This window comes from Oryza brachyantha, chromosome 4, assembly GCF_000231095.2.
Source record: "Oryza brachyantha chromosome 4, ObraRS2, whole genome shotgun sequence".
Taxonomy (NCBI): domain Eukaryota; kingdom Viridiplantae; phylum Streptophyta; class Magnoliopsida; order Poales; family Poaceae; genus Oryza; species Oryza brachyantha.
Genome location: NC_023166.2, coordinates 276,326 through 398,299, shown reverse-complemented (window position 1 = coordinate 398,299; position 121,974 = coordinate 276,326). Strand labels below are relative to the sequence as shown.

The 121,974-nt window shown below is 40.6% G+C and overlaps 12 protein-coding genes across 19 annotated transcripts; 1 reads left to right on the top strand and 11 right to left on the bottom strand.

Moving 5' to 3' along the window:
• Positions 1-2,397: 2,397 nt before the first annotated feature.
• LOC102700398 (glyoxylate/hydroxypyruvate reductase HPR3-like) lies at positions 2,398-5,727 on the bottom strand. Its single transcript, XM_006664863.3, has 2 exons — positions 5,203-5,727; positions 2,398-2,931 (listed from the first exon to the last, which is right to left on the bottom strand). Exons 1-2 carry the CDS (start codon positions 5,704-5,706, stop codon positions 2,407-2,409), a joined length of 1,029 nt encoding a protein of 342 aa, XP_006664926.2. The 5' UTR covers positions 5,707-5,727; the 3' UTR covers positions 2,398-2,406.
• Positions 5,728-5,908: 181 nt separating this feature from the next.
• LOC102714638 (arginase 1, mitochondrial) lies at positions 5,909-10,371 on the bottom strand. The gene is made up of 6 exons (XM_006652022.3): positions 10,042-10,371; positions 8,433-8,592; positions 8,211-8,344; positions 7,781-7,990; positions 7,388-7,498; positions 5,909-6,474 (listed from the first exon to the last, which is right to left on the bottom strand). The coding sequence occupies exons 1-6, from the start codon at positions 10,186-10,188 to the stop codon at positions 6,214-6,216; spliced, it is 1,023 nt and encodes a 340-aa protein (XP_006652085.1). The 5' UTR covers positions 10,189-10,371; the 3' UTR covers positions 5,909-6,213.
• Positions 10,372-14,694: 4,323 nt separating this feature from the next.
• Positions 14,695-15,551, top strand: LOC107303978 (21 kDa protein). Its single transcript, XM_040523536.1, has one exon. It carries the CDS (start codon positions 14,726-14,728, stop codon positions 15,359-15,361), a length of 636 nt encoding a protein of 211 aa, XP_040379470.1. The 5' UTR covers positions 14,695-14,725; the 3' UTR covers positions 15,362-15,551.
• An 8,232-nt stretch (positions 15,552-23,783) lies between these two features.
• Positions 23,784-29,424, bottom strand: LOC102717336. Of its 6 annotated transcripts, none has more exons than XR_005811587.1 (4): positions 26,869-29,424; positions 24,942-26,756; positions 24,615-24,791; positions 23,784-24,119 (listed from the first exon to the last, which is right to left on the bottom strand). XR_005811587.1 is itself a non-coding variant. In XM_006653036.3 (2 exons), exon 2 carries the CDS (start codon positions 26,719-26,721, stop codon positions 25,195-25,197), a length of 1,527 nt encoding a protein of 508 aa, XP_006653099.1. In that variant the 5' UTR covers positions 26,722-26,756; positions 26,869-29,424; the 3' UTR covers positions 24,810-25,194. The 6 variants fall into 6 exon arrangements, 4 of the variants coding, with proteins under 4 accessions (XP_006653099.1, XP_015692271.1, XP_015692272.1 ...); XR_005811586.1 differs by having other exon boundaries at positions 24,708-24,791; XM_006653036.3 differs by lacking the exons at positions 23,784-24,119; positions 24,615-24,791 and having other exon boundaries at positions 24,810-26,756.
• Positions 29,425-31,945: 2,521 nt separating this feature from the next.
• On the bottom strand, positions 31,946-34,827 carry LOC102717059 (UNC93-like protein 1). Its single transcript, XM_040523663.1, has 2 exons — positions 33,596-34,827; positions 31,946-32,578 (listed from the first exon to the last, which is right to left on the bottom strand). Exons 1-2 carry the CDS (start codon positions 34,753-34,755, stop codon positions 32,338-32,340), a joined length of 1,401 nt encoding a protein of 466 aa, XP_040379597.1. The 5' UTR covers positions 34,756-34,827; the 3' UTR covers positions 31,946-32,337.
• Positions 34,828-38,979: 4,152 nt separating this feature from the next.
• Positions 38,980-43,509, bottom strand: LOC102716775 (UMP-CMP kinase 2-like). The gene is made up of 9 exons (XM_015835861.2): positions 43,218-43,509; positions 43,063-43,125; positions 42,876-42,930; positions 42,438-42,555; positions 42,057-42,213; positions 41,501-41,581; positions 41,105-41,212; positions 40,520-40,584; positions 38,980-39,673 (listed from the first exon to the last, which is right to left on the bottom strand). Exons 1-9 carry the CDS (start codon positions 43,305-43,307, stop codon positions 39,667-39,669), a joined length of 744 nt encoding a protein of 247 aa, XP_015691347.2. The 5' UTR covers positions 43,308-43,509; the 3' UTR covers positions 38,980-39,666.
• Positions 43,510-48,553: 5,044 nt separating this feature from the next.
• Positions 48,554-50,207, bottom strand: LOC102714910. The gene is made up of 7 exons (XM_040522911.1): positions 50,020-50,207; positions 49,803-49,949; positions 49,559-49,729; positions 49,390-49,450; positions 49,180-49,265; positions 48,989-49,078; positions 48,554-48,884 (listed from the first exon to the last, which is right to left on the bottom strand). The coding sequence occupies exons 1-7, from the start codon at positions 50,122-50,124 to the stop codon at positions 48,822-48,824; spliced, it is 723 nt and encodes a 240-aa protein (XP_040378845.1). The 5' UTR covers positions 50,125-50,207; the 3' UTR covers positions 48,554-48,821.
• Positions 50,208-59,254: 9,047 nt separating this feature from the next.
• Positions 59,255-60,713, bottom strand: LOC102710865 (uncharacterized protein C594.04c). The gene is made up of 2 exons (XM_015836389.2): positions 60,375-60,713; positions 59,255-60,251 (listed from the first exon to the last, which is right to left on the bottom strand). The coding sequence occupies exons 1-2, from the start codon at positions 60,588-60,590 to the stop codon at positions 59,502-59,504; spliced, it is 966 nt and encodes a 321-aa protein (XP_015691875.1). The 5' UTR covers positions 60,591-60,713; the 3' UTR covers positions 59,255-59,501.
• An 8,384-nt stretch (positions 60,714-69,097) lies between these two features.
• On the bottom strand, positions 69,098-69,854 carry LOC102710580. Its single transcript, XM_006652009.2, has one exon. It carries the CDS (start codon positions 69,785-69,787, stop codon positions 69,428-69,430), a length of 360 nt encoding a protein of 119 aa, XP_006652072.1. The 5' UTR covers positions 69,788-69,854; the 3' UTR covers positions 69,098-69,427.
• Positions 69,855-72,523: 2,669 nt separating this feature from the next.
• Positions 72,524-76,036, bottom strand: LOC102716494. Of its 3 annotated transcripts, none has more exons than XM_040523432.1 (8): positions 75,721-76,036; positions 74,570-75,247; positions 74,294-74,468; positions 73,924-74,221; positions 73,578-73,650; positions 73,412-73,502; positions 73,242-73,321; positions 72,524-73,148 (listed from the first exon to the last, which is right to left on the bottom strand). In XM_040523432.1, the coding sequence occupies exons 2-8, from the start codon at positions 75,122-75,124 to the stop codon at positions 72,873-72,875; spliced, it is 1,548 nt and encodes a 515-aa protein (XP_040379366.1). In that variant the 5' UTR covers positions 75,125-75,247; positions 75,721-76,036; the 3' UTR covers positions 72,524-72,872. The 3 variants fall into 3 exon arrangements, with proteins under 3 accessions (XP_040379366.1, XP_006653096.1, XP_015692364.2); XM_006653033.3 differs by having other exon boundaries at positions 74,570-74,977; positions 75,721-76,035; XM_015836878.2 differs by lacking the exon at positions 75,721-76,036 and having other exon boundaries at positions 74,570-75,711.
• Positions 76,037-96,918: 20,882 nt separating this feature from the next.
• On the bottom strand, positions 96,919-105,181 carry LOC102710293 (zinc finger CCCH domain-containing protein 24). Its single transcript, XM_006652008.3, has 14 exons — positions 104,774-105,181; positions 102,882-102,974; positions 102,519-102,800; positions 102,363-102,435; positions 101,798-101,930; positions 101,574-101,727; positions 101,371-101,442; positions 100,908-101,030; positions 100,190-100,348; positions 99,981-100,115; positions 99,721-99,816; positions 99,078-99,566; positions 97,991-98,034; positions 96,919-97,698 (listed from the first exon to the last, which is right to left on the bottom strand). The coding sequence occupies exons 1-14, from the start codon at positions 105,179-105,181 to the stop codon at positions 97,455-97,457; spliced, it is 2,505 nt and encodes an 834-aa protein (XP_006652071.2). The 3' UTR covers positions 96,919-97,454.
• A 440-nt stretch (positions 105,182-105,621) lies between these two features.
• LOC102710012 (ABC transporter G family member 34-like) lies at positions 105,622-113,812 on the bottom strand. Its single transcript, XM_006652007.3, has 19 exons — positions 113,052-113,812; positions 111,865-112,024; positions 111,664-111,740; positions 111,495-111,548; positions 111,316-111,406; positions 110,923-111,224; positions 110,550-110,831; positions 110,135-110,451; positions 109,865-110,025; positions 109,513-109,779; positions 109,073-109,320; positions 108,647-108,979; positions 108,253-108,543; positions 107,807-107,890; positions 107,488-107,621; positions 106,732-106,959; positions 106,475-106,646; positions 106,134-106,388; positions 105,622-106,036 (listed from the first exon to the last, which is right to left on the bottom strand). Exons 1-19 carry the CDS (start codon positions 113,700-113,702, stop codon positions 105,779-105,781), a joined length of 4,365 nt encoding a protein of 1,454 aa, XP_006652070.1. The 5' UTR covers positions 113,703-113,812; the 3' UTR covers positions 105,622-105,778.
• Positions 113,813-121,974: the final 8,162 nt, after the last annotated feature.

The following is a 121,974-nucleotide window of genomic DNA, read 5'->3' as shown; positions in this document are numbered from 1 at the left end:
TATTAGATGATAAAACATGAATAGTACTTCATGTATGACTGATTTTTTTTAATTTTTTTCAAATAAGACGGATGGTCAAACGCTCAATACAAAACTGAAAAGTTGGTTCTTTCCGGAACGGAGGGAGTACTCGCCTTGTTGTTTTTCAATTCAAAACCTTCTTCTCCCTTTGATCTGTTTCAGGATCAAGAGTACAATTTCAAACAGAGGCCGAGAGTAGTATGATAACTAGCAGTATTGTTGTTTTTCTTTATGAAAAGAAATTAAAGGGTGAAGAGATAAAGAGGGAATCTGATCTGTTGTGTTTGTTCGCTAATCGACATTGGCATCGGTTTCATCAAGGGAATGTGATCTGTCTGAAACCACCAAGCTAGCAACACAGTTTTTCAGAGAGAGAGAGAGAGAGAGAGATTGTGCGTGGCGTGGTTTGCACGTACTCTTTGGTTGAGGGAGGGAATATATGTCATGGCATCCTCTTGAATTTAGGGACTTGTCACTTTCGTTGTTTTGGGATGTTTAGGGAGTACTTGCAGCAGGCACGCAGCCATCTGATCATCATATAGTACTACCTTGCATGCATTAGATTGCAGGCTGCACATGCATATATATATATGCATGCAGTTCGTACAAATTTGTTGCTTGCTGTAACATTGTTGATTTTTGCGTGTTTGTGAGTTGCAAGTGACGAGACGTACGCTCCGCCCCGCCCGTACGACCCTGCACAATTCCATCTGCCATTCATAGTATATGTTTAACAGCCAAGTGGTCACAAAATTAACACATACGCTCGGCTAACTTAATTATACCCTCTCTATCTTAAAAAATATAATCAATTTCAACACAAACATGTACTAGATTGAGGGTGTGTTCAATGAGAAAAAAAATAGATATTAATGGCATAATCTCTGTACCTATATATACCTACTCGTTTCAACCAATCATAATTATTTTTCATTTAAATTTTTCATTTGCATTCTCCTCTTAACCAATTAGAGCATTTCTTCAATCATTATTGGCGTGATTTTTGTACCTATATCTACTCGTTTCAACCAATCATACCCATTTTTCATTTAATTTTTTCACTTACATTCTCTTCTCTTCTGAAATAATCAAAATATTTCTCCAATCACTCTTGCATACTTTCTTAATACAAATATCCTACTTTACAAATGGCTATATTTTAGGGCTAGGGAGTATATAGGTACATAGACATACATACAGACACAACTAACCTGAGAGGGAAAATATATTTCACCCTATTAAACAAGGAGTAGTGTTAATTATCAGTATTGGAAGTGGATAAAGAAACATGGGCCAGCTGACATACTACTGTGTGTCTGCATGCGTGACGCTGTTACAAGTTTTTGTCAAGATTTAGGAAATGTTAGACAGGTTCACCCTTCTACGCTGTCACACCGCCTCGTGCTGGACCCATACAGCCCAATCTTTCTCACCGCTTATCCTCACGTATCAAAATTTAAATTTAAATTGAAGAGTAGATTTGAGGTTTTTATCATAGTTTATTTTTAATTTTAGCTTTTAGATCGCTAAAAACACGTATATAAAACTTTTATTTATAAATAATTTTTTATTTACAAATATGTCATTTGGTTTTTCCGACAAACAATTGCTCCTCAACTTCTTTATTTGCAAATAGTGGTAGACAAGAGCTGTGTTTTATTGGTTAGATTATTACTCAACTTTCGTGCAAATGATCTTTCAGTACATCTAATAAAAGAATGCAGTCAAATTGTAAAACTCCCTTTGGGAATGGGAAATATCTGGAGAAATTTCACGATAATTGACCAACGAAAAAATTCTACGAGCTCTTCTGGGCCAGTAATGGACTCTAGATGGGCTGCTAATTGGCGTTACAAGTTTATTACTTGTGCCACAAAGATGGAATGCAATGAAATAAAAAAATTGTGTTTTGTATGTACAAGTAAGGTCATTCTTTTCCTAGTTTGGATTTTTGTTGGTAGATTTTTAATCCTAAGCTTATAATGACTTGTTTCATAAAAATGTGTGCGAGTATATATATACTTATTTAACCCAAATCTGTAGTAGTTAAGTTAATAGCTTGTACTTAAATAGCAAACCCAAAATTAGAAAATACAAAAAATTCTAAAGTGGTTATTCTTTTGTTTTTATAGGAAAAAACTAAACGACACATTTGCAAACGAAAAATAATTTATGAATAAACTTTTATATACGTGTTTTTAATGAATTAAAATATTTACAAACAAAAATAATTTATGAATAAACTTTTATACGTGTGTTTAATGAACTAAAAGTAAAATAACTTATTTAATGTTAAAAATAGAAATTTTGGCTAATATACATGAGCAAATCGAAAAGATAAGGGCGTAACAATCTCATAACAAAAGAACATGACGCGGTGGCCGTTCAGGGAAGCATCACCGGAGCGAGCAGCGGCTTGCCGGAGAAGAAGGCCTCCAGGTTAGCCACCGTGTGCTCAAGCAGGTCACGCCTCGACTCCGCCGTCCACACCGCCACATGGGGCGTCACCACCACGTTGTCCATCGCCAGCAGCTCCGCCGGCACCTTGGGCTCGCCCTCGAACACGTCCAGCCCGGCGCCGGCGATCCTCCCCTCCCGCAGCGCCTTCACCAGCTCCGCCTCGTCGACGTTGGCGCCGCGGCCGATGTTTATCAGCACGCCGCCCCTGCCCAGCGCGTCCAGCACGTCGCCGTCGACGATGTGCCGCGTGTCCCTGCTCAGCGCGCACGCCACCACCAGCACGTCGGAGTCGGCGGCGAGAGCGGCGGCGTCGGCGAAGTAGCGGAAGGGGACAGAATTTTTTGGGCTTCTTGAGGTGTAGGAGATGACGCAGCCGAATGCTTCAAGCCTCTTGGCGATCAGTGATCCGATGTTTCCAAGGCCAATTATGCCGATACGCTTGCCACTTAGCTGAAATTAATTGATTAAGTATGATTAATTCCATAGTTTTGAGTTGAAGTTGAGCTCAGGAAGGACAAGAAACTGACAGTTAATCTCACTCATATATATTACAGAAACAGAGTTTTCACTAGTTAATCTCACTGAAGCCTCAAATGATGGAATGGAGCCTGACACCTCTCATGATCTGGCTCTCTTTATGTAATTCATTCATGCATTGTTGATGTAATATTAAAGGATAGAAGTAGCTTAAAGTTGTAAAAGAATATTTTTCAGGAAAAAAATGCAACATACAAAGCAAAAGCAGAGTACAGCTTAAAGTTGTAAAAGATATAGTTAGCTGTGCTTTTGACTTGGAGATATTCAACCTACACACCATTTCTTTGGACCCTGGACGAATTGATGGATCTACCAAAGACCTACAGAAATTGATTGCTATTACCGTGGCTGCTATCCTGTGGCTTTAAATTCTGGCAGCCGAGATGGCTGCTTATTTCAAAAACATTTTAATTAGAAAAAAATTCCAAGTGTAGATTGGGGAATCAAGCAGGAAGACTGCAATGAACTGGTACTAGGCCATTTTAATATCTGCATATTGTTGCTTTGCTGAAACTTTGTTGAGCCTCGTGTGCAAAGGTTGATGTAATGGGCTGTGATTCTTTCTTAGGTACTTTGCTGTTGCTTCTTTTCACTGTTCTGGGATGGCATCACAATGCAATGCTTTTTCACTGTTCTTGGATTGCATCACAATGCAACAATCATGAATTAAAAAATGTAACAACCATGAATTAAAAAGGTCTGGGAGGACAATTCATCAGAGGCAAACCTTTGGCTCCACAATTCCTTTTGCTATATATAATATAATATCCCCTTCACCAACAGTTTTTACAGTGGCCATAGTAAAAGCTGAGCTTTGGAATGCTTTATAGATTTAGAATAAATTTGATGGACAGATTGGTGTTATGGCAGCAAATACAATAGTAATGTCAGACTATTATTCTTACTGATCGTAAAGAGAGAGAGAGAGAGAGATACTAGCTATTTGGAATCTTAAAGAAAGTGGGCATTGTACTGTGAACTGCTTTTATAAAGCTTTCAAAGTACAGGGCTGCCTTTACTCATTCAAGAAAATGTGAAGTTTAAATTACCTTTGAGAATCACGGTCTTTGTAGGCTTGACACTTAGAACATTTTGGCAAGATAATGGCTATGGTCTTTTCGTGATGACCGATAAAAAATGAAATATTATCTGATTCTTTATAAATGATGAAATTAATTATTACGGAGTTGAAAATCTACTCTAAAAACCATTTATAGAAAAATCACTGTTTAGCAATTAAAAATGTGCTTGCAAAGGACGAGTAATAATCTACGTACCGAATGCAGCTAATTTGACTCAAAAAGTGGAGATAAAATGCCAATTTTGTAGTGCTATTGATACAACTGTGACATTTTCTTTTCGGACAGCCAGCCAAATTTGTATGGAATATAGTTAGCTGTGCTTTTGACTTGATATTCAACATGAGCATTTTTTCTATTTTTGAGAAGGTATCTCGTACTATTTTTTATATAAAGTTTGGTACCTATTGTTACCAAGAATGGTAAAATTACTCATTTAACGTACTCACCATTTCTTTGGACCCTGGACGAATTGATAGATATACCAAAGATATAGAAATTGATTGCTACCACGGTGGCTGCTATCCTGTGGCTTTAAATTCTGGCAGCCAGGATTGCTGCTTATTTCAAAAGCATTTTAATTAGAAAACAATTCCAAGTGTAGATTGGGGAATCAAGCGGGAAGACTGCAATGATATGGTACTAGGCCATTTTAATAGCTGCATATTGTTGCTTTGCTGAAACTTTGTTGAGCCTTGTGTGCAAAGGTTGCTGTAAATCTGTAATGGACTGTGATTCTTTCTTAGGTACTTTGCTGTTGCTTCTTTTCACTGTTCTGGGATGGCACCACAATAAGGAAAAAATATTCTAAACCCTCAAAGAGATGTCCACTCGTCTAATTCATGCTATATAAATAGTCATTAAAAAATTTCAAAAAATTTATAAAGATAGATTAATATAATATATATCACTACACCAACATGTAAATTCAAATATGACTTCTACGATTTATAACAAAAATAACAAATTAAACTCTGAATAGTATATATACTCATAGTCATATTTGTTATTTATAATAAAAATAACAAATTAAACTGTGCAACTTGAATAAAAATAAACATGGCTTTATAAAATCAAAAGAAAATAAGGGAGCAGATGAGCTGACCTTGGAGCCGAGAGGATAGTCCCCCTGCAGGGGCCAGAGCCCTCGCCGGACGTACCTCTCCGCCGCCGACACGCGCCTCATCACGTCGATCAGCATGCCCACGGCGTGGTCGGCGACGTCGCTGGAGTACACCTTCCCGGAGTTCGCGACGACCACGCCGCGGCGCGCGCACTCGGCGAGGTCGATGTGGTCGAGGCCGGCGGCCGTGCTGACGACGCAGCGCACGGAGGGCACGGCGTCCAAGAACGCGGCGTCGGCGCGGACGAGGCCGCCCCCCATGACGACGGCGGCGCGAGGCGGGTCAGGCACCGCGGCGGCGGCGGTGAGGAAGGCCGGGAGAGGCTGGCCGGAGGAGAGGAAGTCGATGACGCGGAAGCGCTCGCGCAGCGCGACGGCGAAGGGCGGGTCCACCGGCCGGACGAGGAGGACGGCCGGTGGGTTGCCGGAGGATGCCATGGTGGACAGAGACATGGCAGCAGCTCCACCACACCACTGGAACCTCATAACTCACTCAATTTGGCAATATATACGTATACATCATTACTCATTTCTCTTCTCTTCTAACTTTATAATAACTACTGACCAACCATTTTCATTTTTGAGGGCATTTAACTTTTTACCAATCTTACCAATGTTCATAATAGATATACATGTCATAGACTCATGAGAATCCACGTATCATAAAGCGAGTGACAAATTTTGAACGTCAGTGCGTTGCCAAAAGTATGACAAGAACGGATCATCTGCATTCCATCAAGATTCCCATCACATGATGTGATGATCAGGGAGGGGGCAACCATTAACAGCAAGTGCAAAATTGATTCAAGTTTTGCAACATTATTGCTACCTAATGAGTCGATGACTGTCATTTGCAAAATCTGGCACAACTGATGTGTGCATACATAGGAAGCTAGACTAATAATAGCCAAACGAGCCTGGGAATCAATCATCCTCTTGCTGCTTCAGACTGAAGGTGTTGGTGATATGCCCTGAATCTGAACGAACGCTTGCTCACTTGGAGATCTTGGCAGTGAGCTCCCGGACCAGCTTGGCGGCAACCATAGCCGTCATCCCGTCCACCGTGTCGCGCTGCGGGTTGAACTCCACCACATCTGCGGCGACGACATCGCCTTGCAGATTATGGAGGATGTTGAGCACGTCGCGGAAGGAGAGGCCTCCTGGCTCAATGTGAGAGACACCAGGTGCAAATGCGGGATCGAGGCAGTCTACATCAACTGAGATGTAAACTCCCTTCACACCTTCCCCAAGTTTCTGCCAAAAAAAAAAGGAAAGAATTTGACATAAGAACATTTGGACAAAATGATATTCATAGCATGGAGCTCAAGGGGAAAAATACATATATGTACATCTAGATCTAACTTTGATTGGATGGTATCAAAACTTTACATTGGAAACTAAACAACGCATTGGCTTAATTCTGAGTTTCCATTTGTTAACCTGTCCTTTTCAGCTGGTTAAATACAACAATGATGGAGAATAGGGTGACCTTTAATCCAACTGATCTTGATGATTTTGACAAGGCAACTGTCACTTCATTTTTTAATCTATATGATGAATATGCTTGTCAGAACCTATATCAAACTATTTTCACAAGGCACACTACAAAGCCCATCGATTGATAGGTTTGGTTATAAAAAACAGACCAGAGAGCCAATGTGAATGGCCCCTTATGGCCTTACCAAATTTTGGTGACAAACCAAGTTAAAGCCAGATACTGACCAAAGCTACCAAATTTCCCTAAGTTAACATAGCAAAGCATTGAAAGTTCAAACCAGATACCCATGGCGTTGGTTTCCAAGCTATTGTAGATAAGGCTAGTCACAATAGAGCATCAACTAATAGATTGCAGTATTAAACTTAATCCCATCAAAGTTGATATAACAAATATAGCAGATATCATAGTTGCAACTTCAATAGAGACAGAAAGCTGTCGAGGAAGTAATAGGGCACAAAAGGGCCCGCCTTTGGGATAAAAACATACAGTAGTATGTCTATATGAATGGCCAATCTGCAATTATCAACTGAAGTTGGCAAAAAACAAACTGAGAAATTCATTTGACAGGACACTAGGCAGAATCATAACACATCAATACCATATATGTCCCAATCATCATGTTAAAATTAGATGCGAAAACATTGACATGGTTATGTTCAAAACAGTTACCAGGCTTTCAAGCTTTTCCCTATCTTTTGAAAAAGTACGCATCTCATACTGCTCCACACCAAATCTCTTCCCCTGCTCACGCCCTTCTTTGGTAATTGATCTAATTCCGACCTGAAAACCATCAGGATTAAAGGTGAAACCACATTGTTAGAACAATGATGGTTCCGCTAGTTACAGCGCAGACTATAACCCAATACTTCAATATTATATTTGCATTTTCCTTGTTAAATTTTGGGTTAAAATGAAAAAGAAACTTCATATAGTAGACCCTTTGTGTAGAAGAACATCCATCCAATAGAAATATGACAGATCTGGAGTGCAGAACTCAAAGATGAATACAGGTAAGGTGCCAACCCCAAGTGACTCCCTAAAAAAGCAGATGTATACAAGTACCTGTAGAAGCCTCCTAGCATAACCTCCTTCCATTATTCTTGCAAATGACGAAGCATGTGAATAGATGTTTCCTTCAAAAGCATCATATATATCTGGATGTGCGTCAAGGTGAAGAATGTCAACAGGTCCACCCAGCTTTTCAGACACAGCCCTAACAACTGGATAAGATATTGAGTGGTCGCCTCCCAAGACCAATGGCCGAAGAGGATCCTGAATAAAAGTATGCCATAGGTTAACAAATTACTCTGCTTCAGTGGCTTTCAGTTTCATTCAAGCAAAATCTTTGGCCTAAAATTAATTAAGATGTATGTCAAACTTTACCAGATCCTTAAATAAACTTCAAAAAATTGTGTTTACTACAGTCAAGGGAATAACTGAGATGATCAACAAATAAGTTTTTGAAACAAGCATGGTGGGATAATTTGCTCACTTCCTCCATCACTGTTTTGACAGACTCGCTTACAACATTCATCAATCTGTCATCTTCAACACCACAGTCACGAATCTCTTGTATGGGGACATCACCAACATCTGTTAGAACTCGAGGATCATTCAGTTCTTTTCCTGAAAAACAAAAAAGCAAGGCATATTTCCATAAATGCTTCTTACATACAAGATGTGCTGCTAAATAGTTTGAACACATTAACTGTACCTTCTTCTGTGCTAGAGTTGGTACTTCCACACCAAATGGCTTCCCTTATCCGGGGAGGAGCAAATGCAGGTCCCTGTAAGAACGATGAGTTGTGACCAAGAGGAACTCCTAAGAGGCATGCTGAAGCTTTCACACCACCAAGAGCGCGAAGCAACTCTGCCTGCAAAGTGCATACAAGAGAAAGTTCAAGACAAGGTTCACAGAATTGTCAGAAATGTTACAAGATTCATTAAATGATTTAATCCGAGTATTCAGTAATCCTGTAGAAACTGAAACTAAAAGAAAAACACCCTTACTGGTTGGCAGCGAACGTACGATCAGTGTGTCACTCTGTAAGCTATAGGTTTATCTTCAAAATCAAACAAAATATAGCTCCAAATATTCCACTCTTCCATATCTAATTTGACAGGTATTCAGCTACAGCATGATTTATGCTTCAGAGAAAGAACATAAATCTATAGTTTAAGGTAATAGAACGTTGGATTCCAGCTGAAGCAAAGGCTTGAGCAAGGCTGTTTGCAAGTGACCATCTTTTACCATATCTTAGTCCTTCGCCACTAAATAATTTGTGAATGAGCGCATAAGACTCAATTTTTACATAACTTGCAAACAAAAAATAGCACTAGCAGATGTAAAATGGAGGTGTATAAGTCCAACCCATGGATCCTGACATATTCATGATTGATTTTAAAACGTGGTGGATGGACAATTCATTACTGATTATTTTTTTCTAGGGAAAAAATTCATTCCTGATTCAATTTTGACGGGAAAGAGAAAAAGGTCATGCAATCCATGGCAAAGTTAAGGGCCTAATGAATGATAGTATTCTGCCTTGTACTACAATTTGAGGGAAGAGATGATACTAAAGGTGACCCACTTTATTTGTTCTCTGGATCACTTGTGTTGTTGAAACTCTGAACCTAAAGCATTGGATGTGTGGTGAATCGACTCAAAAGCAACACAAGTAAAAGAAAAAAAAATTGAGTGGTAAAGATGGAAGTAACCAGAAAGGCTGATTCTAAGCAGGTGCAATTTGCCAAAGGCCTGGGCACACCGTAGTTTCAGAATCACATGTGACAGTATCATCTTAAGGATGCCCCATTTGAACGCTAGCGGTATAGCGTCGTGGCTATTCTTGTTGTTAAGAGATTATTACAAGTAGCAAGACAATAAAGTTTATTGTGCACAGGTGCAGACAGAGAAAGGAAGCAAAGTTGTAGGACTGAGAGGGGAAGACATAACTGGTCAAGTGGAGCAGAATTAACTGGTCGATTAGTACTAGTATTTAACAAAGGGGTCAGCGCCAGTGCACATGCTGCTGAAAAGAAAAAAAAAGGATAAAAAAGAAAAAGAAAAGACCGACTGATACTGACACTAGAACATACAGTACTAATAATAATCCCCCATCCATCACAATGGTTCAGTGGAGAGAACTACTGAGGGGAAGAGGAAAAAAAAAGGAGCGGTCGGAATCGAATCGAGAGGAATATGCAGTAGCATCAACCTACCTAGGATCAGTGGGGGGATAAAAAGATGCGATTTTTAGGGCACGGGAGTAGCGGGCGAGGCAAGATGAGCGGAAATGGAGGAGGAGGAAGAAAGGGCAGACCTTGAGCTTGGCGCGCTCGCGGATGAGGGTGAGGGAGGCGTCGATGACACGGCTCTGGCCGCGCTCCAAGGCGTCCGCGGAGACCTTGGCGGCGCTGAGCCGGCGGACGTGGTGGATCCACCTGGTGCCCGCCGCCACGCCGCCCATCCCGGCGATCGATCTCCGGCGGCCTCGTGGGCGTGGAGAACTGGGGATTCGATTTGGAGGTGGAGGGGATCCCCGATCCCTTCACGAGCAGAGCAATGGCAATGGCACCACAACGCAAACTACGCTACGCAAAGGTAACAACAACAGTTAGGAAGGAAGGAAAGGAAGAAATGGTTAAAATCCAGGACAGGACACGAGAAGGCGTATCCTATCATCCCACGGCCACGCTATAAAAGAGTAATACTAATAAAGATAAAAAAAATCAAAACTACATTTATTTTTAATTATAATTTCTTTTTATATAATATTAGTATACCAGCAACAAAGAAAATTGAAATTTTGAGTTTTTCGAATTATACCGCCTACCAATAAGAGAAGAGAATGATGGCAGAATTTGATAACCATTACTTCAAAATATTATATAATCTTCTCAAGAAAATCTCGGTAAAAAATATCACTTATAAGAAAAAGTTGTTGATTCGTTCATTGAGAAAGTTTGGCGCAAGTGAACTCTGACAGCAGGGTAAGTATAAAATCAACTTATCACACCTCGTAAAAAATAAGAGAACAACTATCTAAGCAACCACATGATGACGCAAGTGATCTTTATGTCATATTGATAGGCACGTGACCTAATGCAGGCTTTCATCGCCACCCCCACGGGTTAGGTCATCTCCTTTACCTCAAGCTTCCTCATGCCATCACTGACCTTCGCTCTGTGTAGCCCCCTATGGTTAGGGCACGATGACAATCCTCCACACGGCTCCACCTTTATCATTTGTTGTGTGTGTTCATTCAAATGCCTTGATGTAGCCCTAGAGGAGTGAGCAAGGAAATAAGGAGAGAAGGGAAGAGGAAGCCATACTACCATAGGGACTAAAACAAGAAAGTTTAACTGGGAGCGACTTTTTTTTTTTGCAAAGTACGCGGTGGAGGAGAAGTAACCCAATCTAGCATGTACATATTAGATCCAATGGTCCAAAATGAGTGTTGTATTATTCCACTAAATTGAGCTATTGCCCCTAATACTTTTTTGGGGATAGATTGGATTGGAGGCCTTGTGCTAGCTAGCAAGAGCAGCCAAGCCCACATAATGTGATTAACCAGATGCCCATAGACCAAACTCTCATTGCCATTGTTTTGAAAAAAAAGTATATACCTCTTCGCTCCATTAACTATTGCCCGAGTTTGATTTTGCTCCTTTAACCATAAACTATGTATACACTCTCTCAACTATCAAAATCAGCTTATTTTGTCACCTTGAATGGTTTTAAAACTGTTTCAGAAAAGAATAAGGTCAGCAGAAATGCTAACTTTTTACCATCGAAAAGATGGGGTCATTTTTCGTCTCAACAAAGAAAGAATCATCTTGAAAACGCTCCTAACCCCTTCTACATGTCTCTTGTGTGGCATTATAATCATGGTTTTGTTTGATGCGACATTATGATCATCAACAACTACTTATCTTCCACTTGCAGGCCCACACTTCTTACCATGAAAAGGCTAGTCGATCGCTCCATTGCCTGTTGGCAACAAGCTACTGAACGTGACTTGATATGTGCTAGTTCCTAGCGACTGTTGTATCTCCTTGGCCCCCAGTGCTTGCCTCAAGGACCCGTGCAAGAACATCATTAATGGTGCTTATCCCCTTTGCCTGAAATACCTCTAGATCCGAAAGAAACCAAGAGGATGTGGTGGTGGCCTTCTTCATTATCCTCGACGACAATCATCCGTCAAGCAACTAAGCTACGATCACCAAACCGATGAAGCTAAAACATCCACCTCTTGGAGGCCCCAGACATGGTTGAAGGCTTGAAGCTCCAACCATGGCCCAGTTCTTGAGACAATTCAGATATGCCTATTGATGTTTAGTTGTTTGTGTTTTCTATAATATCGTTGGGATGATTGATATTGTTACCGGTCAAGCTATCCTCCACCGGAACAAGTGCCTTTAAAGTCGAGTCCCAAGCTTCCGTCTTTGCCGCAGCAACAGTTCAATAAGAATATGACCCCATTGCTTTTTAAGTTTCTCTTTAGGTCCTTTTCTGCAAAATATTATGATTTTAGTATATCTCCTTTTCTAGAGTGACTTTAATGTAAAACTGGGTGCAACCCAACAAAACTGTGTGATTACAAAGGTTGTATTCATAAAACTAGATTTTTCTTTAAATAAAAATACATGAGTAGTTCAAGAGTCATAACAATAGCTATTGCAAAATTGTGCGACTATCTATAGGAGCATAAATGTGAAAATAGAGATGATGATGGGAAAGGAGGAGGGCCTAACGTGCTTGCTGCATTGGCGGTGCTTGCTGCATTGGTGGATCTAGAGGGTGGTCCCGGAACCACCCAAAAGATCCAGTTTAAGCCTATATATACGTAGAGAAGAAAAAATGTCTCATGCGTGAAGAGAAAAAAATGATATATATATATGTATGCAAGATATAATCTTGATCAATTTATAATTTTATTATATATTACATGTAACATTTATGATATTTAAATAGTTATATAAGTTGGACCACCTGTACTGAACATCCTAGATATGTCAATGGCTTGCTAGATTGTCCAATAGCGGTGCACTCTTGCCTAAGATGTACCATATCGGTTTCTAAAATATATAATTTTAGCCTCGAAAGTTATCAAAAATAATATACTCCATCCATCCAATTTTGATCAGCGTATTTAGGATGAGCACCAAGACCAAGGAGAGCCAAAACCCTCTCTTAATCCCTTCCTAATACATTAATTGCCATGTAAAATGCATCATACTAGTAGATGAGATTTGTCATGCGATGTCGTTTTGACACCATTCCCATGCATGCTGCCAGCTATCCAATTAATTTAATTTTACATGTGTACGAAGCAACGCGAGCATTCACGCCGAGGAAATAGTGAGCCCCCCGGCCCCGCTAATGTGTCGGTTAATTTTGGATTTACTTGGTTTGCTTATATGTCAATCAAATCTGGATGGAGGGAGTAATTCCTCTTGTTGTCTGTACAAAAAAAAAACCAAAATAGTCTTTTAACATTTTGTTTAGTTTATCTTTAACTAGCTAAGACTATACACTTAACAAACGACGGAGCGATATTGTAATTAGGTCACGATTGACCATGGACATATCAAACAATTTTGAATGTCTCAACATGCTTAAACAAGTTGCACGATCTAAGTGGCATGATGCCATGAATTCACAGGCATATCTATAAATATTTTAGTTTTCGGTGAGTACGACACAATCTTTCGATACTTGTCACATAGTCTCTTATGTGGTATTATAATCATGGTTTTGTTTGATGCGACATTATGATCATCAACGACTACTTATCTTCCACTTGCAGGCCCACTTCTTACCATCAAAAGGCTAGTCGATCGCTCCATTGCCTATTGCTTCTTTTCGCCACACGCCGCGGGGATAGAACCTAGGGCCTGTTTAGGGAGATTTAGATTCTGAGAAGCAGCTGCTTGGTAGCCACCTTTTAAGAATATGTAAAAGCTTCTAAACCCAGCTTCTCTAGCTTCTTATTTCTTAGTTCATTTTCTGAAAAGTTATGTACCGTTTAGGGCAGCTTCTGACAGAAGCAGTTTTTAAGAAAAACTGTAGCGAACAGAAGCTCCTAAACAGGTCTGACAGTACAACTGTAGAAGAGATTGAGGAGACGAAGAAGCGGTGCGGAGGTCATTGGCATCACCTGGTATAAGACAGGACGGCATGCATATAAATCGTGTGTTGGTAATTCCCCACTACCGCCCTTTGCCCGCTTGCCTAACAACACATAAACATCAATTCCCAGTGTTGACCTCTTTGACAGCCACCCTCTTGTGTTCCCATTGACTATATATTCACAACGCAGGGGGCTGACATGTCATGCCTTCTATTTCTCTCATGATATAATAGTAGCTAGCTAGAGATATAATATATCACACGTTTTTTTTAATGGAGTTATATTTAATACTAGCAAAATACTCAATGAAAATATATTATAAAATGTTATAGGTTTTTTATTAACTATACTGATATCACTTGTTTAAACCAAAATGGACTATTCTATATAATATCAAAAAATATCATAGACTAATTTACAAAATACTGGGGCGACAGATTCACTTTCACTACCACTAGAAACATTTAAAATGGTATAAATTATTAAAAGATCATACGAGCCCAACACTTAATGGCATATGGATTATTAATTACCATAATATATATGAATATTCTAATTGTCTTTTAACTGTGGTTGACTAGCTCTATAACTCCTTAAATTTTAAAGCATGATAATTTTTTTTTTGTTTTCAGATATTTTTAAACATAGTATAAACATATGCTATCTTGTTTTAACTAATTAAAAATATCTTTTCAACCAGACTTAATTTTGATATTTTTAATAACATGTTATAACACATGCATATTTAGCTAGTCTAAATAGAAATGTTATGTGATAATCATTCCAGAGTCAATAATAAAAAGAGGCATCGCATATGCTACAAGCTTTCATTTCCTCAAACCAAACAAGCAAGAAATCAGCAGAGAATACGATGGCCATCACGACAAGCCGCCACCCTCTTCTCCTCGTCCTCGTCTTCCTCGCCGCCGCCACGCTCGCAAGCAGCTCGTCGAAGCCGCAGCCCAGGTCCAGGCCGGCGGTCAGCCCGGCCGCCGCGGCGGACTTCGTGCGGCGGTCCTGCCGCGCCACGCGGTACCCGCAGGTGTGCGAGCGGAGCCTCATGCCGCAGGCCCCCGCCGTGGGGCGCAGCCCGCGGCTCCTGGCGCAGGCCGCGCTCGCCGTCGGCGCCGACCGCGCCCGCTCCTGCTCGGGCTACCTCGGAGGCTCAGGCTCCAGCTCCAAGTCCAAGCGCTCCGGCGGCGCCCTGGGCGACTGCGCCGACACGCTGCGCGACGCGGAGGAGCGGCTGCGGCAGTCGGCGGCGGAGATGGGCCGGATGGGGCGGGCGGGGAGCCCCCGGTACGCGTGGCGGCTGAGCAACGTGCAGACCTGGGCCAGCGCGGCGCTCACCGACGCATCCACCTGCCTCGACTCCCTCGCCACCTACACCGCCCCCGGCGCCGGCGCCGACGTCGACGCGCTCAGGAAGCGGGTGGTGGCCACGTCGCAGGCCACCAGCAACGCCCTCGCCCTCGTCAACCAGCTCGACCCCCATCACCACCAGTAAAGTAATCTTTACTACTGTTTCTGTACTAATCTAACTCTCAAATTGGCAGCACCAATCACCTCTGTAATCACTTCACTTCATTTCACCTCATCTGTAATGATCTCTCCATCGCCTTTTGTCTCTCTTCGCACATCACCATGAATCATGGATGCTTAACTAGTGAGTACTACTAAAGTATTTTGCTTGCTTCTTCCCAATTTCTCTATTCACGCTCTGCTGCTTGTTTTCTTACAGTACATGTGTACCTGTATCTTGTTAATTGCTTATTTCCCCTCTGAAAGTTGCTAGCTTTAGGCTCTTCCTTGAAAGAAAGCTTGTAGCTTTAAGCTGGTTGGGATCTCTTAATTGCAAGGAACCGGAGCATATGTATCGTGCAAAACATACAGAAAGTAATCCGTCCTAAGATTCTTAGGATTAAGGAGGAAACATAACATTTGTCAAGTGTTTGGTTCGGAGTACATGGTGGTGCTCTTTCAATTTCTCATGAGATTGTTAAGATTTTCTAGAGTATCTGTTTTTTGATAGTTATTTGAGGATATAAACGATTGAAACTAACAACTAAGAAGTTGCAAAAGTGCTTAGGAAAGATCAAATGAAGAACTTATATATGAATTTTTTTAGCACCATTTAAAAGTTTGCAAAGAGCAGGACCATATGATGGATAGATGACATTTTGAACAAGAGTGTAGTAAGCATAAGCAACAACCTGCTTGCACCACTGCATAGGAGTGTTTGCATTTGGAGCTAACTAGTAGGTACTAACTCATCACTCACTCTTCGCTGGCTTCTCTTAATTATTGTTCTGTTACTTTGATTAGCTTCATCTTCCCTCTCTTCATCTTCTTCATCGTTGGTGTCATCTTGTTTGGTGCCTGATCGAGTCTCGTCGTAAGCTGCCACTGCTGGGGTCAAGAATGATGTACACACCATGTACATATCTCTATGCTCCATTCATCTGCAAACAAATAGTATATTTACTCTAGTTGTTAATTGGCTTACCCCATCTTAGTATGGTGTCGGTGAGCCTGATGGGGATCATTAGTTTTCAGTGCTAAATCATCTGCAGCCTGCAGGACCAGGAGGAGCCAATGCAACCAGCTACATCATTAGTTTAGTGTCCTGGAAAAAACAAATAGCTTTAACTAATTTGTCCCTGATAAAGCCGGTTCTATAATTTTGGGGGCTCTAAACGAATATGGTGTCATAGGCCCTAAAGATCAAATATTTTTTTACCTACTATATAACTATTTATCATATAAACTGACACAAATAAATGTCACTAGCTAACATGATGCACCATGTATTAACTCTTAAGAGTTAACTTGTAAGATAGTTTCTATTCTTGATTTCGATAAATAATGTTGATGCTAAATTGAAAATTAAAATAAAGAACATGAATGAAAAAATGAAACAAATCAGCAAAAAATAATTTATGACAAAAACCTTTTAATTTGTATTCTTAGAAGTTTAAAAAACAATGCTAAAAAAATAAACTGCAATAAGAACACTTTAAAATCAAATCAAATATTAAATTTCAAAATCATATTTTGGTCATAGCTAAGAAGAGAACAAGTTAATGAATAACCACTGAGCTTAACCAATAAATTATCATCATCTATGATTATTTAAGTTGATTAATTATCTCTTTTATAGAAGAGTAAAGTACATAACCGGTCCTCAAACTTGTGGCGTGGTACCGTTTAGGTCTATAAACTTAGAAAATACACGTTTATGTCCATGAATTCGGTTTAATGTCTAAAATTATAGACTTGGATGGTACATTAAAACGAGTTTATGGACCTGGATGGTACATTAAAAAAAAGTTTATAGATCTGGATAGTACATTAAAATAACTATATGAATCTAAAAGTGTATTTTCTAAGTACATGAACCTACGCGGTACATTAAAACAACTCTATTCTCAAGTTAGGCCCCCTCCTGGTTAGGGCCCTATGCGATCTCACCTCCCATCTAAACCCTCGGTCGGCCGGGCCAGCTCTAGCCTGAATTATTTGAATCTATCCTGTCCTTATGTTGTCGTCTACAATATCAGACACAATTTCTAATACACATGTACTAGCTCTAGTTTCTTTTTCTAAATAATGTTGATTAGTAAAAAAATAAACTAACCAGTGTCATTTAATTGAGAATGGAGTACTTGTTTTGTCATGACATTTCATATTCATATATCTAAAACTAACATTATAACTCTATGTACTACATAGAAGTGTTTTTTAAAGAAAAAATGTACAATATTACTTTCGAATTTTACATGTAGTATAGTTAGCAAGATTTGAATATACTGCAAATTGGAATCTATGTGAGAATGCGGAGAGTACAATGCATGCAGTGCATACTTTGGTGCATTGCCTAATTGCAGTTGTAGTGCTGGTGGGCCTTCATTCCTGTTTAATTTCATACTACCTACAGTACTGTACTACTAATACTAGTAGTGTTCAGTTTTCAAAGAAAAAAAAAAAGGACCAGTAGTGTTCACTTGATTGCAGCCGTATTTTACGCCTCAATCTCTCTGTTTTCTTTTCCATAAAGTACAGAACAAGGCATTAAATAAAAGTTAGTACATATTTGTATGCTGCATATATACTTTGTGGCGTTGTCGGTGCGTTTGCTCATGGCAGTAAACATATGTGCGACTAATTTTTGATCATCCATCAGTAGTCAGCAGCAAAGTTAAAAGAAATGAAAATAACACGTACTGAATGCTGTGCTAATAGAAAAGAAATACATTCATGTTGTGCTATAGCTGGTGGAGAGCTAGCTAGCTACTTTCTTGGCCGGCTTGATAATTCTTGCTCGATATTATGAGACTTTTCGTAGGTTAGCTTATATTCATTTACGTATCCATATATATATTTTGTATGTCTAGATTTATTAGCACATATAAATCTAGGCAAGATCAGAAAGTCTTATAATACAGAACAGAGATAATATAATTTTAGGCAAATGTCATAGACATCAAATTCATGTCTGATTATAATTTTTATTACAATAAACACAATAAATATTTATCTTTATTGTAGTACTTTTTAAGACTCATGTATATATATCGTCCTCATGTATTCAAACTAAATATTTTAGAAGTTATTGGCGGTTAAAGTTTTAAAGTTTGACTATATTTTTTATACAAAACGATAGAAGTCATGTAGCTCGAAGGATTACAACTTTGCTTTATTGCCTGTGGTTATCCTCTAATCTGTGCCCGACTCGCTTATTTTCATATAATAACTGCGTCCATGCGTGGCATCCATCACCCATGCTACTTTACCTAACAAAAGAAAGGGAACAATGTTACAATAACAATCAAATACTATACCAGTAACAGCACTACAGAGATACAGCATACCTGAATCTAAATCAAGCACTGAATTCGGAGAAAACAATGTATATAGCTTGTTCGGTGCATTCTGTACATGCATGGAATGTTTCAAATTGAGTTCTTGATTTTGGAGATAAAGGTAAATTAATTAAGGGCATACCAATCCTAATGCCATACCAAACTTGCGAATAAGATGAGATGCATTTCAGGTCGAGACTGTGCCAACTACCAGAGAAGGCTGAGATCTAAATTCAATTCAATTTATAGTCCAGGCCAGAGCAGAGCAGAGCAGCGTCACCGTCTGTTGCTTGTCTGTGTCCTTTGCCATGCAATGCAGATCGACATGGCTACATGCTGCTGCACATACAGTGTCATTATCACTCCACTGGACCAGCTGCATATATTATACATGGGATGGGAGGGCCCCCGATCGATCCAACAAGGCATGGGCGATGCCATCAATCGCCACCATTTTTATGCAAACAGGAAGTGAACTGACAGATGCATGGATGAATGAAACGAAACCTCATCAGAATTCAGATCATCAAAAACCATCTGAAAAAGGACCAGGCAGTCAGTCTCCTTACCTGACGATACAACATATATACTACTATCACGGGTGGAGTCAGGATCTTAGGGTACGAACAATGCTAGATCCTTCTTGGAGTGATCTCAGTCCATGTGATCAGCACAAAGACCGAGACCATACCCTCTGTCTCTCACAGTGCTATGTGGCTTCAAATGGTGGCTTCCAATTTTAAGTCAATCCATGTAATTTTTTATTTTAGTCCTTGTTATTTTTTTAATTCAAATTAAAACCTAGGATTTTACTCTAAACCCCTCTAAATCTAGAAACTACTACAAAATCCCGCCTCCCCCTTTCCCTCTCCTTTTCCACCGGACTCCTCTCCCCTTCCCACTCCGTCAACAACGGTGAAGGGTCCCCGCGTTCTCCCGACGACGATGTGCATGGATTGCAGTGTGGGTGGCTGGTAGAACTCCCGGCATCGGGGATCGAGGCAGCAAGGGCCGTCGGAGAAGATCTGGGCAGGTCAGTGGAGTTTCCAAGTGTTGGGTCTTGTAGGGCTTCCAGACAGTGCACGGCTAGGTGCCATCGGGGCTTCCTAATGACGTGCGGCTTTGGTCGGCGGAGCTTCTAGACGGTGTGCAGGGGTCAACAGAGCTTCTGCACATGACGGATGGTGCGGCGAGGGTTCTAGGTGCCCTGGTAAGTTCGTAGGGAAGATTTGCTTCTTGGGGGGCTATGGTAGACCTTTTTTGGCGGAGGATCATGCATCATTGCTCTTTTCAGTGTGTGGCATCGGTGGTTTGCAAAAGATACATAGAACTTGCAGAAGATACAAGTTTCTCTCCTTCACCTCTGCTCAAATCTGATGTGGATCTTTAAAACCACTCGTATGATGGAGCATTGTGCATGGCCTTAAGGCACCATTAAGGTACTATGGTCAGAGCTCATCTATTATAACATTGTTTTTAAAGGGTTGTAATTGTAAGAATTTTTTCGACTGTATGAAAGACGGGCATGCACAAACCACACACATATAAATACAACCAATAATACAAATAGAGATTAGCTGTAAATTCCCAACCTTATTAAAATCCTATTAAAAGCTGTGTACTTTTAGATCCAAAAGTATCATCTTTGGAACCCGAGGAACAACATGCGTTGTCGCCCGAAGTAACAGCCGATCTGGATGTACTATTGATAGGAAGGAGCCCTGCGGAAAGATTCCCAATGGTTTTCAACTACATCTACTTTATCGTCGCTCAATCCACGTGGGGCTTCACATGCCCCATTGAGAAGTCCATCTACATTCGGTGCCAGTGATCCGATTGCGGCCTGACAACTGGAATGGGACGTGTCAATTAACAACTCCCTTGGAAGACATGGTGGCCATTAAAGTGACATTTATTTGTCTTGGTTAACGACTCAGATTCTTTAGTTCTACGTGCACACGTTTCTTGAAGTACTGAATCATGTGTTTTTTGGCAAAAGTTCTGTAGCAATGTTGCTTTAAAAATCACATCAATCCATTTTTGAAGTTATTTGTAGCTAATAATTAATTAATGATATGCTAATGCACTGCTAGATTTTTGACATGGGTTAACGAACCTACCAAAGAACACACCCTAATTAGGCTTTTATTGCCTTTGCCTCCTAGGGCATTGTGGTATCACTTTAAAACTATAAAAAGAGGATCATGCCCGCAAGAGGAGAGATTGGCCCCTTGAAGCAGAGATCATACATCCCGTCCTTATAAACAGCCAAAGAAGCTACAAGCGTCTCCGTATGGCCTGAACATGTACAGTTCCTTTGCGTTGATCTTTGTTTGAGGCACCTAAGTTTTTTCATCGCACGCGAGACGACACTTTCTCTCAATTTCCCTGGGCCGAATACAAAGAGGATCCCCACAATCCCGCTGAAGGGATTCATCCTCAGACAATTATAACTAACATTACATGTTAAGTTTAAATCATTTTATTGTAAACTATAAACTCCATATCTACAAGAACTTGCGAGTTTGATTAATGTAAAATTTAGGCTAATAACGCCTCCTTTCGGCCGCAAAAGCAAGTTCTATCGGGATTGTTTACTAACTAAATATGCCTTGATTAGCAAAATTACTTATCTAATTGTACAGATGCACTACATAACTAAAATAGCTAACAACACCAGAACCAAAGTTGTAGAAAGATATGTTGATTACTCCCAATTAACATCGGTTGAATTGTATATAAGTTTTTAAAGGAACAAGCTGTAATGATTTAAGATTTTATTAGCCCATACCTGTTGTAGTTTAAATGGTCTGGGGTCAATAACCTTTGGTTGTTGGGGATCATTATCTACATAATGCCGAGGGACACACTGGTTCTGACAGCAAATGCGATGCAGCTATTCAATGAGACCAGGGATTAGATCAGGACGTGGCTGGAAGCTGGGTATTTCAAGCAACGAGAGGATTAACGTTTTTTGGGTTTTGTTTTTTGTTTTTTAGAATTTTTCCGGTCTCTGCTGGACTCAGCAATCTCTTTTGAGCTGTGTAAATTCCCTCTGTGTTAATGAAATTAGATGGCCATTCCTTCTCTGCACTAAAAGGAACATCCCCCATATGTATGTTGAAACTATAGTAGCTACCTTAATTATATGCCTGAAACAATGATTTCATGCTACAACTATATAGACTTCACTGAACTAATCGCCGCTCAGCAAGAATCATACGACATTAGCCCACAAGCTACACAATCTCTAAACACCAAGAAAGATTGAAGAAGAATACTCACAACACCATGGCCTAAATCACTCTATTTATTGGGTTATAACTTATAAGATGTACTTTCAGTGAAGGAACACACTGAAAAACTGCAACGTCTCAATATCTCCTCAGTGGAAGCCGGTTAATTGGCGCTATCTTTCTGAGTGTAGCAAATTAAAGCCACCGTTTTTTTCATAACAAGAAAGAATAACAGGCCGCAGTATATCAAAGTGAAACACCTGAACACTCAAATTTCACCGCAATCGTATAGTAGTTTTAGCTATCAGATTTTCTTTTTCTTGCAAGGAAAACAGCTTTCACTTTCTACATGCTACATAGGCTACAAACATAAGTATTCACACAAATATCAAATTAGGCCTAATAAAATACAAGTTGTTATGGAAAAAAATGTGATACATGGACTAGAATTTGGAACTGAAAAAAAAAAACAGATTTAGAACCATGTTGGTGACAAAGGAACAAGTGGTCTACCCAAAATGTTGAAATCAAAAATTGAATCAATGGGTAGTTGTAAAGCTCTTCCTCTTAACTAGAAGGATTCAAGGAGACAACATCAAAGTGGGAACTCAAGACTGAAGGAACAGTTCGGAAATTCACAAACACTGAAGGGGACTGAAGAGTACAATCCCTGATTGGAATTCCAATTTCCAAGACAGTTCTGCAGGAAGTGTTTTATTCCTGTCAAAGTGAAGTGCTGGGTGGGCTAGTATGGACCAAGAACAGAGAAGGTAATCAAAAGGAAAAGAAGTCAGATTTCTAGATGCTGCGTAGGCTACAACATATAGTTACATAAGTATTTAATACTGATACATAGGCAAAAACCGCCTTTTCCAAACTCCAATAAATTTCTATATCACAATGAATCCGATCAAAATGCTGGGACACCTGAATTTCACAAGAATGGCTTAGGAGAAGTAATCAGATATCTGTATGCTACATAGCCTACTAACATGAAGGCACACAAATAGTAAAAACCGCGTCGAGTGGAGAACTAAATAAATCAAAGTAATTTCAGTTTGGACGATTGAGCCATGCTCTGAACGAACCCTGTAACTCATCAGACGAACGCACGGCCAAGAGTTTAAGTAAATCTCTTGCTACCTGCTTCCACTGCCCATTCCTTCTTGCATCTGAATCCTGTTCCTCCTACCATGTTTTGATTTCCATGACATCCGTACGTGCTTGCCTCAGCATTTTGGTAAAGATAGTTGATCGCCTTGGGGATGAACATTTGTATAAGACCAACTACTTTTATTTGTATGCAGAGCACTTAACAGAAATTCAGTGGATCTCTTTCACTCAAAATTTGATGTATGGACATGGAAAAGGACCCTGGAAACTATTTGGGGCGTGGACTTGACTAAGTCGCATTTGAAGACTACTGATGAAGTCATTTGGAACTGGAAACTGAAACGTTGAAGCGGCCTACTGATAACCATGGTGATGGCAAAAGAACAAGTGGCCTAAGCTGCAGTCAAAATTTGGCATCAACAGGGAGTTGAAAGCTATTCCTTTTAATCGACAACACTTTGCCTCAAGACTGAAGCCACTGTATTGCATGGAACTGAAGAGTAAGGCTAACCGGCACGAAAAACGTAGTAATAGATTAATATGATATTTAAAGCAACTTTTCTATAGAAAATTTTTGCAAAAAATACATCATTTAGCGGTTTAGGAAGCGTCATACAGTAAACGAGCAAATCTAGATTAGATAGAAGGGAAAAAGAATGAGGCCTACATTCCCGGTTTGGAATTCTATATTTTTTTTAAAAAAAAACTAAACTGGCAGGAGAATTGGCAATTATATTTATGGTGCATCATATTAGCTAATGATGCTTATTAATGTTAGTTTAGAGGATAAATGGTTATATAGTATGTATTGCAAGAAAAATATTTGATCTAAAAGGGATATGGCACCGAGTTAGCCTAAGACCCTTGAAATTATAGAACCGGTCTTGTTCAAGGTTTTTACGCAGAGAAAAGTGGTGGCGGAGGGGGAAAAACATCATAACGACACCTCCAAGAAGAATAATGCGCCGTTGCTGTTAGTCAGATATGGAGTTGGCACCACTTCACCCTCGCCGCGCACCTCCGGCCTTCACTGTCGCATCTTCCCGAAAATATTCTACAACAAGAGAAAACCATTAGGGAAAATTTTACTATTTGCCATCTTCCCCAAAAACTTAGTTCTTCCAAATTTTCATTCCTATTTGCTGGAAAAGTATTCTAAACCCTATCCCCTTGTTTATTGCATGTTATCTAAATAGTCATCAAAAAATTTTAAAAAAATATGAAGGTAAATTAATATACTATATATCACAACACAAATATGCAAGTTCAAATATGACTTATATAATCCACAACAAAAATAATAAATTGAACTCTGAATAATACACGTATACTCACAGTCATATTTATTATGGATTATAGAAGTCATATTTGAACTTGCAGTGATATATCTTATATTAATCTATCTTCACAATTTTTTTCAAATATTTTGATGACTATTTAGATAGCATGCAATAAACGAGAGGATATCCTTTCGAGGGTTTAAAATCCACTCCCCTCTTTGCCTCATGGTCTCCACTCAAGCTCTCTCGTATGCCACTTTTCTATCTACCTGGTGTCTCTTTTGCACTTTTCCCTCTCCAATGTGTCAAATAATATTTTTTTTCTCTTCTCTCAATATCTCTTTCTTCTCTTCTTACCATACCTCGGAGCTCCACATTCTTTCACAACCGAATTTTCTTCTCTCAATATCGATCTTGCCCCACTCACGATGTTGCTTGGGAATAAACTGAAAAGGGATGAAAAGTGGCACACGTGAGATAATTGGTAGGGACCGGATGACAAATGGGAATGAAAAATATAAGTAATATTTGGAACTGCCTTTTGGAAAGATGGCAAACAGTAAATTTCCCCTACGCAGGTAAACCCTTCTGCTTACATGTTGCACGAGCATACAGTAGTTGATTTTTGGTTGAAGACTGAATCAACAAGAGCTAACATATGCTACTTTCAGAGGAAGGAACACACTGAAAAACTCCATATCACCTCAGTGGAAGCCGGCCAGTTGGTGCAGACAGTTTACTATCTGTAGCAAATATATGCATGCTACATTGGACACATACATATGTTATATGCAGTCACACAACAATAAATACAGATAGTGTGGTTGAGAAATAGTAAATCAAGTAAACTTAGTTTCGATGATTGAGCCATGCCATGAACCAACACTGCAAATCATCAGATGAACGCATGGCTAAGAGTTTGAGGTAATCTCTCAATGCCTCTTTCCACTGCCCGTTCTTTATCATCTGCGCCTCAATCTTGTTCCTCCTACCTTGCCGCCGCGTGGTTCGACGTGCTCCTGGCAGCATCGGCGCCATACTTGTCTTCACCACACCAAAGTGTGCACTGCCATGTTTGGATTTCCAGGACACCTGGTACGTGCTTGCCTCAGCATTTTGGTAAAGATAGTCGATCGCCTTGGGAAGCATCTCTTCCAGTCGGCGATGCTGAGTAACATCTACATCCATAGTCAGTTGATTGCCTCCATCAATCGTCTCTACAACATAGCTCTTGTTTGCATTAACAAGCTTGAGGTCTTCCACAGAGTCATGTGGCGTGAAGAGAATCCCAATCTTCAAGAGAGGGAAATTATCAAGTGAAGATGTATCATCTCTGGTGGTTGGAGATCCCTGCATGTTGTTATATTCCGATAGTGAGATGTGACATTGTAGAAACATGTCAGAGACTGGTTCTGGAAATATGCTTGACAAACTACTAATTCTTGTGCTGTTGCTGCTACAAGCAGGAATGTATCCTCTATAGCAACACAATGGATCTGGCCGGAACCGTTGAGTCAAAGTGCTGTGAACATTGTTCCAGTGTTCCAGGCTTTCACATTCATATTGCGACAACCATGAGAAATCTTGTGTAGGGAGCAGAGTGAGCTCCCTGATAACAACCTCAGCAGTGGACTTGAACTGAGGTGTGGCCAGTTGTAAACACTTGGCTGTAATCCCCATGATGTCTGTACTTTCTGAAAGACGCAGCATGATTCTTAGACGAAAACTGTTCTTGGGCACCTTGCAGTCTTCATAGATAAAGGACAGCATGGCCTCCAGTCCGCGCTCCTCAAAACTCATAGGACATATAGAGAAATAGTGGTATTGACTTCCATCATGCAATATTTGATACGTGAGCAATTTGCCTGCGAAAAGATGGGCAATAAGAGGGTCGAAGAACAGATATTGCCGTGGTCTTCCGCCTAGCTGCACAAACCTCAGAAACTCATCAGCACTATCCGCAATCCTCTCAAATCTTCGAACAACAGCACTGCTTGAGTAGTAATCATCATTATTGTGGCCAATGAATGAGAGGATGAATAATTTGGTTGCATGAGTAACACGTCTAGGAAATGAGGACTGCTCCACCTGGTCTTCGATTTCGTTGTCTTCTATAGCGCGTTGCTTGCATCTGTGCAACATATCATCACATTCTTGAGACGCACGCTTCAGCTTCTTTTGCCAACATAGCAATGGCATGTCGGTGATCTGCCACTTGTTGGAAGTCTCAATTGCAGCCTCTATCTTAATGTGTGCCATCTCCAGCCTCTCTATGTTGTCTCCTTCATCTGAGTTGTCCTCATGCTTGCTGATAATACCAGAAAAGATTCTGCTAACAGCCTCCCCAACAATGGCAGATCTGACAATCTCAGCCATCCTGAGCTAGCAAGCTGTAAAGTTGTGTCCTGATCCTTGGAGATAAAAAAAGGTAGCATTAGAATACTATTGCAGAGATATGAATAGATGGAAAAAATTTTAACATATGCTGTTATTGCAATAGCATAAATGTTCTCCCATTCCAACCTTGCCAAATGATCTAATATGGTATTCCAAGGGACAAGAAGAGAAGCTGTGAAGTGGATATGGATTTATCTGCATAGAAGCTGTACTAGGACATGTAGTATATGAGAGGAGTAGACATATATAGAGAGATATAAGCTTAAGGAGGAGAATGACCAACGAATTGGCAACTTCAAGTAATATGAGGTTGAGTCAAAATCAGACCTCATTAGTTGCATATAGGTGCAAAATAAGACCAAAGATTTCTATTACTCTGCTTCCTGTAAGAACAAATCATTTTAGAAATAGCTATTGTCAACGTATTACATAAGATAGCTACTAGTTATTTTCATTTGATGTAAGGAGCTGGAAAAATTTGCTACATGGACTTGACTAAGTCATACTTCAAGACTTTTGGTGTCATTTGGAACTGAATGATGAAATAACAATTGGTCTACTCTTCTTTTTTTTTTCTGGAACTGAATGTAATTAAGATGGAAGAAAAGGTTACAAGAAAAGTTTTACATCGATAGCCTGCTGTCGAGGAAGGATGTGCACCATAGCACACGCCCCGAACCATGTGCCAACCGTCCAAACACACACTACAGAGAGGAGAGCCAAGCACCGAACCAGCCATCGCTTTGCGAGACCGACCACCACTGAGCTAATGACACCACTACGACACGAAGACTCTAAAACGACGCCCTCATGAGGGTCGCGACGCTAAAAGGCGCCGTCGTCATCCATCCAAAGACTGGACTTTCACCCAGAGCTCCTTGCCGAGGGAGACGGGATACCTCAACAGTGCCCTCAGGAGGGTTACTACGCCCGAAGGCGAAGTCACTGTTAGCCCAAAGAAATGGGCTAAGCTTTCGCTCGAAACCCCCTATCACCGTGGTACGTCACCCAGTCTGAAACCACCATCTGAACATCGGCGGCACATGGCTTCCACCACACCCGACCGATGCCCCTCCATCGGTCGACTTCATCGAACCACCGTCCCTGAGAGCTGGCCCAGGACCCCTCCGTTCCACCACCCGCCAGCCTCCTCGCCAGATCTGGCCGAAGGAGAACCCGGGATTGGATGGCATTGCTTCAGCAGCCTGAGCTTCCCCCGCTGACAAGTTGCCGCCTCAATCCAGCCTAGAAACTCCCCGTAGAGAAGGGGAGGAGCTCCAGGAAGAGTGAGGGTGCTGACTGGCAACGAGGAAGATGACCCACTGCCGCCAACTCCCTTAGCACATCCATCTGGGTCTGCGCCTATGCCGAAAACGTTGCCGCTCTGCCTCCGGCGCCACCCACCGGCGCTCCCATTGCCCGGCTGCCACCATGGCTGGGACGCCGCCGCCACGCCGCCGCTCGCTGCCACCATGGCCGCACGCATCGCAGCCTAGCCACATCGCGTCACGCCGCCCAGCCGCATCGTGCCCACGCCGCCCAGCCGCCTCGCGCCGCCGCCGCGCCAGCTCTAGGCGGGGATGGCTGGATCCGGCCTTGGGGGTTGCAGATCCGCCGCCTCCCTAGCGCCTCCGCCCGCCGCTGCGCGCTGGTGAGGGCCGCCGAGTGCCGTCGCGGGCTGCCCCGCGCCTCCTCGCGCTGCTGCGCGCGCCGAGCTCCTCCTCGCGCCGCTTCCTGCCGCCGAGGGCCTCCTCGTGCCGCTGCTCACCGCAGAGCTCCTCCTCACCCTGCTGCCCCCGCCGAGGGCCTCCTCGCGTCGCTGCGCGCCACCGAGCGCCGCGGTGCGCCGCCGCGCGCCCCTCCGGCCCCGGTGAGAGCCCCGCCGCCGCCGTCATTGCGGCCAGCCGGCTTGCCGGTGGCCACTCAGGCAGCGGCGAGGCGGGAGGAGAGGGTGGAGAGGGGCGGCGGCGGGGTGGGGAGGTGGTCGCCCCTGCCGCCTAGGATTTGGACGGCGCTATAGTCAAATTGTAGTCTCTTTTAGCGAATCTCACCCAACTAGATTTTAATTGGTCTACTCTTCAACATTTGGAACTGAAGAATGAGACAACAATTGGTCTACGCACTCAAGATTTTCTTGCTAGTGATAGCCATTTTGTAATAGTTCTGTAATGCTTGCCTATCCTCTTAATAAAATCGGGCCGGTGTTCCGGATCCAAAAAAACAATTCTCCTATGTTGAAACAAAAAAATTGGAATCAAGGAAATTGAAAGTTCTTCCTATCAACTATAGGAGACAACATCAAAGCAGGATGTGAAAGACTATGGAACTGAAGAGTAAAGCCCCTGTTAGGAATTCCAATTTCCAAAACAGTTTTGCTGAAACTAATATGTGATTGTTTTATTGCCATCAAAGTGAATTGCTAGGCGGTCAATGGATCAAGAACAGAAAACGAAATCTTACCTAGGAGTAAATCCCTTCAGTTACCAGCTTAGCTACCAGTAAATTTTTGCAGGCATTGAAGTAAAAAAAAAAAGTACAAGTGAAAAAAAGTTAGCGCAGGATTTCAATAGCCTTAGGCGTGGGAGTCGCACGAGCCATCGATGGCGTAGCCGCTCCTTCGTCGTCGTCGTCGCCGTCGCCGTCGCCGCCGCCGCTGGAATGGGAATGGGAACGAGGGCTGGGACTGGGAGTTCCCACGCAGAATGGGCTACGGGCTTTCAAGCATAGAAGATGCAACGGCCCACTCCAGAATTGAATTAGATGGCCTTAATTAATCGTTTCCACCCAAATTTTGTTAACCCAGCTTAGCATTCGTTATGAATTCTGGTCGATTTCATTGGAGCATCACCAGGGCCCCTAAACAGAGTCTTTAAATAGTTTTTAGGTGTGAGGTCAAAAAACAAGCGCCCCATCTTTTGGTTCAAGCTTATAAGCTAAATTTCAAATTTTCATCAGTTAATTTTATGGTTTTTTCGCCGAAATTTATTTTCCACCATTGGCTTTTAAATCGCTAAGAATACATATACAAATTTTTTATTCACAAATTATTTTTATTGCAAATATATCGTTTGGTTTTTTATATGAAACACCTAAACAATCACCCTAAGGTCTAACAAAGACTCTACTATGGAATTTTTTGAATTTTTGATTTTATTTATTAAATAATTTACAAATTTAATTTTGTATTTCAAAAAAATCATAGATCTAACCTTCTGCCACCCTCTAGGAGGACGGAAAGGCTACGTGGCAAACGGTCGCCCGACCGCGAGAAACGGCCGCAAATGGTGCCCCGGGCGATTTTGCGTTCAGCCCCTTTGGCGGAAAGGGAAAAATGAAAAAATGCGCAGCCCAGCTAAGAGGTGAGGGAGGAGGGTGGCGATTTTGTAAAAACCCCCTTTTCGCCCTTACAGGGGACGGAAAGGGGCAAAACGTAAAATCGTCAGGGTTGCCGTTTGCGCCCGTTTCTCGCAACCCGTTGGTCGTTTGCCACGTAGGCTTTCCGTCCTCCTAGAGGGCGGTAGGAGGTTAGATCTGTGATTTTTCGAAATACAAAATTAAATTTATAAATTATTTAATAAATAAAAACAAAAATTCAAAAAATTCCTCTACTAAGGCTCCCAAAAATAAACAAAAATGCAAAAAAAAACATTATACGATTGGAATAGGATAGGCTGATACCTTACTATCAAACGTTATACACATGTCTACCAAACCACATACCTAAGTATCATACCGTTTTAGAATATACGGTTCCATAGTTTCTCTCAAATAAAAATGCCCCAAAATTTCACCTCGCAGCCTCCTATGCATGCTTGGGGTTCTAGATCACAACCCGTATCACCGGTTTTTATGCATGATTGGAGAAGTCCGCTGCCTTGTCTGCCACAATGTACTATTTTGCTTAATTTCTTCTGCAGTAAATAAGCATCTAGTTGAGAAAAAGGTTAAAATAGGGTCCACATTGAGTTTGAAAATTATGGTGTTTGAAATTGTAAATTTAAATATGGTTGAAATCTACGCATAAGAATATTTATGTTTGATTATTGTGGTGTTAAACCAGATATGAACATACAAAGTATATGTTCAAATAGAAAGGAAAAATAAATAGGTGCTATTGATGGATGGGGTTGGTTGATTTATCGGTTTAGCCGATATTTAGGAGAAGATATAACCACTGAATATCTATCCTAATTTAATACGTAAGTCTAATGGTTGCTTAACATGATCGGTGGAAAATGGGACAGAATTGGATAAGGAAAAGCCCCGAGGCCCACCAGTGCACTGTATAAGAAGAGGAACTCACAGAAACGCTCGTGTGGCTTTCACGTACTCTAAATTCATAGCTAACCTCTCCCGATCATAGAAAAACGAACGTACTGGAAGGGTTTCGTGAGGCGGTTTAGAACAAATTACCGGCGATCTGATCTCGCTGACAATCAAATGGCTTCATTTGCATGTCCATATTTAATTTCCACATTTGAAATTAACCGGTGATCATGTATAGATTAGGTTTAAATTCGTAATCTATTTTTATAGATGTATTCAATTATCCAACAGTTAGAGGTATTTTGTAGTCCGGAAAATACGGGTAGCCCCAATTTGACATTTATTGCTGAAGATGCTCTTATGGAATTGCTTGTATAGAAGCAATCTCTTTGCTAAATGCGACAGAATTCTTGCGCCATGCATAATCTTACTGAAGATATAAATTTATTTCAAACCGGGTTAAACCAGTGGTCCGATCGGTTGGACCGCGCAAATCGTGAACCTATTTGATGACCGGTTCGGTTTAATAACTATGATTAAAAATCGTATTAGCATACGGTTTTTATCTGAAGACTAAATCAACAAAAAATAAATCAACGTCCCTATGAGGGAAAAAAAAAACAAGAGTCCAGTTCATGAAAAACAGCAGCAAAAACAACCCGCGCAGATCCGCATGACACTACGAGTCACAACTGCAACTGCTTTCGGAATTCCGTTTAGCTATTATAACTGCTTATAAACCAAAGTTTAAATTTTATAACCTAATCTTAAAATTGATTTTGTGTTTTTTCTCATGATTTATTTTAAAACATTTGTTATTAAATCACTGTGGACACGTATATAAAAGTTTTGTCTATAAATTATTTTTCGCTTATCAATAAGTCGTTTTGTCTTTTTTTTCTTCCAAATGCGAAACGATAAAGCCGACATGAAGATATAAAAGAAGCACACTTCTCTGGACAAAGCAAACTGCAGGAAGCAGCAATATCTGCACTACAATGAAGAGCTAACTGAGCACCCTTGTATCTGTTGGGGAGCAATCTTGCAGATGACAGCCTGAAACCATAGCTATCTTCTGACATAGCAGTTGAAACAATGCTAGTACTATACTACAGCTGTATAGGCTTCACTGAACTAATCGTAGCTCAGCAAGAATTATACGACATGACCAATTAACACTATTAACCACATAAGCTACACATCTGTAGACACCAAGAAAGATTGCAGAAGAGAACTCACTCACTGTACCATGGCCTAAATCACTCTACTCATTTGATTTCTAAGATGTATTTGTATATGAAGGAACACGCTGAAAAACTCCGGATCTCCTCAGTGGAAGCTGGTTGGTGCAGACAGTTTGCTATCTTTCTCTTTTCCATCCTCAACAGAAGAAACCGAATTGTCGTCGTCCTTCACAGCTAAGAAAACCAAGAGCGCAAGCAATGGGTAGCTCACTGTAGTAAGCGCCCAATTCACAATCAGTTGAGGAATTAGTTTTGTCTTTTGTCTGTCAACTTGCCACGCAACAGCTGCTCCAGCACTCTGCACCCCCTTATAGAATCCAACATATCTGCACACAAAGTACACACTTAACTGAGACAAGTGTTTAAAAGTTAAAGGATGATCCTTCTACAATCATCAGTTGGATCTCTTTACTTGGCAGAACTTTGTAAACACACTGAGCAAAAATTCAGAGATTTACTTTTGAAAAGGAAGTCTTTGCAGAGTAATCTTGACAGAAAATTCAAAGGACACACTAATTGGATAAGAATCATTTTCAGTCATACTGTTTCAAACTTATTATTATTGCAAGTCTGTTGCTACCAGCTGTATAAAAAACTGTAGTGAGTGTTCTTAAACATACAGAGACTAGAATTCTGAGGGTAAATCTGCTGTAAAAATAAGTTATAGACAGCAAGACTGGAATGGCTAATTTCAGCAGGGAAAAGGAGTAAGATCAAAATGATGCTTTTTTTATGAAGCTTGCAGGTGCCAGGTTCCAAGATACAGGCATATAGGGGATAGATGCTTTTCCTTAACATGTCTCTTTTGTGCTGGTCAGTTGTCCAAAAATCCAAAATTCTGAAGCCTTCAATTACATGCCTTACATGAAAAGATCATACTTTTCAAATTGCATGATTGAAATGACACAGAAACAGCAATTAATTACCATATCCGCCTAGGGGCACTATCAAAAACAAAATCAACGAGGAGTCGGAAGAAGGGTTATACTAGAACACTAAAAATTGACTATTTTATTCATTATAAGACTAAAAACCATTCCTGGGTAGTCTGCAAGCATGAGAATACATGTTTTTTCTGTCAGAGACCCAGATTATTTTCCTATTTAACTTTGGCAGTCGTATGTTTTACAAAGAACCAGATTCCACTCTGCTATCCAATTCCAACCTGATTGTTGATTGACCATTGTAGATAACTAGAACTGTTCAACAAGATAAGATATATTCGTAGTGCTTGGTTTGGATACTTAGTCAGCAATAAAAAAGAATTCATTCATGACTGAAATTGGTGTAAGTTAGTAATATAATTTGGAGTAGGGAGGAATTAGGAGGAAGGAAGGAATGACCTGCTGAGGATCTGAGTGTCGTTGGCGAGTGCGCCGATGATCCAATAGATGAGGCTCTGGAACATGGCATCCAGCAATCCATAGCTGAAGTAGAGCAGGAATGGGCCCGCGTAGCGGCGGCCGTCCCTGAAATCGATGAGCTTGTCGTTCCAGTTGCCGTCGGTGTAGCGGAGCTGGTTGGCCAGGCCGCCTCCCCAGATGGCGGTGCCGAACACGGCGACGGCGGCGACCCCGAAGAGGCCCCTCTTCCTGCGGCTGGCGAAGCCGAAGTCGAGGAAGTAGCCGATGGCGGCGGAGCCCAGCATCTGGGCGCCCCAGTAGAAGACGTTGTTGAGCCCCTTGGTCCGGAGCGTGAAGAGGAGGCCATTGACGTTGTTGAACTGGTAGGTGTAGAAGAAGTTGCTCGCCCAGGCGGCCGGGAGGACGAGCAGCATCCTCCAGTTGGTGAACAGCTTCAGGATCTCCCACCCCTCGGTGGACACGGAGGAGTAGGTCACCCTCGTCGCCCTGGTGCCGTCGTCGCGGACGATCCTGGCCGGCGGCAGGAGGAGCAGGCTGAGCGCGGCGCCGAGGAGCATGAACGCCATGAAGGCGATGTAGGTGCCGTCGTTGACGCTGGCGGCGTCGGCGCCCCGGTGGTAGTTGAGGGAGAAGGGGAGGAGGCCTCCGAGGACGCCGCCGAGGTTGAAGAGGCACCAGAAGATGGAGATGTAGGTGCCGCGGCGGGACGGCGGCGGGTAGGACGTCATGATTGCGCCCTGGGCGGCCCAGAGGAGGCCGGCGCCGGCGCCGAGCAGCGCGCCGGCGGTGACCGGGAAGGCTGGGCGGGTGGGGTGGTGGTTGTAGTAGAGGAAGGAGGCGGCGTAGAGCGGGTAGGTGAGCGCGCCGGCGAGGAGGGTAATGCGCGGGCCGAGCAGGTTGTGGGCGCCGCCGCCGAGGACGCCGAAGACGGCGAAGCAGGCGTAGAGCGCGGTGTTGGCGTTGTCGGCGGTGGTGTGGTCGAGCTGTCCGCCGCCGCCGAGGCCGGACAGCGCGTTGAACATCCCCGGGCAGCAGAAGCACACCAGCCCGATCAGGCACACCTGCACCAGCGGCGAGTTGTATCGCCACCTCGCCGGCGCCGGCGCCGGCGGCGACTCTCCCTCCGCCGTGACGGCCATATGTATATATTAATCCTCTCCTCTTGATGGATGGATGGGCTTGGTTTGATTTCGATGATGAAATTGGAACCCATCCAATCCATGGTTGCTCTTTATATACTATGGATTCACCCATTGTTCAGATTCTCTCCATCCTTTTATTTTATTTTATTTTCTTTTCTTGGAACTACAAATTTTATTTTCATAAAACATTATCATAAAATTATCACTAAAATTTATAAAAATGCCAGTGTTATAAAATAAGAAAAATAATAAATAAATTTGTATATTTCATAATTTAAGATGTTTGAAAAGTTTAACCATTCGTCTTATTTAAAAATTTTGTACAAATATTAAAAATGACAAGTCGTGCTTATAAAATCTTAAGTAAGTCACAAACAAACAAAATAAATAATATTTTCATAAATTTTTTTAATAAGACAAATACTCAAACATTGTAACTAGAAAAGTCGAAACGGAGGGAGGGAGTATTTTTTAAAATAAAATTTTGAGATTAAGAGAGTGAGACTGTTTGTCTCGTGTTTACATACTCCTTGGCTGGATTGGATGATGGTGGACAGTACTATTATTATTATTGGGTTTTTGTCTTGAGGTGCTCGCTTTGGCCGTTTGTTTTGGGGAGACGCATGTGCATGTGACATTTGGAATCATTTCAGCCTTTCTTCTTCTCTAGTTTATATAGTATTTCGCATCAACTTGGATGAATATTATACTCATTTTAGTTTTGTTTTGGTTGCATACTAAACAAATATTTTATATGATAAGGAGAGACCATGGATACATTGGTACCTTGTCTTTTCGCTTTTATCTATAAGCTAAAATTTAAACTTTCAACTTTAGATTTAAAGTTAGTTTGGGGTTTTTCATCATAGTTTATTTTTTAGTTTTTTCTTTTAGACAAGTTTTATTTATAAATTATTTTTGGTTTATGTAATTTGGCTTTTTCGCTGAAAAGACGAAACAAGCACCAGTTTTCTTCTATGGTTTTTTATGTGATTTAATATGTGAAGAAACTTGACTAGCAAAAACAATGCTTTGTTGTTAAGACTATCAAACCATTGCAACAAAGAGTTCGGATTTCATAGAGTTCCGTTTTTACGGAAAAACAATCTAACAAACCACCAATTCGATGGTGTCATTCTTCCAAATGTTGGGATTACCTTGTCTCTCTCGAGTTGTCTTGAATCCTGCTATAAGGATCCTTATTGCTGCTGCCCCTTTGACTTTTCTCTGTTTGTTGGTGACTATTGTTCTAGGAGTAGTGCTATACGTACGTCATTCGTACGTACGATTAACACCGAAATCACGGCAATAGGGTATGCATGTAACGGCGTGGGCGACGGCAAAGCGCTGGCAACAGCAAAACGCGGGCAACGCTGGTTCAAATCGTATGAGAATCATACGTCTTCGTCGTACGCATAGCACTTCCGATTGTTTTAGTGAGTTCTTGACAAAGAATTGAAGGCTTCAAGTTATTTAGCATCGTGGTTACAAATGTTTTCTCGCATCTATTGCATTATTGTAAGATATAGAACCTTGATCGTCTTCTATTATTTAGTATAATCCTTTTTTTGTTTAATAAGAAAGATAATATGTGAATCCTACATGGAAGAAATTCGCAGGGATTTGCAAAACATGTCATCAGATACTCACTCACTCCATGTTATAAAATTTCTAGTATTATCTAGATTCATCCTTTGATATTGTGTAATGAAGTGAGTAACACCACAGCAAAAATATGGAAATTTTAGGATTTAAATAAGATAATCACGATGTCTTACCTCGTAATAATTGTCCTCCAAAATTCCTATAAAATGCCAATCCCATAAGAATTTCAATGAAGTTTGGGAGAGCCATTTCTCTATTCCAATTTCCAAAGGACCAGATATATAGGAAGTATTATCCAATCCTCCAAATTATCTCTACCTTTTCAATTTCATTTTTACTTTACATTGTTTCAAAAGAGCCCAAAGCCCTTATCCCTGGCAAGAAAGATTCACTCACCTACCTGTATCTTATCAATCATGGGGTCCGCCAGCAAGAGCGGCGATACTAACAATAGTCATGACAACAACAAAGGACTCAGATTCAGACACTTTGAGCCTACAATTTTGGATCTGTTCACCAATAAGCAACAATTAATTGCTTCCGTCGCTTGTTTCGATTTTGGAGAATAATAAAGATAAGAATACGTAGGCATCACAAAATTCATAACCAGATATCTTATAAGTACGTACGTGCGGTCATCTTTTGTTTTTTCATGAAAAAAAAAGACAAACGGCATATTTCTAAATGAAAAATACTTTACGAATAAAACTTTATATACGTGTTCATAGTGATCTGAAAGTCAAGACTGAAAAATAAGCTACGATAAAAAACCCTCAAAATTAATTTTAAATTTAAAGTCGAAAATTCAAATTCACGGGAGTAAAACCAAAAGATGAGGACATGAGGTTAGTCTGCACATCACAGCTAGCTAATTAAGTACGGTACGCTAGTAGTGTCAGCTAGCTGATTAAGATTAGTCCTGCATTCAGATGTACAAATTTCATGATGCTGGTTAAGTAATAATATACTACTAAATTAGCATTGACATTTCCGAGCCGTGCCGGCCCGCAGTAGATCAAGCAAAACGATGCATGCATATAATTAATATATACTACATGTGTGTATTGTTAATTCGAAGCTCGCCGTATGTATATTGCCTGCAAATTAAACATGTATTAGGTTCTATCATAGTAAAATAAAAATATTATGTAGTCTCTAAACCCGGAGATTAGATTGGCTGGTAGTATACATATTAATATAGTAGTGATCACGTACGTGATGGACCGATTGTTAACAACAATGGGATGCTATAAAGTACTAGAGTATAAAATTAACTAGTTCACATCCAGCTTAAATTTGTTTAAATGGGCATGCAAGTTGGTGGTAGACATCCATCAGATAAACTGGAAGCCTTCCAGTTAAGCCCCATTTTATTCCAGTAAATACAAGGTGTCCGCAGTTTAATTACAACAAAAAAAAAAGTCATGATATGCTATTGATTGTTTTAAACATTTGTTGTGACTTTTTCTAGTTTTCTAGGGTAGGGTAGCGCTATTCGATCGAGGAAAGCGGAGAATGGACCAACTGTACTTTTGAGGAGGACAAATTACCGATAATAGGCCAAATGGCAGTAACAAAAATAATTTATCGTTAAAACTTTTAGATATGTGTTTTTAGTGACAGAAAAGTTAATATTGAAAAAACAATCTATGATGAGGAATCTCAAAAATTATTTCTAAAAATTACGTCGTAGAGTTTAAATTTTGACAAAAAATAAATTGTTTTTGCAAACGATGAGGGCATAAGTAGTTAAGAAATGAACGAATAAACGGCCAAGGATCTTGTTGAGTCCAAAACTAGAAATGGCTAGTCATGTCAGCCGCGTTTTCCCTTATCTCACGGATTCTGAGTAAGAAGATTTTGTTGCCAAGGCAATCTCCAAACCTCTTGCGAGGGATAAGGGCTTTGGGCTCTTTTCGCTTCTAGGCCAAAATTTAAAATTTTAATTTTAATTTAAAGTTAATTTTAAGGTTTTTATCATAGTTTATATTTTAGTTTTTGCTTTTACATTGTTAAGACACATATATAAATTTTATTCATAAGTTATTTTTTGTTGCAAATATATTGTTTTGTTTTTCAGGCAAAAATGTAAAGGATGAGGGCATATGCCTCAATTGTATTATTTTGCTACAATCTGCACTTATGTCCTCCTATTGTTTAGTTTTGGCACCAGGGGACGTTTCATGTGATAAATTTGTCATACTTTATTATGTCATTAACATGTGAGTCTTATATATTGAAAATAAAATCTTGTCACAAGTGCGACACAAATTAAACACATACCTAACTCATCAAATTTTTTTAACTTATATTGTAGCAAGCTTAAACAAGTTATGATAGTCCACCAAACAACCCCTAACTCCAGAATCGCAACAAAAGCATGCATTGCCTCATTCTTCTACGAGAAGAAGAATAAAGCAGGCAGGTCAAGGTAACGCTCTGGCTTGAATGCTACAACTCAAACGGCATTCCAGAATTCCAACCCATCCACATCCATGTGGACTTGTAAACACTTGTTAGCGTGCAAGCGCCGGCCTGCTAGCGATTGATGGCATTTGGACACTGACCATCTTTTATTTTTCTTGAGACGGACAGATTAATCAACTAGATCAAACTTCTTTTATAAAAAAAAAAGTCGCCAAGATTACTAACTGACAAAGATATTGCCAGCCGGCTAGCTGGATATTATATAGGAGTATTACTGTAATAATAGACAGTTGAAGAAAGAAGATTACACTAAAAAAGCAATGATCCAGACGGCCAGGAAATTTTATTTTTCCTTCAAGACGTCTTCACCGGCAGGAAACTGCTTCTGATTTCTGAACGCCAGCACGCCTCCTTGCCTCTGGCGATTCTGAACTCTGAATTTCCATAACAATTGTTACCAGCCAGCAACCGAATAGCCAGAAACTATGGTCACAAATCACTGACAGTCTGAACAGCGAACATCACCATAGTGTGGTCACATGAAATACATTCGCCTACCATGTGACTCCCCCAGGTAGCAGAAAAATGTATGTAGAATTACTGACAGCAAAATGCCTTGCAGCACTGCGCAACAATAACATACTATTGTTCATGCTGCATACTATGGCATGACAATAAAAAAAAAGTAAGGCCAGCACCAGCCATTACCGGGCGTCCATTCATAATAGTATATACAGCAAGTACAATAAAGTCGTGAGGCTTCCAAAAGAACACGATAGAAATAGAGAGAACTTTTGGATGCTCTGCAAAGTGGGTCTTATTCCTACGATTGGTCCTTCCAGCTAAAGGCGCCTGCTTTTGTGGAAGACAAAAGTCTCAAAACCTGCAGTAAAGTGCAAAATTCTGTTGTTCATGGCTTTGCTTCAAAATATGATCAAGCTAATATTTACATCAAAATGGTTTTTTTCTGCTGAAACTTAGAAGGCTAGTAGGCTACATAGGGGATTTGTGCTACATATTTGCCAAATGATTGGAACTCATCTTTATATTATAACTATAGCAAATTGTCCTTGTATTTAAAGTTGCGGCCTGCAGGGTGCAAGTGTTACTGTTATCAATTAGATGAGTCAATGAATCAGCTTCAAGTAGAAGTTCAGTGAGTCAACAAAAACATAAAGTAGCACCTAGTCCTCATCTTATGCAGTTGCTGCCATCAGGACCAAAAGATTGAAGATATATGTGGATTTTTTTTCTTGTGTCTTTATTGAAAACAATTTACACAAAAGACACAGAACCACAGAAGTGAAGCTCTTTCTACCTACAAGCAACAAGTTGTATGGTCCATCCTCCACCCCATCGCCATAGCCATAATAGAAAGCTTTTAATATATGACAAAATGTTGCTTGAAAACAACTTGGTAGCACTTCTCAATTTATTGAATGTAGGGACACTGAAAACCAGGTGGAATATAGTAGTAGTTTGACCCATAGGATTAAAATATCATAAATACATGACAATTAGCAAGCATACAGAGTCAGTTTGGTACTACAGAATAACTAGCAAGCAATTGGATAATGCTAGATTGCAGTCCCTCAAGGAGGGGCATGCACAGTGCAAAATCAAATGCATACACTCAGAATCACCAAATATGTGGTGGCTTTTTATTGAAAAAAAATCAGAACAATCATCTGTTTCACAAAAATTTCACATGTCAAACTGAACGATTTACCTTAAGGAAGCAAACAGATTGCGGACTGCTCCAAAGATTTCCTCTTCAGTTCCGGTTGCATCTATCTGCATACAGTTGAAAAGTATTCTTAGATTAACTAAATGTCTTAACGATGGCATACAGAGAAAACAATTTGCAGAGAAAATCATCCTAATCTCATCATCTTTCACCCACACCCATCATCAGCTGGAATAAGCCACCTAAACAACTTTCCGTGATTTATCGATTTTGAAGAAAATAGCTAGAATAAGCCACGGCTCCAATCTACCAGGGTAAAATCACTCATCTATCATCAAATCAATCACTAATCTCACTATCTTTCACGCACACCATAGAAAATCAAAACCTACAACTATATCAATGCAAATACAAGGAAATTGCATCCTATCAGAACCTCCCAAGTTTGGTCAGATCGCATCATTTATAATGTGTTTATCATAAGCTTCTGAATGCGCTTCAAGAAAGATTCAGACAGGTGTATTTAAAACCCTACATTACAGAGCTTTCCAGGTCAAATTTTGTAACTAGGAGAAGAAGGTAGGGTACAATCTGGGAAACTACGTGCAAAACAAATAGACAGAATACCTTGTGAACCTTTCCCCTTGAAGAGTAGTAGTCTACAACAGGAATATTTAGATTGTCAAACACCTTTAGACGCTTCTTGATTGTCTCAATGTTATCATCCACTCGTCCCTAAAAAGCATATATGTGAAAAAAGACAAACAGAAGAAAAACACTTATTTGTGACAAGGAAATCAGCAATATCATGCAACACCCTAAAAAGAATATACTACGTCCGTCCAAAATAAGTGAACTCTTATACTTTAAATTAGAGGGAATATATGTTACAAGTAAGAAAATCAATTCCAGCAAAAGAAAGAAGGAAAAAGGGAGCATGCCATTGAGAGTACATTTTTGTTAAATAGAGTTATATCTAGTGCAGTTTAGTTCATAGCTACAATACAAAGTAAAGGGGATAACCTGGTTACGGCCTAGTAAACGTTTCACCATCTCATCCTCAGGGCAGTCAAAGAAAATCACAAGGTCTGGTTCTGTTCCAGTCTGAAATTTTGAGAAAAGTAATTCATCAACGTATCAAGAACAGGCATAATGCAAACATCATTTATGACTAGCATTCTAGCAATCCAATAAATGGCTGAACAATGATTTAACACATCTGAAGTTCTGAACTAATGTGCTTGCTAGGTCTTCTTAGGTTGTTATTCAATGCAACCACATCACAAATATTGATATCATTATTAGATGATGCAATGAGATCCTGCACCATAAATGGCACTCGTGTTGACTGGCCATTATTCCACTGAACCTATATAACAACATCATTCTCAGGCATCACATACTTATTCCTTCACTTGCCTATGAAAAGAAACAGACATGCATATGGATCCTCCTCAAGGTTGGAGAAAAGGACTGTTCATGGGTGTTCTTTTGGATCAAACTCCCTTTAAAGCTTGAACAATTCAATTAATTGGAAATCCGATATTAGCAAAAAATACAATAGTGAAACAGAACTTACTATTCTTTCAAAGGCGATCCTGTTTTCCTCGCACCTTGGGAAGCCATCAATAAGAACCCTTTTAGCATCGGTTGTTTCCATTGCTTTTCTAATAAGTTCAACAGTAATCTCTGATGGAACAATCCTCCCTTCTTTTATTATATCTAGGATCATCTGCCTGAAATGCAACATGGTCATTAAAAATTGATGCACTAGTATATCTCTATATAGTGCATAATGAGTAAAATGATAGCATGAAAGAAAGAGGAGTAAATTTCACAAAACTATTTCAAGATATAAGTATCATTAGTTTTCTGATAGTTTGATCAAACTATCTGTAGTTTAGTGAAATTTACTCAACAAAGAATTACTACTCCAGATGGGAAAGCATTGCGTTAATACCCTTTATCACTGCCAGATGAAATTTCATGGCGAAGAAGGTCGCCAGCACTCAAATGAGCAAACCCAAAATCTGAAGCGATCCGAGCACATTGCGTGCCTTTCCCACTCCCGGGACCCCCTACACGTAGTATTTTGATGTGAGGACGGTAAATTAGCAATATTTCTGACAGCATCAAACACCACATACATAGGCCGGCTGACTAAAACTGAAGGTAAGGATTATGAATCTGTTAAAATAAGAAAGAAAGAATGTGGTTGGGTTGCATTGACCATCATCACATTGTCATGTGAGATGCACGTTAGGGCAAAAGTTAATAAAAAATTACTCTATTAGGATATAATTTTATGAAACAAAATCGACATGATTGGAAAGTACTCATCGAACCCTTACATTAACAAAAACAAAATACACCCTGTATTGTGAAATGGAGGGAGTACCTAAGACGAAAGCAATGAAGGGCCTGCAAGAATTAGCACCACCATCTCCTCCTCCCTGGAGGAACAATACAAATTGCGGGTGTTATTGGCATATGCAAACAGACGGATTTATGCGGGAAAATAAAAACAAGGGGTAAGGGATGTAAACGCAGATGGATGGATGGATGGATGGGCAGGAGTGACTGACAGCATGAGAGGTGAAGAGGCGGAGGAGAGCATTCGGTGAGGCGGCGAGGAGAAGCCCCTTCTCCTGTGCACAGGAACAAGAATGAATCCCATGGGATTGGATTGGATTGGATTGGATTGGATTGGAGGGAATGCCCGAGAGGGGAGGATACCTACCTGGTGGTGGTGGTGGGTGGAGGAGGGCGTGGGGATGGAGGAAGAAGATCGGGGGCGGAGGAGAAGGGCGCCCACTCGCCGCCGCCACATCGCCGGCGATCTCTGCTGCTCCTTTCTCTCCTCTCCTCTCTCCACTGCTGCGATTTATGCTGCCTCGCATTTATTAAATTATTTATTTACTCTTCTCTTCTCTTCTACTACGATTTATGCCTCGGATTTGTTGTTTATTTATTTACTCACCGAGAACACTTATTTATTATTTTAGGCAGTTTGGTGAATTTTCCGGCAGAAACGTACGAAGGTTTTGTCACACCCGCCATGCTTTGGAGCATCTTCCGTTCCAACTTTCCAAACATGCCCAACATTAGTTACTGTTGAAGCAGAATGTTACATGTGCGTTTCTCAACAATTTCGTCCTTGCGATAACCTCCACCACCATAAACACATCATGTTTGGGCAGCTTATAAACAAACCAGCTAAAGAAAATACGGAAAAACTAGGTTTTAACTTTAGCTTCTATTACCTCCGTTCCAACGTATGATATTTGATTTTTTTTATTTTTTTAAGAATGTTTGACCGTTCATCTTATTTTAAATATTTTAAATATTAGTACAAGTATAAAAAGATAACAAGTTGTGCTTAAAGTTTTTTTATAATAAAGTAAGTCATGAGCAAAATAAATGATATTTTCATAATTTCTTGAATAAAATAAATGGTTAAATATTGTAAGTAAAAAAGTTAAACATAGACTCAACCCCGTAGATTCTCAAAATATGAATACTCCTATTATTGTTGAACAATCAATGCAGTGAATTTTAGTTCCGAGTAAAATTCACTGGCGTCTTGCAGACACGACTACTGGGAGTTCTTACAACCAAATAAGAGCGCAGGCAATGGGTAGCTCACGGTAGTAAGCGCCAAATTCACAATCAGTTTGGAAATTAGTTTTGTCTTGTGGTTATAAACTTCCCACGCAACAGCTGCTCCAGCACTTTGCACTCCCTTATAGAGTCCAACATATCTGCACACAGACAAAAAACACAAAAACAAAAGGGGCTAAAATGTCAGCCCTCAAGGAGGAGTACAAAATTAAATGGTTTCATCTCTAAAAATACATAGACTATCAAATCACCACGTGCAGACCCATTGTGTAAGCCCCCATCAGCTTTTTTCGCTGAGCATATAAACCCCCATCTTAACAGGTTTCTATTTTCAAAGTGATTACAAATGATAAATTGGAATTGGTCAGCCTTAAGTTTGGAGTTAGTTTTGGGTGTTTTTTAACCGAAGTTTATTTTCCCGCTTTATCTTTTAAGATGGTTATATATATATATATATATATATATATATTTTATTCATAAATTATCTTTTATTTTTAAATATACCTCGGTATTCAAGCGTACTAGCAAGGCAACAAATGGAAGGCATACTTTGTTGGAAAAACACCTGCAACAAGAACATGAAGCATGAATAATGAGTTCTAACACACTGGATGCAAAGAATACCCACATATAAAAACAACCAAGCAATCCCATCGCTTACAGAAAACACTCAACCCTTAGGGAGTAGCAACTGGCCAGTTAACAAGAGTGAGCACTGTAGTATCCTGTATCCAGAAGATCATCCTCCTGAGTACTTCCTCTGAGGCCCTGTTCAGTTGAAAAAAAAATTTTGAGAGAGAGGTCACATCAACGTATACGATCGTATATTTGAAGTGTTAAACGTAGTCTAATTATAAAATAAATTTTAGATTCTGCCTAAAAACTACAAGACGAATTTTTTGAGTCTAATTAATCCGTCATTAGCACATGTTGGTTACTGTAGCACTTATGGCTAATCATGTACTAATTAGGCTCAAAAGATTCATCTCATCATTCTCCCCATAACTGTGTAATTAGTTTTAATGTGTAACTAATTTTAATGTTCATGTATATTTAATGCTTTATTTAAGTGTCCAAAGATTCGATGTGATGTTTTTGAGAAAAGTTTTTAGGAACTAAACAAAGTCTGACCTTACGGACTTCTTTGGCCTTAGGGAACACTTTATTGAACATTTAGATCTCCGAGTCGCTTATATGTCTGTCTTCTGATGCTTTTATTCTATATGTTATTGTGGGGTCAGGTAGTTCTAAATAGAATGCAAATCACACAATTAGAGCAATTTTATCATCCTTAAGAAAGCATGGAGACAAATATATTTTCTAATATAAAATTTGTTAGTGCATCCCCAGCAGTACATTCATCTCACTCTCCATCCAAAAAAGAGGATGAAAGATAAAAACCAAGCTCCAGCAGAACATATATCTCACCCTTTATTTTTGGATGTCATCCATATTAGGAGAGAGAAACTCTATATTTAAATGTTCTCTCTTCATCATCCAAAGAGATATGGAGAATGTTATATATGAATGATCTACTGGAGTATAAAGAGATATGAATGATAAAACTGTTTTAGATAATCATCCAAATGAAGATATGGATGACTAAATTTAACGAGTTGCTAGGGATGTTGTTATCTCCGGTTACAAAGTAACTTAATGTACGAAAATTTTAGGTGTAAATTTTGGTACATAGAGGTACTTTTTAAAGGATGGTAAAATTATCACCACAATTAACATACAAATGTTAAATCTCACTGTTCTAGGTTCTGTGATGCCCTAACAGTTGTGTCCTACTAGAAAGGTTGCGCGGCAACGCGTGTAGCTAAAGTTTTTTTTGCAGTGACTAATTATAAATGCATAATTAACTATTATGTGGAATAATAAATAACATCAGATCTATGTTTTTATAATTTCAGTAGGGTGATAAAGTAATTGTAATGAGTGTGTATTTAGTGTTCATATTGATATATGTAGTTAAGTAATTTAATATTGAATTTTTACCAGTGCATGTTTTTACGTGGTTTGTTTATCTTAAAATTGTTTCAAAATGTATATATTTTAAAATTCAATAAAAATGTTTTCAATCTAGAGGCATTAACTGTAAAGTGAATAAGATATAAGCCAAAGGCCAAATGTCCTTTCAGCCCAATGGGTGGGACAGGACAGGGTAGTTTATTTACACCAAGCGGGGCATGGCGAGCGCTTTTAGATAGGTCATCATTAAATCACAGCCATCCGATCAAATCCGGTGAGCTCTAGATTTTCACCATGTGTCTATAGAATTTTTGCACAAATATTACGTACCGAGAGTTACTCTTTTATGCCTGCAGCAACGTGGGGGCATCACCTAGTTTATTTAGTTATTGGAACTATGAGCGTGTATTTAGTGCTCTTATCAATATATTTAATGTGATATTTTATATGTGACCTTTATAATAGTAAAGTTTTTTATTGTATTTATGTAAAAAATAAGAGTTTGAATTTTTCCCCATGCAAGGTAATTCACTTTAGAAAATATAATAAATACTACCTTTCTACGAACATAGAACTTTTGTACGATTTAAACTTTCTAGCACTATGGGTATTTTTGTGTTGATTCATATGATTTTTTATCAAAAAACCCTACTCTCTCCGTCCTGTGTCTCGTAGGCCACGTTCGACAGTTAGATAGTTAGCCAACACAGAAAAGGTAGTAATAAAGTAATACATGATTAACTAATCATTAGATATAAAAAATGAAAATGGATTAATATAATTTTTGAAAGTAACTTTTTCTATAAAAAATTTTCAGAAAAAATAAAACATTTATCAGTTTGGAAAACGTGCGAATGAAAAAAAAAGGTAATTTGGCTTAGAGCAAATTCAATAGTATAGCCAACTGCTAGCTTCCAATTCATATAATAGTTACCTACAAAACATCAATACATGGTCCAACATGTCATACACATATTTTGTCTTGAAGCCCGTGTGTAGCTGGCTATAAATTAGTAGCTCACATCTCTTCTCTCTCTACTCTTATCTCTTTAAAATATAGTTATAGCTGATTTACAGCCTGTTATTACTGTACCTGCTCTTATTTACCGGAGGAAACGAACGCGGCCTCAGTCTCACAGTTGCTGGTTCCTCTCTCTCTCTCACACACGGCTACAAGCAGGAAAAATATATCACAATGACAAATCTACAAGGCTTACGATCTATAGCAGCAGGCATCATCGCATCGAACAGAATAACTAATTCCACACTCATACAAATCACACACAGCAACAGTGAACCACAGACGCCTACAATAAGATCAGCCAAGCTCAATTGCGGCTTAATTAATTAACTGATCACAATGTGGAACCATCAGGCCATTTGTAATAGTAATACTCCTACTGTGTATATGCACATTTTATGTGGCCTCTGAATATTTGAGCAGAAGCAACAGGTAAAATTATCTAAGCAGTACACTACACTATAATCCGCCGTACCTTCTTTCATTTTTTTTCTTTTGAAAAAAGGAGAAAAAAAATAGGGAGAGGCCTTTGAAACAAGGAGGCATGAGACGCGCGACCAGGGAGCGGGCGGCAGAGGGGCGATGCGGCTGGGCGGCAGCTGCGGCTAGGCGGGTGGCGGCCGTGGCGTGGAGGGCGGCGAAGGCAACGGCGCGAAGACCCGGCAGCAGCGGCGCGGACGGGCGGCGGGTGGGAGGGGGCGACCAGGCGGCGGTGGCGCGGCGGCTGATGTCCTCGCGCCCCCTCTCCGGTGACCGTGCGTGCGTGCTTCCCCGGCGGTAGCGGCGGCATAGCGGAGAGGCGATGCGGCGGGGAGGGCGGCGGACGCAGCGGTGCGATGACCCGGCGGCAGCGGTGGCGCGGACGGGCGACACCGGGGCGACCCGGCGGCGGCCGACGTCCTCGCGCCCTCTCTCCGGCGATGGTGAGTGTGTGCTTCCTTTTCCCTCTCTCACCTCTGTGTAAACTGTTTGCTCGGGGACGGCGACAGCAGCTCGAATGGAAAGCTTTCTACTGGCAAGGCCACGTGGCCCAATCACAGTCCGAGAACCGGTCCAAGATTTAATATATAGAGATTTCAGAAGAAAAGACAACAATATATTTTCTCAATGATAGATATCATATTGATCTTTATGAATAAAGCAAAACGAACACATTCAGGAAATTAAATGGCTGTGCAAGGAGTAAAATTAGCCCGTCCTCTAGGAAATTGATTGACACTTCTGAAACACTAGTTCTAAATGGAATGCAAATTAAACAATATTATATGCTGATGTTGGTTGGCTCTTACAGTTCTCGCTTCTGGGATGCCATGACAGTTGAGCTCACACCTGTAGCATATATCACAGATTCACAGTTAAGCTGTGATGCCATCTTTTTCCACTAAAATATTCAATATATTTCCTCAGTGATAGAGATCATCCTGATCATGCATGGATGGAGAATGGACACATTCAGGGTGTTGAACAAGTAAAACTATTTCTCCAACCAGGAAATTTGGTACGTAGTTGTTCCGTATTTGTTGGCGGTACAGGTATATGATTATACAGTTACTCTTTACCATAAAGCTATTCACCCCTGACATGAGAATTATATATATAGAACACAAACCTAAATAGGAAAGAAACATAAGCAAACCCTCAAATCCGTGACATGTCCTTGCAAATTACAGGTTCATGACCTAATTGTGATAACCATGTGGCAAGGATAAGTCCACATGCCTACAAATTTCATACTGTGATATATTTCAGGATGGACGTGCGCACATTCTCCATGAAAGCCACAGCTTCTTCCTGCAATATTCATGAAATGTGAAATGGGGGAGAAACAAAAACACAAGACGAAAGATGTGAGGTGTATCTACTTTCGATACTCTTGATAGGGCCAAAGGGTTCACCTGATTGCTTGTCCTTGCACTTGCTATATTTTCATCAAGAAGTGTTAATATGGACATGTTGAGCTCATTCCGTTCAACCATTTCAAGAAGCTGGGTAACATGAATCCACAGTTACAAATTTACAAATTGCGTATGAAGAGCTGCATAACGAAAGAGAAAATTCGCACAGCTTAATTTTGTTTAGTTCTTACTGTCGATTTTTTATCGCTGGATTGCAGGATCTTTGTGAGGCGTTCTTTAGCGGTGACGAGGTCATTTTGCAGCTTGTCATAGGCCTCTGCATGAGAGAGAGAGGGGAGTTGGAGCAAAAGGTCATCGATCGAGTAGATTTAATATAACAAGATAAACTTTGAGTAATATTCCACTAAAGTAATTAGTTGGGCAGAAGATGAGTGACTGACCCACTCCCTCAAGCAGCACTTTTTGCATTGCTTCCAACTCGATCAATCTGTCCTCCATCTCCTGCAATTTACGAATGATGAGAAGCAAGAAAGCGAGCATGAGAAACTGGTTGAAGCAATGCAATGATCCAATGAATGATTATAGTATATGTATGTAAGAGGAGGTTACCGCGGTCCGGGTGATGGCAAACTTGATTTGGGCGAGCTCGCGTTGGATGTAGTCGAAGAAGGGCTGGTTGAGCCTGGGGCGGAGCCTGGCGATCTCGACCTCGATCTCGCGCGCCTCCGTGTCGAGGAAGAACTCGACGAGACCGGCGTCGGTGTCAGGGATGACGCGCGCCTGTGGTAAGTAGTGTGGTGTCAGGGAGGAGGAGGAAGAGGAGGTGTTGGATGGAATGGGTGGACGAGTATACCTCGCGTTCCTGGCGGCGGCGCTCCTGCTCCTCGCGGACCTGGCGCTGGAAGGCCTCGCGGGCGTCGGAGTCCCTGTCGAGGCGGCGGCGGAACTCGAGGCGGGCGATGTGGCCGCCCTGCGGCGGGCCGAGGACGCCCTCGGGGTCCTGCACATGCGCAGGCAGAGTGGGAGTGAAGTGAAAGTGAGGGAAGGCAAGGGAAGAGCGGAGGTGGTACCCATCCGATGCAGGAGATCTTGGCGAGGGCGCGGCGTCTGGTGGTGGCGCGGCGGGGGCGCGCGGCGGGGAGGAGGGAGATGGCGCCAAGCAGCGACGAAGCCATGGAGGCGTTATCCCTTCGCTACCGCTGCTGCTGCTCCCTCTGTTTTTTCTTTCTGTTTCCTTTGCTCCTGGGAGAGAGAGAGAGAGAGAGAGTAAACATTATTGTAGGCCCATGAAAGCCTTCTGGATCATATACTGTCTGTGGATTTTGCAGCTCCATTCATTCATCATGGGCTACTTCAATGCGTTCTTTTAGTTGATTTTTCTTAGCTTTTTTCCGGCACATTTTTAAACTTCTAAAAGGTGTGTTTTTTTTTTGCAAAAAATTTATATGGTAAAGTTAACTATATTATATTTCTAAACTAGTTTTTTTTAAAAAATTGTAATGGTTAATTTTATCGTTTATAGCATTAAATATATACCACAAAATAAGATAATATTTTATATTTTACCCTTCTCCCCTTTATTTCACTGTAGGATACACTGTGTCACTGTGTTAGGTCTCCTTTGTGTTTAGGATGTACAGACTTAGGCTTTATTATTGCTTTAGTCTTTTAGGCTTTTTTTTTTTGTTTATATGACCGGTGGTTTTTAAGTCACTTGTTATTCAATGCTAGGGTCCTACCTCTACTTTAAATAAGCCCAAAAGAAACTACGCTAACTTGTCAATTAGCTTAACGATGCAACATTGGCTTATGGCTTTTAAATAACTCAACCAAAGAGTTGTTTGTTTGTTCAGTCCTATGTTTTTGGCTTATAAGCCGGCCCATAACTCCAAACAAGGAGGTCTTCAGAGTATAGAGGATGCACATTTCATCCAGAGTAGTGTGTTGACTTAAAAATATTACCTTCACCCCTTAATTGTGATTTGAAAAGAAAAAAAAAGAGGGCCTTAGAGTGTAGTGGGTTATAACTAATCAGCGGGACTCTGACACAATGATGTTTCTTTTTCCCCACGAATATCAAGGGTACGCATCGTTTCCCCTATGAACATCAAAGGTATGCTTATATTATTCTATTGTCACTTCATGCAGCGAAATATGGAAAAGAAGAAGGCACACAGTCAATCCACGCTCACTGTCATTGGCATGTGCCACCGTGCACAAGCGCAAGAAAGACGACTCTCGGTATGGTGGCGGTGTGGTGGTTGGAAAGATGGTCGATGGTGAAGTGGTGGTGCTAGGGGTTCTAGCGATGGTACTGAAGATCTAGTGTAAAGTTATTCTAGTCTTCGATCTGTTTTTATTGATCCGGTCAGCCACGTCAGTCAAAATCATAAAAAAGTCAACTGCCACTCGAGTACTAACATTAGTGATGCGTGTAGACACCACCCACTTGCATGAAGCCAACTTCGCAATGACGCCTTTCTCATTAGTGATTTTGGTGGATTTTCCAAGTGAAAAACTTATTTAATTTAGATATCTAAAATATCAAATGTGAGATTAAAGATGTTGCAAACTTATTGATGGCTTCGTATTGGAGGTTCTCTAGGGTGTAGTGTCCTTATAACATTGTCTGCATCGGACTAGGTCCGATCTTCTGATTGAGCTTCGAAGGTAAAATTTAGGTGAACAACAATTTAATCCCTATCAGAATCCACATTAAAAACATTACACACTAAGGATGTGTTTGGTTGTAAGCTTAGGATGAGTTGGGTCAGAGCATCTTATTTTTGTAGCCTTTGGTTTATGTATTAGATGTGTAAGTTACAACGATGTTTGTTTGTGCTTAATACTGCATAACAATTTTGTATCTGCAAGATTGGTTTGGTTCAGTGGTAGTACTTCAGTTCTTGAAGTACAGTTTGGTTGTCTTCAGACTTTCAGAAAATCCATGAAGAACTGAACAAACTCAACTGAATTATAATTGCAGCTCGTAGGCCACTTAGGCCACTTTGAACAGTGTCAGAAAGACAAGAACTCAGCCCCCAAATTTTGCCCAAACCGTGGCAAAATTTTAAATTTCAGAACGTAATTCACATAATGAAATTAAAGGAAAGGATCAGTAGCTTTCTGCGAGATTAAATGTACTACTAACACGGAATTTTTTTATTTTCTAAACCTTTTAAAGAAATAATTTTATTACTAAACCTTCGGGAAAAATATTTCCACCACATAAACCTTTTGGCCACGCCATCCACATTGGCGCGGCCAAAAGGCTTGCCACGCCATGCCACACCGATTAGGCTGCGTGGCAGCGTTGTCTTGCCACGCCATTGTCACTGGCGTGACCAAAAGGTTCAGTTTTAAAAAAAATTTATCCGAAGGTTTAGTAATAAAATTCTTTAAAATGTTTATTTAATAAAAAAATTTCTACTAACACACGTAATTGATTTGTGCGCTCCAGATCTGGCCACCTAGGGCCTGCGAGACGCTACCCAGCGGCAGCGAAGACGGATCAGCTCTTGAGAGAAGAGAGGAGAGAAGAGAAGAGATGAGAGGGAGGAGATGGCGGCTGTGGAGGGAAGAGGAGAGGGGTTGGTTTTTATCTTTCTAGGATTAGGGTTACAATCAGAGCCATTGGATCGTTGATCAACGGTCAAAAATAGTTAGGCCATTTGGGCCGAAACATGCCTTGTTTTTTTCTAGGTATTTTTAAAGGTTTCTATTTTTATTCTATTACTGTGAAGTAACAACCAATAATAATTATCTTATATATACCAATATATTTTTCATATGTAATAGACTACGTATAAGTTGTCTCGTAGAAGTTTCAAGAATTTTCGAACTAATTTACTATTTTATATATTAAATGAATTTCTATATGCTTATCGAAATTAATTCAAAATTGAACTACATGTGCATCTAATAATGTCACGCCCAAAAATTACTCACACGAATTTCTGAACTTAATTGTGTATTAAAATCTCTGTCTAGGACCAGCTAGAGTACACAAATAGACAATGTTGATTACATAACCATCATTCTTAGAAACAATTGAAAATAACACTTATTCTAACGAAAATGCAGCGGAAAGAAAGGTAGACTAGCTCTAGCGGGTACGGCTCCAGTCCACAGGCAAAACTTCGATGGTAGACCAGCTTTCCTGAGAGTCTTCTCCATCAGACTCAACTTCTAGCTCTAGAGGGGGAAATAGGGCAAGACTGAGTACAAACCACCGTACTCAACAAGTAGCACGGAAAGGAGGGTAACAAATGATGCATGGGGATCATCAAGGGCAGGCTAGGGTTAGTTGCAATAAAGCAGTATTTAACTAAATAACAGAGATTAAAATTGAATAAAAGTAATTAAATTAAAGAATAAGTAAATAACAGACGTAAAATACCACAACATTGTCCAACGTTACACCACGTTGTGACAGGCCCAACCACTACTCAACGTTACACCACGTTGCAGTAGTCCCAAGTAAAAGCCAGTTTACCCAAGTCATTAAAGGTTCACTAATCACAGTGAAGCTGGGAGTCCGCCTGTAACTGTGGGTACGGCTATTCGAATAGATTATACTCTGATCAGAGGTGTACTACTATACCCACAGGACACGACTCCACTACACTTGAACGTGCGCCGACATACCACCATGGCATACCGGAAAGGAGACCGTGATAGGACCCGTCACATAACCCTCCCTATTTAATCGCACTGCACTTAAGGTTTCACCCCTTCCTTTACACCAAGTCGGGCAGTCCCCTCTTATGCCTTGGTAGATCCGGAAGCAGCAGAGGCTTTCGTTACACCACGATTACCCATCCATACTCTATCACGCCTACCCTTGTCTTGGTACGTGAAATAGTTCGAAGCCATGCTTCAAATCCCACCTTACCCATTCGGCATGTGGTTAGCACTTAACTACTTCCAGGGTTTCCCGTGAACCGGTCTTTAATTGCCATGGGTGCGACTCTCAAAACCATGTACCCACAGCCCACCATTAGAAATATTTTAGTTGCCATTAACCCGAACCGGGTAATGAATCATTATTACAGCTATTCAGAGCTAATCATGATTATTAAATGATCCCATGAGCTACTTGATCTAAGCACGGCTAAGTATTAACCTAGGCCTAACTCTAGTCCAATTACCCTAGGTTTAACATGAATAAAGTCGGATAAACAACGGCATAATAATAAGGATTACCCGAAAAAATAAATACAGTAATTACTTTAAATAAAACAATGCATATTTGAATAAATAAAGCAGGGAATTTGCAATAATAGGTTTAATATGATCAAAGATGAGTGCTACTTGCCTTGCTCTGGTCCTGGGGAACTTCGGCAACGATCTCGAAGTAAACCGGCTCTTCGGCGGGGTCCGAATCTAAGCGACAAACCACAAAAATAAATAAAACATGCACAAACTCTACTGAAACAGTAAAAGAAAGTATTTTTAATGGATTCTTGACAATTTTATGAATTTAATGAAATTTGAAGGGGCCTAAACTGAGACTAGATGAATTAGATATGAATTTTAGAAGTTTTCTGGGTTTTTAACTAAACAGAAAAGTCCTAAATCAATTATTGCGCAATTAAATGGGGCGCTGACGTCAGCGAGGAGAGAGGAGGCACTGACGGGTGGGGACCACCTGTCGGCGGGTGAGAGAGGGAAAGGGGGCTGACAGCTGGGCCCCACGGGAGGAGAGAGGGAGGAGGGCCGGTGGGCGACTGACAACCCGGGCCCGCGCGGCAGTGAGAGGGGGAGAGGGGAAAGGAGGAAGAGGGGTGGCTGTCGGGTGGGGCCCGTCAGTCAGAGAGAGAGCAGGGGAGTAGGGAGGGGATGCTCGGCCAACGGCGGTGACCGGCGGGCGGCGACAGCGGCGGCGCACGGCGGCGACCCACGGCGCAACGGCGACGGCGCGACGACGACCGACGACGGCGCACGGCCAGCGACGACGGGCGCGGCGCACCGCGGCAGCATGGTGAGCGACGACGCGTGACGGCGAGAGGCAGCGACGGGTGCTAGCGGCGGCGGCACGGCGACTGCGTGGCGGTGCGGATGGCGCCCGGCCGGCGCGGCGGCGGCGACCGGCATCGCACGCGCGCGGCGACGACGCACGGGCCGGCAACGGCGACTGAAGGGGAAGGATGAGGAGGGAGAGGGGAGTGGGGTCGCTCAGCAGCGAAGTGAGGACGACCTATGGGTCGGCGAGGAGGAGGGACGAGCGATGGCGAAAGGAGCGGAGGCGGCGACGACCCAAGGGTGGACGGCAGCGCACGGACGACGAAGTCGGACGCGACGGCGAAGAGGGCGAAGAAGCGGCGACGGTGCTCAGGTGTCCGCCGGCGGCGACCAAAGCCGGCGGAAGATCGGCGAGGTCGAGGTGGCGGTGGCGACGCGGATAAGCAGCGACGTCTGACGGCCGGCGGCGAGATCAGTCGACGACGGCGAGGAAGCGGCGGCGCACGGGTGAGGGCAAAGGGTGGCGGGGGCACGGCGCGGCGCGGCGCGGGATTTATAGGGGAGGTGGCGCGGTTAGGGCGGGACGGCCGTTGTGGAGGAGACCGAGTCGGCGACGGCCGGATTCGGCGGTGGCCGTTGCGGGGGCGGGCGGAGTCTGGCTCGGCGGCGAGGACTCGGGCGCGGCCGGTGCAGGAAGGCACAGCGGACTTCGGCACGCGTGGCGCCGGCGTGGGCTGGCGGGCGAGCTAGGCCGAGGCGGCTGTCAGCCCAGGTGGGGCACGCGCGCGTGGGAAGGAGGGGGAGGATGGGCCGAGCAACGGCTCGGGAGGCTGGGCCGAGGTGGCTTGGCTGGCCCGGGAGGAGGAGGGAAGGAAAAAGAAAAAGGAAAAGAAGAAGGAGGAAAATTGGACTTCGGCCTAATTTGAGGAGGAAGGGCAAAAGAAAGAAAAAGTAGGGGAAAAAGGAAAGCCCTACTTTTGCCAAGTTTTAAATTAATTTTGTTTGGCAAAATTTTATACCTCTTCAATTTAAGTTTAAATCTTGTTAATCGATTTGGAACCTCAATTTAATTAAATTAATTTCTTTAGAGGGATTTTTCCTGAGTTGATTAAGCCAATTATTATTCACGGATTTCCTTTACGAATTTAGGCTTGGGATAAACTCTGGGTGTGACAAATAAGATACCCAAAATTTCACCAAAATTATATATGGGCTCACATATTCAATTGTATCACGGTTGAAAGATGAAAAATGAAATTGTCTTGTAGGGATAATTTAAATTTCTATCTCTCAACTGGCACATAATAATTACAATAATATGTATATTTGGTCAGAAAATTCTAAAAATTGACATGACAACGTATTTTTGTCAATAATCTTGCCACAAAAATTTGACATGTTTTTAATAAAGTGAGACCATACATTGTTTATGAATTGGCCCATTTTCTTATAACTTAAGAGAAATGCATCCATTTGTGAACAATTTTTTGTTAAATTTTTGGTATATTATTAGATGCACATGTAGTTTAATTTTGAATTAATTTAGATAACCATGTGGAAATTCAATTAAAATATAGAAAATAGTAAACCGGCTCCAAAATTCTTGAAACTTTTACAGGACAACTTATATCTAGCTTATTACATATGAAAAATATATTGATGTACATAATATAATTATTTTTATGTATTACTTCACAATGGTGAAACAAAATAAAAAAGGAAACAAGCTATATAATAAAGATAGTGTGTTTAAACATGTATGCACCTCAAATTTGGACACAATCTTATGTTTAACTTGATGATAGAGAATATGAACTAAAATTAGCAATTATTATGCAACAACTTGTTTATGTGTGTTATCTATTAGGCGTAATAAAACAAACTGTATGATAAAGATCCAAGAAATAGCAATTAATATAAAATAATGCAATTAAATGAAAGATCATGACTTTAGAAAAATTTGAAAAAAGAACCATCAAATTTAGAGTAATTATGAGTGAGAAATACCAATTACAAATCTCAATCGACGTGGCAAATTAATAGTAATCCGCATCATCGGTGATGAATTTTATCATGTTTTTATGCCGTTGTTTTAACTTTCGTCATAGATGTTGGTACTAATCCACCGTCGCGTATGATCCATGACAAAACATAAAATTTTGTCATACATATTATTTATTTAATGATGAAAATATGAAACGTCATAGATGAATCATTTTCTACTAGTGCAACATAACTGTTCAGGTTGATTAATTTGCTCATAAATGATGCTTTGTCATTTGTGTGCCTCTAATTATGTGTGAAATAATATACACAATTTCATGTATTAGTTGTGGCTCTAATTATCGGTAAAATGTTCATTCCATCTATTAATTGTGACTTTATATTCTATTTATTTAATATAATACTTGTATTAATGTACATATTATTACTTTGAGTTAGTCAGATAATAATTAGTCAACTTTATTGTGTTATTTGGGAGGTGGAAGGTAACCTCACCAAGACATTTTGGGGAGGCTACCGCATCTAGCCATCCCAGCTTTATTACTCTATCGAAAAATATGATATGATCACTTAATTCCATCTCATCCCTCAACCCAAAAAAAAAACATGGCACAATCCTTCTCTCTGATCAAATAAAAAAAATAAGATCAACCCATCTGTAATTTAGAAATAAGTCTAACTTGTCGTACTTAATCCACAAACCAAACACATAGTAAAGATGTGAGCAAATAGTTCAACTCTCTACTAAAGTGGATTGGAAAGCTTGTATACAGGCAAGTGGCGAACTCAGAACAGAAATTATTGGAGGTCCAATACATACTAATTATCTAATTTTTATACTTATAGATTAATTAATATGATATAATTTAGTAAGAATCGGATAATTTACTCGGGGTCCGAGGACCTAGGAAGTTAAACGTAGGTTCACCGCTTGAGTCTACGACCCTTAAAAAATGACCTTTTCGAATTCAACCATATATGTATGATTTTCAATCGTAGAATAATCTCTCTTGAGTAACTTAACTGTTCACTCAACTGAATGAACAGTGTACATGATTACGATGAGTCGGATGTTTGCGGATGACCTCTCGCGTCTCGTCTCGCCCAATGGAAGGAGTACGCCAAACGTGTACATGATTCAACCACTCGCTCTCCTCACCTTTGCACCCTCCTGTTAATTAGTACTACTGCTCCTTGTCCTATAGAGCAAGTCAATAGTATAATCAACTGCTAACTTCAATTTATCTATAGTTAATTTTATAGCTAACTCATATAATATTTACCTATAAAACATTAATACATGGTCCCACATATCATACACACTGTGTTTTGGAGAATGTGTTGTAGCTGGCTACAATTAGTAGCTCACTTCTCTTCTCTATCACTTTTATCTCTTTAAAATATGTTTATAGTTGGCTTAGATCCGTATCTGCTCTTTAACACATTTTACTTATGCTACCTCTAGTTCATTTTTTCTCTTTTCTTATATGTGATCTGCATTTACTTGGTTACTTGACGATGCTTAGTATTGCTTGGCTGTTTCATTGTGATTTTTGTGTGAGCAATCTGCATTCTCTGCTCATCTATCATGTGATCAGTAGTACAAAGATTGAGATAGAGTGCCTTGTGGATTTCTAATTTTTTTTTTACATATTGAGAAGTTATGCCTATTTTTGTACTTGAGATGTGAATCCTTCACCTCCACGTTGCTGATCATTCAACATGGGCCACATGGCCATGGCCAAGTCATGCTGTTTGCATTTTCTATAATCAAATATGAAATGAAAATATTAAGATTGATTGATTGCCGATGACTTTTTCTTTATGCTTCAGAACTCTGTTTTGCATGAGCAAATAATGAAGGCCTTTTGCTAGGAGGTTGGAAAAGGATGAACAAGCGGATCGGTAGAGGCAATGGCTGCTGGCGGCATTCTTGCAGCACTCTAACAACTCTATGGAACAAGCTACAAGCAACGGGAAGGCTGACATAATATTAATATATGCAGCATCCTTACATAGTTCCATATCCAAATCAACGGTCGTATTATCTGTGTGGATCATCATGTTGCCAGATAACCAGCTGCTTGTTTATCAAAAGGAAAAGGAGCATTTTTTAGTGACTAATCTGATGCACACTAAATGAGTACATAGATATACGTCCTTGCATTCGCTATAAATCTGAAGAGCAATGTTCTCATCATTTGTGGCATCACCTTGAGACCAGATCAAGCTTGGATTTAGTATCCTAGCCTGACTGTCAATTGAAATTCTTTTATTTTTGCCATTTGATTGACAGATTGTCCTGCATCAAACATCCAGCTATCAGTGAATCCACTCTCTAGCAACACAGCCCTCCCTCATTATCATTTTAATTTTAGTGTTGACATTACACAGAAGAGATATTAATGTCGGGAACACCGTAAATTCACACCTTGACAGGTGACGATGATACAAGTTACAGATTATACAAATAGTTAATTACACGACAAGAGATGAAAAATCACAAAGAACACGACATACAGGAAGGAGCAACCAAACACAGATAATAATGAAGACTTGAAGAGAATGAGAAAGAGAGAGCAATTTAGTTGGTGGTGGTGGTGGGCTGAGCCTGAGGGAGTGGCTTCCTGAACCAGGGGATCCACACAGAGGTGGTCTTCTGGTAGAGCTTGTAGGCCTCTGCTCGGTGCTGCTGCTTCACCATGCGCCGCTCCACGAGCACGGTGACATAGCCCAGGCACATGCTGTTCACAAGAGGCCCGACCAGCATCCATGGCTGCCCCACGTTCCAGGCGAAGAGGTACAGTCCCCACCACCACAGCTGCTCCCCGAAGTAGTTGGGATGCCGCGAGTACCGCCACAGCCCCTCCTCCAGGGTCGCCACCGTCGGCTCACCCACCTTCTTCAGCTTCTCGTTGGTGGCCACGAACCTGTGCAGCTGGGTGTCGGCGAAGTGCGCGATGGCAATGCCGGCGACGCAGGCCACTGTGGCGAGGACGTCCCAGGCGCCCCATGGGTGGTCGCTGGAGTGGATGGCGTACATCGGGAGGCAGACGCCGATGAGGAACACCTGCTGCGAGAGGTAGACGGCGACCAGGGACATCCACCACCACGCGTCGCCGTACTGGCCCCGCATCTCGGCGAACCTCCAGTCCTCCCTCTTGCCCCACTGCCACCCTTCCCTCCTCAGGTAGTTGTGCGTGAGCCTGGCGCTCCACACCCAGGTGAGCGCCACCGCCACAGCCGACCTCGCCGCGTCCGCCACGGCGGCCGGGTGGGCCCTGTAGTAGTGCAGAAGCATCACCGGGATGACGGTCCAGTAAAGATCGATCAGCTGGCATTTCGTCAAGCACATTGCGGGCGGGCAGGCAGGCAGCGGAGCACACAGTCAAACACTAGAGCAGACAGAGAGAGGGGAATGGAGAAGCGAATGGAAGAAGAGGGAGGGAGGACTGACCCAGTGGTTGGAGAGGAGATTGCCGATGAGCCAGAAGAGGAGGTCGACGTTGAAGAGGAAGACGAGGTTGGCGACGAGGAGGGGGTGGGCGGCGCACCACGACGACACCGTGCTCCTGCTGTCCTGGTTGGAGGGGCGGACGAAGGTGAAGAAGAAGAGGAGGGAGGGGAGAGGGAGGAGGAAGGCGATGAGCATGTTCCTCACGCCGGCGGCCATGGCTGCTGCTGCTGCTGCTGGAGAAGAGACGTGGAGGGGACTGGCAACACACACGCCCTTTTTATAAACACTGCTTCATGTAGTATTTTTATTTTTTCTCCGTTTTTCATTTAATATAATTTATTTTTTCCTTGCAAAATTTATTTATAAAGTAAAGCTTTGTTACTGCCATTCCCGCTCTGAAGTTTATGTGTTCTAATATATATACACCTTTAAAAAGAGTGTTGGTGGTAGAAGATGAATCTAGCATTGCCTCTCTGTTTTTTTTTTTTAAAAAAAATGGTACCATGGGACCATAGCACCTACTGCTCCGTCCCAAAAAAAAGATATCTAGAATTTTTAGGTCGAGCGTTTGATCATCCGTCTTATTTGAAAAATTTATTAAAATATTGAAAAAAATTAGTCACATATAAAGTACTATTTATGTTTTATCATGTAGTAACAATAAAAATATTAATCATAAAAAATTTCAAATAAGATAAAGAGTCAAAAATTCTAAAAAACACAGAAATTCGTTTATTTTGGGACGGAGGTCGTATTTGTCAACGACCCATAAGACCATAATCTTAGCCTCATCTTCTCGCTTTTGATTATGCTAATAGGCTAAAAATTATTTTTTTAATTGTAAATTTAGAGTATATTTTGAAGTTTTTTTATCGTATTTTATTTTCTAGTCTTGTTTTATCTCGCTGAGAACATAGACACACACCTATCTATATATATATATATATTAAATTTTTATTCATAAATTATTTTTTATTTATAAATATGGACGTTTGACATTTCCAATCACCCCATGTACTTCTATGTCAAGAAAAAAAAGACGGTGGAACTAAAGGTCCCACATATCAATAATAATAAAAGAACTGGTTAATGTGGTTTTTTTCTTTTGCGATGATGTTTTCTAGTTAACAATCCTTTGCTCCTCTCTCATCCTGGTTAACAATTCTGGTGGTTTTTTAAGATAATGGATAATCTGGTTTTGACTTCAAAAGAAGCTACAGTGACTTATTACAGTCGGAGGTTCACATATTAGGGCAACACCAGATTGACCAAATCTCTGGACCATAGACTCTAAACATAAACAAGCTAGAGAATAACAAATCAAGAAGAAATCATGTTGCTAAATCTCTAGCCGAAATTCACAAAGATTTGCATGACGGTAGATTCAAGCTTCCGGCATGCATCGTAGATCAACTCCTTGGTATCGTCAAACTTTTGCGGTTGCGCCCAAAACCGGCACCAATATGTTGCCCTGAATAATACCTGCATATATGTTTTAGTTAAAGATTTATCAAAAACCATATCATTTCTACTCAACCAAAGAGCCCAACATAAAGCAGATGCCCCTACTCGAATTGTTTTTGCAATATTTGATTGAACTCCATTCAACCATCCTCCACCCATATGAGTAAAACTTGTTGGTATATTCAACCTAAAAGATACGTTAACGACTCTCCATAGGAATTTAGCAAAATGACAATCGAAAAAAGATGTTGTATAGTTTCTTCATTAGAAGAATAATAACACGTCTTATCACCTACCAATTCCGTCTTGCTAAATTATCCTTTGTTAAAACCACCCGTTATAAAGATACCACAAAAAGATCTTAATCTTTAGGGGCAACTTTAAATTCTAAATATGTTTATTTGTATCTCTAATACCATTATTAATAAGTGCTAAATACATAGAATGGACAGAAAATTGTCTATTTTGATGGAGACCCCATTTAAATATATCTTTTTGATCATTCAGACGAATATGTACAATTTTAGCAACTAAGTTATACCAACTGGCTAAATTATTGTCCGACTAAAGATCTTCTAAACGAAACATTTAACGGAACAAAACTCATAATTGCTACGGAAGCCCCTTTCCTGCGAACAATATTATATAAAGATGGATATTGATCTTTGAAAGGACGATTTTCAACCCATTTATCCTCCCAAAATCTTACTTGTGTCCCATCATTCACTTGGAAATTTCCAAAATTAAGAAATTTTTCTTTGACCTTCATGAGACTTGACCAAAAGTGAGAATCTCCAGGTTTTTTAGTAACTCATGTTATCGTTTGAATATTCTAATATTTCTTCCGAAGTAGTTTTTGCCAAACACCATCTTCATTAATTAATTTAAACAACCATTTACTTAACAAACATTGATTCTGTATTTCCAAATTCTGAATACCAAGCCCACCCTGGTCTTTTGGTTGGCATATAATATCCCATTGCGTCAATCTATACTTTTTTCTATGACTATCACCTTGCCAGAAAACCCTTGATCTATAAGTCGATTTTTTGAAGAATTCCTTTTGGAATTTCAAAAGTTTTTTTTTTATGTTCGAACTATTACTCACTAGCAATATACCTATGTTAACGCTATGGTCTAATTTACAATTTAATAATATAAATAATATATTATAGATTCATTTTAATGCAATCATATATAAACCAAACATTCGAATTTGTTTGTCTATCAAGCATTTGTTCATTTGATTATTTGAACTATTACTCACTAGCAATATACCTGTGTTAACGCTATGGTCTAATTTACAATTTAATAATATAAATAATATATTATAGATTTATTTTAATGCAATCATATATAAACAAAACATTCGAATTTGTTTATATATCAAGCATTTGTTCATTTGATTATTTAAACATGACAAAATAGCAGCAAACAGTCAGTTAACGATGACTATTATAACTTTGCATAATTAATTATAGATTGGACCATATTATAATAAATTAAGAGTTTTCAAGTTTGAATAGTAATTATAAAACATGTAATTACTAATTTCAGAATCACTACAATATCAACAAATTGCAAGGATAATTGATACACTAATTTCAGAAACACTACAATACAAAGTTCATATATTACAAAGATAATTTTAATTAAACAATTTATTCATATTATCTGATATTAACATAAAATTTGAATTCTATAAAACTAAATTTAATGTAAACTACTTCATATAAACATGAGTTGCATCACATAACTTTCGGTCTTCCTATAATAAATGAAAATTTGCTAACATTGTATATATCAAAAAGTATAAAACAACCGTGCAACTCTCGAGTTTAAATTTATTATGAGTTTAAAAATAATTTTTGTGTCTTTATATATTACATGAAAAGATATTTAATTAAATATTAAGTGATCATCTAATTTCTAGAAAATATTTATTGCATGTGTTCTATGTAGTTTAAAAAAAATAAATTGATAGTTTAAAAATTCAAACTTAATGCATGAGATTTAATGTGGGGAAGATAGATGGAATGTGAGCATAATTTGGGAAGCCGATAAACGGAAAGAGGATAGATGAAACGTGAGTCGTCTGATCTGAAGCAGTTGATATCAACCGTTGGATTTGTCCAATGAGTAAATCCTATTGATGCACTGTAGGGTAGGGTAGATAAATTAGCCGCTGAGATCATTTCTTTGGTTTCAACCATAAAGGAATGATTTTGTTACTCTAAAAGATAGCCTCAAATCATTTGGGGCTTAAGCAGAAAATAATCAAGGCAGGGAGGTACAAGATGATGATTAACATAGCTCGGCTGCATTGTGGGTCTAATGATGGGCTTTAATGTGACCACAGTGACAGACTGAACTCTCAAGGTTTGCAGGTGCAAGTATCTTGTTGAATCTTGATGAAGCACTTAATTAAGGAAGCTTCACCTGAGTGAGTACTGTATCAGCTGTGATTGAACTATAAATTAACACAAGCATGTATTCAGATTAATTGCAGATCATTAGTGCGCACCCTATGCATAGTTGGTCCCTACGTTATTTCTGAGTGATGAGAAGAGAAGAAAAAAAAAGTAGCTTCGTTTTACTACTTTAATTAATTACTCTAAGCTTAGTTGGCCTAGCTAGCCCCTGATTAGACTATTATCGTCAGGCAACATGAAGAGAAATCCATCGCATTACTGTAAGATTGGGAACTCAATGTGTGTGTGTGCGCGCCGAATCTGAATCAAGGTTAGCTGACGGCGCGCATGAACAACTTTTAGGTTAATCTGTTTTCCTTTAATCATGTGCAGCTCCAGATCGATGTCATTATTATTATTCTTGGTCCCGTGCAGATTAACAATTAATATGTCTATCTCTTTCAGGCCGTAGTTAACTGAGCATTGAAATTAAATACAGATGCATGGAGGCCACCAATTAATGGATGATGATTGATCTTGACGGCCAGATCGTACTACATATATATGGTAATGGTGTGATCATCTCACACGCCGGCTAAGTTCATGATGCTCTCGATCACCATGTTGGATTATTGTATTGCTTTGGATGATTCTAAATTGCCATGCCGCCGTGCTGCTTTTGAATAAAATTATTCCTTAATTTCAAGGAAATGCATATTTGGAATCATTAGTTGCCAGTGATAGATCGGCGGCTTAAATGGGTTTCAACAGAAAATTAATCAACATCGAGGATTTCCTGTTATCTCAGTTTGGTCGTGTTCTTTTCTGATTCGGTGGATTTTCACTCAGGCATAATCCATTAAGCTTCTAAGCGGTATATTTCGTATAAAATGTTTCTATATAATTTTTTAAATACTTTAATTTTCTAGAAAAGACATTGTACAAGGTAATTCACTTGTTTATACTCTTAAATAGTTATTATAAACATTAGATAATTCATCAATTTTAGCTATATGAACTCTTCTCTATTCTGAGCCACTCTGGTTAGGGAGTCCAGTCTAAGGTTTGTTTGTCATGTCAGAACTTTTGCTAGTAGAAAATAACGCACAGACAATAATTAACATGAAGCAAGTAGTTACTTGCATGTGATAATCCGGCATTAATTTCTCAAATAGAGAAAATACGCGAGGAACTAGCGTGAAATATTCTAACAAAACTAGTAGTGTTTTATCAATAAATAATAACACATCACCCAACTTTGATCTAGTTGGGAGTGAGATGTATACCTCTACATTCTCATCCCCTACAGCTCAAGCTATGACCATTGGGCCAATGGTCCATGGCTTTCTTTTTTTCTTTTCTTTTCTTTTTTTTTTGTTTGAGAGGCATGGGTCCATGGCTGAGGTTGCTTGGGACTTGGGAGGATGTTCAGCTCAAGTAGATTTGAGGGGGCAAAAAAAAAGGGGGGGTGGGGGGTATGCCTTGGACCAAGTTTGGTCTGGCCCAACAAGCCTCAACAAAAGGCCTGGACAGAGATTTTTTGGTTCATAAGAAACCAGGTTTTCTTCTCTCCTCACAAATGATTGATTCTTGAAAATCCGGAAAGTGAGAAATATATTTTCAATATGAGGACATGCTAACTTGACCGTATGTGAAAATTAATTTTTATAGATGGCCCACTAGAAGAGCTGCTTGTGGAAACGCTTTATTTTCACGGGCCTGTAAAGATAGGTTTTGGTCGTATGAAAAAAAAACTTTTTTTAAGTATTATATATTCCTTTTAAGAAAAAAAATATAAGTCTCTTAAAATACTTTTTAAAACAACATTTGAACATTGTAATAGGTAATTTCTTTGTTCGTACTCTCAAATATTATCATAAAAATCAGATAATCTATGATATTCATTCATTCATTCAAAAAAAGAAAAAAGTAACGGGGTTGAGCCAGGATTTTTTTAATTTTAAAACCTTTTAATAAATAATTTTATTACTAAACCTCAGGAGAAACTATTTTCACCGGATGAACCTTTTGACCACGCCACCAATATTGGTGTGACAAAATAATACTGTCACGTAAAGTTTTTGGTGTGACAGACTTGTCATGCCATTATCGGTGGCGTGGCAGCATAGTCTTGCCATGCCACCGACACTGATGTAGCAAGCCTGCCACGCCAACCGTGCTACGTGACAGCGTTGTCTTGCCACGTCACCCACGCCGGTATGGTCAAAAGGTTTATACGGTGAAAATATTTTTTCTAAGATTTAGTAATAAAATTATTTATTAAAAATGTTTAAAAAATAAAAAAATTCGCCAGCCAGTGAGATGAAGCATGCCGATGGTGTGCTCGTAGGAGGAACTCAGCTGTGATGGGAGAGACTCCAGGATGAGTGGTGTATATAAGAAGAAATAAAATTTTCTGATAATGAGTGCGGTTGGTTAATTAAGTTGTTGTGTGTTAGTAGAAAATAGGAATGCCAAATGAGGCGGAGGACTAGATGCGGTGAATTCAAATTGGTTGAACTGACAAGAATAGAAGTGAATGCCAAATGATGCAACAATTTGTAGGCGAACTACTTCTCTTTTAATCTATATATTGCAAACAATAATGTTGTTTACATTCCAAAATATGAATCAACTAGGAGAGACGTGATGAAAGTTGGGCAATAATTTTCAACTAACCGTAATTTGATTGTAAAACAAATTATAACAATATGTGTTTTCACTTGAACAACTTGAGAAACAAGACACACCAACCACAAACTGAGTCTACGATATAACTTGCATTTTTAAGCAGACAATTGCATAAGAATAACTTATAATTATGCATATTTGCATAAAATTTTTTGAATTAATAAGTCAAATAGTAAAACGTAAATCCAAAAAATTAACAACATCAGATTAAAAAAGAAAAAAAAAAGGAGGGAATAGGATTTAGTCGCAAGCGTACACTTCTATTCCAATCTTCCTTCCAATTTTTTCGTGGCTCATCACGGATAGACGATACAGATGCATATATCTCATGTACCATTTAAGCTAAACCTCTCTCTATAAAGAACATACCAAAACTAATCCTATAAGAGGATGAATCAATTTTATTTTTTCAGTGTCGTTTTACGAGATCAGTGTGGTTCATAATTCATATAGCTTTAGGTCTAGCATAACCACGTTCCGTTACTCATATGTTTGGTAATTGGTTACGGGGTTTTACGAAGGATATAAAGTCACTGGTCTTGCTAGGGGCTGCGTCAACCTGTTGGTCATTATGGTTATGCCGGAATGAGATAGTATTTGACAAAAAGATAATTTCTTCTCCTTTACAGGTTATTTTTAGAATTATTCATTGGCTGCATACATGGGCTATTCTCCAGAAGCCTGGATCATAGAATACATTGCTTATGGTGTCTCAACAATTGGAACTAGTGGTCATGGAGTTTTTTACCTAGGACTATAGGTGGCAGTCTAGTTTGGTGATTTCTTTTTAAGGATTTGCTCTATTTTTTAATACTTGGTTATGTTTGTGTCTAGTTTTTGGTTGTGTGTATTTTAGTTATGCAGATGCCGGAAGTGGTCTTCGAGTGATTGTATCACCTTGATGTAATCATCTGAGATCAATAAAAACTTCCTTTATCTAAAAAAAAGATATTCATATTTATTTTTGCTATTGAGTTTTCCTTCCATCTTTTAGATGTAACGATTCGCTCGAGTCTCCGTTTCCATTGATATTTCATAGGAGTTCCCATAGTCATAACAGGGATAGTGGGGGCTCGAGCTTCCACAGCCTTCATGACAAATCCACCCATGATAATGATATAAAATGCTAGTCGCGAGAATGTATCTTTATTCTGAGGTACGCACCTTCTTGCTAACTCTGGGGGTATTAAATGCTTGTTATATATGTTTTCTAGGGATTTCTGTTAGAAAATTATTGAAATCATTTGCAATTCACATTTATTCTAATTAGTTCAACCAATTTAAATTAATTTACAACTTAAGTAGTGGTGAGATATACGAGAGGTATAGCGCTTTAGGGATGAGAGAAAATCTCGGATAGGTAAAGTGAGTTCCATCAGGGGTCAGAAAGACCATGGACCTCAACGATTTTTCACCATACCGCTTTAAGTAATTTTACAGTCTTTGAGTAGGTAATACCAAAATTTTAGTGCAGGTACCAAATTTTACACTAAAATTTTGGCATACCTTTTTAAGGATTGTAAAAGTATTATAAAATTGCTCCACTGCTTTTTTTAGGCTGAAATTGCTAGGTAGGACGGCCCTCCACTTTGCTTGCCCCCGTTACAATTTAGGATGATATGTACCTTTGGCATTTGCGGAATAATTTATGTAAAAGGCAAGGATCTAGATTGTAAATAGGGGAGTCATTTACCGTATTGGCTAGTTTTTTTGGTAAAAAAGATTATTTACGATTATACAATTGGTATAACTAGTTTAACATATTTAGCCTAATATGTATATATACGAGGGTGTGTGGACCGTGGGTGCATGCGTAACCCTAAGCCTAAGGGACTATCCATGCATGTTAAATGACTAGTTTATAAATGGAAAACTTCTCATCTTATGAGATTTGCTCCCGTCTAAAAATTACGAAAAAGGTATCTCACAGTACTAAATTGTTTCTGATTGTTGGATCTAACAATGTCCATCCTGTTACTTGGCTAGATCCAATAATGAGAACCGATTTGATACTTTGAGGTACCGGTAACTCGAAATACTTTTTGTTGGACTGGAGCAAATCTATCATCTTATTGGCTCCTTTTGGATGAGAAAAGTCCATTATAATCCTATGGTATTTGATACAAAACAGAGAACATTTTACATTCATTAAAATAGACAAGATTTTATTGGGAAGAAAACATATAATACAAACCAACTTACATGTATAAAAGAAACATGTATGAATATAACATCACAACTACAACAACAAGGACAAATACATATATATGACTACGAAATCTTGTAAATGAAAAAAAAAACAAAGGGAGAGGAAATATATCGTCGAAGGAACATGCACATTAACATACATATATATCGATCGAGCTGCTGATCATGTGTATGTATATATACCGATTTCTGATGCAGGTGGTGATGGATGGATCATCGTCTGTTTGATCCAATTAATATCGATATTAAGTATACGTCTAGTAAGTTTTGGTGATCAGTTCAGTTGGCTGCTTCCTCCCGGACGTCGTCGTCGTCGTAGTCGCGAATCTCGTCGACGTGCTCGACGATGACGACGTGGACGCCGGGGTCCTTGACGGCGCAGCTGCCGGCGACGAGCACCGAGTTGTTGACCGCCTGGTAGTTGCTGTTGGTGTAGGCGCTCACCACGCTTTCCTCCTCGTCCTCGCCGCCGGCCTCCACCACGACGAGGTCCTCCACGTCGCCGGCCACCTCCATGGTGGCGCCGTTGTTCTCCCCGGCCAGCGTGATGATGCTGCTGCTCTCCTTGGCCTCGTCGTTGAGCTTGGCGAGGATGGTGCTCACCTCGGAGGCCAGGTTGTCGTTGGAATTAGCCGCCATCGATCACTAATTAAACAGCTCGCTTGCTCTAAACTGCAATTAATTGCTAATTGATGTACAATGGATGGATGGATCGATAGCACAAATGTATCATGGTTTGTTGCTGTATATATACTACTCCATGATCCATGCATGATGTGATAGGATTATTCGAGGCTTTGGCTCCAGGGTTTGGGCAAAGGATCGAATCTCTCTTTAATTTATGAATTTCTTTAATAAATTAATGCATCATGGTATATAAGAAAAAGCAATGATATTCCTAGCTTAATCAGCTAGCTATAGCCGGTTGTGATCTGTCACTGACAAAGTGATAGAATGACACGGATCAATGGGCTAATGAATAAAAAACTCTGCATCATGCATGTGAGTGCTTTGATTCAACGTCGGTCGGTGGAATGATGAGGCTGTTTGTAACCTTTTCTTTTGGGGAGTGACAGAGACAAAGTGTGACTTCCCCTGAAAGCAAAGGATTGAGATTGCTTTCAATTGCATCTTGAGTTCATGGATCATGTCACCCCAATTTTATCACTTGGGGCCTGTTCATAGCGCTATCATTTCCAGCCATAGCAAAATTTTGGTATTACCAAAATTTAGTAAATATTCTACCCTACCATACCATGCCAAGATTTTGTTGATTTCTTAAAACTTCTTATATCACTCAATACAAAAATATTTGGCAAATGTACCAAACTAATTAACACCCACACATCCCTATCAAATTGTGGCATTTGAAACATTACCAAAAATTTGGTATGGTTAATTTTGATATCAAAGTGAACAGGCCCTTTGCTCACTAATTAAACTGCATCCTTAATCAGCTTTCTAAACATGGGCTGCCTCTAGCTATGAACGATCTTCTTCCGGCCCAAACTGAATACACACATATTCCAAACTCTGTAATTGGTAGTTCAAAGAGTCAGGACATTCTAGCCATTGCATATATCCTGCCAATAATACACAACCTTATATTAATTATTAGGAACAACTATCTAGGAGGTCATCGTTCGGGTGATTGATGAAAAACACGAAACGGTATATTTGTAAATGGAAAATAATTTGCGAATAAAACTTTTATATACGTGTTCTTAGCGATCTAAAAGCCAAGACTAAAAAATAAACTATGATGAGAAAACTCTAAAATCAACTCTAAATTTAAGGTTAAAAATTTAAATTCTGGCTTATAAGTATAAATAAAAATAAAAAGATGAGACTGTTAGTACATGGCCTGTGCAATACATTGGCTTTTTCTATATATATTTCCTTAGTTTATTATAATAGTAGCTTCTGCATAGCTTTGAAGGCCCAACGGGAAAGTTGTATATTAGGCCTATATTTCTCGGCCTGCAAGCCCAAACAAATGGCCCAGAGTAACTTCGTAAGAAATTAATAGGACAAATTTGATCGCTTCCTGTTTTAACTCAGGTAATCATTATCGGGATACTAGTATCGTTTTTTAAGTATCATAAAATCAGGATACTATCGAATTTTAGAAAGCACGTAGTTTTATATAAAGTATATAATACATTGTATAAATTGAAACATACAATATTGATTTTTTATATTTAATTTACTTTTGTAGATTTGAGCATATTTATTCACATTATTTTCAATTACCTTATTTAAATCATATTTTCATAGAGTCGTAGAATCAGGATACTACCTGAGATTTGTTATGATTATGTGAAAATGATAGTAAAATCCGGATACTACTGCTGTGTTCTTCATCATGGATTTTTCTAACTTTTTCCTTAGCTTTTATGCATACGCTACGATTTGTAAACTGTTAAATAATATTTTCAAAAAGTTTCTATATAGAAGTGCATCATCTCACCTTTATAACATAGATTTTTTTTACTTTGTAATAGTTAATTATTGTTTACACCATTAAATATGTATCATAAAAATCTTTCATCTCCATCTTAATGTACACAAATAACACAGCCTGCCAATATTAACATACTAGATAGATCGGTATCGTTTCAGCTTGGTAAAATCGTAGTATCAATTACTAAGATTCCGATTGTGATATTGACAACCTTGAGAAATACTTTTAGTTTGGCACAGGCAGGAAAATGCCACTAAAATGTTTTATTGGGCACAAATTCCTTGTAATTAATGAATAAATGTAGGTTAGGCTAGTTATCAGAATTCTGGAAATGAAAAATCAGTTGTCTTGCATATGCACATCAGATGCATTTGATCTTGCACATTTTTTAAAGGATTTGTGACACAGTAGCCAATGCATTATTTTTATTTGAGAGCATGCGTCTTGAAAAGGCTAGCAGTCAACTTTGCAGCAGATGATTCGTGGTTCAGAATTTGAGACAAGTCGTCATCCTAGCAGCAGATAATCGGTTGGAGTTGGACGAATTCCTTTGTAGCTACCTGCCTGCCTAACCTACGTACTGTCGTTAGCAATAGGCACAGCAAAACGTGAGGCCTCCGTTGTTTCCATCTCTTTTTTTTTCTTTTTCTTCTGCTGCTGGAAATACAAAGTGAGTTGTCTAGTGGTAGTAGTAGACAAGAGATGAGTTTATTAGTTTCTTAATTTCCAAGGCAAACATAATCCACTTTAGTTTTTTTTTCTATTCCAAAGTTAGCTAGCTAGATGACCAAACTTGTTAGTTCAGAATGATTTCTGGAATATGAACAGTTTATTTCAACACATGCTTTCCTGATGATCGAATTCTGCAAGTGTTTTACATCTTTCACCAATTAAGCCAAGAGCAGAGCAAGGCCGGCAACAATTTTTATATACTGCAGGCTAGATTTCAAGCAGATATACATGTCTGACATACTTCACTCGACTTTGTACACATTCATCATATACTGTATTCTTTCACATAAGCTTAAACAAATAAAAAAAGAAAAGAAATATAAAATGGAGACAAGATCGATCGAACTGGATTGTGCATCCACCTGACCAAAAAAAAATCAACTCCATGCCTAGTTTGTTGGACCATAAATAAATTTAATTTATACAGCAAGCGTATCCCATATGTCATAGCAATATAATGCCCCAACCTCCATCTCAGGCCACGGATCACCATTATCATCTGAACCGGAGTTACCTGTGACCTGTCTACTACGCTCCTCCGGCTCCAAGAACGGGTGCAGGGTTCTCAACGTCGGTGCCGGCATTTCGCTGCTGCTCGTTGTTGGCAGCTTCTGCTGGTTGCTGTGCTGCTGCTGCGTGGCTCCTGCGACCACCAGGACGACGGCGTGGGTTCTGAGCCGCCGGCGCCGGCGCCCGTGCTGCCCTCCACCGTATAATCTCGACGATGATGGAGTTGCCGGTCATCCCTACTCCGAAGCCGGCAAAGGTGGCCAGGATGATCGATATCACGGCTTGCAAATGAAGCTGCGTGCGTATGTACACACGTTACTGTCAGTCTCAGTGTTCTAGATAGCTAGGCAAGTCAAATTGAGGTCCTTCGATTAGTATGCTGCTTACATATCTGTAGAAGAGATGGGTGAAGAAGACGACGAACAGAAACTGAATTGTCGCATAGATCCACACATATCTTCTTGCCACTGCACTCACAAACATATTAAATTAAGCTTTCATGCTGCGATTAGTTATAATCTAGTGTGTAAATACTAGTTACTATATGACACTCGTACCCATGCTTGTTGTGGTTAAGGAGGAGAAGAGGCCAAGGATGCATGAGAAGGGCAGCGATATTGCCAGAGCTGCAATACCATTACGAGCAACCTGCAATTGATTAGGAAACATATTTCAGACGTGTTTGTTACCAGCAAGAGAGACACGTACTACGTGATGACGTACCAGCAATTGTTCCAAGAAGCAGAAGTAGGCGAGGATGCTGACGATCACAAGGATTGGTGCTCCCTGCCACATTCTGATCGATCATCCACAAAACTAATTAAGATCAGTTCATACGTCACAGACTACATGGCTAGGTGTTTTAAGTGTTAATATACCATTGGCACACATCATTCTACTTCTAGAAATGGGTGTTTTTGTCTTAATACGTCACAGTATATAAGAACATATAAAATTAATTCTTATCAAACTAGAAGCAGGTAACCAAATCAACTATAAGATGAATACAGACGTTGCAAGTAACAGCAGAAGGAATTGAACTGATTGTTAATAATAATAATTAGATTACCTGAAGCGATCGTATCTTGATCTGTTGGCAGGGACATGGCTGGTCTCACCCTGCATGCTCTGAACACGTACAAGAGTGACAGGAAGGTTCTGAACCTCCTCCTTGCACACCTCACATGTCCTGGTTCCCTTCATGGTGAACCATTTCATGGCACAGTGCTTGTGAGCTAGAGCAAGCTCACCCTTGCATGAACACTCCAGTTTCAGAGTGTCTGTACTCCCTTCAGACAGCTCAACCATGCAGATCCTGCATACCGCCTCTTCCTCCGGTATGTCCTCTCCAGCCTCACCAAGCTCACCTGAACCCAATGCGTCAGAACATACAAATTGCAACATCAGGAACTATATGACTGATCATGAACAGTTTAAACCTGGTTCAGTAGGCACTATATCTGGGATGACATTGGTTGTCATGGGGACTGCTGGCGTTGAAGGAATTACGCGGTACACGCCACCGAGTGAATTCATCCTCTTGAAACTCTTTGCATTGAATTTCTTCATGTTCATGGGAAGTGACTGTGACCGGTATATGTGACCTGCTTTGTCCTGCCACCACAGACAGGTTCAAGTCGACGATCAGACAAGAGAAAATTAATCATCAGTGACAGTGAACATAATTAAGCTGCTCTTGGCCACAAAGAACTTACAACAGCAGAAGTGGTTGAAGTTTTATCGGCTTCCTGCGAAACATCGGTCACCGGGAGCGACGATGTCCTCGAAATCTTGGCGTTGAAGAACTTGACTGATGATTTGAAGCTTCCTACTGGCAAGAGGCTCTTGACAGTCTGCCTCAGCATGAAGGATGGCGAGCGCTGAGGCTTTGGGGCAGCAATTGTGCTCCTGCTGGAACAAGAACCAGCAGGTGCCAAGCTGGGTCCTTTGGGTGGTGTCGGTGTGATATCTGCTTCTGCAGTTGTAGGTGTGCAGAGGCTGCTTTCAGACATGTTTGCTGTTGCTGTTGGTGGCATGTCGATGGAGAGATGTGGCTGCTTCCGATGGTGATCAGAAGCTGTTTCTTCTTCTTGCAATGGAACAGTTGTAGCAGTAGCAGTCCCCTTCAAATCAATTAAGGAGCATAAAGAAACAGTTGGAGACATGAACATTAGTTTGTTGGATTTACAAATCAGAGTATCACATACAGATAACACGGTAGTGATTATCGAAAGGTACATATGCAGAACAAAAATTATGGTACATTTCATTCAGCAGAGGGGGGATATATGGTATGATACGAGAAGGAATCTCAAACTGGTGAAGGCCAAACAATTATTCTCAAATCAGGCATGATTTGTTATTCATTTCATCCACGCATGTAGGCACCGCACCTAGGGGACAAGTATTAGATAATACAAAAGGACAAACAAAAAAAACATACGGATGCCTGAGTGTAATTGTAATAGGTTGCAGCAGCACAGATTGATGATTAGCGCAATACAGTAATATAGCAGATAACTTTATCTGGCCTGCAGATGACGCGTCATGCATTCCAAGAACATCGATAAGAAACCAGAAAAAAAAGTGTCGAGAGATTTATTTTTTCTTTTGGGGGATTAATTCAGATAGTAATTTGGACTGAAGATGCATGAAGAAGAGTATCAACGAACATGCCTTTGCAGGATTAGTCGAGCAAGTTAGTTTTACTGACACAAGTGAGTTGATTAGGCAAAAAATCCAATACGAGAAGCAAAAGAGGAGAAGCAAGAAAGCAGGAGATGCCATGCATGGCGCTGGTTAATTAACAGAGAAGCAAGATATCGATCGATCGAGAGAGATGAGAAGAAGGGTATGCACAGCACACCTGCAGGTGCTGCGTCTGCGCCATGGCAGATTATTGTTGAGCTGTTGTTGTTGCTGCTGCTTTGCTTGTTGGTTGACTGATCTGATGACTGTGGTCTGGAGTGGAAAATGAAGAACAGCAAGCAAAGCAGTGAGAAGAAGGAACTCTAGCACAATAAATAGGGAGGCCGTGTGGAGATGGAGCTCTAATCAATCAACTAAGTACTGTAATGTTGAGATGAGAGATGGAAGTGGAGACGACACGCATCGCAGAGAAAGAGAAGACAGACGAGACGACAGGTGCAGGTGGTGGGGAAGGAAGGAAGGAAGGAAGGAAGGAGCAACAGCTACTACTGCACATACTTCAGCTCATAAGACATGCACACTGCCACATCTTCCTCCATTCCCAGCACTTTTCCTGTATATCACTGTTTTCTATTTATGTAAATATATTGATATCTCATAGTATCTTCTTAAGAATAGAAAAAATGCTCTTTATAAATAGTATATTTCCACTAATTCAAGCTGAGTAGCACTGATCACTCACCCTCCCATCTCTTCTCTTTTATAATCTTTTCAGATATCAATTCTATATAATGTACGCTAATCTGTTCTACTCATCATTTGCCCACACTACATGCGGCCAAATTAAAGGGTTCAGATAATTAATTGGAACAAGAATTAATTAATGTAGGAAACAAGTTCATTTTCCATATAGGAATTAATGGTTTCAGATAAGCTCAGGTAACAGGCAAGAGAAAAAAAACAGTTGTTTATCCAAATATCTCTTCTGTATCTCATTGTTGTGTGTTTCTTCTATGACCAATTTTATCGCTCGTAACTTGAGGTAAAATATTTTTAACGTAAAACTTTAGTGTCTCTATATATGTAATGCCAAAATTTTATACTAAAAATTTTATATCTTTAAATACTCTTCCAAGAATAACCGAATTTTCCTTCTTATAAGTACATACGCGGCGTTCTCAAAATGATGATTAATTTGGACATCGACGCAGTTTTCAATATATATGTTTTATCATTACTTTCTCAACACATAGCAAATAGTTTTTCTATTTTAGGCTTTAAATTTTACAAAAAAATCTAAACATATATAGTATCAAATATATAATTTATGAACAATTTTATCATCTTTGAAAAAAATACCTCTAGTACCAAAATTTGCATTTTAAATTTCGGTATATTGAGTTACAAAGTAAATTGAGGTGACATATTTTACCACGTAAAAACATATGTTTCCTCTATGTACTTTATATATTTTTTATATAATTTGCACGCTTTCAAATACAGTGTCGCTTTATACTAATTACTAGTTACTAGCAAAGTATCCATGCTTTGCAATGGTACATCAAATGTTTCATAAATTTTTTGAGAGGGGTAAACTTGTATTCTAGAAATTAAATAAGCTATTAATAACACGTAGACAGACTATTTTTTAACACTAAAGAACATAGAATAGTTGATAAAAGAAAACAAGTAGGTGGTGGGGTGATAGATTCATTGTCACCACCGTTACTTTCTTTTTTTTAAGTAGTATAGACTATGGGCGATGTGCGTCGCAAAAAAAAAAAATGCTTTACGGGGTCAACTTCTTCACTTTTAATCACAAAGTTGACAATGATGTTAATTTGCTTTAGGGCGTTGTACGCGTTTTCTGCTCTTACTGTTAGATATGGAGACTAGAAATAGCGTCGAAAAGGATTAATACTGATCGGCCTAATTAATTGTTGTGTATATATTTTGTGTTGTGTCTACGCATCAAATCGATCGATGGATCATACCCACTAGCTAACTAGCTAGTAATACGAATGGATGGATGGACGGTGACATTGTCCAAATGCATGATAGGAGGAATGCAGAACCAAGATGCTTCTCTGTTCTCTCTATTGGTATCTGGTACCAAAATTTGGCCCACCGAGTTATAGAAATTTTAGCCGGCGATTTTGATTTTTCTATCATAAGTTTTGCTTTAGCATGCACTGCTATCTTGCTCTGTACGTACCAAAGTATATATCAGACATATTAGCTTTATACACAACTTTAACACTGTAGGTTATGTATTGTGTTTCATAATACTAGCAAAATATCCATACTTTGCTATAAAAATATATTGTAAAATGACATATAATTTTTTAATCATATCACTTGTTTAAATCAAATATGAATACCGATGACTAAAAACCATAGAAAAGAATGGAGTGACATATTTACTACAACCACCACTAGGAATATTTAAAGCAGTACACTATACTAATATCACCTGTTTGAATTAATTAGCGACTATTTCATAATATCAGGAAATACTAATGGCTAATTTGTAAAAAAACTATAGAAAACAATGGAGTGACACATTCGTTGCCACAACCACTAGGGATATTTAAAATAGGATATTTAAAGTAGTATAAATAATATTTGTTGTGACCTTGCGTCACGAACAAAAAATATACATGCAACTACGAAAAAGTCAGTCACACATACACACAACAAGTTCAAGTAGACGATGTTCGAAATGCCTTGGTACTGTATATCTTATTAACCTTGAGTTCTACAGGGTAGGGGTATGGGCTTTTATAGCCCCGGAAAACCTCTTATACAATGACCCAAATACCTCTAGGTAGTTACTAATAGAGCCTAAGGGTACAAGAGTAAAATAAGTAGCTTCTTGGAGACCACCACACCAGCTGTCTTCAGCACTTGAGTGCACTTGAGAGCTGGTCCCCAGGCATCTTGGCGAGAATATCCCTCGGAGTCGTGACGGGCAAGCTTCCGTATTCTGACCTGGTCCGGATCGTCGAGGGGGTGCTGGTAGTGCCTAAGTGTTTTACTCGAACACCAAGGCATCTTGGCCGAACATGCCACAAGAGGCATGATACTTGAATACCAAGACATCTTAGCCGTATCATGCCACGGGGGCATGATACTCAAACACCAAGGCATCTTGGCCGAATATGCCACAGGAGGCATGATACTCGAATACCGAGGCATCTTGGCCGAACATGCCACAAGAGGCATGATACTCGAATACCGAGGCATCTTGGCCGTACATGCCACGGGGGCATGATACTCGAACACCAAGAAATCTTGGCTGAACATGCCGGAGGCATGATACTCAAACACCAGGGCATCTTGACCGAACATGCCACAGGAGGCACGATACATGAATACCAAGGCATCTTGGCCGTACATGCCATTTTGAGGCTCGCTTTGAGGCGAATAGGATGGAAAGGAGGGGCCGGTACCAACAAGCCCCTCACGGGTGAGGTTGAAAACTCGCTTTGGCCGAACACGTGTTCCTTCGAGAATGCTGGGCTCGCCTTTCCCCTATTCGGCCGAAACGAGTCTCGAGTAGCGTGCTTGGATCGAAAAGGTCGATGCAGATATTATGTTCATTATTATTTTACATATATATTTATTATTATTATTTTATTTATTTTATATTTATTATTATTTTAATTTTTCTATTTTAATTTTCATTTTTATTATATTTTTATTTTTTTTACCTCTCCTCGGTAATCGAACCGTCGCGTTCTCTCACTGGGTCCTCTATAAAGGGGGGTGCCCCTCTGAGGATTCTTACTCTCCCCTTGCGCGTTCTTTGACTTCGTCGTTCTATTCCTGTGGTTTTCGAGTTTGATTGTCCCAACGTCCACAACATTTCGCTTTCATCGACCGTTCCCGTTCTTTTGAGCATGAAGAGCAGTAAGTTTCCTGCTCCCCGGGGCAAATCGAAAACTCTGGCTTGTTCGCCGCGTGGTAGTAGCAGCTCGCTTGGGCCGACCAGCATGGACTCGAGTATTCTGTCCCGGATGATCAAGTTGAAACAAATTCGGAAAGCGGATGATGTTATCCTTCGTGAGAATGAGGAGTTTCCGGTTACTACACATGCTGACTATACTGTTGTGTTTCAATCCTACTTCGATGCTGGCCTCCGCTTCCCCTGCTCCGGTTGATAGGCGAAGTGTTGAGTATTTATCAGATCGAATTGTGTCAGCTCATGCCTAGCGCTATTGTTCGCTTAGGCGTTTTTCGAATGGTTGATTCGAAGCTGTGGCGGGAAACCTCATGGTGCTGACTTTGCGTACATTCACAACATTAGGCATTATATGCAGCGGAACTCGTACTTTGGGGGGATGAACTTTCTTACTCGCAGCGGGCGAAATCATCTGTGGCCCATTCCTGGAATTCGAACGAAGTGGGGTAAGGATTGGCAGTCTCGCTGGTTTTACCACAAGGTTGGGACTCCTAATGGGACTGGCGGGAACCGCATTCTTCAGTTTCGTGGCGACGTAACTGATTTCGTGCCGGAGCCCCAGGTTTCCCGGTCTGCTAACTTCAAACAAATTGAGGGCTGTGTTAAGGAGCTATGCTTCCTATACAGTATTCGAGATCTGGTTGAGGAATTCGCTACTTTGAGGGTGTGGCCGACTTCCGCCAATTGGAGTATTCGACTCTGCAAACCTGACCAAGTCCACTTGCTGCCCCCCTTCGAGCCCGATGATAGCTCGAAAAGTGTCACGCCCTGAGTTTTCCCAAGCCTAGAATTAATTAAATAATACATTAAAAATAATTTGTTTAATTAAAGTTCAGGAGAAACTCAGTGTATAAATTTAATCAATCTAATTGGAAGCTTTTCGGAATGTTCTAAAATGTTCCGAAAGCATTTTAAATGATTAACAGGATTTAAATTTAAATTTCAGAGAATAAAGTTTTTTCTAATTAACTTAACAAAAATCAGCAAAATTAGAGGCAATTTCTTTTTTTTCCCTCCTTCCTTTTTCTTTTCTTTTTCCCTCCTTTCTTTCTCCTTTTTTCCCTTTTCTTTTTCTCTTTCCCTTTTTTTCCTCCTTGCCCGATCTCCCCTCCTGGCCGTGAGCAGCACCAACTCCCTCCCTCACGGTAAAACTAATCCCAATTAATTAGGACTCTATTTCTTATCCCTTTGGAATTTTATCTATTCACTTTTAATAGGAGATGGATAACTAGATTTATTTTTAGTTCTCCCTATAAATACCCTCCTAGAGCCTTGCCTCTTTTCACCGTCTCCCTCTCCTGTGCACCTCGAGCCGCCTCATACCGCCTCTTGTCCAGAAGCCGCGCAGCAAGCTGCATCCCTGCTGCTCCCTGTTCGCAGCACATCGCCAACTGGTTTCTCTCCACCGAATCAATCTATCTTTAATCTACCGTGTAATTGCTTAGATTTTCTAATCTATTAGCTAACGTGAGATCGATCTACGGTCATACGTGTAAATTGATTTTACGTTAAAGTCGTCTAGTTTCTGGTTTAGCGAGTCGTTAAATCTCGATTTAACGGGTCGTTAGATCCTGCCGTTGTTTCGCTAACAGTGCACGGTTTCGCGTTTCGGATCTGATTCATCGTGCGAATCTCTGATTCGTGCACGGTTTAGTTCTATTTTGTGAGTACATGTTCTGTTCGCAATTCTCCCTTGCTACAGCCCAACCCACGCTTGAAGTCCCCATCGCCTCGCTCGGCCCATCTCCTCCTCCTTTCCTTCCCTCCCCGCCGGCCTGCCAGCCTAGCTCCTCCCGGCCCATCTCCCTCCCTCACTCTCCATTCGGCCCCTCCTCTCTCCCGTGCGTGGGCCAAGCCACGGCCCACTGTCGCCTTGCGTGGCCGAAGTCCTAAACACCTCCTTCCTCCTCGGGACACCGACAGGTGGGCCCCACCTATCGGGATCTCCTTCCTCCTCCTGCCGCGCCGCGCGCCTGCCCACCGCGTCGCGCCTTTGCTGGTCGTGCTGCCGTCCCCGTCCTCCGCTCTCCGCGCCGCGCCGTGTCCTGGCCATCCTCTCGCCGGCAAGCCTCCACCGCCGCCGTGTCGCGCGCGCCTAGCCGCCGCTGCCGCTTGTCGCCTCGCGCCGCCGATGGTCGCCTTGCCGCGTCGCCCCTTAGCCATCGCCGTGAGCTTGTGCGCATAGTCTCCGCTCGCCTCCCTCGCCATCGTAATCGTCGTCGCCTCCTCTCGGGTCGTCATCGCGTCGCCACCCCGCGCTCGCGCTGCGCCGCTCACGCCCACGTCCTCGCCTCGCGCTACGCCGCTAGCCGCCGTGCGTCCGCACCGTGCCGCCGCCCCGCTCCGCCGTCCCAGACGCGTCGCGCCCTCGCGCCGCCACAGTCAACTGCCGCCCTCTCTTTCCGACGCCGTGCCCGCAACGGCCGCCGCCAACCACCCCCACTTCTCCCGGCGTCGCCCCCTTTTCCACGGCCGCCGCCAACAACCTCCCTGCCCTATGCACCAGCCACCACCTACAAATCCCTTCCTCTCGGTCACCGCCCGTCACCCCTTGGTTGCTCGTGCCACCTTCGCCGTCTGCCACCGGCCGTCGCCATCGCCGGCTTCCGTTGGCCACCATCGGCCGAACTGATGCCCCGGCCGACGCCCCGCTCCCCTCTTCTATCGGCCGAGCCGATGCCTCCCTCCTCCCTCTGTTCCACGGGCCCAACCCGTTAGCCTCCTCCCTCTCTCTGACGGGTGGACCCCCCACCCATCATTTTTCCCTTTCTCTCTCTCATGGGCCCCACTTGTCATCCCCTCCACTTCTCTCTCTGTCACTGCCAGTGGGTCCCACCTGTCAGCACACCTTCTCTCTCCCTGCTGACGTCATCACCTCCAATAATTGCGCAATAATTCAATAAGGTTTTCTGTTTAGTTTAAAAACACAATTAATCTTCTAAAATTCATAGCTAATTCGTCTAGTCTCCGTTTAGGTCCATTCAAATTTCATTAAATCCAAAAAATGTCAAGAATCTATTAAAAATAGTTTCTTTCTCTGTTTAAGTAGTTTTATAGCCTGTTTTGTTTGTTTTGCCTTGTTTGTCGTAGATTTTGACCCCGTTGAAGCGTCGTTCGTTCTCGAAGTCGTCGCCGAAGTTCCTCGTGGGTCTAAGCAAGGCAAGTGGCACCCTTCTTTGATCATATTGAGCCTATATTTATAAAATTCCCCCGTTTTACGTTCAAACATGCAATGTTTTATGCAAATCTATTTATTTTATTTATCTATGGGGCATTTACCTTTATACACGTTGATTCCCATTTATTATCATTGTTATCCCAGGGTTAATTTGACTAGAAATAAGCTTAGACAATGCTTAGCCATGCTTAGTTCAACTAGCTCACCAATTATCATTTAATTATTGATCAGACTTGATAGACCTTTAATAGTTGTGATGATTATTAATTTCCCGATGCGGATTAATACAACTAAAATATTGTTTATGGTGGGCTATGGGTGCATGGTCTTGAGAGTCATGCCCATGGCAATTAAGGACCGGTTCTCGGGAAACCCTGAAAGACTTACACGTACTAACCACAAGCCAGAGTGGGCAACGGTGAGACTTGTAGTCTAGCTTGTCCCTATTCGACGTACCCAGACAAGGGTGGGCGTGATGGAGTATGGATGGGAATCATGGTGTAATGATGGTCCTATGCTGCTTCCGGATTCACGTAGGCATAAGAGGGGGCTGCCCGACTTGGTGTAAAGGAGGGGGCGAAACCTGAAGTGTGGTGCGATTGTCTAGAGAGGGTTAGGTAAAAGGTCTTATCATGGTTTCCATACTGAGGTATCATAGTGATACATTGGGGCATGGTGACATGCTTGGGAGCCATGTCTTGTGGGTAAAGTTGTACACCTCTGCAGAGTAAAACTATTCGAATAGCTGTGCCCGCGGTTATTGGGCGAACTGACAAATTCACTGGGATTAGTTGAACCTTTAATAATTTGATTAATCTTGGAATTGGTTTGGCCCTACGCAATGTGGTGTAACATTGGGCAGTGGTTTGGGTCTGTCGCAACGTAGTTTAACGTTGGGCAGAGGGTTGACCTTGTTGCAGTATGGTGTAATGCTAGACAGTGGTTTGGGCCTGTTGTAACATGGTGTAATGTTGGACAGTGATTGGTTATTTTCGAGTACTGTACTTTACTTTTGTTCAGTCTATTTGATCTATTGTTTTGCTAAATTACTACAGCTTTATGCAAGTTAACCTTAGCCTATTCCTTGATACCCTATTGCATTCATTTTTCTCCCCTCTTGGCTGTTACTTGTTGAGTATGGTGGTTTGTACTCAGCCTTGCTTAATTTTTCCCCCATCAGAGCAAGTGCCAGAGCCTGAGTCAGAAGTCAGAAGAAGGTAGTTCCAAAGGTTGAAGTGAGGTTCAGTCCGCCGTCGAGAATGCCTGTGGTGTGGAGCCGTCATCGCCAGATGAAGCTGAAGATTAGATGGTTTAGTTTGTTTTCTTTTTCCGCTGTATTTCGATAGATAATTATTTTTATTTGTTTTTAAGTCATGAAACTGTGTATTAATTTGTCATAGTGTGTATTCGGGCTGATGCCTAGACTGAGAGTTAATACATGTTATTGTTCAGAAATTTGGTGTAAATTTCTGGGCGTGACAAAAAGTAAGTCCAATCGTTATCTTCTTTCTTGCTATTATTTATTCGTTATTATTTATGCACTTGTTGTGTGTCCTTCTAGCTCTACCGATTGAAAAGGCCGAGAAGATTGGCGTTAACCTCCTTGGTCCATACCGTCTCGGAGCATGATGCCTTCGTTGGCCCCCAAAGCAACCTGAGCCTCAATCGGGTGTTGCTTTCTCAGGTTGATATCGCCCCGGTTCGGGAGCTCGCCTCCCATGGTCGTGGTAGTGCTTCGAGAAAAAGGAAAGCTTCCCCGAGCTCCGACCACGCTGACCGCAGCGGTAGCGAGGATGATGTCGAGGTCGACATTGATGGGAGCGACGGCGATGGCGACGGTGAGGACTCATCTTCTTCGGGCCGTCTTTATACGTCTCCTATCCCTGCCAAGCTACTCTGGGCCATCGAAGGTAAAGGTGCTGACGGGGATTCGAGTTGTTCAAGGCTCGAAAAGAATTCGAGTTGCTCCTGCCAGTGTATATCGTGAAGATCATTTTGATTTCATTCTTCCTCCTTGCTCCTCTCCTCTCTCAGTTCCTGCTCACCCCCTAGAGATTTCAGAGGAGGAACTTGATCAAGCTCCAGCTGCTGTCGACCCTGTTCGAGTCGAGGCACCTTCTGTGCCCCTGGCTTCTCTTCAAACCGGAGTAGCTGCCGACTCGCCTCGCCCCACTGCTGTTGCCCAAGATTCTGCTATTGGCGCCCAAGTCGAAAATGTTACTGTTTTTCCGGCCCATGCTCCTTGAGTCTAAATCTTTAGGCCTACAGCAGAGAGCTTGCATCCGGCTCGTTCGATGAGCCTTGAGTGCCCACTCCTCCTGATGATTTTGTAAATCAGGTGCTTTGCACGATCGCTCGTAGATGCCACGGTGAGGGCGCTTGTCGTCTTGGCATTCCTACCTTCCCGGAGGCAGGCTCATCGTCAACGGCAGCAGAGTCTTTTAATCTTGATGACGTAATGAGTCGATCTCCGCTGAGCCAAGTTCCCAGTCTCGCTGCTTCGAGTCTTGTTAGCGCTGACCTCGAGCGTGAATTCTTATCAAAGTACCCCGTTGGCGTCGCTTTTGACGCTCTTGAAGTTGCCGCCACAAAGGTGCATTTCGAACCTTTTTTTTTTGACATATTCGTTTTCGGCCTAACTTCCTTTTTGGGCTTACATTCTTGATGTGCTATTTTCAGAGCTTATGTCTAGCTCGGCTCTAGCGCGCTGTGACTAAGAAAGTTCTTCGCGACATTTCGACTCGAGGGCTAGCTAGTCGAGATCGAGTTAGCCATCTCGAGTCGTCACGACGTGATATTATGGCTCGGGCTGATAGACTCACCGTCGAGAGGGATGATGCGTGCCGTATCGCCGAAGACGCACAGGCAGCGTGCGATGCACTTTTGCACAAGCTACAAAATCGAGAAGCCGAACTCGAGCATCTGGCGCTCGAGAACGAAGAGCTGAAAAAATCAAACTCCAAGCTCGTATCAGAGCTCAATAGCGTGAAGCAATCGACTTCCTTTGAACTTGAGCAGTATGTTACTGCCTTCAGCAATATGAACCAACAGCTTTCCACCTGCTGCCGGGAAGTCCACAAGACCCTTCAGGCCATTGGAGTTGAATCGAGCGTGCCTGACAACGCCCAAGGTCTGCCCGAAATGGCTGATTGGCTAATCGAAGCTTCTACAGGTTTGCAGGCCGGTGTACCATCTCTTGCTGCTAGGTGCTCGAGGGTTGCTGCTGAGGCGCTACTTGCTGCTCAATACTCATCCGGCTGCACTCATATGAAAAATATCCCCGCTGTGATGGGCCGCCTTCTTGCTGACGATAAAAAATTTTAGTCTCGAAAAGAGGTCATTGCTCCAGCTGTTCGGGCCTTCCAAGTGCTATACTGGCACCCACGCGGGCCATCTGATGCGCTCGAAGCCCTGAAGGCGTCACTTGCACATGGATTTGCTGGTGCTTCTACTTCCGGATCGAAATCCAGCTAGAGACGCCGACCCTGGGCGCTAGGTGTGATGTGTTTCTAAGTTGGGTGGATGTATTCAAATCGAACTCCCCCTCATTCTGTAATTAAACTGTTTTTTGCTGGTGTTCAGATTACTAGCTGCAGGTTGAACACTGATGGAAACAAACTGCTGGGCGATGCCCTGTTTTGGTTAAGTTTAATATGAAGCATGTTGCTTCTCGTTCATTCGAGAAGTGTTATCCACCTGATGATTGCGCACATGGAGTTGCCTGTGCGCATTACGATGAGCAAAGGTTGTTTACCCTTCGATTTCTACGATGGTCCCATGAACACGAAAACGGTAGTTTGAGGCAATATGTACTCGAGTGTCGCCGCCAGCGTGAAGTTACCGAGGAGGGTAGTGCCAACTTTTGGCGTTACTTTGTCCCGTCGCTCAGACAGCTAGGTATTCGAGCGAGACGCTATTCCATTGTTCCCATTGAAACAGACGTTTTTCCACTAAATGTTTACTTCGATTTGGATGCCTGATCCATGTACCTGTTGTAATCTAATAATCTTGAATAATACAACGCCTTGTTCTTCATTCTATTTTTGTTCGTGCCCGTGCTAAGCGTATGTGCTTTTTGGTAGGTGACAAGTATAGTATTCGAGTTTGTTCACGAAAACTCGAATTCAATCAACGTACTTAGTATATTTGGACTATGCCACGTACTAATTTGAAATTTTTGGCAAGAGCAACTTGGTGCTCGAGCTCGCCTTTCCCTTACCTTTTCGAATAGGAGAGAGTTTTCGAGTTCGTCTTCGACAATTCAAACTCGACCTAAGCGCCGGTCACAGTTCAACTACGTCGTTCGCTTAGAAAGTTTGGTGAGAGCAACTTGGTGCTCGAGCTCGCCTTTCCCCTCACCTTTTCGAATAGGCGTAGGAGAGAGTTTTCGAGTTCGACTTCGGCAATTCGAACTCGACCTAAGCACCGGTCGCAGTTCGACTACGTTGTTCGCTTAGAATGTTTGGCGAGAGCAACTGGGTGCTCGAGCTCGCCTTTCCCCTCACCCTTTTGAATAGGGTCTTGCTGAGGGAACATGTTTCTTGTGCATATTCAAAAACATTTCTGCCTCATCTTTTTGAGACAATGTGCTTTTAGTTGCACATTATTAAGTTTTTTTCTCCTCATCTTGTTGAGGAAATATGCTTCTTGGGCATATTCAAAGACTTATGTCTCATCTTGTTGAGGCAATGTGCTTTTAGTTGCACATTATTAAGTTTTTGTCCTCATCTTGTTGAGGAGAATATGCTTCTTATGCATATTCAAAAACTTTTTTGCCTCATCTTGTTGAGGCAATGTGCTTTTCGTTGCACATTATTAAGTTTTTGTCCTCATCTTGTTGAGGAGAATATGCTTCTTATGCATATTCAAAAACTTTTCTGCCTCATCTTGTTGAGGCAATGTGCTTTTGGTCGCACATTATTAAGTTTTTGTTTTGGCAACTTGTTTTATACAGGTTCAGGCCTCCATTATGGATAATAGCCCTACGTCCTGTTTTTGTTTACTATAACTTTGTGAATATGTACACCGCGTGCCTCCTATACAAGTGATCTACTTTCTCTCTCTGTTTTTTTTCTTCTTTTTTTGTCCTTGTCTTTTTTTTCTCTCTTTTTTTCTTTTTTTTACATATAGAACTTCTTGAGTGACACTGCGTTCCAAGTGTGGTCCAACTCTCTTCCTTCAAGGGTCGCCAACTTGAAAGTTCCGACCCGCGCTTGTTCTTTGATGATGAACGGTCCTTCCCACTTGGATTCCAACTTCCCAACTGATACTTCATTGAGAACTTTCTTCAGCACCAGGTCGCCCTGCTTGATAATCCTTGGTTTCACTTTGCTATTGTAGTATTTTGTTGTCCCATCGGCATAACGTGCCATTCTGTGCAATGCCTCGATACGAACTTCATCCACTTCGTCCAAGGATATCTTTCTATCATCCAAGGACCCTTGGTCAAAAATGACTTTAGGGGAAAGGGCTTCTATCTCGCTTGGGGTCATTGCCTCATCTCCATATACCAATCTGAAAGGGGACGCTCCGGTCGCCCTTACTGGTGTTGTCCTAAGTGCCCATAGCACTAAAAGCAATTCTTCTGGCCACTTGCCCTTTGCTTGATCTTGCAGCCTTTTCTTGATTGCCTCTACAACTTTGTCGTTTGCTCTCTCCACTGCGTCGTTGGTTTGAGGGTGCCCAACGGAAGCGAAGTTGATTTGAAGGTTTAGCCCCTGGCACATCTCCTTGAACTTGCCAGACTCGAATTGTTTGCCATTGTCACATACAATTTCCTTTGGAACGCCGAAGCGACAAACTATGTTTTTTCACACAAATTTCTGCACTGCAGTGGAAGTGATCTTGGCTACAGGCTCTGCTTCTATCCATCTTGAAAAGTACTCGATAGCCACAATGATGAACTTTAAGTCCCCCTTCGCTCTTGGCAGGGGTCCCATAATGTCGATTCCCCATCGATAAAAAGGCCATACTGGTGGTATGCCTTGCAATTCATTCGGGTACGCCTTTGTGACTGGCCCGTGCATTTGGCATGCTTTGCACATCTTGATGTATTTCTCTGTATCTCTTATTACTGTAGGCTAGTATATGCCCTGCCTTATGACTTTTGCAGCTACTGCGCGTGCTGCTTGATGCGCCCCACATGCACCTTCATGTATCTCCCTAATCATGTCCATTCCATCTTCTTGTGCTACACATTTCAGCAATGGTGCTGTCACTCTACTTTTGTATAGTTGCCCATTGATCATTACTGTAGGCCAGTATATGCCCTACCTTATGACTTTTGCAGCTACTGCGCGTGCTGCCTGATGCGCCCCACATGCACCTTCATGTATCTCCCTAATCATGTCCATTCCATCTTCTTGTGCTACACATTTTAGCAATGGTGCTGTCACTCCACTTTTGTATAGTTGCCCATTGATCACTTTGTATTTGCAGGCCATTGTTTGCATTCTTTTTGCCTCTATTTGATCTTCTGGAAGCTCTCCACTCACGAGATACTTGAGTATCAGCTCCCTCCAATCTTTCTGGGTATGTTCTATACATGTTACTTGCTCCGCTCTAGGTGCACTTGAGCTTGTCAACTTGTCAAAGAATGTATTTTTCAAGGGTTCGCCTAGTGACGCTGCACGTGCCATTTCGTCAGCTTCGCTATTTTCTCCTCTTGGTATTGCCTTTACTGTTATTCCTGTGAAATATTTCTCATTGTTCCTTACTTCTTGCAAATATCTCTGTATTGTTTCATCCTTTGCTTCAAATGTTTTGCTGAAGTGTCCTGCCACCAACTTGGAACCTGTCCTGATGAGCAATCTTTTAGCCCCTAGGGCTTTTGCCTTTCTCATCGCTAAGAAAATTCCTTCATATTCTGCCATGTTGTTTGTGGAAGGGAATAGTATTTGCACGGAATAGCGCAAAGTTTGCTTCATTGGCGTCTTGATCACTGCTGCAACCCCTGCACCTTTGTCATTCCAAGATCCATCCGAGTATATGACCCATGGTTTTTCTTCCTTGTCGGACTTTTCAACTTCCGTGGAAGTCCACTCTGCCACAAAATCAGCCAGTACTTGTGACTTTATAGAGGTTCTCGCCACATACTTTAAGTCAAATGGGGCTAGCTCCATTGCCCACTTGGCGATTCTTCCCGTTGCCTCCTTGTTTCCTATTATTTCTCCTAGAGGGTGGGAAGACGGAATCTTTATTTCATGAGCCATGAAGTAGTGCTTCAACTTCCTTGATGCCATCACAATGGCATATACAAACTTCTTCATTTCAGAGTATCTCATTTTGGCACCTTGCAATGATTCTGGTACAAAGTATATTGGTACTTGCTTATCATCTTGTTCTTGTACCAGCACTGCACTGACTGTTTCCATTGTTGCTGCCACGTACAACAACAATTGTTCTCCTGGCTTTGGGCTTTCCAAAGTTGGCATGTTGTGCAAGTACTGTTTTAGATTATCAAATGCTTGTTGACATTCGCTTGTCCAATTGAATTCTGATGTCCCTCTCAGAGTTTTGAAAAACAGTAAGCCTTTTTCCGCATATCTTGCCAAGAATCGGCTTAGGGAGGCCAATCTGCTTGTGAGACGTTGCACTTCCCTTGCATTTTTAGGCGGCTCCATTTGCCGAATTGCTTCTATCTTTTCTGGATTCGCTTCTATTCCTCTTTTTGTGACCAAGAAACCGAGCAACTTGCCCGCCTGGACACCAAAAACACATTTTTCTGGGTTCAACTTCATTTGCGCCTTTCTCAAGTTGCTGAATGTTTCTTGTAAGTCATCTCCATGGGTTTTTGCTTTCACGCTTTTTACCACAATGTCGTCCACATATGCTTCCACATTTCTCCCAAGTTGACTAGCTAGCACCTTGGCCACTAGCCTTGCGAAGGTGGCACCTGCATTCTTTAGCCCAAAAGGCATTCTCACAAAACAGTATGTTCCAAATGGTGTGATGAATGATGTTTTCTCCTCATCCTCTTGTACCATGAATACTTGATGATATCCCGAGTATGCATCCAGAAAGCTCATCAACTCGCATCCGGCGGTTGAATCGACTAGCTGGTCAATCCGTGGAAGTGGAAAATCATCTTTTGGACATGCCTTGTTCAAGTCTGTGAAGTCGACGCACATTCTCCATTTGCCATTCGTCTTCTTGACTAGCACTGGATTTGCTAGCCACTCTGAGTGTTTGACTTCTCTTATCATGCTTGCTTTGAGCAACTTGTCTATTTCGACTTTGGCGGCCTCTTGCCTATCAATCGACATTTTCCTCAACTTTTGCTTTTTTGGCTTGCATTCACCGTTTACTGCAAGTTCATGTTGTATTAGGTTTCTGCTTACTCCCCCAAGCTCTTGTGCTGACCAGGCGAATACGTCAAGGTTGTTTCTAATGACGTTCACGATGTCATCCTCTTCCTTGGTTAACTTCTCCCCCACTGATATGCATTTTTCTGGGCTAGATTCATCCACAATCACCTTTTTCATCTTTCCCTCCGGGGTTGGCCTTTTTGATCTATATGCGTCTTGGCCAACATTCCTTTCTTGCATGTTCACTTTCTCCTGATGCTCCACCATGTGAATGCCCTTGTTACTTGGTGCCCCAATCATTTCTGATTGCCTAGCTGCTAGCTGACTCCCTTGTACCTTAATGACACCTTGAGGGCCTGGCAACTTCATGCAAATGTAATTGTGGTGGATCACCGCCTCAAATTTATTAATGGCAGACCTCCCCAATATGGCGTTATACTAGTACGGGACGTCCACTACATTAAATACCACCTCTTCACTTCTAACATTAGCCCCTTGCCCCATTATCACCTCGAGGCCTATTTTTCCAACTGCTTCCACTTGTTGCCCTCCAAAACCTTGCAATGGTACTTCCGACCTTGTCAGTCTTTCCAAAGGTATTTGCATCTTCTTGAATGCATCAAGGAAAAGAACATCGGCAGAACTTCCTCCATCTACCAACTCTTCACACTTCACACTGTGCTATATCCAATGATATAACCAAGGGGTCTTGGTGAGGGAAGATTATACCTTCCGCGTCTTCTGGTCCAAATGAAATTACTGTTTGTGCATGTGCTGGTTTTGCATATTGAAAACTTGCTGCAACATGGTTAACTTGCCTCACGTATGCCTTTCTTTGTCTTTTTGAACTTAACCTTGAAGACGAGCCTCTAGTGATTGCATTGATTACTCTTTTTGGTGGCGTTTCAATCGCCTCCACCTTCATGACCTGAGGGGCTTCAATTAAATTCTGAGTATGTTTCTCCTGATTCCAAGCTTGTTGCCTATTTTGTGACCCTTGCATTTGCCTCTGGTACAAGAAAGGAATTGTTCTGCACTCATTCGTCATGTGATTAGTTTGGCCATGCAATCTGCAATACTTCGAATTGTCAAATTGCTTGTTATCATTCTGCTTGCTCTTGAAATTGCTCTTGTTCTTGTTCCACTTCCATTGGTTAGGCTTCCCTTGGATGTTGTTGACTTGTTTGTTGTCATTCTCGAATCGTTTCCAGGGTTTTTGATTTTGTTGTTGGTCATCTTGTTGCTGGGCTTGTTGGGCTGAACTAGTTGCCGGTTGAGGTGTAGGTGCCACCACAACAGGTCCATGCTCTGCGTCCATGCGCAATTCATCTTCTTCTGCTCTTGCAAACTTCTCCATTCTTTCAAACAATTCTCTTGCTGAATTTGGCTTGTCTTTGTTTATGTCAAAACGCAATGGCCCTTTGAGCAAACCCCTTCTAGCTGCTGCAATGACTATGCTGTCATCTACTTTTTTAATTTAACATTTCACTCTTGAGAACTTGCACATGAACTCCCTTATGGTTTCTCCTGGCATCTGCTTGACCGCATATAGATCATCTGACTCCTTTGGTTCCTCATATGCCACAATAAAGCATGCCCTGAAGACATCCTTCATATGCTCCCATGAGTATATGGACATGGAGGGGAGTGTGGTGTACCAAGAGATGGCGACACCTTCTAGCATGGTGGGAAGCATCTTAGCCTTTGTCACGTCATCTCCTCCTGCTGCTTCCACGACTGTTTCGTATATCCTTAGATATTCACTTGGGTTGGAATCTCTCTTAAACTTTGTAATGCTTGGTATCTTGAAATTGACTGGCCAAGGTGCCAACTGCAACATAGGACTTAGCGGGCTGGTATCCGACAGTCCTCTCGTATTCTGCATTTGCTGGTGCGGTATGTACATCTGTTGAGTTTGTTGAGGTATGTTTATTTGACTTGCCCAAAACTGCTGCAAGTTCGCCATTTGTTGCAGCGTTGGCTATGTTGGGTGATATGAAGCATGCAAGCTTTGTGCTTGCGGTATGTTGAACCCCCACTGGCCCCCTCCTGACGCATACTCCTGAAACGATGTACTTTCTGTCTGAGGTGGCACATATGGAGGTAGAGGCGTATGTGTTTGGATCGATGGAATGTAAGGTACATGCTGGTTCTGGAAGTAGGGTGGTTGCTGTGGGAGGGAGCATGCGAATGGAATGTTAGGTTGCATTAGGGGTATCTGGGCTGAAAAAACTTGGGTGGGAGTTTGAGTCGATGGAATTTGAGTCGAGGGAATTTGAGTCGATGGAATTTGAGTCGAGGGAATGCTCGAGCTCTGCAATTCTCTCAACCTCTACAGCTCCCTTTGCATTTCCTCAAACTGTTCCCTGTTCACCATGAGAGCCCCTTGGGCTAACAACGTCTCTGCCAACTCGGTCTCAGTCAGCTCCTCGCTCCTTGATGGACTTCCACCAGCTCCGTTACCACCTTCCATACTCTGACTCGTTGCTCCTCTTGAGGTGTCCACTAGGCTAGGAGTGAAACCGTATCTGACCGGGGCAGTTCTTTTCCTCCGAGGCCTTGCGTACATCTACCACTTGACTTCACCTTCTTGGAGACTTACGGATCCCCACGGACGGCGCCAATGTTGTGACCTCGCGTCACGAACACAAAAACGTACATGCAACTACGAAAAAGTCAGTCGCACGTACACATAAGAAGTTCAAGTAGACGATGTTCGAAATGCCTTGGCACTGTATATCTCATTAACCTTGAGTTCTACAGGGTACGGGTACGGGCTTTTATAGCCCCGGAAAACCCCTTGTACAATAACCCAAATACCCCTAGGTAGTTACTAATAGAGCCTAAGGGTACAAGGGTAAAATAAGTAGCTTCTTGGGGACCACCACACTAGTTGTCTTCAGCACTCGAGTGCACTTGAGAGCTGGTCCCCAGGCATCTTGGCGAGAATATCCCTCGGAGTCGTGATGGGCAAGCTTCCATATTCTAACCTGGTCCGGATCGTCGAGGGGGTGCCAGTAGTGCCTAAGTGTTTTACTCGAACACCAAGGCATCTTTGCCGAACATGTCATAAGAGGCATGATACTTGAATATCAAGGCATCTTGGCCGAACATGCCACAAGAGACATGATACTCGAATACCGAGACATCTTGGCCGTACATGCCACGGGGGCATGATACTCGAACACCAAGGCATCTTGGCCAAACATGCCTTAGAAGGCATGATACTCAAACACTATGGCATCTTGACTGAACATGCCACAGGAGGCACGATACACGAATACCAAGGCATCTTGACCGTACATGCCACTTTGAGACTCGCTTTGGGACGAATAGGATGGAAAGGAGGGGCCGGTACCAACAATATTAACATCATACTTTTAAATATGAATCCAAATAATATCACATATGCATGACACTAAGCATATGTTGGCAGTTAAAATTTTCAAATACATTTTTTTCTAAAACTAAGGGCAGCTTGTATTTTGCTTTTCACACATCAAGTAAGTAAAAAACGGAGGCCCTCTTCAGGATGGATTATGGTTGCTAGATTATTATCAGATTATTCGTGCCACGCTTGAAAAAGAACGGTGTCCTAAAAACTTTCATCATCAGTGGAGTATTGCTTAGGTTATTGTTTTTATTTCTATATATTAGTTAATACTATAATATATATATATATAATATTAATTCATTCCTATAAGAAATTCCACCCCCCATCAATTTTCATACATGTCTCATGTAATCCAAACGGTCCCACTTCGATAATTAAATGCTAGAAAAACTTGTACCATATGCTCTAGTCGTTGCAAGAATCAAGCTATTGAACAGTTTATCTCAGAAAAAAAAAGCTATTGAACACATGTCAAGCTTAAAATGTGGCTGCTGGAAGAAAAAAGTACACTTAATTAACTTAGGTGTTGTTTATTTCCATAGGTCATGTGACTAAAAATTAGTCCTAGGACTAAAACATAAATCTCTTTTAGTCCCACACTATTTATTTGGAGGGACTAAAACCTCATTAAATGACATACTCAATAGTACACACCACATACCTATAGCTATAGGCTTCGAGCAGTAGAGTAGGTGTACTATAGCCTTTTAGTCCCTTTTAGCACCTCTCTTAGAGCAAGTTCAATAGTATAGCCAACTACTAGCTCCAATTTATTTATAACCAATCTAATAGTCAATTCATACAATAGTTACCTACAAAACATCAATACATGGTCCTACATGTCATACCCACATTTTGTCTTGGAGTCCGTGTGTGCAGCTGGCTACAAATTAGTAGCCCACCTCTCTTCTCTCTTCCCTTTTATCTCTTTAAAATATGCTTACAGCTGACTTATAGTCTGCTATTGTATTTGTTCTTAGGGACTTATAGTTTTAATCCCTTTTAATTTTTAAGAACTAAAGGGAACTAAAATGAAGGAATTTAAAGTCCCTCCAAACAAACATCCCCTTAATTTAGTGGCTGCTACGAATCAAACAAGTTGTGACTTCATCCATTCAATATCCCATGTTTTAGCAACAGTACAGCTCCTTGCTGCATTACACGTGCCGAATTCGGCAGCCACAAGTGCAGATCCTTAGTTAATTAATAATTACTATCCTGTCTTACTATGTCAAAGCCACATGTGTAAGGTCAAAACCTATTATGGTTAATTACTAGTACATTCTTGTGCATTAATATAAACCCCGTTTTATGGGCATTGATGATGACACGTAAGATTTGTGATCCGGAGTGATTGCGTGACATAGGAGGCGTCAGGTATTTTAGGGCTTAGTCGGCAGAAAGTACTGGTGTAGGATGACTTGGCCAATCGAATCATTCTCACAGCCACACATGATATTTGATTTCAAACAAACAGGCAATTCAATCTGGTCATACTAATTTGTTCACATGTGAAGACGAGCTTCACAGACAAGATAGGAGTAATTCAATATGAAAGAACTGTATGGTCTCATGTAGCCGGCCGGTGCATATTTATCAGTCTTGTTGGTCCCTAATTAATCATGTCTTACACCTGATTAACCTAATAGGGGATGCAAAACAATAGCCTAAATATTTTCATCAGACATCACAGAGCGATCTGCAGGTTTATTCAAATATTATTGTAGGACTAAAGTCCATAACAATAAAATTGCACTTCACACTGGGTTGAGTGTATCTTGTTTCACCTCACCAAATTTAGTGCATGTTTTCACATTATATACCAAGATGTATTGAAAGAAGTTTTTAGTTTGCACTACTTTGCGTCATATGACTGAATAGAAATCTTGTAAAATATGAGTGAGACTTACGAAAACTTTTAAATTCATAGTATGTTTCAGGAAGTTTCATTTAGATTGTATATAATTTCATGAAATTTCTCTAGGTTCGATGATTTTCCCTGGTGTCAAGAGAAACTTATTCCAACACAAATTGGTGCCAAGTAAATTTATGCTCTAAATATAGTTCGAAGTGAAACGTGACACACACACACTATCCGGTGTAAAATACAATTTACTTTAAGAAAGTATACACCTGGATACCTGTGGGAGGAGGCAGTAGCAACCAAAATTTACTATCTGCACCTGATCGGCAGGGGAACGGGTTTGCTTCAGTGAATGCACACAAATTCCGTTTTCTTGAATTCAGTAGTTGTTAGGTCAAAAATTTAATAAGTACTACTGTAGGAATAGAGAGGCGTTATCTAGGGTCAAATTAGTGTGGTCTTAAATGCTAATCCATGACACCACCACATGCAATGTCCACTCCACCAAGAGTAATGAGCAAATGCCTCTTGCTCTTGCTCTTGCCTTTGCCATTTGCCATCCATCAAATTCAATAAAGGAGGGCATGGATGCAATGGAATGGATTGCTCTCAATCTCAAGTTGGGAGCACTGCAGATACGATTCTTTCTTGACTACTGGACCTACTACACCTCCACTTTTTATTATGCCGCACCATTCTTCTCTTTCTTCTCATCTTTGGGATGGGATAGCTATTGCTACTGCCATTGCCATTGCTTTCTCGTCTAGTGGGCACCACAAAAGAAATGGACTCCATCTCCATGCATTTAGATATTTATTAGTGTTTGTATGTAGGCCCTCTTTTACATCATAATGCAGCCAATAAACTTCTTCTCTGCACAAGATTGCAATCTGGGCATATCTATTACTACTAGTACTGTTGTTTGCCATGGCTGGGGCAAACACTGCGTCCTGTACCAAAGTACGGTTTTTCTCTGACAATATTACCAATACATCAAAGCTGTAGTTATGGCAGATGCAGATCACAGGTTAAGTTTCAGCTTTCAGTGTGCATACTTTGTGGTTGTGGTCCTGTTTGAGTTCCATATACTAGTATCCATTTAACATGAAAAATGAAGTTCCAGCAGCAACAATCAATTGTTATGGCTTCTGGGTCAAATAAGTCATACAACAGGATGAACATACCGATGAAATTTCAACAGAGATCAAAATCTCCAGCAAGGATTCGATGAGCTGGGCTACCTGTTCACCTCTCGAAAAGCATAACCATCTCACAATGCGAGGTGTGGGGGAACAAATCAACAGCCATGGCTTTCTTGGGAACAAAAGGTTCAGAATTGGGCATTGATTTTGTGCGCTGCCTTGCAAGACCGGCGCTGCTCATGGTTCGCCACCCCCGGTTGCCTTTGTTCTTTTCTTGTCTCTCAGACGATGGGGTACACAGCTCAATCGCATTGGCAACTAGACTGTCTGGATTGCAGGAGATATACCTGGGTAAAATCAAAGAGTAAGACAATTTCAGAGCAGCAACAGCAACACACTAATGCATGCTACTTTTATTTGCCAAAACTCTAAGAGCTGCCCTGATCTTTCAGGAAAAGGACCACTTTGTGCCAGTACTGTAAATTAAATTGCAACTGTCCAGCACTGATGCAAACATGTTTTACTTTCTTAATAGCTTCAAGAGACAAACAACGGCACTTCTTGCATTTTCAACCAACACTAAGCTTCCATTTGTATAATAGACCAGTGTAGCAGAAATCACGTACACAAAATACTTACACTAGACGTCGAATTCGTGGATGAGTCCTCAATGCCTTGATCACCTATCAAATTCAGTGCGTAAGCTTGATCCTCCAAGGGAGGTCGATAGTTCAACAAAAAAACTCAATGTCATACAGAAGAAAGAAAGAGATAGCGCCCATACAATGAATCAATATATTTGGAATTGACCAAGAAATGCATTTATTGGCAGCACATGCATGTGTATGGACAAGTTCACATGCATATGTGATTCAAATCGAGTTTCATGGTATGTGACATGTAATTTATTGCTTCACAGTATGCAGACCTACAGAGAACAGTCACAGGAAGCAAGGCAGAAAAACAGCTCATTATGTTTACATTATCTGTTAGTTGCATGTTGTGTTGAGATTTTCTCAAGATGCTTCACTTAGTACTGACTCCTAAAAAAGATCAAAAGCATGCAAAATGGGCTAGGAGTCTAGGACTGGCAGTTTAACTAGAAAAAAAATGAAAGGACGAGGATTTAGTCCTGTTTAGGTAATTGATGGTTCTTCCATCAATTGCTTTGAACCACTAAGGCATAGGTTACTCAACTTATAACAAGTATGGCCCAGTAAAAGTTAGGTAGAAATATCACACATAAACATGGAGCCACAAATTTCATTCTGCAATTACAACAGCATACATATAAAATCAGTCTCAGTTAAATTATTTAGGAAAATGTAATATAATTAAAATAAAAGATGTTAGATTTCCTGTTAAAGATTAAAGAAAAGTGAATGGCCTAACAATGATATCTCACTTTGTGCACATGCTTTGAAGTTTGAAGTTGAACAGAAGCATTTGGTAATATAAAGGGGCAATGTGACAAGAGCATCTAGGAGCTCACCTTTAGGCTTATACGGAATATTATGCATAAGTGAAACAGCTTATTGATGATTAAAAAATAATATGTGGGTGAACTTGTATATACGTGTTCTTAGCGATCTAAAAGCAAAGGCTGAAAAATAAACTATGATAAGAAAAACATCAAATCAACTCCAAATTATGTTTTAAAATTCAAATTTTAGCTTATAAGCATAAGAGAAAAGATGAGGCTGCTAAGATATTGAAATTTACTCACGGTAGGGTGAAGTCCAACACGAGGAGGATCCACAATAGCAACGATGTCCTGGAACTGACATGCAGTAGTTGCAGTCACATCATTATTAGGAATGGAAGAACCATCATGACATGTCTTGCTGTCCTCCAAACTGTCAGATACTTTCAGGTCAACAGACTCATTGATCGATGATGCTTCCCCACAGGTATCTTCTCCAACAGGCTCTTTGTATTCATCGTGGCTGCCTTCCAACCCATTGCTAACCCTATAACTGGAATTCCCTTTTATCTCATCTATCACAGCAGGACAGTCAGGTGGTGTATCCCTGAGCTCCTGGTTTTCACCACTGTCATTTTTCTCCTTTGAGCTGTCCATATTTTCACTTCTCTGAGAACCATCAATTACTTCCTCATCTTTCACTGAACCACTCACTTCACCTTCTGAAACAGGAATGTCCTGCTGTGGCGAACCAAGATATTCAGTGAGAAGAGACCCCATCACATCTTCGGCCTGTTTAATCCAAGATGGAAAATTCAGATGAGCCTGATGTAGTGAGTCTATGAAATAGGAAGTCAGAAAACTTAACTGACATCATGGTGACTACAATGAGTCAGTGAAAACAGAGTGACAGAAACTTCTAGGAATATAAAGGCATAAGGCTCACCTTCCCACAGACAAAGCGACAATTTTTTACACCGTTAATGAGCGCATTTCTCTGAGCATCAGAAACTGCTGATTCATTCATTTCGATTCCAACAACCTAGCACATTTAACAAGGAACTCCCAAATCAATCATTGAATTCTGTTTCATGATATATGGAGAATTTTACACAAGTTGATAGAGGGCACAGCTGCGGCTGTGCATTATAGCAGAAATAAGAACTACCATTCATTCAAAATCACATGAAAGAGTAAAGAAATCACCATCCCAACACGGTGCGCTAAAGTTAATCCAATTGTTCCAGTTCCACAGCATACGTCAAAAAGTAATGTCCCCAGATTGAGATTGGCCCAATCACCAGCAAGGGTATATAACCTTTCTGCAGCAAGAGTATTAACCTGTGAAATAGTGAGTCATTACCAAATTTCACTATGATAGCCAATGGACAAATCTGTCTGCAATTCTAGCTAACCTGAAAAAATGCTGTTGGCGATATGGAGAACCTCAGACTGCTGATGTGATCATGGATTCTTGTTTTGTCCACTGTACCTTCTGATTGATCTACCTTTGGCACCAATAGTGGGATCAATGGACAATCGGCTGGTGCAGCATTTGAAATTCCTTTGTGATCCTGCATGAGCAGTAAAAAATTGTGCAGTTGCAAATATATCAATATAAACTATGTAAAGTTTGATTCCAATGGTAACATATTCCACCACTGCTCAGATGTATCCTAGCTAAATATGCAGTTCAAAACTCCTGTCAACCATTATTTAGATATTTTTAGTACAATAGTAACACTGTGTTCTTTTGTTTGATGAAAGATAAAGATGAAAGATTATCTGATTAGCTATTTAATAGTATAAATGATGAAATTAACTGCTACTATAAGATTAAAAATCTCTCTACAGAGATGATGAAATTTTGGATAGAAACTTTTTGTAAAAAATATATCGTTTAGTAGTTTGGGAAACATGCGCGCAAAAAATAAAGAATAATCTAGTGGAAAAGAATGCAGCCTAAGTCCTAGATATTACTAGGCAGTATATTGAGTTACAGTGCAGTAAGACACCTACAGTATAAGATGGTACAATAAAACTTACAAGAGTAGCCAATTTAGACAAGCTGGAATGCTGAAATGGAAGTATAGATATACAAGTCTTAGTTCCAGACCAGGAGCTCAAACTTACTTGCACTACTATAGTTGTTAGAGGCAACGGAGGTAAGCATGTTGCTGCTCCTTGTTCCAGGGCAACAGTCAACTTGTCAAATTCATCTTTCATCAGTGCCTCATCAACACCTGTGGAGCAAACCTGAAACTACGAAGTCAGGAGATACTGCCAAGAGGAAAATGTATTGCATTGACTATTAAAAAATAACGGTAGCCTACAATGTCTTTTAATTCTTTATGCTATATATCCCCCATTCCTTTCTTACACACCACTTAGCAGTACATATTCTAATATTATGTTTTATCAAAACTATTAACTATTAAAAAATATATAAGCATGAAAGTATTTTCCGCAACAGATCTAATGTCATTTTGACATGACAAATCTCAATGTTTTTTTTTTTCATATATTAGTTGCAAAAGTTCCTCAGGTTTGACTGACCACATTCTAAAGCAGCATATATTTGAGAACAGTGTATTACCTGCACAATAAGCATGACTTCTGATATTTGGGTTTCTGCATTCTGTGCATCAGGACATCTTCCCTCCCGAACCTGATACAACCATAGTCTGAGAAATTATCCTTTGCATTAATAAAATTGTGAAATAAAGTGCACAATATAACAGAAGAAAATGAACTTATAAGCACCCAGCCACCCACTGAAAAGCTTTTGAGAGATCATACCGTGAATTGACGCCAAAATCCACAATTATCAATTCTGTTCCACACAGGCAAGCTTGATGACTGCAGAAAGTCTTGGAACATCAAAGCATATTTACAGGAAATTTCTGAGACATTTAGACAGTCCACAGGTTCTTCAACAGCAGTCACACCTTCCCTGGATTTTATTTATCAGTCATTAGTACTGGACCATGAACAGCAAACAGAAAACAAATAGGTAAACTGACCTAAAATTTCCAAGCATAAATCCAACTGTCTTTTTTCCCTCCAAAGAAAATCCCACAGAGAATTCACACTTGTTACGGTATCCATTAATCACTGGGGACTCCAGAATGCCTTCAAGCTTGCAAGGAAGGCCACCTGCACAATTTGAAAGATAATCATGAAAAACTAAATAGCAAAAGGTGGACTCAATGGAAGACACAATACTAAGACAGAAAGTATTAAACTCCTAAATCAAAACATATACTTCACAATAAGTGATTAGGAGCATAGGACTTTCATTTAACTCAAGCTTGCATAATGACTTTTTCACATCTTTAACTAAAAACTTGTCATCTCTAATCCTAGTTTTAACTCTTGTTAGGATGGAAACTAAAACAAAAGTTATGCACATGGATCATTCAAATCCACACTGTATTTCCAGCACTTCTCCTATTAGCCATCAGAACAAAAACTAGCACACAAAATTATCATGTCCTACCCAAAGAGTCTTATTACAGAATCTGTATTTAGATCCACGATTACTGAATATCTTGTCTCCAAGACAACATAACCAGAGTAAGAGGTTACCAATTTCCTTGGATTTAAAAACCCAATCTGGAAGGGGAATGGCAGTTGGGCAAGCTTTCCTAGCATTGCGAGTCTGCAAAAGCCGAAGATAGTTGACGATTCAAGTAAATAAATATCTTAACATATAATAGAAAAAGATTATGGTGTTGATCTTACAAGTCTCTTCAGTATCTGTGCAATATTATTCTTTTTGTGCTCTAGCTGGTCATTATAAGGCATATGGGCAAGGGGAGTAACTGCATCACGGACACTTTTTTTACTTGATATTGCTGCTTCAGGTGCAGATGTCCCCCCTGGAGGAATATCAACACTAGTACCATTTTCTGTTGCCACTCCATTGTCAGATACAGGCCTTTCTGTGTTCAACTTTTGATGAGACCTACGATTGGCATCTGCTATCTTTATTTCTTTTCCACCAGATTGGTTCTCCGTAAGTACCTACTCAAGTTAAGAGGCAAGAATCATTCTCACTTCCCAGGTGTTCAAACAGGTTGTCAATACAAGCATACTGATAATCACCTCAATAGCATTCTTCAGCTGTTCAATATTTTCAAAAGTCACAAAACCAACAGTCATTCCCTTCTTCTTCTTTGCTGTTGCATATGAGACTCCCTGCATCACCATCAAGGAAGTAACAACATTTAGGTTGTCAATAAACTAATATGATTTAAAGCTGCAAAGTTGAATCATTCTTTCTAGGAATGAAAAGGGCATGCTCCCTCTGTTATGCAGGTTGGATAATTCCTTGGAAAGTGTTATTTCAAATTTGTCCAGTGAGAAAATCAAAAGTATAGCTATCAACTAAAGTCCATTTCACTTCATTTTTAAATTTAGTCCTGCTTGGTCTATGTGCATAATGTGCATGACGACTTGGACAAAAGTTGTAAAATGGATGAAGTATTAGACATGATGGGCATGCAACTCTAGGTCTTTTCAACAAGCTATAGGTAGGGATCCTGTAAAAACATCTTTGAGAAATGGGCCAGACCCAGCCATTTGTCAAGAACAATAGCTAAGGGCCATGATACTACGAATTAGATCTGGAACCTACATGTTGATGCTCACGATTTCGATAGTGGGATTTTGATTTTTCAAGCATACTATCTGCATTGTTGTTACCACTCTTATCTCTTAATCCATTAGTTCTAAATGCGCTTCATACAGGTGCTGAAGATGATTTTTACTAGCACCAGGGTACTATTAATACTGTTATATATTGATAAAAGACTACTTGGATTAATCAAGTGTGTTGTACAAAAAGATCAAAATAAATACAGATTTCAGAAGCTCCAAAATAAATATGTATACCTAACAACTTACGATTATGAAAAATCTGCTTTCCATTTGAAATATCTGGAAAATATAACTGATTATGTTTTAGTATCAACCATGTCAATTCTTTTCCATAAAGATTTCTCAAAATTAATTTTCATAACCTAACAATTATTGTCTTAGTTTCTGAATTATTTTCTAACATAGCACATTTTTCAATAACTCAAGCTTGAACCAAGCAGTAGTGTTACTGCAAGAAAAATTAAATTTATATCTGGGAGAGCATAATAAAGCTTCTAGACAAGCATCTAATATTCTGACCATGTTTCGATAATTCTATTTGTCCACAATAGCCACAGGAGTCCAGGGAAGCAATGCAAAGTAAATTCCATCAATCAAATATACCTAATAAAAGGATACATTAATTGAAGTATGCTAAATGAAATAGTTTGGCTCATGCTATCATCTAACCAACCAATCTGGTTCAAATTTTAGGTGGAATCACTAGTATATGGGAAGTTATTGTGTTGATTTTCACAACAAAGGTATTTGTTATGTGATCAACTATTCTAATATTGCTCAAAATCTCAAACAGTATACTACCCTGTGTCGAAATGGCATAATCTATTAGCAAACATCACAATTTGACCTTTTTTTATGTAATTCATCATCGAAGTTTCTATTTAATGTCATCATACTCATATCCATCAAGCACTAACAAGGAAGGTAAAATCCATATAATTCCACGTGTTGCAAAACTGATAAAACTTATTATAACCTCATAAATCTGAAAAGCTACCTTTTCAATGTATTTTGACATGCCCTTATCTTACAATGAATATATAGTGGTGCATTAATCTACTTTCATCCTACGATGCAAAAATACTAGACCACCCTTGTGTGAAATCCATGACATAAAAGCTAAGGTGATGAAAAGTTACTTTCTTGCTTCCCGAAAGACTTTTGGACCAAGCTAACACAAGTGATACTGCTAGATATCAGCACTAAGGACTTGAATTTGTTGATTTGTACTAGAGCTTGTTAAATAAATTAATTCTGAACCAAAATCTGATGGTGAAAAATCGGAAGACACATAAAAGGGCTCGCATAAAAGTGGAGAAGGGGAATGGAGTAGTCGCCTTGTCATGGAGGAAGGTCTTGAGCCTGTCGGAGGCCCAGCCCCTCGGGAGGCCGACGAGGCACTTGTCCAAGGCGCTGTCGTCAACGGTGACCGGCTCTTCGTCGACCTCGTCGGCGACCTTGCGGAGCTTCTTGGCGCGGTCGGAGGTGGGGTCCCACGTGCCGTCGGGGCGCGGGCGGAGCTCCTCCTCGGAGTGCGCGTAGCGGCAGGACTCACCGTGGCTGCAGCCATCAGCGGCGGGGCGGCGGAAGAAGGAGCAGAGGCTGGTCTTCCACATCGGGTGCTGGGCATCCTTACCAGCAACGGAGGAGGATGCATCGTCGTCCCTCTTGCGTTTGTCCCCGGTGACGTCGAGGTCGGACGGTGGCGGCGGGGCGGCCTTGGTGTCCTCCATCTCCATCTCCATGGGCGGCGGCGGCGGCGGCGGCGGGGTGCGGGAATAAATGGCGAAGCCAAATGGGCTTTGGGCCCAATTTCTCCCCCGTCTACCTAGATTTTTTTTATTATCATTTTGTATTTTATTTTTAAAAATATTTACATAACTAAGATTTACCCACTCGCGCCCGTGATATATAAACCGTCCTGGGCGCGGTGGCCTACATGGAAGGAAGACATAGACAGGGTCATAGGTGACGGTTGTTGACGGAGCGACGATATTTTTTTAAAAGAAAATTGACTATCAAAAGGAGATATTGATGGATGTATATAAACAATATTGCTCGTTGAGGAAGTTAACACTTTTGAAATTCTCACGGATAAAGAATCCACCAGTCCCAGCACATCTTTTACAAATTAGTTAATTCCAAGTATGGAAAAAAAAGGAAGGGAACAAAAAAAACGCCAGGATTTAATTACAAGATCATCGATCACAACCAACATTTCAATATTTTTCATGTGCTACACCAATATACACAATTTGATTCGTATATATATGCAAATGAATTGAGCTAATTAATTCCTAGTTGATCGAATAAGGATGAAGTGTTTCCTGTCAGTGGTATCACTATCTCTTCTGGAAGTTGAGCTTCATGATGGCAAAGCCAAAAAGGAGGGCAAACAACATGGTGAATGCGACGATGACAAGGGCCACCAAACCCAGCCAGGTGTGCTTGAAGTCGAAGTAGTTCTCCACGAAGAGTTTGACGGGTATGCCATCATCCATTGGCGTCACAATATCACCATACTGCGACACAATCAGCCCGTAGAGTGTCCATGCAACAGGGCATATCCAGCAGTACCATCTCCACCAGATTGGAGTTTGCTGACCAACCACATATAAAAGCTACAGAAATTGAAGAAGCAAAGAAACATGCCATGCATGCATGGAAGCTAGAGTATATATATATATAATTCATTACCGGTCTGGAGATGACGAAGCCGGTGAAGAGGTTCCAGATGGCATAGAAAGCCGAGGAGATGATCGAGGCGACATGGTAGCTTGGCGTCAGGCCCACTGCCATCATGCCGTAGAACGTAAAGTAGAGCAGCGTGAAGAACATGAAGAAGAGGTACCAGAAGAATTTAGCCACCGTCCATTCGAACCCAATCATCGAGTACACCAGGATGCTATATACCACAGACTGAACCAGTGTGTATGGGAATTCAATGGCAACCTGCAATGTTAATATATCTCATCGGACAGCACTATTATATAATACGCAGGCAGCAGGCTGATGGAATTGGTATGAACCTTAATTACCTGTCCAAATGCATACGGGAGAGCTGAATACATGCCAGCAGCTCTTTCACGGTAAAACACCGTCCTCTCCACTGATACCACTGGCTGAACTGACTGAGCATTTAGCACGCCGATGAACAGCACCGCCGAGTACATTGACCCCATGGCATTGAACAAGTCCTGTGACTGCCCACTGGATCGATCAAGGAAGCAAAATTAGACAAACATTTTAGTTCAAGATGGCAAAGTCATACATAATAAGCTTGATCTCTACATACATTTTGCCACCAAGGTCCCAGAAGATGGTGCCGAAGATGAGGGCGATGACAGTGGTAAAAAATAACCTTACGGCGTTGTAAGCAGGGTTCCTCCAGTATGACAGGTGTTGCTTCCACAGGCAAGCCATGCATTGATTTACGAAAGACTGTGAGTACTGTGTAGGGAAATACAGCTCACTCGATCCTGCCGACGGTCTGCTCATTTCCTCTATCAATGCCTTGTTCCTCCTATAGATAGCAATAGCCATTCAATGTTCAGATTGCAATTGCGTGAACATGGTTCATACCAATGTGTTGAAAACAACTGCCACGAATTTTAATTATAATCCCTAACTGTATAATTTGACACAGATACTACGGAAAACATTGACACGACCACCATTTTGTTAAAAAGAATAATTCCAGAACTTTCTATTTGTTGTAGAGATGCAGTGGAAATGGAACCACGAGCTCCTGCACATTTTATATTGGAAATTTTACTATTCTTAAAAAAGTATATTAAGGTATCAAAATTTACATTTAAAATTTTAATTTCTCAAGATACAAAGTAACTAGAGATATCAAATTTTATACTTTTACATACTTTCGTTAGTAAAATTTTGACCAAGTGTAAAGTTTACTTATTTGCACTTGTTGGTTTGTCACCACCATAAAGATGTAAATCAAATGAGGAAATTTTAGCTTTAACTACTGTAGATGCAAACGAGTCGAGTATTTGATTTACTGTATTATTAAACATAATAATAATTTACTTACTGGAAGAGTTCAGATTTCCTGTATACGTCACAGAAATCAATACCCAGTTCCTGTTCTTGAGAAACTGTTGACACCTCCAACATCCACGTTGCTGGATTGTAACCATCTTTAATTTTGCTGACTCCTTGGATCCCCTTGTGATCATAAAACAGTATAAGATTAGCAACAGCTAGTCTTGAACAAACCAAACAGAGAGTTGTTAGAGCTGGTATATATAATATCACTATACCTTGGAATACTATGTCGAACTTAATTACTAAAGAGTAATCCTCCTTAGTTGGTATATTATGAAAAAGAGTATGTAAGAAATAAAATGTACCTCGAAATACTTGATCAGCTCTGAAGAATTATGGCCCAATGGGCCAACATATATTTCTTCCCCTCCTCTTTTCATTAGGAAAAGCTACAAGAATTAATAAAACATTTAGTACCATATACATAATGTACATTATCTAAATAATTAGGACCATATAGAAATGTTGACACTAAAAGTTTAGAAGAGCAGCCAGAAATAAATTCATTTCCACCAAGTTAACCCAGTTTCCAAACCACAAAAATGATAGTACCTCCATCCTAAAAAGGGACTGGATCACTTCTCAAATACAAATGAATTTGTCCCTCACTTTCTCAAAGTCCAACACATGCATTTTCCTCACATTCTCAAACTCTAATGCAATGATTAATTTAAAATAAAGTCTTTCTAGATCGGATGGACTAAAATTAACAAAAAAAGGAGCAACAAATAATATTCCAATGTATGCTCACCTCATCAAATGCTTCAAATATGTCAATGCTAGGCTGATGAATCGTGCATACCACAGTTCTACCAGTATTGACAGTATTCCTCACTGTCCTCATAACAATGGCAGCTGCTCTGGCATCAAGCCCTGAAGTTGGCTCATCCATGAAGATGATTGAAGGATTAGCAACAAGCTCTACAGCAATGGTCAGCCTCTTCCTCTGCTCAGTTGAGAGGCCATTAACTCCAGGAAGACCAACTAAAGCATCTCTCAAAGGCTTGAGCTCCACAAGATCCATCACCTCCTCAATGAACATCTGCATAGACAAAAAAAAAAAGGTTAAGCAACTTTATCCATTTGAATATCATCTGTGAGAATGAATATGTTATATGTTATGACAACTATTTTGCTTGACTAACCTTTCTTGTTTTTGAATCAACATCCTTGGGAAGCCTGAGCCAAGCTGAGAAAAGCAATGACTCATGGACTGTCACCTGTGGTGAGTGGATGTCATTCTGCTCACAGTATCCTGATACACGTGCAAAAGTCTCTTGTTTCTTTGGGTATCCTGATATGGTGATGTTCCCTTCAATGTACCCACCTGTCTTTCTCCCTGCTAACACATCCATCAGAGTAGTCTTTCCAGCACCACTGACACCCATAAGCGCCGTCAGCACTCCCGGCCTGAAGGACCCACTCACACCTTTGAGCAGCTCCAACCGGTCCTCTACTACTCCATGCGCTTTCATTTCCTAAATTTTCGGTTTTAACTTAGTACAAAATTATGATCATGACAACCATTGGCTCACTCACTATATAAACTAAGAAATTATTAAAAATCTTGCCTGTGGCATGTCGACGGAGTATTTGATGTCGCTGAAAGTGAGTGAGAGTGGGGTAAAAGGGAGAACCATGCCCCTTTGTGTTGCTAGAGAACTGTCAAGAACTTCTGAACCAGTTTCTATGTTGCCAACTGTTGTTGGATTAGTACTTGATGTCATGGTAGTATCAAGGCCTGGAACATTACCATTGATGTTTGCTTCCTTCTCCTTCAGCTCCTCTTCAGATACTGATGGTTGGGACTTACCATAGGCTGTAAAATATATCAGAAGATAAAACCGTTGTAAGGTAAAGACAGAACAAGCAACACACTTTTCATGATCTTGGGGTGGTGTTTGCATTATCTTTTCTCTGTTTGCTTGAAATGAGGCAGAGCATTTGCCACCACTTTTGTATCAAAAATATGAAAAGAGAAACAGCAAACCAAAATTCGGGAGGAACTCACGTTTGAGGTATGTTAGTGCAAGCGTGAAGAAAGCATTGAAGAGCATGATGAATCCGGTCAATGCAGTGAAGCCGATCCAGTACCACTTGGCTTCTGGGAAGACTCCACGGGACCTAAGGGCTTGCACGCCAAGGGTCTCATTGGATAAGGAATTATTCAAGACTTTGTCCCAGCTATGCCCCAGAAACTCATTCACTGAGATGGCATTCTGTGCATACATCATTGGGGAGATCCAGTAGCCCCAAATCCACCATTTATTCACTTTGTCTGCCAGTTCATACATACAGAGATGAAGTTTTAGTTAAAAAAAAAGGGTGCAACAATGGAAATAACTACAGAGATGAAGTTTTACCTCTTGCTAGAATAAAACCACCAAGTACCATAAAGATTAGCAACATGAACGATCCAAAGACATTTGCAAGGATCAGGTTCCTTGCTGCCCCACCAACAAACCTGAAGAGTGACGCTGCCATCTGACTGACAGCTAACAAAAGCAGATACTGCTTGAAGAACCTAATGCCATGTAACAATCCAGGAGTAAAGAATAGCTAGTGAAAGAAATGTCATAATACAGTGACAAATTAATGGTCTTATCCAAAAAAGGAGAAGAAAAAAATCTGACCTGGTTACATTTGGATCAAACCCAATAACATAGTAAGCCATGAAACAAAACCCACCAACCTCAATAAAGGACATAGGGATCTTAAGAATCCATGAGGGCATGGTGTAGGTCCAAGCTGGAAAGAAGAAAAGATCTCTTTGCTTGAAGAAAACTGGCAGCTTAAAAATGGTCAGTGGTAGCTCAGATAAACCATTAAGCATTATCATCATCACTGAGAAGAAGAGCGCGCCCATGAAGATGACTCCATCAGCCACTGAATCACGGTGCATCTTTGTACGGAAGAAGACAGTCATCGCCATTGCTGACACCGTCATAAGCTGCCATGCATGCCAGTTCAGTCAGTCGATCATAATAACATCACGTTGTTGGTTAATTAATTATTCCGTTTAATTTGGTTGAATGAATCTTCAGCTACCTGGATGGTTCTGAAGATATAGACGAAGGAATTCCTCTTGATGAGCAGTAGTTCCCGGTCGATGTTTGCCCTGAGCAGCTCCATGGTGCTGACGCCATACCTGGAGGTGGTGAGTGCAGCCGGATGGCTCTTTTTCTTGTCGAATGGAGTGGCGAGCTCCTCTGCTATGCTTCTCCCAGTGTGGAACAGCTCGAATGCGCTGGCAAATTCCTTGATTGGCACATACTGGTAGGGCCTGTCATGGTGCATCCAGTACTGCTTCTGATCTTTCCTAGAAGTTACCTGCTCACAATTTGTGTTTTCCAAGTTGTTAGTAAAAATCTTTGCAGATATATATTTCTGAAGAAGAAGAATTGTAGAATGGGTCACGTACTTCCTGTAAGAAGTCAGCAACACCCTTCCTGTCAGGGCACTTGAAGCCCATGGAGTCGAAGAAGTCGAGCACACTCTCTCTGGGGCCCTGGTACACGATGTGGCCATCGGAGAGGAGTATGATGTCGTCGAAGAGGTCGTATGTCTCGGGAGCTGGCTGCAACAGGGAGATGACTGCTGTGCCGCCCAGGATGTGGATGCTCTGCCTGATCGACTTCACGATCTGGAACGTGGTCGAGCTGTCGAGCCCAGTCGATATCTCGTCCATGAAGAATGCATTGGCTGGCCCCACAAGCATCTCACCTGCAACAAAACATGCATATACTCAATCACAACCTTAATATATACTAGCTTGTTCGATCTTAATGTGAAATCCTATCTTCTTTTATTTTACCTGTGGTGACACGCTTCCGTTGTCCACCGGAGATACCTCTCACCATATCATCTCCTACCATCGTGTCTGCACATATCTCCAGTCCTAATATCTGCATATGCATGCATGCAACAACAGGTAACGTTCATGATGTTTTTGATTAATCCAAAGACTGGAATGGCTAGTTATCTATTTTGTACCTTGAGTATGTAGTCAGTAATCAGACTGCTATCTTTTCCCTCCATTGCAGAAGCCTGATCAAGTTATTAGGAGAGAAAAAAAAATCAATTATAGCAAGTCGATCTTCACCCAAATTAGTTACCTTGTGATGAAAAAAACTATAGTTGTTTGGAAACTAATTTAGATCACCTTCATAAACGCGTCGACATCAGCGTCAGGCTTGATATTTGCCGCCTTCTCTCGCCTCGACAGCTCGGTCAGCATATCTAGCATGACATATACATATATATAGCAAGTTGATAATTAAGCATATACTCGTATATATAGGAGTAGATGAATGAATGAATGTGGTACGTTGCAGATCGATGATAGAATAGAATAGATACGAACCAATGCGAGTGCCAACACCCTGGCAGCGTGCGGAGAAAGAGAGCGTCTCGCGAACAGTCATTTCCCCGATATGAAGGTCATGCTGCCCGATGTACGCAGCTGTCCTCTGTGCCACAAACTCATCCATCCCATGCCCATTGTACGTCACTTCTCCAGAGAACTACGTACGTACACAACAATATTATACTATATTATATTTGTGTATATGCACAATGAGAGTTTTTTTTATCATTCTTAAAAAAATATATTCTCTCCGTTCTATGCTATAGATTTTTTTGTCATTGTCCATATGAGTGCTAATAAATGTAGATACATATGAACAACATATATACTAACTTCATCCCTAAATGTTTGACGTCGTTGACTTTTCTATATACGTTTGACTATTCGTCCTTATTTTTTTTTTCAAATATGTAAAACTATATATATGCATAAAATTATATTTAACAATAAATGAAATGATATAAAAATAATTAATAATTATGTAAATTTTTTGAATAAAACGAATAGTCAAATGTATATAAAAAAATTAACGGCGTCAAACATTTAGGGATGGAGGAAGTATATAATATGAATGAATGTAGGCAAATTCATATAATCTTATAAAAATAAAACAGAGGGAGTACCTGGAGCTACTATAATTTTAGTGTAAAAATTAATGCCTTAAAGATACAATATATTTTAAGGTACTAGAATTTTAGACTAAAATTTTTTACCTCGCTATACTTCTTGGGGTTGGTAAAAAAAACCCATACAATAAAGATTAAAGGCATCATTGATTGCGATGCGGTAGTTAACCAGTCTTAGTAGGGTTTTTTGAGATGTAATGCACATTAATTAATTAATTAGGTAACAAATCAGTATAAAAAGGAATATTTGTATGAAACAACGAGGAGAGAGAGAATTAGTTTCATGGCCATGAAACCTTTGAGCATCGTTACCAAGTCCTCGGTAACGCAGTAAAACTCGCATAGACAGGCTTAAGGCGTTTCATGCAATCAAACACTCTCTACATGCAATTAAACTTTCAGCAGTAATTAAATATTTTATTTAGCTTTGAAAATTTGCACTGTGAATAGTTGTTTCATGCCGTTTTATCGAGTTAGCTGTTTTAAAAACTGTGTATTAAAACTACACTGACCATTGAGACTGGCATTAGTGCAAAAGAAGTGTACGTAGTTGCCTACCTTGAGGTGATTAGTGGAGTTGTGTTGTAGCCTTCCGGCCAAGGCGAGAAGGAAGGTGGTCTTGCCGGATCCGGGTGGGCCCAGCAGCAGCGTCATCCTGCGGGGCCTGATGATGCCGGAGACGTGGTGCAGGATGCGCATGGTGTGCTTGCTGCGACTGCGGATGCAACTGGGGGTGAGCTTGTTGGTGATGGAGTTGAGGACGGTGGGGAGGCCGCTGTTGCCGACGCGCACCTCCGCCTCCGCCATCACCCGCTCGAACCGCACCTCCACCGTCGGCATCTCGATGCCCACCCGCTCGATCCGCTCCTTCAGCTTCAGCAGGAACCGCTCGTTGTCGTCCTCGGCCACCCGCACCAGCCGCTCCAGCAGCGCCCGCCGCTCCTGCCGACCCAGCCTCTGCACGTCCACCACCCCGAGCCCCTCCGTCGTCGGCGACGGCAGGATGGCCGTGCGCACCCGCTCGTACGTGGGCAGCCTCTGCAGCGCCGCCCACCGCAGCGCCTCCTCGTCGTCCTCCTCCTCCCTCCTCCTCGACGACGACGACCGCGAGAACGCCCCGTCGTCCGCGCTCAGCCACATGGACGCCATGGATCCCCCGCCTTCTCTCCGTAAGCTCGCCACCCGCTGTATCTCCGCCCCCGTCTTCATCGATCTCTGCTTCTTCTCCTTGCAACGGATCAATCACCTAGCCTGGTAATATATTCATCATCTTCTTCTTCTTCTTCTACGTGGTCGTGGTGGCCATGAGAAGAAATTAAGCCAGCTGTTCGTTTTTTTTATAATGAGATTGAAATCACAAGGTGTGTGCTATATATCTGTACAGCTCTACTACTGCAATTTGTTTGCCCAAACGAGGATCACACTAACTATTAACTATTTGATTTGGTTAATCAACACAGCTTATCTTACGTTCTAAACTATCATCTCAAGATTGTTCTCATGTGTCGCCCGGATTACATATCTATCTATCTGGAGCTATCATGCATACATGTCTAAGGTTCTAGCTACTACTTTTGTATACAATGGAAGAATGTTTTTTTTTAAAAAAAATCTGAGATGATGAAACGCATGTTTATAAAGTATCAATTTTGTAGCTGCAATCTTGATTTCTCTCACTTTTTTTAATTACTGCTGAATCCATTCTAAACCAAACCTCGCCACTTGGGCTCTCTGATATGATAACTAACCTTTTTATACACGCGAGATTCTCGGAGAAACGAACAACGTGCTAAAGGAACCTATATATATATATGTTTGTAGGGACGATCCTATCCTTAATTGGTTAAACTAATCTCTATCACAATCTGCTGCTTTCTTACGATTTTGTGACAACCTATGGTTTGTCACCGCTCAACGTACGTGTAACTGACGTGTCACTTCACTGCACATATCATCGGACTCAATTTTTTCCTTGCTATATAAAAAGTTTGCCACGTAGCCAAGATTTGTAAGTGGTGGGGCTAAAATTTCTTCCAGACAAAATGAGATTTATTGGTTTTAGACGAATGCATTTAATCTAATGTCTCTTTCTTTCTTTCTTTATTGTAGATTTTAGATTTCCACATTTATAACCATCTAAACCTTCTAAAAGGACATGTTTTATACGAAAGAAATTTTGTATACAATTTTCTTATAAATATTTTTCTACAACAACTTTTCACGTTTGTAGAAGTTAATTTATTCATCTATGCCCCTTAGTTATCACAAAATCATATAAACTATCAATACATCAATATCATGCACCTATCTCGAACAGGGGCTAACATCATCTTCATATATGTGTGACAAAATGAACCGTACCCCTCAAGAGACGTGTCTAAATGAAAAAAAAAACCTCGTACAATAAAAAGGATAATACAAAAAAATTCACTCATTAATATTTCTTCACACTGCTACGGAATCAACTTTTGCGTGCACCCCCCTTAACATGTCAGACGAGGTGCTGCCTGTGAACTGTGATAGGCTAGACCGGAGTCGGAGGCATGGCTCCACTTGCAAAAAATGATTATTACAGGGCGGGCAGCTTAATACAGCCACTTGTCAAGATGGGTCCTTAATTCACCCGAAGTTTATTTCTAAAAAAGAGAGAGAGAGAGATAGCAACATAGAGGGGCCTTGATGTTGAATTATTTGGTTGAAATTACTCTAAAAGGTTAGATAGATGCATTGCTCTTCCGTAACCGCCAATTTTCTTGAATTTCATTGGTCCGTTGCGGGGAACTTAGCTATGTTAAGCGTGGATATGTGTATAAGATGTTTTAAGATTGAATCGCCCTATGTATCAACATATCTAGATCAGTGCTACACAAACACGTAAAAAAAAACATTCCCGAATGATAATAAACATAATTGATGACACATAATGTGTAAACGTGGTACCAGGAACTACTTCTAAGAAATAACTCAAATATAACCCTGGCAAGCTAATCATAAAATAAATTGTTATAGGGGTATGCATAATTGTACATGTGAAAGTGTGCTACTTCCCGCACATGCATATCAGTATTACTTGATACCTAAAAACCCAAAAAGTACACAAGAGCAAGTATAAAAAATACTCTGGAAGTCTAATATGGAACTAGAAAACATACACCAAATGGTCCACAATTAAGAAGAAATAAAAACAAAATCCCTTTCTTTCAATATAAGATTAGTTCTAATCGCTGACAGACATGAATACATCCTTAGCATTTACCGATAAAGCCAAGTAAGCAGGGCTAGTGACTACCTAGAGGAACATGAATAAACATCCATGACTTGCATGGAATTTGAATTATTTAAATTTAAGAAGAATCAAAATATTCAAATACGAATAACATCATGAACATGATATTAACTTCAAACATGAATATTCACTTGAAACATGAATGGAAGAAAACCGTGATCAGAACATACACATTCACATAAATATATAGCACAAGCAGATAACTAGAGTAAACTAATCGCCTCTAACACAATTAAGAAGTTCGTCACGCACTTAGCCTTAATCTCGACGAAAACCCGACATCGCACCGACATCACCATAATCCACAAATAAATGAAGTGATCGATTTTAGGTACATAATTTGAATCACTGTATGATAAAATTTTGTAGAGCAATATGTACATCATGCGAGAAATCCTAAAAATCACATTGTAAAAATAATGATGACTATGATTGTATTTTTACCGAGGCTGTGTTAATCCACACACTCTAGATCAACATTAATTCCTAGATGGGTTGTCTGTAATATCATAGTCATGATCAATATTTTATGATGAAAAATTGGCTTGTAAATTGATAGAATTTGGTTTGAAACGGTTATGGTGTTGGTGTGAGTGTGTGTGACTAATGTGGGTCATGTTACGATATATGTGCCCAGAAACAGTTGGTTTGTCTCTATGTGTACAGGTGACTTGAAGTCAATTGTGGTCAATGACTGTTAAGGACCATGACTAGGTTCAGGGAGGAACCGAGGTCTGGATGGTTAAGATGGACCAAGACTAGGTTTAGGAAGGAACCGAGGTCAAGATGGTCGGGATGCCATGTGACATGGTTGGACTGGAGTCGTGATTCTCGGAGGTCAATATCGGTCAACGGCGGTGGGATCGTGACTAAGCTTAGGGAGAAGCTGAGGTCCGGATGATCGAGGATGCCAGATGATGACGTTGAATACGATGTGGCACATGGTAGATGGATACTATGTGGGATATAGTTGTAACGGGCTTCACATGTTGCATGTGTAAGCGCCAAAAAAATCGTGAAGTAAATCGGATCAAAATTAGATAAAAATTGGATGGAAAAGAAAAGAAAATTCGCTATAGTAATCGGGTCGGATTACTGTAGCGCGCGGTACTGTAGCAAGGTTGGACTGTGCGGTTCGGACGTACGAAGGCAGCTACGTTGGATTTGGTTTCGGCCAGCGAGTTCGATTCGGCCAGCTGTGCGTCCGCGGAGATTTATTTTGTTATAAATAGATACTGAGGGGTATGTCCTCAGTGTGTTTTTCGTGAGATTTAGTTGTTGATTCTAAATCGATAATTTTGATAGGAGTGCTGTTGGTGCACTTTGTAAATACCAGTTAAAGCAATAAAGTTGAGAGCATTCAATCTACATATTCTGCTTTCATCTACTGGTATTTCTCTGCATCTCGACGATCTGATCGACGGCACAGGAGCGGCACGATCAAGTTAATCTCAAGAGCGGCGCAACTAGATTGTCTTCATAGGAGCAGCATAACTAGAGGTAATCTTAGGAGCGACGTAACCGGAGGTAATCTTTTATTTTTGCTAAAAGATGTTTGGGTTTTGGTTCAATCTACTATTCACCCCTCTCTGGTAGGTCTGTTTAACTCTGTTTCGATCCTACAGGTGGTATCAGAGCCTAGTTCGCTCTTTTGATCTTAATCGGTCTTGAGCTTTTATAACATGTCTACCGATATGCGTGTTTTGATGTCATGTGCTTTATGTGCTTTAGTGCGTATAGAAAAAAGAGATTAAAAGAAATAGAAGAATGTTTAGAATATCAAGTTGATTTTCTAACAAAACACTGCTTACGTTTATCAGACTCTTGCAAAGATTTAACTGCTCAAAATAAATCTTTAATTGATTTAAATGATGAACTTAAAACTTCTCTTGCTAGCATGACATCTAAAATTGATGCTCTTAAGTGCAATGCCTCTATGTCATGTGATTCTTGTGTTGCCTTACATGATGAGCTTGCTATTGCTAAAGTTGAAATTGATAATATTAAGTCTTTAAATAAAACAGAATGTGATTCTTGCAATAAGATAAGTGCTGAAAAAGAAAAGATTAATTTGGCATATGTTTCATGTGTTGATCGGTTAGAAAAGGCTAAAGCTGAAATTAATAAATTTAAAGCTGGCTCTTATAATATATGCTCTTTGATCGCTATTGCAAATGATGATATAACTTCTTGTAATCATGATAAATTGCATGTAAATGATGTTCTCTCTACTGTTAAAGAAACAAAACCCGTGATTTCTAAACCATCTAACTACTCGTGAAAAGTACACTTGTTCTTTTTGGGAAAGATGGACACTTGGTTGGTTTTTGTTTTAGACTTGCAAGAAAACAGAAAAAGGATGAAGATTGTGAATTTGCAAAATCAAGGTGGCAAAGACCACATTTTCCTCTAGATCAGTAGCCGGCAACAGTTAGATCGACTTTTCAATGTCGGTCAAACTTGCATTATGGGATGGTTAGACCGTGTGCGGTGCGACGGTCAAACCGGTCTTTTGTAAAGCTTACGGATATGAATCGAGGTAAATCTGTATATACAAGTGCTTTGCCTACTGGTTATGTTGGTCATGTGACTAAGTGTTGGGTTCCAAAATTTCTTATTTCTAACCCCAACAAGGAGGCTTCAATATCTTCTCGTGCGTAAGTGTTTTTGCAGGCATACTCCCCATGTGCTTTATTTTGAGAACATGTCAATTGCTTTCTGACAACTTTGATGATATCGTTGACAATTGGATATTTTTTCTAAAAGAAAAAAAAACTTTAGTTCTTCTTGTTTTGCTACTTTTTGGGGAGAATTGAAGGTTGATTTGAGGGGGAGTTTATGCTTTTCAATGCATTTTTTTAAATTCATGAATTGTGTTTTTAAAAAAACAAAAAAATTAAAAATTAAAAAGAGAGCTTTGTTATATGCTTTTTAAGTATATTCTTGTGCTTGCTAGCAATACTTGTTAGGTTTTGTGGCTACTAGCTTAGCTTATATGTATTTTAGTTTTGATATGAGTCATTGCTTTTACATCTAAGTGATATGATACATGACATATAATTCTTTTACTTGAATTAAGTAAATATGCAATGTTGATACTAGCACTAATTTGGATGATTGGCGTTTATATATATGCTTGATGATTTTTGCATTCCTCATATGCTCCTTAATGTCTCAAGTGGTGAAAAAAAGAAAAAAAGAAAAGAAAAAAATGAATACCGAATCCTTGGACAGTCTTGACGACAAGGATGTATTCAGTGCGAAAAAATAATGGGTGCCGAATCCTTGGAAACAGTTTTTACGACAAGGACGTACCCAAAATATGTTTGTCTTGAGAATGAACACGTCAATTTGAGAAAGAGTATTTTAATCTTCTGGTCTATATGTGATTATCATTTTTTCCTTGTTAGGCTAGTAGATATGTTGCATTATAAATCATTGAAATCATGAATTGTTGATTTGATCTTAATTGTAATAAATGTGATTCATGTTTAAACTTGAATGCATGCTTGTTAGTTAACTAGTCATTTTATCTAACTTGTTATTGCAATACATGCTCTTGAATAACCTTGGGTATATTGCAAATGCTCTCAGAAAAAAAGTTTAAGATTAAATTATGACAAGTTTTAAATATTACATGGCATATACACTTTCCTTGTCATATGATAAAATTTTGTAGAGCAATATGTACATCATGCGAGAAATCCTAAAAATCACATTATAAAAATAACGATGACTATGATCGTATTTTTACCGAGGCTGTGTTAATCCACACACTCTACATCAACATTAATTCCTAGATGGGTTGTCTTCGTCAGTGCGTGATAAATTTGGACATTGCAAACACATGTATTTAGCGTAGCCTCATGGTCCACCCAATTAATTATATGATAGAATATCTTTTAGAAATGATCAAATGTTCTTTCAGATTGTTTAAACAAAGTCCCCCCACCCCAAAATTATTCTATTAAAGAAAAGACTCTGATATAAGTGACATATTTTAGCAATGTGCTTTCTTTTTTTTACATCATGAAGCAAATTAAAGATACTAATATAGGATATAGTATAAAGTTACGTATATAGCTTTTGAGAAAAAAAAACATCAACACTAATACCGATGTAGAATTGATTTTAGACGAATTATGCTTTGAAATGTGCCCCGATAATCTATTTGATTTTCCACCTTTCTCCGCTTAATTCCAAAATGCAACATAACTTGAATGTCCGCGCATTCATGTGGGCTACCTTCCTAATTCAATAAAACAGTTTAAAACGGGCGATAAAAAGATGTGTTTTTTTTAATAAAATGTATTATGAATAAAGTGATAAATATTCCGTTTTAACAATTCGGTCAACTGAGCTATTCTATTGATCGATCGAAGATGTCAGATTTTTTCTACTACATTAATCTAGCTAGCTGTGCGGCAGGATATCGCTCTTAATGTTAAATATGTGATCCGAATTGTAACTGGAATTATATCCGGATTAGTTTTCTAGTAGGTTTCTCCCAGTTGTTTCCTACTAGGAGTCAGATTAGTTTCCTAATAGGATTCTTTCGCCTAATCCTACTAGAACTATTAGATTTTCCCCTTATATATACTCTTGTAGTTTGCACGGGAAGAGAAGAGTTCTCATTGTTTCCCCTGCATTGTAATCATATCCTCATAGTGATTATTGCCAATTAGCGCCCGTGGTTTTTCCCGCAAGGATTTTCCACGTTAAATTCGTGTCTCGTTTGTGCCTTTGTTTCTAACAAGTGGTATCAGAGCCGCGAAGATTAATCTACGCTACGTTGCTGCCGCTGACCGGGCTTTTTCCGGCGATCTACAGAATCGCCGTTCTGTCGAGATCAGGTCGGAGTCGGCGGCGACTCCGACTCGACGTCGCGTCCGCACAGAAGAAAAAGAAAGGAGCAGACGCACGTACGCAGGAGAAAAATTAATCGTTCCAAAGACAAGCCATCAGATATTGTAGCAGCTACAGTACAGCTACAGTAATAGTATCGTTTTTCTTTCCAGATTTAATTGCTACATTTACCCGATCTTGTGTACCCAGAAGTTGTCAGATCAACTATTGTGCATCGTTCCGAGCACTGGAGTTTCGCGTATCTGCTTGGGTTCAACATATTAATACCAACAGATTCAGGATTTATTCCCAATGGCGAGTTTAAAGTATGATCTACCTCTTTTGGACCGAGACACAAGATTCTCATTGTGGCAAGTGAAGATGCGTGCAATTCTTGCACAGCAAGATCTGGATGATGCGCTTGATGGATTCAACAACAAAAGGACAAATGATTGGTCCGACGATGAGAAGAAGAGAGACCGTAAGGCTATGGCATATATCCATCTTCATCTATCCAATAATATTTTGCAGGAAGTGCTTAAGGAGAAGACAGCTGTCGCGCTGTGGTTGAAGCTGGAACAGATATGCATGACAAAGAATCTAACCAGCAAGATGCACTTGAAGCAAAAGTTATTTCTGCACAAGTTGCAAGATGATGAGTCTGTGATGGATCATCTCTCCACTTTCAAGGAAATTGTTGCTGACCTTGAGTCCATGGAGATAAAGTATGATGAAGAGGATTTAGGCCTTATTCTGTTGTGCTTATTGCCTAGCTCATATGCAAATTTCAGAGATACTATCTTGTATAGTCGTGATACTCTAACTTTGCAAGAAGTTTATGATGCTTTGCATGCCAAAGAAAAGATGAAGAAGATGGTACCTTCTGAAGGATCTAACTCACAGCCAGAAAGCTTGGTTGTTCGGGGCAGGCAACAAGAAAAGAACACAGACAACAAATCAAGAGACAAAAGTTCTAATGGCTACCGCGGGAGATCAAAATCCAGAGGCAGGTATAAGTCATGCAAATACTGCAAGAGAGGTGGACATGATATTTCCGATTGTTGGAAGCTACAGAACAAAGAAAAGCACAAGGGAAATTATAAACCGAAAGGTAAGCAAGAAGAGCAAGGTAAAACCGCAGTTGCTACTGATAATAAACCAGATGCAGAATTACTGGTTGCTTATGCTGGTTGTGTACAAACCAGTGACGAGTGGCTTCTTGATACTGGATGCACCTATCATATGTGCCCTAATAGGGATTGGTTTACCACCTATGAACCTGTACAAGGTGGTAATGTTTTGATGGGTGATAATACGCCCTGCAAAGTTGCGGGCGTTGGTACTATACAG

Bases quoted from the DNA above. Each gene is read 5' to 3' on its own strand.
- LOC107303978 (XM_040523536.1), top strand. From the start codon at position 14,726: ATGGCCATCACGACAAGCCGCCACCCTCTTCTCCTCGTCCTCGTCTTC.
- LOC102717336 (XM_006653036.3), bottom strand. From the start codon at position 26,721: ATGGCTGAGATTGTCAGATCTGCCATTGTTGGGGAGGCTGTTAGCAGA.
- LOC102710293 (XM_006652008.3), bottom strand. From the start codon at position 105,181: ATGGAGATGGAGATGGAGGACACCAAGGCCGCCCCGCCGCCACCGTCC. The intron at 100,116-100,189 runs GTTAGCTAGAAT...ACTATTTCACAG, and splicing joins CGCCAACAGCATTTTTTCAG to GTTAATACTCTTGCTGCAGA. The intron at 99,567-99,720 runs GTGAGCCTTATG...TGGATTAAACAG, and splicing joins GTCGCTTTGTCTGTGGGAAG to GCCGAAGATGTGATGGGGTC.
- LOC102714638 (XM_006652022.3), bottom strand. From the start codon at position 10,188: ATGGGCGGCGTGGCGGCGGGCACCAGGTGGATCCACCACGTCCGCCGG. The intron at 7,991-8,210 runs GTGAGCAAATTA...ACTTTTATTCAG, and splicing joins TCAAAACAGTGATGGAGGAA to GATCCTCTTCGGCCATTGGT. The intron at 6,475-7,387 runs GTAACTGTTTTG...TTTTTTTGGCAG, and splicing joins GGGAAAAGCTTGAAAGCCTG to AAACTTGGGGAAGGTGTGAA.
- LOC102716775 (XM_015835861.2), bottom strand. From the start codon at position 43,307: ATGTGGCGGCGGCGAGTGGGCGCCCTTCTCCTCCGCCCCCGATCTTCT. The intron at 42,214-42,437 runs GTATTAACGCAA...GTTGCATTTCAG, and splicing joins TCATCTGGCAGTGATAAAGG to GCAGATGATCCTAGATATAA. The intron at 41,213-41,500 runs GTTATCCCCTTT...TATGCTTTTTAG, and splicing joins GTTTACTAGGCCGTAACCAG to GGACGAGTGGATGATAACAT.
- LOC102700398 (XM_006664863.3), bottom strand. From the start codon at position 5,706: ATGAGGTTCCAGTGGTGTGGTGGAGCTGCTGCCATGTCTCTGTCCACC. The intron at 2,932-5,202 runs GTCAGCTCATCT...AATTAATTTCAG, and splicing joins ACTATCCTCTCGGCTCCAAG to CTAAGTGGCAAGCGTATCGG.
- LOC102710012 (XM_006652007.3), bottom strand. From the start codon at position 113,702: ATGAAGACGGGGGCGGAGATACAGCGGGTGGCGAGCTTACGGAGAGAA. The intron at 111,407-111,494 runs GTACAAAATAGA...ATGCATATGCAG, and splicing joins TTACTGACTACATACTCAAG to ATATTAGGACTGGAGATATG. The intron at 111,225-111,315 runs GTAAAATAAAAG...GTTTTGTTGCAG, and splicing joins ACGGAAGCGTGTCACCACAG to GTGAGATGCTTGTGGGGCCA.
- LOC102716494 (XM_040523432.1), bottom strand. From the start codon at position 75,124: ATGAAATGTACCATAATTTTTGTTCTGCATATGTACCTTTCGATAATC. The intron at 73,322-73,411 runs GTACGAGTGTCA...TTGTGAGTGCAG, and splicing joins CTTAACCACAACAAGCATGG to TGGCAAGAAGATATGTGTGG. The intron at 73,149-73,241 runs GTAAGCAGCATA...ATACGCACGCAG, and splicing joins CCCATCTCTTCTACAGATAT to CTTCATTTGCAAGCCGTGAT.
- LOC102710865 (XM_015836389.2), bottom strand. From the start codon at position 60,590: ATGGCCGCCGGCGTGAGGAACATGCTCATCGCCTTCCTCCTCCCTCTC. The intron at 60,252-60,374 runs GTCAGTCCTCCC...ACGAAATGCCAG, and splicing joins ATCTCCTCTCCAACCACTGG to CTGATCGATCTTTACTGGAC.
- LOC102714910 (XM_040522911.1), bottom strand. From the start codon at position 50,124: ATGGCTTCGTCGCTGCTTGGCGCCATCTCCCTCCTCCCCGCCGCGCGC. The intron at 49,266-49,389 runs GTCAGTCACTCA...TCTCTCATGCAG, and splicing joins AGTGCTGCTTGAGGGAGTGG to AGGCCTATGACAAGCTGCAA. The intron at 49,079-49,179 runs GTAAGAACTAAA...CATGTTACCCAG, and splicing joins CCAGCGATAAAAAATCGACA to CTTCTTGAAATGGTTGAACG.
- LOC102710580 (XM_006652009.2), bottom strand. From the start codon at position 69,787: ATGGCGGCTAATTCCAACGACAACCTGGCCTCCGAGGTGAGCACCATC.
- LOC102717059 (XM_040523663.1), bottom strand. From the start codon at position 34,755: ATGGCCGTCACGGCGGAGGGAGAGTCGCCGCCGGCGCCGGCGCCGGCG. The intron at 32,579-33,595 runs GTCATTCCTTCC...CTTTGTGTGCAG, and splicing joins GACACTCAGATCCTCAGCAG to ATATGTTGGATTCTATAAGG.